Genomic DNA, 131,879 nt, shown 5'->3' with positions numbered 1-131,879 from the left:
CAGAGGCAATGGTGGAGCCAGATACTCTGGCCTAAGAGGCAAGACTCATTCTCAGGGTTCACCAAGGACGAGTGAAGCCATCTTTGCAGCCTCCTTGGTGGCCCCTCCCACATCTGACCTGGGTAATCCCCACCCAAGAGGAAGCCCACTATGCTCACCAGCAATTTAGGCAGAGGGAATCCTGCAGATTCTTGAGAGGCTCTTAAGTCTGAATTAAAAATTGCTCCCTTCCCTAGGACACACCCTTGTGAAGACTGCAGGAAGCCTTTCCTTCATTTCAAATAAGGATTTGAAATGAAGTGTTAAGTTCCAACTGTGTCATGTCAAAAGAGCCTTAGAACCACATCTCCATCTGTGTCCCCAGGGCTCTGGGTTTAAGGTAGAATAAAACACGCAGACACGCACATATTAACTCTGAGGGAGGGTAGTATGGCTCCAGTGGGCTTGTAGCTCAGAGGCCCCAAGTACTCGCCCAAGAGAGCCAATGGTTCGTGCTCCTCTGGTTCAGACTTTAGCACCGCCCCCTGACCACAGCCCTGGCCGTCCCTGCCATGTGGCCACCGTGAGCGAAGAATGGAGGAGGCTGGAGAACGGCAGTTCTCAGGCCAGGTCTCCTGGTTCTGGGCAAGAGACACATCACATAAGGTCAGAGGACAGAGATGACTGCCCCATGCCAGGTAGGGGCCACACAGCTCTCTGTACCAATTAGGGTCTGAGCAGGGTAGCAGGGCCAGCAATTGGGAAGAAAGCTGGGCAGAAATAGGGAAGAGGGATGACAAACTGGAAACTACAAGGACAGACCAGAGCCTGTGCCTGTTTCTGCCTGAACTAGTCAGATGGCGCTACCTAAGGGCAAGGGCGCTGGAAATGTACGTAGGGAAATATATGCACATTCAGTCTGTATAAACGCCTATCCAATCAAATGTTAGCTCTTATTGTTACGTGACAATATGACTCAGGAGAAAATGGAATCCTTGCTTGAATGATTCTCTCAAAGGTTTTCCTTTGTTGTTGCTAATCATAAGGCATGTTTTATTGCCTAAAGGAGATTTAGAGAGAATGTTTCTTTCTAGCATTGCACGGTGGACCTCCCCAAGAACAGGGCTGACAACTGGAAAGCCCCTGTAATTTCCTTAAGGTCAAGCAGGCTGGGTGCCATGGCTCACAGCTGTAATTCCAGCATTTTGGGAGACCAAGGTGGGAAGATCACTCGAGACCAGCCTAGGCATCACAGCAAGACCTTGTCTCTACAGAAAAATTTTAAAAAATCAGCTAGGTGTGGTGGTGCACACCTGCAGTTCCAACTACTCAGGAGGATCACTTGAGCCTAAGAGTTCAAGGTTACAATGACCTATGATCACACCACTGTAGTCCAGCCTGGGTTGGAGACCCTATCTCCCTACCCACTCCCTCCCAAAAAGGTCAAGCAGACCCTAGGCTCCATTCCTAAGGACTGTCCCCTAGAGACAAGGTGTCAAACTCATCCTGATTTATTCAAGACTTTACAAGTTTTAGTCCTGAATGTCCTACATATTGAGGAATCCCTTAGGCTCAGCTAGACACCCTACTTAAAGGGATATGAACTACTAGATCTAAGAAATGTCGAATACCTGCAATAATTTGGATTTTTCAATTGCTGGGTTTTTTAATAACAGAGATATATACAATCACATGATAGAATTCACCAATTTAAAGTGTACATTTCAATGGCTTTTAGTATATTTACAGAGTTGTACAAGCCGTTACCTCAATTGACTTTATTTATTTTTAGGGTTTTTTTCCCCTGGATTAATATGAGCATACATACTAGGTTACAATGTTGCATCTATAGGTAATGTCTGAGTTGTAGTTGAGTCCTTCACCCAGGAAATGTATCATATCCCCACACGGTGTACCTGTTATGTACACCACAATTGACTTTAGAACATTATCATCACTCCAAAAAGAAATCTCATCTCCACTATAGTTATTCATTTCTTTCCCAGCCCTGTACAACCCCTAATCTACTTTCTGCCTCAATAGATGTTCCTATTCTGAATATTAGTATAAACAGAATCATACACCATATGGTTTTTTCAAGGTTCATTCATGTTACAGAATATATCAGTACTTTAATTCTTTATATGGTAGAATAATTTCCATTTTGATTATCCATTCATCAGTTGATGGACACTGGGTTGTTTTTGCCTTTGGACTATTATTCATATTGTGAGTAATGCTGCTCTGAACTTTCATGTGCATATGTTTTCATTTCCCTTGGATAGATACCTAGGAGTAGAATTGCTCAAATATTTATCCTTTTGATGAACTGCAGCCTGTTTTCCAAGGGCCTGCACTAGTTTACATTTCTACTAGCAACCTATGAGGGTTCCCATTTCTCCACATCTTTGCCAGCACTTATACCTGTCTTTTTAATTATAGCCATCCTAGAGGGATATATCTTTTTGAGGTTTTTTTTTTTTTTTTTTTTTTTTGCAGTTTTTGGCCAGGGCTGGGTTTGAACCCACCACTCCGGCATATGGGACCAATGCCCTACTCCTTTGAGCCACAGGCGCCGCCCTTATTGAGGTTTTGATTTACATTTCCCTGATGATTAACGAGCATATTTCACATGCTCATTGGCCATTTGTACATCTTCTTTGAAGAAATGTCTGTTCAGATTCCTCACCCATTTTTAAATTGGATTGTCTTTTTATTATTGAGGAATAGTAAGAGTTCTTTATACATTTTGGATACTGGCCTCTTGTTGGATGAGTTACAAATATTTTGTCCCATTCCATAGCTTGTCTTTTCATTTTCTCAAAAGTGTCCTTTGAAACATAGTTTTTACAATTTATAGAAGTCCAATTTCTCTTGTCTCTGTGCTTGAATGTCATAGCTTAAAAAAAAAAAAAAACCTAACACCTAATCCAAGGTCACCAAGATTTATGCCTCCTTTCTCCTAAGCATTTTATTTTTATTTATTTATTTATTTATTTAGAGACAGAGCCTCAAGCTGTCACCCTGGGTAGAGTGCTGTGGCATCCCAGCTCACAGCAACCTCCAACTCCTGGGCTTAAGCGATTTTCTTGCCTCAGCCTCCCAAGTAGCTGGGACTACAGGCGCCCGCCACAACACCCGGCTATTTTTTGGTTGTAGTTGTTATTGTTGTTTGGCAGGCTCAGGCTGGATTTGAACCTGCCAGCTCTGGTGTATGTGGCTGGTGCTTTAGCCACTTGAGCTACAGGTGCTGAGCCTCTTCTAAGCATTTTATAGCTTAAACTCTTACATTTAGTTCTTTGATCTATTTTAATTTTTTATTTTTTATTTTTTTTTATTTTTTGTAGAGACAGAGTCTCACTGTACCACCCTCGGGTAGAGTGCCGTGGCGTCACACGGCTCACAGCAACCTCTAACTCTTGGGCTTACACGATTCTCTTGCCTCAGCCTCCCAAGCAGCTGGGACTACAGGCGCCCGCCACAACGCCCGGCTATTTTTTGTTGCAGTTTGGTGGGGGCTGGGTTTGAACCCGCCACCCTCGGCATATGGGGCCGGCGCCCTACTCACTGAGCCACAGGCGCCGCCCTATTTTAATTTTTGTACAGAATGTGAGCTAGGGTCCAACTTTATTCTTTTGCATGTGTATATCTAGTTGTCTTGGTACCATTTATTATAAAGTAATAACTTTAAACCTTCCAACTGATTTTTGCTACAAAGGTGTACAAATTCATGTAGTCTCATGAGGCGTGAGCTTCGCAAGTGGCTAACAAGGTTAGCCTCAGTAACAGGCTGAGGTTACACAGTTCCAACTCTCACCAGAAGTACCTTCATAAAATAAACAGGGGCAAACCCAGACCAGAAAGAAGAGCTTTTACAAAGACTCACAGGGGATCTTGGCTAAAGGTTTCTTTATTGGAACACCTGTCCCTGATGTGCTCTGTATTTTTGATTCTCAGTCATAGCATCACTGACAACAGCAACATTTTGAGAAAGTACAGCGTAAGAATTTAAAAAGCTACCTGGTCCATGAAGGCCTTGGGGGTAGGGAAGGTTCAGCTACCAACGATGAACAGATCAGGAACCAAGATGGACAGTTTGGTCCAAGGATACCCTTGGCCCAGCTCCGGGGTCAGGAGCAGCCTAGGGAGCTAGCAGAGAAATTCAAGTAATCGAAACCAGGCTGTAGGCAATCCCAGTCATGCAGGTCTGAGGTTGCTGTAACTGCAACCTGGAGAGCTCAAGTTAAAGGTCAGACCCAGTAATAAACCTCCTTTTAGAAGTTGAGATCACTGCAACCCTAGCCTGAGGGCCATGGCAGAAGTATTCAGTATTCTCCCCAAAGGAAAGAGAAGGCTTTAATTGTGAAATGTGCCAGCCATTCCTACCTCCCTCAGAGACAGTAAGAGAAAGGGACGTTCTGAACAGTCTGAGGGTGTCTCCAAGGTAAGTGTAAGCTTGTGACCATGGACGTACATCCCACCCCACACATTTTAGCTAGACTAATAGCACAAGTCTGTATGGTGAACTAAAGTACAGACTATACAAGGTGAATATAAAGTTCATGTGCAATTTAAAATAGTTTAACATAGTCAATTGCACATGAACTTTATTGACACTCTGTATATCTCTAAGATCTAGGAGAAAGACAGGACACTTCTTCCTCCTCACCCTGGATCCTACCCATCACCAGAGGCTGCCAGTCTTGCCTCTGACACAACTCTCGAATCCATTGCCTTTTCTCTAGGTCCACCACCATCCCAAGTCCAAACTGCACTCATCTCCCAATAGCCACTGAGTGGGATGTTCATATCCCTTCCTCAAAATGCAAATTTGAACATGTTACCCACCTCCAGGAAACCCTTCCATGACTTCTCAGGGCTCTGCTGGTGAAGATAAAACCCCCTCTGGTGGTCGCCATGGCCTTGCACAGTTAGGCTTCAGCCACACAGCCTTAAAACTTCCAGAAGCTTCAAGTCTGGTCCCAGAGTCTTCACAGAGTTTATCATCAGCCTTCTGGAGCCCATGTATTTTACCAAAGTCTCTGATTAACTAGCCATTTCCTGCTTACATGCCCAATCATTATGACACAATTGATGTAATGATCTGTGTGATGTTCTGTGGGATGTCCAGAGGTCAAGGTTTCTCTAGATAGTGTTTGAGACCAGCCTGATCAGGAGCGAGACAGGATCTAAAATAGCCAGATGTTGTGGGAGCCTGTAATCCCAGCTACTTGGGAGGCTGAGAAAAGAGAATCGTTTAAGCCTAAGACTTTGAAGTTGCTACAAGCTATGATTCCATGGCGCTCTACCCAGAGCAGCCAAGTGAGACTCTCAGGAAAAAAGAAAGAAAGATTTCCCTGGACAATGACTGAAAGCAGCAGAGTTAAGCTCTGGGGAAAACTGCAGATGTGTACTGTGTCTATTCCACACGAATGCCAACTGCTTCTGCTTCTCTTGTTCCACTGGACTAGAAAAGGACACATGGAAACTTCTAGGCATCCAGAGGTCGTGGTATGCCAAAATATCCCTCTAAAGTTGATGCCTCTTGCATTCTCTCCTACAAAGAAGGAAGCACCAGGTAGGCCTCATTTGGTTCTGTTGGCCACACATTCCACACCTAGGAATTCTTTTCTGGTGACACCACAAGTTACCAGTTTTGCATGAAGCCCAGAGTAGAGAAAAGGACTCTATAGGAGATCCAGGAAACCAGGCAAATAGTTAGTCATTTTAATCATATGATCTAGCAGATCCCACAGTGCTAGAAATGTCAGTAATGTGTAAAGATGCAATATGAACTTCTTTGCAAGCCTCAGTGAAAGAATCACAAAGGAGGCCCCAGGGATCCTGGAACAAAGCTGCGACATCTGCAGCAGAGAATTATATCCTTTTTGAGAAACAGCTCCTGACATGTGACCAGGCCCTGGTTTAGATGCAATACCTGACCATCAAGTGACAATATATCTAGAACTGCCCATTATGAACTGGGTTCTGTCAGTCCTGCCAACGCATAGTTAGGTGTAGCCAGCAGTAGTTCACTGTAAGATGGGAATGGTACATGCTTGGTTTACTGGTAGATCAGCTCACATACATCTGGGAACCAAAAATGGACAGTGGCTGCAGGATAGCCACATTCAGGGACTGCTGTGTTAAGACACAAGTACAGGAAAATATTCCGAAGAGCAGAATTGCAAGTGCTACAGCTGCTTATGGAAAGGGAACCCTAGCAGAGCCCATAGCTCAGTGATTAGGGCACCGGCCACATGCACCAGGCCTGTGGGTTTGAACCCAGCCCAGGCCTGCTAAACAAACAAACAAAAAAAGAGGTTGAGACAAGAGAATAGCTTGAGCCCGAGAGTTTGAGGTTGCTGTGAGTTATGATGTTATAGCGCTCTACAGAGGGTGAGACTGTAGTGAGACTCTGTCTCAATTAAAAAAAGAAAGAAAGAAAGGGAACTCTATTCAGGAGGCAAATACACATTCCTGGGCAGTGACCAATGATGTAGCTGGCAGTCAGAGGCTGGAAGGAAAAGATCTGAAAGACCAGGAATAGGATGTCTAGGGTAGAGGGATGTGGGTAGACACTTAGGAGTAGGCACAAAATGTGAAGATTTTCGTATCATACCTAACACCCACCAGAAAATAGCCACCACAGAAGAGAAATGAACAACTATGAAAATTAAACGAGTGTCTATCCTAGAGCTGGCACAGCAGGCTCATGGATGGAATTGGTCAGAGCAGCAAAGATGGAAGCTATGCATAGGCCCAACAGTATAGACTCCCATGCACCAAACTTATCTGGCTACTGCTGCTTCTGAATGTCCTATCTGCCAGCAACAGAGATCAACACTGAGTCCCAGACATAATACTATTCCTAAAGGAGAATGGCCAGCCCCCTGGTGGGAAGTCAGCTGTATCAGGCCCCTTCCTTTCTGGAAGGGCCAGCAGTTCACAGGGATAGACACCTCGTCTGGGAATAGATTTGCCTTTTTGCCCACAGAACATCAGCCAGCACTGATTGATACCCAAAAGATATGCAGTATGTGATCCACAGGTACCGAATTCCACCCAGCATAGCATACAAACAGGGACCTATTACACAATTAAGGAGGCATGGGAATCGGTCTGCGACAAGAGGACCTGCTGGTCACATATATGCTGCTGCATCCAGAAGCTGCCACCTCAGAGCACCAGAATGGCCTACTGAAGCACTAGCCTGCAGGCAGTAATCTTCAAAGATGGGGTGCCATGCTGCAGGGCCCAGTTCTGTGCCTTAATCAGAGAATACTACATAATGCTGTGTCCTTAAGAGGAAGAAAACATGGGTCTAGGAACCTGGACAGGAGCAGGAATGGCCACATTCGCCATTCCTTTCAAGAACTCGCTAGGGAATGCTGTGTCTTCTGTCCCTGAAATTCTAGGCTCTGCAGGTTGGAAGAACTAGTCCCCAGAAGGGGCACACTCTTGCAAGGGGACACAGAACTGTATCTGTTAGGTCCCACTGATCGACACCCCTGGCTACCGCCAGTGTACTTTGTACTCCTTGTGTCTGAGAAGAGTCACCCTCTTGGCAGAGATGATTGAGGTTGAACAGCAGGAGGTGGCAAGGCCATTTTTACACATCAGGGAAAGATAAAACATGTGTGAAGCCTAAGTGATCCATATGGGTACCTCACAGACATGTGCAGCAACTCTGCCCAAGAAGTATATGGTGACCCTCAGAAATGAAGGTTGGTGTCACACTGCTAGGGAAACCATCAAGACTCAGGTGATAGCTGAGGGTGAGGGGAATTTAGAATAAATGGTACAGAACAGAGGAGGTAACTACCAATGTGGCCCCAAGACTAACTTCATCAACAGGGCTTGTAATTTGTGCCCCAAAGTTCCTCTTCTAAAATTCCCCTCACAAAACCATGAAAGAAAAACATGGATGAGTGGCTCCCTAAACATGCATGGAAAGTGGGTCTGTGCAGCCCAAAGTGCAGGCTGGGGCAGCTGTGGTGCTACACCACTCAAATCAAGAAAACCGAAAGTATCATAACCAACCGCAGCCTCTAGCTGCTTCCCCGTGAATGTGGAAGGCACACTTCCTCTGCATGCTCAGACGACTGAGCAACAGGGTCACTGGGGCACCAGACCTGCCCAGAATGTGCTCCTCTCACCAGCAGCTTGTGCTCAATTGGACTGAGATCTTCCCCAGAGCTGACCTGTGGTCTGAGACTCTCCCTCCCAACCTCTCCTTCCCTCCATCTCCTCCCCGGGTCAGAACTGCCTGATAGCCTGAAGCCTCTCCTTGCCCACTTTTGCTCCCTTGCCCTTTAGCTCTCACAGATGTTTGTCCTGGCAGCTGCTTCTCAAAAAACTCAAGTTGATAGAACATAACAAAATAGGGGCTGCAGGGGGGAAGAATAGGGATAATATACCAAAAAAGGGTTAAGCTGTTTTCCATGATCATAATTCATGGCAGAAGTATTAATATCATTATTTTGAGACTGCAATGTTTATAATGTGGGATAAGGCAAATGGCCAGTTAGAGAAGATTCTAATTCTACCAATCCCTTTGCCCTTGAAAAACAGGATTCTTATTATGGAAAACAAAGATACAGATGTAACAGCTAATAAGTTTAAGTAAAAACCCTACACTACTGAATTTGAACAAAAAATTATCACTATAAAATCCTGGGCCACCACACATATGTTTACCTCTACCTGTATTCTATCTGAAAATATACATGTTAATTATACAGGATGTCCACAAAGTTCATGTGCAATTTAAAATTGCACACTATTTTAAATTGTACAGAAACTTTATGGCCACCGTGATATCTGTATCTCTAGATATTTATATTAAATATATAGAAATGTTATATTTACATATAATCCAAGCTCTGTCTACTGAACAGACCCAGAAACAACAGCCTACCAGGAGCAATGAGCATCTCTGGTGCCTGGTTCTGGTCTTGCAATATCATTTTTCCCTTAAGGAAACCAGGGCTTTTTGGAGAAATGGCTGATTCCAAGTCTGGGAAAGAAAGTGTATGAGATGATGTGGGAACATCTTCAAACACTAGAAAGCAAAGAAGATGTTAAAGCAACTCAGGAGCCATCTTGAAGAGGCTCCCAGCAGCCAAACATAGGACAATAAAGATAACTAACAAATAAAGATAATGACAATGGAGCGAAGCTCATCAAATACATTTAAACCTATGAGTTCATAATGTTTTTTAAAAATAGTTGCCCTCTGAGGATAACAGAGAACCAGTTCATTATCTTAAAAGTTGGATAAATTAAGGAATTAAGTACTTATCTGCCTTTCCTACACAAACTCTACTGGGAAATCAAATAGTGAATGAGAGGAATTGTATCCTTATAAATCAATCCATGTAGTAAATGAAAACAAAATGATAGATTAGAATATTACGGTGTTGCAACCCCCAGCGAGTTACTTGCTGGATGTAGGCTTTGAGCATCAACGGCTGCTAACGTCAAAAGAAGTGAGAGCCAGATATTTCCTGCTTTCTGATAAATGAGCATACTACTACAGAATCTCATCAAAGGGATCAAACCTGAGGCAAATTTAGTCTCTAGATGTAGCTGCTAATTTGCAGGAAACACAGAGGATTAAGGAGCACACTGAATTGCATCACTGTCATGAAATTAGCAAAATCCAGGCTCTGGGAAACTGCAGATCAAACAGCCGAGGTAGGTTCTTCAACAAATTTTAAGGACAAGAAAGGGATAAAGAGGATCCTTTAGATTAAAAGACTTAAAAGATGCATCAAGCATTTTAAAAAGGGACAGTGACACTACAGTGTGTAGGAGTGTACATTTGGGTGATAAAGAAACTCGAAGTGATTACTGTAAAGGTCAAGTTGGAAAGAGGAAGGCAGCTGGGACTAGGATGGGGCAGGGGGGACATGGAGAGTGGGGCAGGTGAGGGCCGGTAAAGTTCTATTATTGACATGAATGGTGATTACAAAGGTGCTCACTTTATAACTCACTGAGTTGGCCAAGCACGGTGGCTCACACCTGTAATCCTAGCACTCTGGAAGACTAAGACAGGCAGGTTGCTTGAGCTCAGGAGTTTGAGACAAGCCTGAGCAAGAGCAAGAGCCTGTCACTACTAAAAATAGAAAAAAAAGATTAGTCAGGTGTTGTAGTGGGTGCCTGTAGTCCCAGCCATTTGGGAAGTGAGGCAGGAGCATCACTTAAACCCAAAAGTTTGAGGTTGCTGTGAGCTATGATGACTCCACAGCACTCAACCCAGAATGACAGAGTGAGACTCTAGCTCAAAAAAAAAAAAAAAAAAAATTCACTGAGTTCATTTGTTTGCTTCTTTATTTACCAGTCCCTGAAATCTGAAAGTCTGGACAGCACTGAATTACAGCAGGTGAAGAAGCCCAGGCAGGTAAGGCTACTTGCTGAGCAAACTGAATGCAGGGCTGCTAAAGAGGGCAGGCCAGGCTGGGACCTACACAGGAGAATGCAGTTTGACGTGAGTGTCCCTGAATACATATGTTTTCTTTTAGCACACATCATTTAAAAATGATTTGCAGCAGATTATGAAACAAAACACAATATAAAAAAACTTCACAGCAGAATCAGCTGTTAGAAGGAGCAGAGAAACAGGTGGTCCCAGGTGAGCCTTCATTTATAAAACCCATTCACACCCACGGCTCTGCATCTGTATTCATTCAGTGAGTGACCCATCTCCTAAGCACCAGCCGTGTTGAAGGACCTGTGATGCCTGTTAGCTCTTTCCTTCTCTCTCACATTTTGGATGTGATGCCCACAAACCTGCATCCTGCCCCAGCTCAGACTTGACTTTGGCACTGGACTTGCCCAAACTTCACAACCTGCAGGCATGACCTCCCTGCCCCTGTTCTTGCTGTTCTCTCAACATGCAATATTCACTCCTCTGATAATCCTGCACCCTAAGCAGAACTCATCATGGTCAATACCTCCCCAGGTGTCATTCCCCCTATAGCACTTGCTGCTGAGCTCCTTGAGGAGAAGAGATCTGGGTCTCCATCATCTCCGTATACCAGGAACCAGGAAAAGGCTTGACACAACAGGGTAATAACTATAACTGATATTTAGTTAATAAATAACTTACACTTGATGTTGTTCTATATACGGGTGTGTGTATATATATGCACATTTATTCCTTACAACAACCCCATGATGCAGGCACATTCCCATTGTGTAGATGAGTAACCTGAAGTTCAGGAAAATTATGTAGCTTGCCCTAGGTCACAGTAGCAGTGCCAGTAGTCAACTTAAGGAGTTTGGCTCCACTGTTTGTGATCTTAACCAATGAATGAATTCATTTAGTACACAGATACCAGGCACCTACCATGTGCCAGATACTATTTAGTGAGCAAGGCTATCAAGTCCCACCTTCATAAAATTTACATTTAAAATTAACAAATACAGGCATGGTAATGTGGAGGCCTAGGTGGGAGGATTGTTTGAGCCCAGGAATTCAGGTCCAGCCTAAGCAATATAGTAAGACCTTGTCTCTCTAAAAAAAAGAATTAACAAATAATTAGTATAATGCTTATAAGTGTTAGGAAGGAAAATAAACCAGAAAAAGGCAATAAAACGTGACTGCTGGGACCTATTAGTCTTTTAGAATGATCAGGTTGGGTCTCTCTAGGGACATCTGAGCAGAGACCTGAAAATGAGGGAGTAAATTGTCAACGGAAAAGCCCCAAGCTTGGAGTGAGACTGTCCTGCTAACTGCAAACTACTTATGGGCTGTGTGGCCTTGGATAAATGACAAAACTTTTCAGAACCTTAATTTCCTCATCTATAAACCTGGTGATAATCTATACTTGCCTTGTAGAGTTATGAGGAAAAGGGAGGTATGTTTTTAAAGCACCTGGCTTAAGATAAATTCAGGCGTAGGCCCACAATATACACATACAGCTGAATTCCATACTGCCCTTCTTTTTTTTTTGGTAGAGACGAGTCTCACTGTACCGCCCTCAGGTAGAGTGCCGTGGCGTCACACAGCTCACAGCAACCTCTTACTCTTGGGCTTACGCGATTCTCTTGCCACAGCCTCCCGAGCAGCTGGGACTACAGGCGCCCGCCACAACACCCGGCTATTTTTTGGTTGCAGTTTGGCCGGGGCTGGGTTTGAACCCGCCACCCTCGGCATATGGGGCTGGCGCCCTACTCACTGAGCCACAGGCGCCGCCCCATACTGCCCTTCTTGCTAGGCCAGGAATCCTCCTTCCAGATCCGGAGGCACTGCCCACCTACCTTTCTTCCCCCATCTCCCAAAGAACTGAAGACTCCGCAGCCTTCAGGCAGATGGATGCAGTGTGGTCCTTTAGTGCCCCCTGCTGACAGGATGCCACATTGCAGCTCTCTTCCAAAAGTCCTCACCACCTGCCAGGCCCATAGATGGAGATGGAGGAAAGATCCTCTCTGCCCTCTAGGAGCTCATGATCTAAGGGCTGGGGCTTACATGAGAGCAAGCAATGACAACCCAGAGAGGAGGTGTCAGCATCAAAAAAACTATAGGAGCACAAGGATGGAATGATTAACTCTTGGGGGTGGGATTTGGAAGACTTCACAGCAGGTGACTCTAAAGCACACCTTGAATAACCAACATGAAATGGGTGAGGGGAGGGCATTTTGGGCAGAGGACAGTGCCTACAAAACCAGGGAGGTGGCCGGGCATGGTGGCTCACGCCTGTAGTCCCAGCACTATGGGAGGCCGAGGCGGGTAGATTGTCTGAGCTCAGAGGTTCAAGACCAGTATGAGCAGCAGTGAGCCAGAGTAGGACCCCGTCTCTACTAATAACATCAAAAACAGCCAGCACTGCCAGAGGAAGAAGAAAATAAAAAAAAAGGAGTACTTCAAACAAAGAAGAATGAACAAGCAAACTGAAATTAAAAATAAAAAAAAATTTCTTTAGATATAGTATTTAAGAATTACATTTCATTTCTATCAAAATGAATAAATTAAAAAAAAATACAGGGAGGCTTGCTCAGCACCTGAGACACAGTGGTTATGGCGCTGGCCACCTGCACCAGCCTGGCAGGTTCGAACCCATCCCGGGCCAGCTAAACAACAACTGCAACAAAAAATAGCCAGGCGTTGTGGTGGGCGCCTGTAGTCCCAGCTACTTGGGAGGCTAAGACAAGAGAGTCACTTAAGCCAAAGAGCTCGAGGTTGCTGTGAGCTATGATGATGCCATAGCACTCTATCCAGGATGACAAAGTGAGACTATGTCTCAAAAATAATAAAACAAACAAAAAAAACCCAGGAAGGCACAAAAGAAGACACTGATTAGTCTGAGGTGCTCTACTTGATCGTGCTAGACTTTTGGAGCCTCCTGCCAAAGCAGCTTGAAGAATAAAAAGGAAAGAAGCTGGTTCCCAGGCTCTCATAAACCTCCGCCACCTGCCATCTCTGGAAAAGCAAATCCTCTCAAGAGCGAGCTCCTCTCCCCACCCTACCCCTAACAGACAGGGTCTCCCATGTCCTATGTTCCCACACCTGATCTCCCTCACCCTCTCAAAAAATGGCCCATCCATCTCAGTCAAGTGACAGTCTTCGCAACCTTGACCAGGTCTCCTCGCTGCTAGGGCCTCAGCCTCCTCCTCAGCAGAGTAGGAAAAAAACTTTGTCCACATCTCTCTCAATTAGCCACTTGAGTTAACAGCTATAAAAGGTCCTGGTACTGTAAGGGGAAGGACCCAAGACACAAGCCAAGCTCCCCAGCAGCATCCCAGGCCATCTACAACCCTAAGCCGCTGATGGAGGGAGATGATGTCACAGCCCAGTCCTCCCATTGAACCTTAGAGCACGTCCATTGCTCACAAACCCCCATCAAAGTCAATGACCCATGCAGTTTTGTTTCAGGTGTTTTATTAAGTGGGCCATACTGTAGCTGGTTTCTAAGTTGCAAAACAACATAAATTTAACAATAACATAGCCAGTTAGATTGTGACAAGCTTTCCCTTTCCTTAAAAAAAGAAAAAGAAATACCTAAAACATACAATGGAGGGTTAAATAAATAAGACATCAAAAAAGAAAAAAGAAAAAAAAAACTGTTAAAACATGCTTATGTTTACTTCTGTGCAACTGTGTGCCAACAGGAAATATGACTTTCAACATGATAACATGTCCCGGCACATCTCCTTTCCAAATAATACTGACAAAAAAGAAAAGATGTGGACTGACTCATCAGTGCTTAGAGGCACTACTAAAAATCCCTTTGATTGGAGCAGGGGGCTTCCCGCTCAGCACACCTGTGTGGCCCATGAAAGCCAAATATCCATAATAATGTTAATATAGAAAATATTAGTTTAAAAACAATGTGGAATGGCCTCATTAATGTGACAGGGCAAGGAAGTAGAACTGCCCCATACACAGCCGCAGGCTCAGTCCGGGGAGGCGGCAGGCTTCCAGCACATGGCCAAGGCAAGGGAGGGCACCAGCTTCAAAATAAGCGGCACCAACCTTGCTCCCTCTCCCTATCACTCTTTCACATGAAAGTGTGTAAAAAGTAAATCAGCAAATAAACTCTAAAATAGATTATTTATTCCAAAAATCCTCTAGTTTTCTTTTTACAATGAATACACATCCTCTCCATCTCCTGCACAACCTCCTTAAGTCCCTGTAGGAAGAGATGCAGGGTGAGGGTCCTTCTTAGTCTCCTGCTGCTGGCTGGTGCTAGGAGGTCAGATGTCGATGCCCTTGACAAGGGACGTCTCCAGGGTGATGTTGAATTCTTGCAATGTCTGCAGCACTCGGATCAAGGAATTAACAAGTGTGTGGTCTTTGATCAGTGCCACATCCTCATACATATGTGCAGTGATGGGGCAGTCAGCTAGCAGGGCAATCCAGTGGTGTAGAAGGTGATCTCTGACAGGGCAGCAACAGTCCAGGCAGGTCAAGGGAAAGGGAGACAGTTAATAAAGCCAACAGGGAGACTCCAAACTAAGTCTGAAGCTGAAAAAGCCGACAGCTTCACTATCACCCCCTTTCCCTCCCTAATAGAGTTTGACAAGGAAGTCTTATAACACAGGGACATCAACCCAACCTGACCCAGATCAGCCCTGTTACCTGTTCCCATGGCTTCTTTTTCTCCCCTACCTCCCTCAGCCTCCCTAGACAACCCACCACCAGAGAGGCACCAGGCTGCATTCTGCACTGCTCCCTCCATCTCAGCAGTCAGTCTCTCCCAGAGCATTTCTCCTCCCTATAGTAACCACCACTAGCACTCACTAGCACTTAGCACATGCCAGCACTGTTACATTAACCTTCATGATAACCCTACAATGTGAGGTATATGGAGGTTAAACAGCTTGTCCAAGATCACAGGCTACTAAATGGCTAACCTGAGATGTGAACCTAATGAATCTGGTTCTAGAGCCTGTTTTTAGTTTGTTTGTTTTTAAATTTCAGGTTAATGTGAAGGTACAAACAACAAAATTTGAATTTGTTAGGTAGAGTCCCCCTTGCAGTTGTGTACCACACCCAAAAGGTGTGCCATACACCCCTACACTGTGCCTATTAAGTGGGAGCACACCAATCCCTCCCCCTTCTCCCATTCCTTCTTCCCCCAACTTCAATTGAAATGAGTTTTACTCTTCTGTGGGCATATATTAGTTCATCTACTGGTTTCATATTGGTATAGAGTACATTAGATATTTGTTTTTCCATTCTTGTGATACTTTGCTAAGAAGAATGTGTTTCACTTCCATCCAGGTTAATACAAAAGATGTAAAGTCTCCATCTTTTTTATAGCTGAATAGTATTCCACGGTATACATAACCACAGTTTGTTAATCCATTCCTGAGTTGAAGGCTATTTAGGTAGAGTGAACTTACATAAAAGTAGATGGTGGATGGGCTAGCCTACTAGATACCTAAGCTCTATGGCACAGCCTGTTGCTCCTAGGCTATAAACCTGTACAGCATGTTGTTGTACTGAATACTGTAGGCAACTAAAACACAATGACAAGTATCTGGGTATACTTGTAAACATAGAAATGGCACAGTAAAAATAGAGTATTATCATCTTACAAGACCACGATGCTGTAAGTGGTCTGACATTGACTGAAAGATCATTCGTTATGTGGCATGTATGACTGAAAGATCATTCGTTATGTGGCATGTAACTATACATGACACACAAAAGAAATTAAAGGCTGGGCGGCACCTGTGGCTCAAGGAGTAGGGTGCCAGTCCCATATGCCGGAGGTGGCGGGTTCAAACCCAGCCCCGGCCAAAAAAAAAAAAAAAGAAATTAAAGGCCTTTTGGAAGTCCTCCAAGGCCCCACCTGCCCAAGCGCATCAGATCATTAACCACTCTCCACCCCTGCAACGACAGGCCTCCAGCACCACCTCTGAGGCTGGCTGTTGTGCACTCTGGGCCCTGAGGCTGCATACCTGGCTCCCAAGCACACCAGCATCTGAAACTTGCCATCCTTGCCAATGTTCCGGGGAGTATTGTTGATTGCAGTAACAAATCTGCAGAAGTTCCGGGCCCTTGTATGCCAGTTTTCCTCAGGAACTACCTCATTCTGCTCTAATGTCTCATAATAGGTTTGTGCTTTTTCTGTGAAGAGTAGAAAAGCTTGACAAAGGCTCTCAACACCAACCTATCTCTGATTGTCCTGCAGGCCATGGGTCTCTCCTAGTCCATGAAGGTAACTTAGTAAGAATAACATGAATGTTCTGATGTCACTGGTCACACTTCAAAATGATCCTTATGTTCCTTATTTTAAAAATTTATGTGTCCCTTGATATAAAGATGGCTTTTCTCTAGTCTAAATACACAAGAAAACTCTGAGTATGGTTTCTTGCATGAAAATGCTCCATAACACAGGCCCACTATTAACTGGCCTTTGGAGCTAAAAGGTGAGGACTCACAACTAAGCCCATACTAGATAACAGATGTCTAGAAAGAATCTTTTCCGTCCAATTCTCAGGAGGTAAGTGTTCAAAAAGGGGGAAGGAGAGATCCTATCGTTCCCTTCAAAAGAACAGGGAAAACAAGTAAGAGATCTAAACTGAGAGTCACCTAATTTGGGTTCTGCACCTCAGACCCAAGTTGTCAGCACCCATGTTATGCTGGTGAGTCCCCCTATGTCTCTGCATGTTTTTTCCACCCTCCTACCCTAGCCCAACTCACCCAGGAAATCCCAAATGAAGACATTTTTGAAGAGCCGGGGTGATTTAAATCCATGCTGGAAAGCCTGTTCCAGGGCGGAGACAAGACCACATTCTCCACAAAGCAACAGTGTCAGACTGCCTCGCTACATAAAGAAACAGGGGAGAGAGCCAGGCTTGTCTCAGCTGAGCTGCCCTCCCACCATTACATCCCCAAACCCACAGCCCAGAGCTGGGAGGGCAACAAAGAACAGGCAAAGACCTTGTCTATTCCTTCTAACGCCTGGCAAAGCTCTCAATCAAGAGCTACTAAATGAATGGGTGAATGAAAAGCTGATGGATCTGGGTCACACACAAGGAGATTCCCCACCAGGAGGACAAAGCCAGTGTGACCATTGTTCAGAGATACCACGCCAATCTGAAAGAGGACAGGAACAGGCACCGCTCACTGGAGGCCTAGGGACTCCTCTAGTATGAAAGAAAAACAGGGCAAATGAGGCAAAGGCCCCCAGAAGAAGGGGTCTGCTCCAGCTCAGACAGCTGAGGCACACATTCTACAAGTCTCTGGGCTATCCATGCACCTGGGCCTGGAAGAGCACAAGAAGATTCTTGGGTAAACAGGATCACTCCCTCAATATAAGACCTGGTTTGCAGGGTAGGAAGGCTCACCTCTTTCTCAGGCTTATGGAAGTGCTTCACAATGCCATTCACTGCCTCCCCAATGGATTCCTGGATCTGCCCAGTGTTCAGCTCTGATAAAAGATCAAGCAGACATCCTGACCAATCTCAGAGGCTGACAGTGCCCAGCTGACTGAGTGGGAGACTGAGGACACAGGCAGGGCCTTCAGAAGCTGGGCAGCTAGACCCTGGGAAGCAGAGGCTCTTGTCCACCCAACTTTACTGAGCTAGTTCTTCCTAAAACCTTGGGTAAAAAGCAAAAGCTAATATTTTAGAGTTCTATCTCTAAAAGATGCTGGTAAAGTTTATTTTCCATTTTACCCTGGAGTTTCTAGCAACCAAAAGAAGGCCATTCCTTGGCTATGAGACTCAGGAATCAGGAGAAGGCCAGAAAGTAGACCCCTCTTCATTAAAGGATTACATACAAATAGTACACAGTGCCAGGCTTAGCTACATAAGCCCATGCGGCTCCATCCAGGCCTCTACGGAGCGTGGCAAATACTCTCACTGATTTAGGAGAGGAGGGTGCCAAATGCCTGAGGCAGCTCTGCCAGCAAAAGGGGTTCCTGCAGGAGCCGTGTAGGGTAGGATCTGGGCTCCCAATCAGAGCTGGAAGAGACCTGCCCCTGCCTAGGCTGGATGGCATGAGGGCCCACCCCCTCTTCTGACTTACTGGGCTTATTGTTGGGTGAGACAGTAACAAGCCTCCGGATGACACTGGGGGACTGTTGTAGCGGCGGAGTCCGGCACGGCCTCTCGTCCACCTCGGGCTGGGACGTGAGCAGCTCCCCAACTAGGATCCGCTCCAGGCTTCCATCATCCATGCCCTTCCCCAACCACCGGCCACATGGGAACCTGAAGGTCAGGTAAAGACCTGTGAGAGCTGCCAGCTCCTCCACAGTGCCCTTCTCCTTGCTGCTCTGCAAGAGCTGTTGACAAAGCCAACCCCTGGGGAAAGGCTCTAAAGCTAGGCCAGGGAGCCCCTCAAGGCCCTGTCTGCCCCATTAGCATGGGTGGCATGGGAGCTGTGGACAGCAATTCCACACATCTTCACTTAGAAAGCCCTTCTATTAATTCTTTCCACATGCATGAGGCAAAGCCAAACAGGAAGCTGCCTCCACCTCTCACAACCTAAAGGTCTCCTTGAGAATGCCACATCCTAAGCAGTACAGACGGCCCCTGGTGGCATAACTTGCACATAGGGGATAGCTAAGGACATATCTGAGGGAACACTTACCTATAGGTGTGTCCTGTGATCTCATTCCTAACCATGACATACTCCACCAGCCATTTGGCATACAGCCCAGAGTTATCGTGGCCAATCTGGACAGTAGTGAGCTTCCCCAAGTTCTGGCACTGTCAGCAAATAGATGAGGTATCAGGAAAATGGGAGAAAACAAGGACAAGCCTTGGAGGCCCAGATCTGACTGGCGCCTGCAACCTGGACCCTCAGCATCTGCAGAGTGGAGCTCTTGGCTCTACCTACCACCAGGGCTGGCAGTACAGCACTTTCTCATGAGGGGCTCAACAATGAGAAGGACGCTGCTACCCAGAGGAGGGACAGGACCTGGGGACAGGCAGCTCTAAAAGTGGACTGCAAAGTCTCTGGAACACTTGGGCTAGGCAGCTGAAAGAACTCTTGGAGACTTCTCGACACATGATGCAGAGAGAGATGTATAAGTCCAGTAAAGTAAGTGCCTTCCAGCCACTGTGTAGGCAAGGCAGGCTCCCTCTCCTCAGGGTCAATTCTTGGCTCCCACCTCCAGTGATCTCAGGACAGGTCAGCTATGCTGTTGCATTAAACTGTACAGAACAAGGCCTCTAGAAAACCCTGTAGAAAACTCCCCAAAGCAGATGTTGCAAACTTAGATCCCCACAGAGCCTGGTGTTGTAGTCCCCAGATACACATACCTCAAAGGTCATCTCTAGCATGTTCCTGGGAATCTGTAGGATCTGTGTCTCACCCAATTCTCCTGATATACAGATCCATGGGTTGGCAGTGAACATGGAGCCCCCTAGCTTCTTGCTTGGTATAATCAGAATGTGGTACGGGATCACTGTTTAGGGAAAGCCACAAAGGCATTAATTTAGGGGACTCAGGAAACCTTCCCATATTTGATGGGGCCCTGACCTGCCCCAGGCATGCTGGTGCCAACTGTGGCCCCAGGAGAGCCCTGGAACAGCAGGGCCCCAGGTACTAGGTGGATTAGAATATTAGCCAATTCCCCCAAGTACCTCATTCTTATTTCTCACAGGGTTACCACCCAAACCTCAAAGATCCAAGCCTATCTGCAGGCTCAGGGTTAAGTGAACTTACTCCTTAAACAATGCCACCAATTCTCTATTAAATTGCTTTTCAGAGTACTTTTCAACCTATCATCTCATGAACCCTAATGGCAATCATTAACAATCTTAAGGGAGGTCACACAAGTATTATAATCTCTCTTCCAAGGCATAAAGAGGGTAGTAATTTCCCTCAAGTCTTCTAAATTCCAGTCCAGTGCCACTCCTTTTAAGCTCACAACCCTGGTCTCTGAGAGGGAAAATGGAGTGTAAGATAGAGTCCATGCTGCCGAGGCTGCTGGGTAACTCGCCAAAAAACTAACTGTGGGGCAACTCAGAGACCTCTCTCCACCCAGCAGAGAATCCCAGTGTCAAAGAAGAGAAGGCTCAGCTGGGCTGGGTGCAATGGCTCACACTTGTAATTCCAACAACTTGGGAAGCTGAGGCAGGAGGATTGCTTGAGGCCAGGAGTTCAAGACCAGTCTAGGAAACATAGCAAGACACTTTCTCTTAAAAAAAAAAAAAAAAAAAAGGGGGAATAAAAAAGGAGAAGGCTCAAAGGGCATTAAGCCATTTTGAACCTTCTTTTACATTCCAAAAATACAGAGACTGAGGCCCACAGCAGGAACACATAATGAGCTGGGCTGGGCCCTGGGTCAAACTTCTCACTGCCACTCCAAATTCTTTCTGCTACTTCAGGAAGAGTTGATTGACCTCAGGGTAAAACAAAAGGGAGATTCTTTATAGATATGCAGGAAGAGAAACAAACTGTATCAGCCTACTCTATTCCACTCCACCTTCATCACCTTAGGCTTCCAATGCAGTGCCTAAGGAAGGGAAACACTTGATAACTCCATGACAAAAGGACTGAGCTTCCCCAATTCAAAACAAGACTTAAAAGGTCAAAGAAAACACAATCTCCAAGGAGAGTAAGTAGACCCCTCTCCCCACAAAAGCAAAAGAAATACAGAAAGTACAGGGATAGGCCCGGTGCAGTGGCTCACACCTGTAATCCTAGTACTCTGGGAGGCTGAGGCAAGTAGATTGCCTGAGTTCATGGGTTTGAGGAAGAGTAAGACCCTGTATATATATATAGCGGGGCGTTGTGGCAGCCGCCTGTAGTCCTAGCTACTCAGGAGGCTGGGACACGGGAATAGCTTGAGCCTAAGAGCACTCTACAGAGGGTGACAAAGTTAGACTTTGTCTCAAAACAAAACAAACAAGTACAGGGATAATTTTCTTTCTTTAAAAAGGGGAAAGTGAGTGAGCCTCAGGCAGATTGATGAAGACTGCCTGAGAAGGCCAGTGGAGAGCTTGGGGATACTCACAGATAGTTGTGAAGACATTGGTAAAGCAAAAGTAATCCACAGCATTGAAAGACAGGAGGTGATAAAGGAATTGCTCCTTCTCATCATCACAGCGCAGGAAGGCATAGCGCTTGTACAACTTTCTGTTGGGGAGGAGGCAACACATAAGTCTCCCAGCCAAAAGGAGGACAGAGAAGCTAGAATTATTCAGTTCTGGACGGAGACAGATAGAGGAAGCATAAAATATCACTCCCAAGATCCTTAAGTTCACCCTATTAAGGAATAAAGCTAGCCACTCTGTAACTGAGGGGTGGAGGGAAAATGGCTTAAGCTACAACAGGAACAACAAAAATCAAACACTATCTGTGTGCAAGAGTTGATATTATTATATAATCAAGTGCTAGAACCTCCTCTCCTAAACTGTGAGCTGGAATGAAATTCTATCAGGGTTCAAACAGGGTATCTCAGGCTTCTAGTTGTCACCCAGCATATAATGTATGATAGCAATGAAAAGAGGTCTCAGTCACCATTTATCACCAGGCCTAGTTTCAAACCCTCAGTAGACCCAGAGCTACAAGTCAGAACACTGCTTTGAATGTGGGTATAACTCAGGACAGCTTGAGAGGCACTGAAGGGCAGGCTTCTGCTCCTGCGTATGATCCAAGTCACAGGTAAGGAAGAGCTGTGCAGATCATGTCCTTTCCCTCTGCTCAAACTTCCTCCCTTCATCCCCACTGCTTATTCTTCAAAGGCCAGTTTCTCTAGAGTTGAGGGTTCTGAAAAATGATCACTTAGTAATGAGACTGAAAAATTAGGCTAGAGTTAAATGAAGAAAGGCCCTACATTTTCAAGCTAAAGAGTTTGCAATTTGCCTAGCAAGTAATGGGTTTCTGTAATTTGCCCTAGAAGTAAAGGGAGAGCTATAACCAACCTCAGAAAATTTAAATTTAATGTAGGTGACAGGTTAAAGGAGAATGAGGATTAAACTTAGGCAGTACAGTAAAAATGAAGAGGAGACAGGTTGGGCAGAGGCTAAGGACTTGAAAACTGTATGTGGGAGGTAAAGCAAAGCAAGGATCCAAGACTAACTCCAAATTCTGAATGCAGGTAGCAAGGAGCAGGAGAAGATGTTCAGAGAGCACAGTGGTGACAGTACCAGAAAGTCTGAGAGTAAAGTCGTTATGGTGAAGACTCTGTCAAGCTTGCTTTTGTTCTGTCTAAAAGTAAGATATATCTATATGAGGGTTAACACAGGACTGGAGCTCAGAAGACGCATCAGAGCAAGAACTTCAGATGTGGGAGTCATTTGCTTAGAGGTGAGAGACGCGTCCTAAGAATGGATGAGGTTGGCTCGGTGCCCATAGCACAGTGGTTACGGCACTGGCCACATGCACCGAGGCTGGCGGGTTTGAGGCTGGCCAGCCAAACGACGACAACTGCAACAAAAACAAACAAAAAAGAATGGATGAGGTCACTAAGTGAGAAAGAAAGAAAATGTGCACACGCAGAGAACTGTGTGTGTGAAGATGGTGTAAGCCAGTATCATGGAAAGAGTAAGGGGAGAAAGAGAACAGAATGGAACAGGGTCACAGCAGCCATACCAAGTGAATTTCAAGGTAAAGGGGGCACTACACGAGAGTAGTGGCTCCCTATATAAGAGCTAATTTCACCTTCTGGAATTTATACTTCAATGGGAGTCCCATGAATACATGGTCCCTTGCTCTTGTTTCTACCTTACCCCATCTCCAGGTTGCAAAGGAGATGTGGAGGCTAACTGGAAATCCCAGAGATTAAGGAACATTCTATAAAAATATACTCTCCCAAGGCTGTCCACCTGGTCCTGTCTATGCAGCTAGGCACACATTTTATATGTGCAGGATGAATACCTACTAGGTGCTAGCCAACATGTTCAGCATTGGTTCATGCTCTCAATGAAAGCACATTTTAAAAAGCAGCAAGTGAGTAGATAATATAATGCACCATATCAGTGTTTTTAAAAAAGGGATGAACAAATACTATAGCAAATGTTATGCACACAAGAAGGAATGGGGACCAGGTCTCTGGAAAGTCCAGGAAAACACTGGCAAAGAAAACTTCTAATTGGACCCTGAAGGAGTTAACCAGGTGGAGAGAGGTAAGAGACAAGAGTCGTGCAGAAGTATAGACAAGAAAGGGCTGAGAAGGGAAAAGGGTATGATGTGACAAGCTTTAAGCAAACTGGGGAGAAAGATCCAGACAGGGTAGAGGTACCAGCAGGCAGGTTTTGATGAACTACCTCTTTCCCTCTCCCTATTCCCATCCAAGAGTTTTGTGGCAGCAAAATTCTCCTCATTTTCCACTCACTGGAGTAACACGAGTTAGAATATCAGAAGTTACTGTGTATTTAGTAAATTCTGAAGCTTATCTCCTCTAATAGGGTTACAGTTTAAAGAAACCAGGATCAGCTTCCTCACCAAGACCTGCGCACTATTTGCTGTTGGGGAGGCCCTTAAGCTTACCTGCCCTAGGCCTGCGCAGGTCTTGGTCTTCATCAGGTTTCTGTGCTTGTCCCTTCTCAGCTGCCTCTTAGCCTTGTCTTCCTGGGGACCTGCAGCCTTTCCTGACAGAAGAGCCCACACTGGCCCAGAGGATGTACTCCTGCCCTGTCAGACCCCAGCACTTACACAGCTACGATGACAGATTTTTCCAGGACATATAACTGTCCTCTAGAATCTGGTGTACAAATGTTTGTCTTCCAAAGCCCTGGCTTAAATGTTCACCTGTTCTTTTAGTTGTCTTCCCAATCTTCAAATTTTATTCCTAAACCTTTTGGTCCCTTTAGGGGATAAAATTTAAGTACTTTAAGAATTGTTATTTCCTAACTTCTCAAGTAAGCGCTCTAACCTACCAAGGTTTTAAACCTAGTTTCTTACTGTGGTGCACACACACAAAACAGTCTAAAAAATCATATCTCAACCAGATCTTCCGGTTTAATCAATCAGCTTACACTAAATCTCCCCAAGGTCCACTCCTCCCCCTTATTATCTGTAGGGAGTCACATTATAAAGGATACCATGGAAAAGATGCCTAAGGAAATCCCAAAAAGAAAAAGAAAATGCCCAACAGTCTTGCCAATGAACAAAGAGCCAAATAATTATACATGAGGAAAGACAGAGAGATGATAATCTGAGAGTCGTAGGATAGCCTTCTTTTCTCCTGCCCCTCTTGTAGGGTACAGAAAGAATGCAGGGGATAAAAACAAATCAAAAGAAAGGATCTGCAGGTTTAGTAGCTCCTTGGATTCTCTCCCAATTCTCTTTCTGAGTGGAAGATGTGGAAGGAAAGAACATAACGAGTATTATGTGAAAGCCCTTCAATACTTTAGGGAGGTTTAGGCAGGGTCCAGAGGGGAAGAACAAAGAATTGGTTGCTTTGGGCTAGCTCTGGGCTCAGGAGAGAATAAGAGAGATAAGGGGATACCTCAGAAGTTTCCCTTTAATTCTCCAATCCTTTGCTCCCCAGAACAGGAAAGAGACAGAAAAAATCCCTTATGCATTTTTTCCCTGTATTCAGGTATACATGTCACCTGAATACAGGAAGAAGAGGAAAGAACAGATCTTTCTCTCTACCTCTTTAAGAAAGCTAGTTCTGAGCATGTAGATTGATGCTAAGGAGAACAGATACAGCCCAAGTATCCTTCTACAGATAAAAAAGGAGAGGAAGTATTACAAAACCTTCATACGCAATTTGAGGTTAGCTGAATGCAGAAGCAATGACATACTAAATACTCCTCCTTCCCACACAGGCGTTTCCAATCCCTCCCCACCATTCCTGGGAGCCTGCTTCTACTCCAGGTAGAGTGGCCTTACTTGGTGAGCTCATGGTCTGAGAGAAGCTGCTTAAGGTGTCTGGACAGTAACTTTTTTTCCATAGACAGTCGCACCCATGCTCTGGCCTTTCCCACATCAGTCTTGATTTCCCCAATGTTCTGGATGTGCCTGCAGGAGGAATGCAAAAGGGAAGTGGAAGGTGGGAGGCAAAATCACTGCGACTACCTCACCTGTAAAGCCAAAGGATGCCTATCCCACCCCCCTGGAAGAGCGTATCTCTCATCAAATTCTAGGCTCCCATATAGCTTTGATACATGGGCTCACCACAGTTTGAGGGGGGAAAAGACAGTATACCCCTTAAAATGCCAGACCAACCCTGAAACCATAGGCCTTGAAATACTCTCCTATGCTCCTTCACCCTGGTAGAGTTTTCCAAAAATATCAGGAAACCCAACTGTAAGTACAGCTCTACAAATGGATCATCAAGCACAAGACGAAAAAGGAGAGCTTCCTGGTTAGCTGAGATGTTACAGGAGCCACTGAGATCTTGTTATTGAAAGTGGACACCAAAGTGCAACCAAAACCTAGATTTTAGTGGCTTTATTACACATGATCCCATACTGACCTCATATCCTGAATCAGGGAGATCCTCAGGGGAGGCATGACTGAGCTGGTATCAGACTTCCTCCGTTCTGAATCAAGAAGTATTCCTAGAACAGAAAGATAGTCATGTCCAAAAAGATCTGAATATCAAAATAACTGACTAACCTTCTTTTCTCTCAAGTCACAAATCTCTATGGAAAATAGTTGGTTATATCAGTAACACTTTAATCAATCACATCATAAATATTTATTAAATTCATAGAGATCACATTTTATATTTTTATGTATATAGTACCTTATTTAATTATCTAACAACTTAGATAGTCAAGGAAATTATCACAACATCCCCACTTAACAAAAGAGGAAACTGAAGTTCAGAGAGATTAGCTGCTCTGCCTAGGTCACCATGGGGCAGTCAGGATTAGAACACAAATCTGGCTCCTGATCTATCATAACTCATGGAAGCAGTATTTCTACTTGGATACTGTTCACATCATGTTCTGACTTCAAAATGGGCTACAAAAGAGCCAAAATAATGTATAAAGAACCTGTCCCCGGGGGCGGCGCCTGTGGCTCAGTGAGTAGGGCGCCGGCCCCATATGCCGAGGGTGGCGGGTTCAAGCCCAGCCCTGGCCAAACTGCAACAAAAAAATAGCCGGGCGTTGTGGCGGGTGCCTGTAGTCCCAGCTGCTCGGGAGGCTGAGACAAGAGAATCGCGTAAGCCCAAGAGTTGGAGGTTGCTGTGAGCCGTGTGCCGCCACGGCACTCTACCCGAGGACGGTACAGTGAGACTCTGTCTCTACTAAAAAAAAAAAAAAAAAAAAAGAACCTGTCCCCAAATGTATGGAACCTCCAGGAGAAGAGAAGATACAATATCTTGAAATCCTCATGTCTGGCCTAAAGCTTAAACTTAAGTGTTTCATTATCAAGCTATTGAGAATTCTTGGCTACAGTTTCTCCCTCAGCAATAACTTTTACAGCTTTGTTAGAGGACTCTGTGCTCCTACAGATACAGAAAATAAGACCACGTAGAGAACTCTTATCCCTGTTTTCCAGCCAATTATCTCCCCACATTCAGTGCTTAGTTGAGGTCAACTAGGTTGAAAGCAAAGACTTCATGTCCATCTGTTCACCTCATTTAATTAATCTTTACCATTAGTATAAGAACATCCAAGAAAGGCAAACAAACTCTTTGTGAGAGAGGGGAGAACAAAGGATGGTGTGAAGGGGAGATGCAGCCAAGAGGTAAAATGAGAAGGAGGGAGACTATCTGGAAGGGGCACTGTGGAGTGGTATGTAAGAGCACCAGACCAGGAGACAAGAGGCCTGCCTCCTATTCTAGCATCTTCCATTAGTTCACTGTGTGATCTTAAGTAAATCTAATTCTTCTCTGACCTTACTTTCTTCCTCTTACAAAATAAAGGGGCTGCACTAGATGATCGCTAGAGTCCCTACGCTCTACGACATTTTTATTAAATTAGAAACACAAATAAAAGTGTAAGGGATAATTCACACCAGACCTTGACTTTGAGGAGTTCCAAAGGAAGGATAATGACCAACAGCTCTCTTGACTAATAGGATAGATAATCTCAATGCCCATGTCAGAGAAATAAAACAAAAGACTCTAAAAACAGCTTGCTTGAAACACAGGACACTAGTACTATAGTAAAACTCAAATTCATTTGTAAGACTGGTCTCTTACTGATATAAATTTTCTATCTTGCTGATCAAAAGGGGACAGAAACACATAATGAAAACAACTTCCATAACTTGGGTATGCTCTGTGGTTCAGAGACCTTGATAGTTCAGTATTTAAAATAGAAAACATTCCAGAGCAAAGGCTTCATTGACCTGAAATAATATGCTTCAGATGATCACTCCAGTGGGAGATGGAAAAGTAGGCAGAGGTAGTTCTCTCCAATGTTGCAGAGACCATCATACCTGAGGCAGTGAAACTTCCTGATGTGAGTTTTCTCTGCCGGTTTTCCTGATAATGTAATAGGTGGGACCACAAGGCTGACTTACCCTGGAATCAATGCAAGGGAAAAATAAATATCAGTTTAGATTTCAAAGGTCAAGGCTTTTAAACTTATGTTATAGATACAGGTTTTTGCTAAAAAGTATCTGTACTTTTTCTGTTTAGTATGCACCTGAGACCCAATGCAAATATATCTCCTTACTAAAATATAGGAGAAATATAAAAAATGGAACCAAAAAAAGGAAATAATCCTTTAGGAATAGGGAGGCAATACCAAAACAAAGCCTGGGAAGGGACAGTGGATAAGAACGGAAAAAGCAAATAACCTATCGAGCTCTAAATAGTCTGTTGTTTGAAGGTTGACTTGGGCAGAGCATGATGGCTTTTGTACAGAGAAGCAGATATCCAGTTTATGAGGTTCTATGACAGCGCCTGAATTTCTTAAAATACTTAAAGGATTCCTGCCCTTAGTGCAGCTAAAAAGAGTAAGTCATCACCATGATGTGGATTTACTCTTGAACAACATATAGTTGAAGAAGCCTGAGAGAAGATAGGCTATACTTAACTACAAGGCTGAGATAAACTAGTCAATACAATAGAACTTTCACATTTAGAAATACAGGAATTGCAACTCAAATTATTTGAGACATGTAGTAATTTTTTATTTTGCTAAGGCACAAATGTGAACAGCATTTACATGTCTGATGTAAGGGAGCAATTCAGCTAGGAGGTAATGAGTCAGCATAGCTGGCCACCCAGCACTGCTTGTCTCCTTCTAATCCAGTGGTTCTCGACCTTCCTAATGCCGTGATATATTTTCATTGTTACAAAGGGCTCGCGACCCACAGGTTGAGAACTGCTGTTCTAATCTTTGTTCAGTATGTTGTAAGCCTTGTTAAGTGATAAAAACTTTATTTCAGATTTGCAATAAGAGTCCCTATTTAGTTGATATAAATGTGGTATGTCTGTTTTAGTAGAAAGATTTATTAATAATTTTATAAATGAATTATAATGAATTATAACTTAATTAACTCATTATAAATGAGTTCTATATTAATAAAAGCAGTAATAATAATAGAAGCTATCATGTCTATCAGAGACTTGCTATGAACTAAGCATTATGTTAAATGTTTAAAAAGCAATATTTTAATTAATGCTCCCAACAATCCTACAAGGTGAATAGCTCTATCCTCATTTTCTTTAGAAAAGAGCAAATCAAGGATCAGAAAGTTTAAGTAAGATCACACCATTAGTAAGTAGAGTGTTGGGATTCAAGCTAAAGTCTATCTAATGTCAGAACCATTGCCTTTTTATTTTTTTTGAGACAGAGTCTTGCTCTGTCAGCTGGGCTAGCATCAGCCTAGCTCACAGCAATCTCAAACTCCTGCATTCTAGTGAGTCTCTTGCCACAGCCTCCAGAGTAGCTGGGACCACAGGTGCCTAGCTAATTTTTCTATTTTTGGTGGAGGTGAGGTCGCCCTCTGTAGAGTACCGTGGCATCACAGCTCATAGCAACCTCACTCTTGCTTAGGCTGGTCTTGAACTGCTGAGTTCAAGGAATCCTCCCACCTTAGCCTCCTAGAGTGCTAGGATTACAGGTGTGAGCCACCTCGTCTAGTAGGAACCATTCCTCTTAATAATTATGCTATATAAGTTGATTCTGGAAAAGATCGTTTAACATTTGAGGTTATAGTTTCTGAAGAAAATTTTGTGCCCTGGTATGAAAGAAAATATTTACAGTCTTAAAATTTATGTCCTGGGTGGCACCTGTGGCTCAAAGGAGTAGGGCGCCGGCCCCATATGCTGGAGGTGGCGGGTTCAAACCCAGCCCCAGCCAAAAACTGCAAAAAACAAAAAAAAAAAATTATGTCATGAGAACACAGAGATCTATTTTGTTTCTATTCACCAACCTGATCTACTTTGGAAAAAAAAGTCAAACAATTGAATGGAAAGAAGCCCTCATCTATAGGACAGCAAGTTGTCAAAAACCCCACAAAACTAGCCGGGCGTTGTGGCGGGCGCCTGTAGTCCCAGCTACTCGGGAGGCTGAGGCAAGAGAATAGCTTAAGCCCAGGAGTTGGAGGTTGCTGTGAGCTGGGTGAGGCCACGGCACTCTACCGAGGGCCATAAAGTGAGACTCTGTCTCTACAAAAAAAAACAAAAACAAAAAAACCCACAAATTTCCTTGTGTTTTCTACAAGATTTACACAACTCAAAACAACACCCAACGTCAATGGCAATTAAAAAATATATACAGGCAGGCTCGGCACGCATAGCTCAATGAGTAGGGTGCTGGTCACAGACACCAAGGCTGGTGAATTCGGGACCCGGGCCTGCTAAACAACAATGACAACTGCAACCAAAAAATAGCTGGGCATTGTGGCGGGCGCCTGTAGTCTCAGCTACTTGGGAGGCTGAGGCAAGAGAATTGCTTAAGCCCAAGAGTTGGAGGTTGCTGTGAGCTGTGACACCACAGTACTCTAACAAGGGCAACACAGTAAGACTCTGTCTCAAAACCAAAACAAAACATAGAGCGTACGCGCGCCAGGAGCGGTTCCTCACACCTGTAATCCTAGCTTTCTGGGAGGCCGAGGTGGATGGATTGCCTGAGCTCAGGAGTTCGAGACCAGCCTGAGCAAGAGCAGAGCAAGACGCAGTCTCTAAAAATAGCTGGGCATTGTGGCGAGCATCTGTAGTCCCAGCTACTTGGTAGGCTGAGGCAAGAGAATCTCTTGAGCCAAGAGTTTGAGGTTGCTGTGAGCTATAACACCACAGCACTCAAGTACAGACAACTAAGTGAGACTCTATCTCTCTTTCATACACGAAAATTAGAAATTACTCAGCTGGGCTTGTGCAGGTGGGCGCAGGATGGTAAAACAGAAGAGAAAAATTCCCAAAGTGACAGAGAAAAAGAACAAAAAGTTGAAGAAGGCATCAACAGAAGAGACACTGTTGACATCTGAGGCCTCTCCAGGCCTTGAGGAAGCACACCTGGAGGAAAGAGTGGCCCACACAGCAGTGCAGGACGTGGATACCGAGCTGTCCCCAGAGGAGAAGCAGATCCTGGAGAGGGAACGGAAAAAGGAGCGGAAGAAAGCAGAGCGACAGCATTTATGGGAGTCAGGCATCGCAGCCCAGAACCCTAGAGCTAGGTACTCAGGGGCAGAGCTGCCCCTGGCCTACCTCTGTGGGTGGGCCCTGCTGGGGGAGGCCTTGGATCACCTCCTCGTGGGGTCCATGCTGGCGGGGCAAGCCTCACCACCAGCAGGTCTGGGCTGGACAGGCCAGGCCTGGCCTTCCAGCTCCACAGACTATGATGGACCCTTCCCTCTCACCTGCTGAGTTTTGTAGATGATAACAGGTTTTGATACCTGTAGAGCAGATGTTACTCTGAAATGACCCAGAGACACCAGTCCTGGCCTTCAGTCCATTTCCCATATGTACACACTCTGCTGGCTATGTTTTCAATAAAAACAAGCCCTCTTCGGGCTGTGGCTCTTAAAAAAAAATTAGAAATTACCAGGTCTTATTCATCAAAATATCAAATACTTCAAAAAATGGAGATATCCAACATTAATAAGACCTGCAACTCCTATACACCATTACCAGGAAGATCTATTAATATATCTAGGAAATAAAGCTCTTTGACTTAGTAATTCAATTTCTAGAAATCCATTCAAGCATCTGTTTATCAAAACCCTCAGAAAATGGGCTCCTGGCTGGGCACAGTGGCTCACACCTATAATGCTAGCACTCTGGCAGGAGGATCACTTGAGGTCAGGAGTTCAAAACAAGCCTGAGCAAGCCAGGCATAGTGGCTCACGCCCATAATCCTAGCATTCTGGGAGGCAGAGGTGGATGCACAAGAGTTGGAGGTTGCTGTGAGGAGCTCAGGAGTTTCAGACCAGCCTGAGCAATAGAGAGACCCTTTCTCTACTAAAAATAGAAAAACTGAAGCAAGATGATCACTTGAGCCCAAGAGCTTGAAGTTGCGGTGAGCCTTGACCCCATGGCATTCTACTCAGGGCATCGGAATGAGACCCTATCTCAGGGGGAAAAAAAAAAAGACAAGCCTGAGCAAAAGTGAGACCCCATTGCTACAAAAACAAACAACAACAAAAAATACACAGAAAAAAAGCAGCTGGCCATGGTGACACACACCTGTAGTTTTAGCTACTCAGGAGGCTGAGGCAGGAGGATAGCTTGAGCCCAGGAGTTTGAGGTTGCATTGAGCTGTGATGACAACACTGCACTCTAGCCAGTAAGACAGAGTGAGACTCTGTTTCAAAAAAATAAAAATAAAAATAAAAACAAACAAACAACAAAGGTTTCTAAAAGGGGAGGGACTTTTATCTTATTCAGCACTCCAGCATCTAGGCTGAGTAGGAAGGCAGCCTAACAGAACTCAATGAAACTGAATGTGACACACACTAAATCAGCTAGTCACCAGAGGGTCCTGACATGCAGTAATGCTCACAAGAGAAAAAGCAGGCCACTGTGCCAGAAGGAAGTTGACAGAGATTCCACAGGCGAGGAGGAAGAGGGAGGGCCAGGGTGGGAAAGTGGCAACTAGGCTGCTGTACTTGGGTCTTTCTAGTTCAAGGGACATGGATTACTCTTTTCCCTTTTTTGCAAAGGAGCTGAGACTGCATGGCTCAGTACAACCTGATTACCTATTTGGCGATATAGCCACACAATAAACAGCACCAGATTCTCTAAGAATGTCATAAGCATGAAAGATGAGAAACAAACCCTTTACACATACCAATCCCCAAATGGTAGCAGTTATATAACCAGCATTAAAAACCAAACCCCACCTCTAACTGCCAGAAAAACAAACTATAGTTGGAAGCTCATCTTGGAGAATGTCATCAAAAGCCAAAGAAAGTGGTGAGGATAACAGGTTTTTATGAAGACTTGCTGTAGGTCCCCTGCATGAGAACAGTTAAGGCTGACAACAACATTCAGGAAGTCAGTAGCAAAAACTGCTGCCTAGGTTCTTTCTACTTTCTAAGCAGCTCAGTAAGATGCCCCCCAGGAGAAGATGCTAAGATCACTTTCTGAGAAGGAACTTAGCTATTACCTAGGCTCATGATGGAGGGGAGTAGGTGACCAGGGTGTGACCTTTAGACTGGATCATAACCAAAGAATGTCTCAGCAGGATGAAGATGTTCTACACACAGGATAGCAAAATGGAGGCCTGAGGAGAACATGCTGGTAGGAACCTACCATAGATAGAGTCAATCTCCAGCAGAACATGTATCCCCAAGGTTACAAATGCCTGCCAGAAGCACAGACCCTCACTTTCCTATGATATCACTGTCACTGCTTTACTTTCAGAGCTCCAAAAGCTGGGACTCAGAACAAAATGGAATCTCAACTAAAAAGCCCCCAATATTTTACACTTGTTTCCTCTCTATCCAAAATGAGAGAGGGATCATCAAATAGACTAAAAAAAAAAAAAAAAATTCCCCATGCTATGAAAATTCTTACAGAATATTGCTACAAAGCCTCAGAGGACAAGTTCAGGACATGCAGTGACATGAAACTTTTTTTCAAAATGCAGGGAAAAGCCTCAACAACTCCCTAGAGATTTTTATGGTAAATATTAAAAAGTTTAGGAAGGTATATATTTTACAAAAAAAAAAAAAAGAAAGAAAGAACGAGTTCAATTACAGTGCCAGGCTTGCTAAATTTTAAGGGAAATGATGAGAAGATATGTATGTTCCACTCAGTTGTTAGAACAGAAAGCAACAGAAGGGCGGTGCTTGTGGCTCAGTGAGTAGGGTGCCGGCCCCATATGCCGAGGGTGGCGGGTTCAAACCCAGCCCCGGCCAAACAGCAACAAAAAAATAGCCGGGCGTTGGGGCGGGCGCCTGTAGTCCCAGCTACTTGGGAGGCTGAGGCAAGAGAATCGCATAAGCCCAAGAGTAGAGGTTGCTGTGAGCCGTGTGACGCCACGGCACTCTACCCGAGGGCGGTACAGTGAGACTCTGTCTGTACAAAAAAAAAAAAGAAAGCAACAGAAATCTTTCACATAAGAACCTATTATAGTGTCATATGTTGCACAAATGTCACATGCCAGGTACTTATTTGGGTTATATTTAGTTATCACAACAACTGAAATGTAGGTTTTATTAACTACTTACCTTTTATGGTTTTGGAAGATAAGGCTAAGAAATCACAAGTCATTTATTTAAACTCCTCTAGCAGAACTAGGATTCAAATCCAAGTCTTTCTAACCCATGGCTTACGGTGTTGCTAATACACTACAGGACTTTCAAACTTTCAGAGATGCAATACATAATTTTTAACATAAAAAAATTTACAATAATCACAGTGTTGTTTACAATACTGAAAAATATCAATGACAAGGGATTGATTAAAGCATGGCATATATAAAGGGTGGCCATAAAGTTTGTGTACAATTTAAAGTAGTTGTCTATTTTAAATTGCACATGAACCACCCTGTATAATGGATGTGGTAATTAAAACTGAGATTTTAGTAAAATAACCACAACCATTTACAAACAGCCAGAAAATAGACACCGAGCTTAGTGTTTATATGCATGATCTTATGCAGGCGGGTATATTTGAAATTCCACCATACATAGAAGAAAACAAATTAGAGAAGCTAGGTACCTGGCTCAGTTTCTTAAAGTTATTAAGTGGGAATCACATTTCAAACCCAGAAGAGACAGGGAACCTACAATCTCAAAGCCATATGTGGCTCTCCAGATCCCCAAGTGCAGCCCTTGGACCAAATCCAAACTTCACAGAACAAATCCCTTTTAAGAAAGGGACTTATAAAATTTGGATTCCGTCAAAAGGCCACACTCAAGGATCAAGAAGGCCACATATGACCCCAAGGCTAGAGGTTCCTCCTCCCCAACCCCCCGCAATACTTACAATACTATCACCTAAAAATTAGTTAAGGACACAGAAAAGATATAAGATAAAAAGAAAGCAAATTACAAAATATAATGCCATTTGGATTTTTTTAAAAACAGCTTTATTGATATATAAGTTCATATAACAACATGCACTTTTAAGGTATACAAATTTCTATAAAAACCAAGTCTGGGTTTTAATCACTGCTGTCTAATTCTAGAACATTTTCATTGCCCCCCAAAAAGAAATTCTATATGCATTAGTAGTCACCCCTCATTCCTCCCTTCCTCTAGCCCAGTAGTTCTCAACCTTCCTAATGCCGCGACCCTTTAATACACTTCCTCATGTTGTGGTGACCCCCACAAATTTCGTTGCTATCGAAAATAATTTTATGGTTGGGGGTCACCACAACATGAGGATCTGTGTTAAAGGGTCGCGGCATTAGGAAGGTTAAGAACCACTGCTGTAGCCCCTGGCAACCCTTAATCTGCTATCTATGGATTTGCCTATTTTGAGCATTTTATATAAATGAGATTATACAGTATGTGTTGTTTGGGGTCTGGCTTCTTTCACTCAGTATGTTTTTAAAGTTCATCCATGTTGTAACATGTATCTGTCGTACTTCACTCCCTTTATTACTAGTAACAGTCCATTAGATACACATACTACAATAAGGCTGTCCACTCATCAGCTGATGGACATTTGGGCTGTTTCCACTTTCTTGTATTCAAGTTTTTATGTAGACATGTTTTCACTTCTCTTAGGTATAAGTAGGTTTGCTGGGTCAACATTTTGAGGATCTGCCGGACTGTTTTCCAAAGTGGCAGCACCATTTATATTCCCAACAGCAATGTATCATGGTTCCAGTTTCTCCACATCCTTCCTAATACTTGTTATTGTTGATCTATTTTATTTTAGCTATCCTAGTAGGTGTAAAATAGTATTACATTGTGATTCTGTTGGATTACATTGTGGTTCTGTTAGATTTTTATATATACGACTGTATATGCAAGATAATATGCGTACAGAAAAACATTCTGAAGAACAGGCATGGTAGATTGTTACTATATCCATTACAATACAAACTTCGGTAAGGCAGAGATCTTGGTCTCTTTTGTTCACTGAGATATATTAAGTGTCCACAACAGTGCCTGCTACACTGTAGGCCCTCAATAAATATTTGCTGGATACTAATACGTATTTTCTAATTTTTCTATGATAAAACTGCTTTTCAACATTTTTCAAGTTCTTTTCAAGTTTAAAAATAAAAACTATCTGTCTTGACTACCCATTGAAAGTAAAGTATTTTGAAATAAGATAATTCTTTGGGTATTAAGTAACCAAACTCAACTTCCTGAGGCCTTCTTTCAAATCTTTGATGGTTTATCATTTGCATATAAAAGAAATGTCAATAACAGGCCTTTCCCCACTGGGAATGCAGAATTAGTGAAGGGCCTTTACAGTATGTTTATACATCCTGGGCTCCAACTTCTCTCTGCTCCAGCTCTAGACTAGGGCCAGCTGCCAAACAGGCTGGCCTTCAGCTCTACTCCCAGGAAGGAATAGGCCACTTGTAAAAAGTTTGGCAGGCACACAGATCTATGAAGTTTATCTTTAAGGAAAACAGTTTGAATCATATTTATTTATGTGTTTAATTAACTATTTCAAGTCTCAGTCCTTGAGCATAGTGTACCATTCTTCAAAGCCAGTCAGCTACACAAAAAAAGTATGGGAAGGCTAGTAAAAGAAAATGGGAAGACAGGTTGCTCACCAGGGAGATGCTAGACATCCATTACCTGTTTCACTTGTAGCCCATGACTCCAGATCCTTTCCAGGAGGTCACAAAGGCTGGCAATCAGTGTGTTCTCTTCTACCCCTGTGATGTTCACCTCCCCATGTCCTAGCTCCACAGCCTCTCGGCCCATTTTCTCCACCAGCATCCTCTTGGTCTACAAGAAATCAGTCCATAGGATTAGGCAGCCACAGTGAACATGATCACAAAACTGGAGAGGATTTTTGCACCTTGCACAGCTGGACTGGGAGGCACAAGATGAATAACCCCCAAGACATACAGTATATTTATACCCACACAGGTCAGATTATGTGCAAGTGCATGCTTTAAAAATTTAGTTACAAAGAAGAACTCAGCAATCAATATATAATGCTTGGCCACTGATTTCATTACACTGCATTCAGTTTTTGCATTTATGAGATGAAAAGAGCTGAATAAAACCCTTCAGTCATGCTCACCTCTGACATTCTCTAATTTTCACTGTTTAAATGACCTTACTAAATAAAACTTCAAGCATAGAAACATATCTGAAGTAATTGTCAAGAGCATAAAAACTTGAGGGTAATTTTACTTTTAGATGAAAGTTTCAAATGCTGGTGGCGCCTGTGGCTCAGAGGAGTAGGGCGCCGGCCCCATATGCTGGAGGTGGTGGGTTCAAGCCCAGCCCCTGCCAAAAACTGCAAAAAAAAAAAAAAAAAAAAAGAAAGTTTCAAATGCTTATTGTATAGTATTAAAAAAAAGGTGGGGGGGGGGCTGGTGCGGTGCTGGCTGTAGGAGAAGACGTGGAAGTTGCTTTTCCCACTAAAATACATCAAGTATATGCCCAACCTTCATGAAAATCAATAGAGAACCAAAGCGCCTTTTTGTGGGTGGCCTTAGTGAGATGGTTTCTGAGACAGACCTGCAAAATCAGTTCAGCAGATCTGGAGAAGTTTCTGATGTGGAGATCATCACACGGAAAGATGACCAAGGAAACCCACAGAAAATTTTTGCATATATCAACATCAAAGTAGCAGAAGCAGACCTGAAAAAGTGTATGTCTGTTTTAAATAAAACAAAATGGAAAGGTGGAACACTGCAAATTCAGCTAGCAAAAGAAAGCTTTTTGCACAGATTGGCCCAAGAAAGAGAAGAAGCAAAAGCAAAAAAAGAAAAATTAACAACAGGCAACACCAACTTGTTAGAAAAGATGGGAGGGGCAAATTTCCATATGAAAGCTGTGCCAGGATCAATTATTAATATCTATGCACCCAACCAGAATGCACCTCAATTTATAAGAGAAACTCTAACAGACATGAGCAACTTGATTTCCTCCAACTCTATAATAGTCGGAGATTTTAACACTCCTTTGGCAGTGATGGACAGATCCTCCAACAAAAAGCTGAGTAAAGAAATTCTAGATTTAAATCTAACCATCCAGCATTTAGATTCTACAGAACATTTCATCCCAACAAAACTGAATACACATACTTCTCATCAACCCACGGAACTTACTCCAGAATCGATCACATCTTAGGTCACAAGGCTAACGTCAGCAAATTTAAAGGAATAGAAATTATTCCATGCATCTTCTTGGACCATCATGGAATAAAACTTGAGATGAGTAACAACAGGAATCTGCATACACATACAAAAACATGGAAGTTAAACAACCTTATGCTGAATGATAGCTGGGTCAGAGATGAGATCAAGAAGGAAATTGCCAAATTTCTGGAACAAAACGACAATGAAGACACGAAATATCAGAACCTCTGGGACACAGCAAAGGCAGTTCTAAGAGGGAAATTTATAGCACTGCAAGCCTTCCTCAGGAGAACGGAAAGAGAGGAAGTAAGCAACTTAATGGGACATCTCAAGAGACTGGAAATGGAAGAACACTCCAACCCCAAATCCAGTAGAAGGAAAGGAATAACCAAAATCAGAGCAGAACTAAATGAAATTGAAAACAAAAGAATAATACAACAGATCAATAAATCAAAAAGCTGGTTTTTTGAAAAGGTCAACAAAATAGATAAACCTTTGGCCAACCTAATCAGGAAAAAAAGAGTAAAATCTCTAATCTCATCAATCAGAAATAACAAAGACAAAATAACAACAGACTCCTCAGAAATCCAAAAAATCCTTAATGAATATTACAAGAAACTTTACTCTCAGAAATACGAAAATCTGAAGGAAATCGACCGTTACTTGGAAGTACGTCACCTTCCAAGACTTAATCAAAAACAAGTGGAAATGTTGAACAGGCCCATATCAAGTTCAGAAATATCATCAACCATACAAAATCTCCCCAAAAAGAAAAGCCCGGGACCAGATGGTTTCACGTCAGAATTCTACCAAACCTTTAAAGAGGAATTAGTACCTATACTACTCAACCTGTTCCAAAAGGTAGAAAAAGAAGGAAGACTACCCAACACATTCTATGAAGCAAACATCACCCTGATCCCCAAACCAGGAAAAGACCCAACAAGAAAAGAAAATTATAGACCAATATCACTAATGAATATAGATGCAAAAATATTCAACAAGATTCTAACAAATAGAATCCAGCAACATATCAAACAAATCATACATCATGACCAAGTCGGTTTTATCCCAGGGTCTCAAGGCTGGTTCAATATACGTAAATCTATAAATGTAATACAGCACATAAACAAATTAAAAAACAAAGACCATGTGATTCTCTCAATCGATGCAGAAAAAGCTTTTGATAACATCCAACATCCATTCATGATCAGAACACTTAAGAAAATTGGTATAGAAGGGACATTTCTTAAACTGATAGAGGCCATCTACAGCAAACCCACAGCCAATATCACATTGAATGGAGTTAAATTGGAATCATTTCCACTTAGATCTGGAACCAGACAAGGCTGCCCATTGTCTCCATTGCTCTTTAACATTGTAATGGAAGTTTTAGCCACCGCAATTAGGGAAGAAAAGGCGATCAAGGGTATCCACATAGGGTCAGAAGACATCAAACTTTCGCTCTTCGCAGATGATATGATTGTATATCTGGAAAATACTAGGGATTCTACTACAAAACTCTTAGAAGTGATTAAGGAATACAGCAGTGTCTCAGGTTACAAAATCAACATTCATAAATCGGTAGCCTTTATATATACCAACAATAGTCAAGTTGAAAAAACAATTAAGGACTCTATCCCATTCACAGTAGTGCCAAAGAAGATGAAATACTTGGGAGTTTATCTAACAAAGGATGTGAAAGATCTATATAAAGAGAACTATGAAACTCTAAGAAAAGAGATAGCTGAGAATGTTAACAAATGGAAAAATATACCATGCTCATGGTTGGACAGAATCAACATTGTTAAAATGTCCATACTACCCAAAGGAATATATAATTTCAACGCAATCCCCATTAAAGCTCCGCTGTCATACTTTAAAGATCTTGAAAAAATAATACTTCGTTTTATATGGAATCAGAAAAAACCTCGAATAGCCAAAACATTACTCAAAAATAAAAACAAAGTAGGAAGAATCACGCTACCTGACCTCAGACTATACTACAAATCGATAGTGATCAAAACAGCATGGTACTGGCACAAAAACAGAGAAGTAGATGTCTGGAACAGAATGGAGAACCAAGAGATGAATCCAGCTACTTACCGTTATTTAATCTTTGACAAACCAATTAAAAACATTCAGTGGGGAAAAGATTCCCTATTTAACAAATGGTGCTGGGTGAACTGGCTGGCAACCTGTAGAAGACTGAAACTGGACCCACACCTCTCACCATTAATCAAGATAGACTCTCACTGGATTAAAGATTTAAACCTAAGACATGAAACTATAAAAATACTAGAAGAGAGTGTAGGGAAAACCCTTGAAGAAATTGGATTGGGCGAGTTTTTTATGAGAAGGACCCCCCGGGCAATTGAAGCTGCTTCAAAAATACACTATTGGGACTTGATCAAACTAAAAAGCTTCTGCACAGCCAAGAACACAGTAAGTAAAGCAAGCAAACAGCCCTCAGAATGGGAGAAGATATTTGCAGGTTATGTCTCCGACAAAGGTTTAATAACCAGAATCCACAGAGAACTCAAACGCATTAGCAAGAAAAGAACAAGGGATCCCATTGCAGGCTGGGCAAGGGACTTGAAGAGAAACTTCTCTGAAGAAGACAGGCGCACGGCCTTCAGACATATGAAAAAATGCTCATCATCTTTAATCATCACAGAAATGCAAATCAAAACTACCTTGAGATATCATCTAACTCCAGTGAGACTAGCCTGTATCACAAAATCCCAAGACCAGAGATGTTGGCGTGGATGTGGAGAAAAGGGAACACTTTTGCACTGCTGGTGGGAATGCAAATTAATACATTCCTTTTGGAAAGAGATATGGAGAACACTTAGAGATCTAAAAATAGATCTGCCATTCAATCCTGTAATCCCCCTACTGGGCATATACCCAGAAGACCAAAAATCACACCATAACAAAGATATTTGTATCAGAATATTTATTGCAGCCCTATTCATAATTGCTAAGTCATGGAAAAAGCCCAAGTGCCCATCAATCCATGAATGGATTAATAAATTGTAGTATATGTACACCATGGAATATTATGCAGCCTTAAAGAAAGATGGAGACTTTACCTCTTTCGTGTTTACATGGATGGAGCTGGAACATATTCTTCTTAGTAAAGTGTCTCAAGAATGGAAGAAAAGTACCCAATGTACTCACCCTTATTATGAAACTAATGTAGGACCTTCACATGAAAGCTATAACCCAGTTACAACCTAAGAATAGGGAGAAAGGGGAAAGGGAGGGGAGGGAGGGGGAAGGAGGGGGATTAATGGGATTACACCTGTGGTGCATCTTACAAGGGTATATGTGAATCCTAGTAAATGTGGAATGTAAAGGTCTTAGCAAAATAACTAAGAAAATGCTACAAAAGCTATGTTAACTAATGTGATGAAAATGTGTCAAACGATCTATGAACCAAGTGTATGGTGCCCCACGATCATACTAATGTACACAGCTATGGTTTAATAAAAAAAAAAAAAAAGCCTATGCTTTATGATTAATCAGTTGTAATTAAACACTATGTGCCAGGCACTATACTAAGCATTGGACTACCTCATTTAAGCCTTTCGGCAATTCTATGAGATAACTATTATCATTGTTCCCAATTTACAAAGGAGGAAATTGAGGCCAAAGAACTTAAATAAGTTGCCCAAAATCATACAGCAGAAAAGCAACAGACTTGGCCTCTGGGTATAAATTTGCCTGAATCTTGAATCGAAGTTCTTAAATAAGATTTAATTACGCTATAAATTTGTGATATATAAAAATCTAAAAAGCAGGGGGGAAACAATCACCTCTAATCCTATATTTCCCACACTTTGGGAGGCCGAGGCAGGAGGATCATTTGAGGCCAAGAGTTCAAGACTAGGCTGGACAACATAGTGAAACCCCATCTCTACAAAAAAAGTTTTTAATTAGCCAGGAATGGTGGTGCTCACCTATAACCCTAGTTAATTGGGAGGCTGAGGTGAGAGTATCCCTTAAGCCCAGGAGTTCAACTTGGGCAACAGAAAAAGACCCTGTCTCTATAAGGAAAAAATAAATAAATAAAATAAAAATGCAGGAAAACATTTTTATTCACTGATGAACAAACAGGATATAGTAGACATCAAGTTAGCTGAATTGCCCTAAAAGTTATGGTATGCTGACTTGGTTATAAGACTTTTTGTTAGAAAGATTTAAATTCATAACTAAAACATTACAAATTAAGAATGACTGTCTTAGGTGGCGCCTGTGGCTCAAGGAGTAGGGCGCCAGTCCCATATGCCGGAGGTGGCAGGTTCAAACCCAGCCCCGGCCAAAAACCACAAAAAAAAAAAAAAAATAATAATAATAATAATAAAAAATAAAAGTAGACTTTAAAAAAAAAAAAGAATGACTGTCTTCAGAATAGAGAAAAACATCTAAACAACCTAAGCTTAAGGTGAATAACATACTTTTGAATACATAGTAGGTACCCAGCAAATTCCTCTTTCTAGACATAAGAGATCACTGCTACCAGAGCAAAAAAGAGGCTATATATATATATATATGACTAATCTGTCAAAGTAAGAATGAAGACAAATTTAAAGTAGTACAAGCTATCTTAAACTAAACACTGCACCTATCTCTCAGTTTTAAAAACTATAACTATACATTAATTTTATATCAAGCAAACATTTGCTCTCAATTAATGATTAACTGTATTTAAAACATATACAACTAATCCCAAGTTAACAGAATCTTAAAATTAGTACTATCTCATTATGCTAGCAGTATTTTTTAAATCAAGACAGTGGTGAAAGCCAAGACGTGGCCTCATCTTTGATGCCAAGAGAAACAGCACATATTCCCAAAGGTGTCCATAGTTTACCTTATTGCGGCATTCCTTCAGCAGGCCCTCTACAAACTTCCAGTTGGTCTGGGCAATCACTGATGGAGAAAGGTTTGACAGCTTGGGCTGGCGGATGGTGCTACCCATAGTCCGAGCTTCCTGAATGTACTTCTACAGCAAATAGAAAAATCAAAGACCCTTTGTATCCATGCACACAAACCTAGGTGACCAGCACTGATAGATGCCTAAAGAGGGCACCATCTCCCCATATTTTCTTTTTTCTTTTTTTTTTTTTGTAGAGACAGAGTTTTACTTTATTGCCCTCAGTAGAGTGCTGTGGCATCACACAGCTCACAGCAACCTCCAACTCCTGGGCTTAGGTGATTCTCTTGCCTAAGCCTCCCCAGTAACTGGGACTACAGGCACCCGCCACAACGCCCAGCTATTTTTTGTTGCAGTTTGGCTGGGGCCAGGTTTGAATCTGCCACCCTGGGTATATGGGGCGGGTACCCAAGTCACTGAGCCACAGGCGCCGCCCTCCCCATACTTCCTTAATGGCCTCTTTCTAGGCTCAGATAAAGTCAGGAGGACAAAGTTGTCAAGGAGACTCTTACATCAAAGAGAAAAACTGAAGATAATATGATGATTTCTGTTTTCCCTGTGTAAAGCACTCCCTGAATACTATAAATACTTTAGATTTAAAGATACAAAAGGCAAAAAATACACGGCTACAGCATGCATAGCTCATTGTGCATCAAAGCAAATCTCAGAGTACTATTGACAAAGTCACTTTTCCCACCAAGCTGAGAGAAATTTAACTCTGTCCGCACCAAAGATAACTACCCTTTCTATTTAAAGTATAACCTTGCTAAATTAGGGCCTGGAAAGTAAGGTTGCACACACAAAACTACTATATTTCCTGCCTTTCTAAAATGTGGTGGTGATTCTCCATGTGTTGTCTGTTTTATTATAACATAGAATCTATATAAATGCAGTAAAATGTATATCCAACTTTCCTGAGGAAGATTTTTACCCTAGACTTCTCCCTTCCCCCATATTTATTCCATTACCGCAAAACTCTGCGCATTCTATCTTATAGCCCCTTGATGTTCCCCTACTAACAACCCCAAAGTTGGGATTCAGTTACTATCAAATGCTGCTACTTCTTAACTTGCTAAATAGCTCCATACCTCCTCTCCTCCAAAATACTCTACCCACAGACTCCTTTATACAACACACACCAAGCTTTAGATCCTGCCATTTCCTCTGCTTCAGACGATCTTCTTTCTAACAATCCTCCTCTAAGGCTTAAATAGATGATGTCTCTTCCTTCAAATAGTACTGTTTGATGATCACCCCAAGCAGAATGATCTCTGCTTTCTCAAATCAGTAATCAAATATTAGTTTGCCCCTCATATGGCCATTTCAAAAGATTCTTCTACTAAAGTTATCTACGTTATCTGACTTTGCTCCCTTAATAAACTTGTATTCCCTGAGGATAAGGTACCTCCTTGTTATGTTTGTATTTCAATTTCAGAGACTAAAGAAATGGGAAAGAGAAGGAGTGTGCAGCATAAAGGGGTTATTCCTTGCCATTCCTAAGGTGTTGTACCTCTCTCTGGTCATTATCCAAACGCAAGTGTTCCGTGTGCTGCTTCTGCCGGTCTTTCCGCCTCCACTGGGCAGGGGCATTCCTTTTCGTCCACCTAACAAAATCAAAGCAGGCAATTAAGTATATCCCACATAAAAAGTAAGCTCAACTGACAAGAGAAAATATGAATATCTAGGGGCTAATGATGGACACAGAAAACCACCAAGAAATCGCCAGACAGCTCACTGACGTTGAGGAAGAACAGTCTAAAGCTCAGTGACTAGACATGAGAGAGGACTTTTCAGGAAACATAGACATATCTATCTTGAAACATCTATAAAAACTTTACATGTAGATCTAAAACTATAATCATTCAATTCTAACTAGGCTTTGATATACTCATCTCCAAACATAACTAAAGAAGAGCGATTCAGCTAACTTATCTACTTTCAGTTCAGATTCCAAGTATTTCAACAACCACTTATTGAAGACATAATGCTATAACTAGCTATAGAAGGGGGATACAGGCATGAGATGATTTTAACCCATCTAAGGCCTGGCTTTCTGTAGGTCCTGGGCATGTAGAGCCATCCAAATTTGCACAGTGAAGACAGGAGCTGAAAGACACTCTTCACCTGTCCTCTTGTTCAAACAAGTGAATGACCTAAATACTTGGGTCTTCTCCATGTTGCTTTACAAAATTTCAGGGTCTTCTGGGGATGCAAGCTCCAGCCCAGATACTGGATGACCCTCACTTATTGTGTCTATGGAGCTAGATCAGGAAATCCTTGGGGTTGACTCACTTATTACTGGCTGGCCCGGTGGAAAGTACATCAGATTGCAGCTTAGGGAAGAAGCCTGGTTCATACTTTCCTTGTCCGATCTTCATGTCAAGTAAATGTGGGTGAACAGCTGTATGGTCAATTTTTGCCAGACGTAGCTCAATTGCTTTCTCTGGATGAGACAACAACGACAAAAATCAAGTCATGCTTATTTAAAAAGCTAATTAACCTTCTACCTGCAGCCAAGATGAAGTAAAAGAGACTGAATTTTTATCTTCTTGTCTAAAATAATACCACACCAAAAACTCATGCAAAATATAGAAAATGATGAATTTCAAAACACTGAATATCAGGCAGTAAAGGACAGTAGTGATCCCTGAGAAACAGGAAAAAAGCAACGTAACCCCTACAACTGTCCCAGGGAGATATGATGATCCCACTGCACTCCAGGCTGGGTAACTGCAAATCACTGATGAAAGAAATCATAGATGACACAAAAAATGGAAAAACATCCCTTGTGCAGAGACTGGAAGAATCAGTATTGTTAAAATGACTGTACTGCCCCAAGCAATCTATAGATTCAAAGCAATTCCTATCAAAGTATCAACATCAGTTTTCCCAGAATTAGAAAAAAAAAAAATTCTAAAATTCATATAAAACAAAAAAAGAGCCCCAATACCCAAAACAATCCTAAGCAAAAGGAACAAAACTGGAGGTATCATATTACCTGATTTCAAATTGTAAGGCTATAGTAACCAAGATAGCACAGTACTGGCATAAAAGTTGACACATAGATCAACAAAACAGAATAGACAACCCAAAAATAAAACAGTACGTTGGGCGGCACCTATGGCTCAAAGAGTAGGGCGCCAGCCCCATACACCGGAGGTGGTGGGTTCAAGCCCAGCCCCAGCCAAAAACTGCAAAAAAAAAAAAAAAAGCATGCCTACAACCAAGTGACCTTTGACAAAGCAGACAAAAACATACACCAGGGAAAGGACACATCATTTAATAAATGGTGATGGGAAAATTGGATAGCCATATGCAGAAGAATAAAACAGGATCCCTGTCTCTCATCATATGCAAAAATTAACTCAGGATGGATTAAAGACTTAAATATAAAACCTGAAACAATAAATCCTGATAGAAAACCTAGGAATAACTCTTCTGGACATTGGTCTAGCCAAAGTATTTATAACTAAGACACCAAAAGCAAATGCAATAAAAACAAAAATAGACAAATGGGACTTAACTGAACTGAAAAGCTTCTACACAATAAAAGAAATAATCAAAAGAGTAAATAGACAACCTATAGAACGAGAGAAAATATTTGTAAACTATGTGCCTGACAAAGTACTTATATCTGAATTTACCAAAAACTCAACAAACTTGTCTATTTAGTGAGGAAAAAGCAAACAATCCATGAAAAAGTGGGTAAATGACATGAACAGGTATTTTTAAAAAGAAGATATACATATGGCCAACAAAAATATCAAAAAATGTTCAAAATCGGGCGGCGCCTATGGCTCAGTAAGTAGGGCGCCAGTCCCATATATTGAGGGTGGTGTGTTCAAACCCGACCTGGGCCAAAATGCAACAACAACAACAACAAAAAAAAAAAAAAGTTCAAAATCACGAATTATCAGGGAAATGGAAATTAAAACCATAAGGGGGTACCATCTTACTCCAATTAGAATGGTCATTACTAAAAAGTAAAAAAAAAAAAAAAAAAAAAAAAAAACAGATATTAGCACAGAGGCAGTAAAAAGGGAACATTTAACACTCTGCTAATGGGGATGTAACAACCCTACAGAGATCGGTAGAGAACTTCTCAAAGAACTAAAAGTATACCATTTGATCCTGCAATCCCACTACTGGGTATCTCTAGCCAGATGAAAAGAAATCATTATATCAATGAGATACCCACACTTATATGTTTATTACAGCACAATTCACAATTGCAAAGATAGTAAATCAACTTACATGTCCATCAACTGATGAGTAGATACATAAAATGTAATATATATGCCATGGAGTAGTGTTCAGTGATGAGAAAGAATGAAATACTGTATTTCATAGCAAGTTGGATGAAAATGGAAACCATTATCCTGAGTGAAGAACTCAAGAACAGAAAAATAAACGCCACATATTCTCACTTAAAACTAGAAGCTAAGCTGTAACTAAGAGATACAAGGCTACTCAGAGTGGTATAATGGACATTGCAGACTCACAAGAAGGGAAAGGAGTGAGGGATCAAAAATTATCTTTTGGATACATTGTCTACTACTCAGGTAATGGGCACGCCAAAAGTCCAGATGTTACCACTATATAATACAAACATGTAATAGAATTCAACTTGTACCCCCAAACCTATTAAAAAAATTTTAAAGGGAAAATAATCAGCTATAGAAAGTAGAGATTTTGTTGCAAAGGAACACACTTAAGAGTGATTTCTTATTAGAAAACAATGGGAATGAGAAGACAGTGGATCAACACCTTTAAAGTACTGGGAAAAAACAAACAAAAACTGTCAACCTATACCCAGTGAAAACATTTTTCAACAACAAAGGCAAATTAAACATTTCTTTAGAATTACAATAAGAATTAGAATCATCACCAGATCAACACTATAAGAAATGTTAAAGGAAATCTCTTCAGGTAGCAGGAAAAAGATCCAGATGGGGGCAGGGCAGTGGCTTATGCCTGTAATCATAACACTCTGGGAGGTCAAGGCAAGTGGACTGCTTGAACTCAAGGGTTTGAGTCCAGCCTGAGCAAGAGCAAGACCCTGTCTTTAAAAATAGCTGGGTATTGTGGCTGGTGTCCATACTCCCAGCTACTCAGGAGGCTGAAGCACAGAGGATCACCTGAGCCCAAGAATTTGAGTGTGCTGTGAGCTATGATGCCATAGCACCCTATTGAGGGTGACAAAGTAAAATTCTGTCTCAAAAAAAAAAAAAAATGAAGAAGAAGAAGAAGATACCAGATGGAAATAAGAATCTACACAAAAGAAAAAAGAGCTGGCTCAGCGCCTGTAGCTCAAGCAGCTAAGGTACTAACCACATACACCAGAGCTGGCGGGTTCAAATCCAGCCCGGGCCTGCCAAACAGCAATGACAACTGCAACCAGAAATAGTCGGATATTGTGGTCGGTGCCTGTAATCCCAGCTACTTGGGAGGCTGAGGCAAGAGAATCGTTGAGCCCAGGAGTTGGAGGTTGCTGTAAGCTGTGATGCCACAACACTCTACCCACAGTGACAGCTTGAGGCTCTTTCTCAAAAAAAAAAAAAAAAAAAGAGCACCAGAAATAGTAATTACATACGTAAATATACTAGATTTTGTTCTCATTATTTAAATCTTTTAGCACTACTTAACTATTTAAACATAAATAACAAGGGGTAGTATGGGGCTTATAAATAAAAGTAAAATGACAGAGGGATTAAAGATGGCGGCCGAGTAACAGCTTCCCTGCAACTGGGCACAGGGAGTCCGGGGAGATAAGACTCCAGGCATCTCTGGCTAGTGGGATCTGCCTATAATCATCCCTTTGAGGATAAAGAGAGTCAGCAAGGGACTTCTGGACCCCAAGAGGATGACAAAAACAGTGGAAAACTTGCAAGTGGTTGCATGTGTTCGATCGACCTAATCCTGCCGGCAACCGTTAAGTACAAGCAAGCAGTGAGACTACAAACCGAAAAGGCCTCACCTGTGAACTGTTTCGGTGTTTTGGGACTTGGCACTCAGTTGAACTGCCTTGGGGTGAGCTTGAGCAGGAGTGCAGAGAACTTTGGGTATTGTCTAGGGCCCCAGACTGAGCCACTGAGCTGGGCTGCAGGGAGCCATTGTAGAGAACTGCCCTGGCAAGCTCCTCAGGGTCCCAGAGCAAGGATTGGGTAGGACCTAGTAAACTAGTAACTGAGCAGCCTAAAGGCAGGAACTGAGCTGCATTAAACCCTTAACCCTTAGGGGCAGAGTGAGATGGTTTGGGCACACTGGAGACTCGGGCTGTTGCCCTGGGTAGAGTGCCGCGGTGTCACAGCTCATAGCAACCTCAAACTCCTGGGCTTGGTGCCGCCCGGACCTCCATAAGAGCTGCGCCACAAACCCCGACCCATGACCCACACCCACCGGGCCTCTGCATGCCCTGACCAGAAACTGCGGGAGCCGCACAACCCTGCGTCCTCCCTCCTGTGTCCTCCAGGCCTCCAGACCGGCCTGCTTGTCTGGCCAGGGATACTGGTAGCCACGTGCCCACTGGAGCCCTCCCTGCCTCTGCGCAGAGCCCTTCTCCTGGCCAGAGACTGCTGAAGCTTTGAGCTCTCTGTGCCAAAGTCACCGGGCACCAGGCACTCCCAGAACCGTGCGCACAACCTTGTGCCTGTTGCTGGATCTGGGTGTGTCACACGCCGGAGCTGCTTCCACAACCAGAACTCCCTAGCTGGGGCAGCCCCAGGGGAACTACACAGGGTCACTACCTAAAAAGATCAAGCAACAATAGAGTGATACCACTGGGGTCTAATCTTGGAGACATACCTCCCAACTCTGAGGTCGTCGGCCAGAGGCAACGATGAAAAACAATCATGAGGCAAAATCAACAGAAAAACTCTGGCAATATAAATAATCAGAGTAGATAACTCCCCCAAGGATCAATAGGGTAGACACAGCACAAGATCCCATGCACAAATACATAGCTGAGATGTCAGAAATCAAATTCAGAATCTGGATACCAAATAAGATAGAATTAGAACTCCAAGCAGTAACCCAAAAGATATCTCAAGAATTCAACAAATTCGGGCGGCGCCTGTGGCTCAGGGGGTAGGGCGCCGGTCCCATATGCCGGAGGTGGCGGGTTCAAACCCAGCCCCGGCCAAATTAAAAAAAAAAAAAAAAAAAAAAAAAAAAAAAAGAATTCAACAAATTCAAAGACCAAATGACCAAAGATTTTGACACATTGAGACTAGAAGTTGCAGCCCTCAAAGATCTGAAAAACACAGTAGAATCCCTCAGTAACAGAATGGAGCAAGCAGAAGAAAGGATTTCTGACATAGAAGACAAAGCTTTCGAATGCTCCCAAACTCTCAAAGAGAAAGAGAAATGGAGGGCAAAAACAGATCACTCTCTCAGAGAGCTCTGGGACAATTCAAAGAAAACCAATATTCGTCTAATAAGGATCCCTGAAAGTGATGAAGTGGCTCCACAAGGCACAGAGTCTCTTCTCCATGAGATTATGAAGGAGAACTTTCCAGACATGCCAAGAGATTCCGAAATTCAGATAGCAGACAGTTTCAGAACTCCAGCACGACTCAACCCAATTAAGACATCCCCCAGACACATCATAATCAATTTCACTAAAGTTAATATGAAGGAGAAAATTCTGAAAGCTGCCAGACGAAAGAAAACGATTACCTACAAGGGGAAGAATAATAGAGTAACTGCAGATCTCTCTGCTGAAAACTTTCAAGCTAGAAGAGGATGGTCATCGACTTTTAATCTCCTGAAACAAAATAACTTTCAACCCAGGATCCTGTACCCAGCTAAACTGAGTTTCATTTATGATGGAGAAATTAAATACTTCAATGACATTCACATGTTGAAGAAATCTGCCATAACTAAACCAACTCTCCAGGATATTCTCAGACCTATCCTCCATAAAGACCAGCGTAATCCTCCACCACAAAAGTAAACCCACCCAGAAAATTTTGATCAAATTCCAACTTCCACAGTCGCAAAAGGATTAAAAATGTCCACCAGACTCTTGAAAGGCTTATCAATATTCTCAATTAATGTGAATGGTTTAAACTATCCTCTAAAGAGGCACAGGTTAGCTGACTGGATACAAAAACTCAAGCCAGATATCTGCTGCATACAAGAATCGCATCTTACATTAAAAGACAAATATAGACTCAAGGTGAAGGGATGGTCATCTATATTCCAGGCAAATGGAAAGCAGAAAAAAGCAGGTGTTGCAATCCTATTCACAGACACAATTGGCTTTAAACCAACCAAAATAATTAAGGATAAGGATGGACACTTCATATTTATTAAAGGTAATACTCAATATGATGAGATCTCAATTATTAATATTTATGCACCCAACCAGAATGCACTTCAATTTATAAGAGAAACTCTAACAGATATGAGCAAATCTTATTTCCTCCAGTTCCATAGTAGTTGGAGATTTTAACACACCTTTAGCAGTGCTGGATAGATCCTCCAAAAAGAAGCTAAGCAAAGAAATTTTAGATTTAAACTCAACCATTCAACATCTGGACTTAACAGACATCTACAGAACTTTTCAACCCAACAAAACTGAATACACATTCTTCTCATCAGCCCACAGAACATACTCCAAAATCGACCACATCCTAGGCCACAAATCTAACCTCAGCAAATTTAAAAAAATAGAAACTATTCCTTGCATCTTCTCAGACCATCATGGAATAAAAGTTGAACTCAATAACAACAGGAACCTGCATACCCATACAAAAACATGGAAGCTAAACAACCTTATGCTGAAGGATACATGGGTTATAGACGAGATTAAGAAGGAAATCGCCAAATTTCTGGAACAAAACAACAATCAAGACACAAATTACCAGAACCTCTGGGATACTGCAAAGGCAGTCCTAAGAGGGAAATTTATAGCACTGCAAGCCTTCGTCAGAAACAGAAAGAGATGAAGTTAATAACTTAATGGGACATCTCAAGCAACTGGAGAAGGAAGAACACTCCAACCCCAAACCCAGCAGAAGAAAAGAAATAACCAAAATCAGAGCCGAACTAAATGAAACTGAAAACAGAAGAATTATACAACAGATCAATAAATCCAAAAGCTGGTTTTTTGGAAAGATCAATAAAATAGATAAACCTTTGGCCAACCTAACCAGGAAAAAAAGAGTAAAATCTCCAATTTCATCAATCAGATGAAATTACAAGAGACCCCTCAGAAATTCAAAAAATCCTTAACGAACACTACAAGAAACTCTACTCTCAGAAATATGAAAATCTGAAAGTAATCGACCAATACCTGGAAGTACGCCACCTACCAAGACTTAGCCAGAATGAAGTGGAAATGTTGAACAGGTCTATATCAAGTTCTGAAATAGCATCAACTATACAAAAATCTCCCTAAAAAGAAAAGCCCAGGACCAGATGGCTTTACGTCAGAATTCTACCAAACCTTTAAAGAAGAACTAGTACCTATATTACTAACCACTTCCAAAATACAGAAAAAGAAGGAATATTACCCAACACATTCTACGAAGCAAACATCACCTTGACCCCCAAACCAGGGAAAGACCCAATAAGAAAAGAAAATTATAGACCAATATCACTAATGAATATTGATGCTAAAATACTCAATAAGATCCTAACAAACAGAATCCAACAACACAGCAAAAAAATTATATACCATGACCAAGTCGGATTTATCCCAGGGTCTCAAGGCTGGTTCAATATACGTAAATCTATAAATGTAATTCAGCACATAAACAAACTAAAAAATAAGGACCATATGATTCTTTCAATCGATGCAGAAAAAGCTTTCGGTAATATCCAGCATCCCTTCATGATCAGAACACTTAAGAAAACTGGTATAGAAAGGACATTTCTTAAACTAATAGAGGCCCTCTACAGCAAACCCACAGCCAATACCGTATTGAATGGAGTTAAATTGGAATTATTCCCACTTAGATCAGGAACCAGGCAAGTTGGCCCATTGTCTCCATTGCTCTTTAACACTGTAATGGAAGTTTTAGCCATTGCAATTAGGGAAGAAAAGGCGATCAAGGGTATCCACATAGGGTCAGAAGATATCAAACTTTCACTCTTCGCAGATGATATGACATCTGGAAAACACTAGGGATTCTACTACAAAACTTTTAGAAGTGATCAAGGAATACAGCAATGTCTCAGGCTACAAAATCAACACCCATAAATCTGTAGCCTTTATATATACCAACAATAACCAAGCCGAAAAACCCGTCAAGGACTCTATTCCTTTCATAGTAGTGCCAAAGAAGATGAAATATTTGGGAGTATACCTAACAAAGGATGTGAAAGATCTCTACAAAGAGAACTATGAAACTTTAAGAAAACAAATAGCTGAAGATGTTAACAGATGGAAAAACATACCATGCTCATGGCTGGGAAGAATCAACATTGTTAAAATGTCTATACTTCCCAAAGCAATATATAATTTTAATGCAATTCCTATTAAAGCTCCATTGTCATATCTTAAAGATCTTGAAAAAATAATACTTCATTTTATATGGAATCAGAAAAAACCTCGAATAGCCAAAACATTACTCAAAAATAAAAACAAAGTAGGAGGAATCACGCTACCAGACCTGAGACTGTACTATAAATCAACAGTGATCAAAACAGCATGGTACTGGCACAAAAACAGAGAAGTAGATGTCTGGAATGGAATAGAGAACCAAGAGATGAATCCAGCTACTTACCATTATTTGCTCTTTGACAAGCCAATTAAAAACATTCAGTGGGGAAAAGATTCCCTATTTAACAAATGGTGCTGGGTGAACTGGCTGGCGACCTGTAGATTGAAACTGGACCCACACCTTTCACCATTAACTAAGATAGACTCTCACTGGATAAAAGATTTAAACTTAAGACATGAAACTATAAAAATACTTGAAGAAAGTGCAGGGAAAACTCTTGAAGGAATTGGCCTGGGTGAATATTTTATGAGGAGGACTCCCCACGCAATTGAAGCAGTATCAAAAATACACTACTGGGACCTGATCAAACTAAAAAGCTTCTGCACAGCCAAGAACATAGTGAGTAAAGCAAGCAGATAGCCCTCAGAATGGGAGAAAATATTTGCAGGTTATACCTCCGATAAAGGTCTAATAACCAGAATCCACAGAGAACTCAAACATATTAGCAAGAAAAGAACATGTGACCCCATTTCAGGATGGGCAAGGGACTTGAAGAGAAACTTCTCTAAAGAAGACCGACGCAAAATCTACAAACACATGAAAAAAAGCTCATCATCCTTAATCATCAGAGAAATGCAAATCAAAACTACTTTGAGATATCACCTAACCCAGTAAGAGTAGCCCACATAACAAAATCCCAAAACCAGAGATGTTGGCATGGATGCGGAGAAAAGGGCACACTTCTACACTGCTGGTGGGAATGCACACTAATACGTTCCTTCTGGAAGGATGTTTGGAGAATACTTAGAGACCTAAAAATAGACCTGCCATTCGATCCTATAATTCCTTTACTAGGTTTATACCCAGAAGACAAAAAAATCACAATATAACAAAGACATCTGTACCAGAATGTTTATTGCAGCCCAATTCATAATTGCTAAGTCATGGAAGAAGCCCAAGTGCCCATCGACCCACGAATGGACTAGCAAATTGTGGTACATGTATACCATGGAATATTATGCAGCCTTAAAGAAAGATGGAGACTTTACCTCTTTCATGTTTACATGGATGGAGCTAGAACATATTCTTCTTAGCAAAGTATCTCAGGAATGGAAGAAAAAGTATCCAATGTACTCATCCCTACTATGAAGCTAAATTATAGCTTTCACATAAAGGCTATAACCCAACTACAGCACAAGACTATGAGGAAAGGGCCAAGGAAGGGGAAGGGAGGGGGGAGGTTAGGATGTTGGGAGGGTAATGGGTGGAGCCACACCTACGGTGCATCTTAGAATGGGTACAGGCGAAACTTACTAAATGCAGAATACAAATGTCTACATACAATAACTAAGAAAATGCCATGACGGCTATGTTCAACAGTTTGATGAGAATATTTCAGATTGTATATGAAACCAGCACATTGTACCCCTTGATTGCGCTAATGTACACAGCTATGATTTAACAATAAAAAATAAATAAATAAAAATGAAAAATAAAAATAAATAAATAAATAAAAGTAAAATGAATGACACAGCAGCACGTAGGTCAGGTCATCAACTACAGTTTTGTAAGGTACTTATACTAAGTGGGAAATGATATCTATCTCTTAAAAGTAGACAGTCATAAGTTAAATGTAAACTAAAAAGCCTAAAGTAACAATTAAAATTAACACAAGTAAGCCAACAAAGTAGGTAAAATGGAATCACACAAAATATTCAATTAATTCACAAGAAGACAGAAAAAAAGGCAAAAGGAACAAAGAACAGATAGGACAAAAAGAAAATAAACAGCAAGATGACAGACTTAAGCTTAATGATATCAAGAATCACATTAATGTAAATGAGCTAAAGACCACCATTAAAAGTCTACAATTGTCAAACTGGATAAAAATGCAAGATGCAATTATATGCTGCCTACAATAAATAAACTTTAAATATAAAGATATAAATAGGTTGAAAGTAAAAGAGTAAGAAAGATATGACATGCCAGTACTAGTCAAAAGAAAGCTGGAGTAGTATTAATATTAGACAAAGTAGATTTCACAGCAAAAAATATTACCAAGATAAAGGTTATGTCTTAGTAATAAAAGGGTCAATTAATCAAGAAGACATGTTAGTCCTAAACATTTATGTACCCAATAGCAGATAGAAGTAAAAACAGAAATAGACAAGGAACAATTATACTCAGAGATTTCAATATTCCTCTCTCAGTAACTAACAGAACAAGCAGACAGAAAATCAGCAAGATTATACAAGACTAGAACACCGGGCGGCGCCTGTGGCTCAGTCGGTAAGGCGCAGGCCCCATATACGGAGGGTGACGGGTTCAAACCCGGCCCCGGCAGAACTGCAACAACAACAACAACAAAAAAAAATAGCCAGGCGTTGTGGCGGGCGCCTGTAGTCCCAGCTGCTCGGGAGGCTGAGGCAAGAGAATCGCTTAAGCCCAGGAGTTGGAGGTTGCTGTGAGCTGTGTGACGCCACAGCACTCTACCGAGGGCCATAAAGTGAGACTCTGTCTCTACAAAAAAAAAAAAAAAAAAAGACTAGAACACCACCATCAACCAATGCACTTGATATTTATCTAACATTTAACCTTAAAAAAAGTACAACAGAGATCTGTTCAAATGTACCATCGTCACAGAGGTCCTCAAACTTTTTAAACAGGGGCCAGTTCACTGTCCCTCAGACGGTTGGAGGGCTGGACTATAGTTTAAAAAAAAAAAACTATTAACAAATTCCTATGCACACTGCAAGTATCTTATTTTGAAGTAAAAAAACAAAACGGGAACAAATACAATCACACCGCTGCATGTGGCCCGCAGGGCTGCAGTTTGAGAACCCCTGAGAGACCATAAAACAATAATAATAATTCAAGTCAAAGAAAGAATGTCCTCTGACCACAATAGTCAGTAATAGTATCTTAAAACTAAATACACTTCTGAATTACTCATGGGTCAAAGAAAAAATCAAAAAGGAAATAAAGTATTTTAAACTAAATGCAAATGAAAATAAAGTATCAGAATTTGTGGAATGTCACTAAAATATTACTTGGAAAGAGATTTATAGCACTAAAAACACCTATCTTAGAAAAGGTTTCAGCTCCACACTAGTAGCTCAGTGGTTAGGGTGCCAGCCACATGCACCGGGGCTGGTGGGTTCGAACCCAGTCAGGGCCTGCTAAACAACAATGACAACAATAATAACAACCAAAAAAAATAGCTGGGCATTGTGGTGGGCGCCTATAGTCCCAGCTACTTGGGAGGCTGCGGCAAGAGAACTGCTTAAGCCCAAGCATTTGAGGTTGCTATGAACTGTGATGCACACTCTACTGAGGGCAACATAATGAGATTGTGTCTCAAAAAAAAAAGAAAAAAGGAAAGAAAAGAATGTTTCACACTAATGACTTTAACTTTCACCTTAAGAAATCAGAAAGAAGGGAAATTAAATTCAAAGTAATTACAAGAATGAAAAAAAGGCCAAACTGAAATCAACAAAATCGCAAACAGAGAAAATTAATGAATCCAAAAACCAGTTCTCTTTTAGAACACTAGTAAAATTGATAAACATCAAGTCAGACTGATTAGGATTTAAAAAGAGAAGACATATTCAATAAACCAAACAAAACATACCTTGGGGGAAAGACTCCCTATTCAATAAATGGTGCTGGGAGAACTGGATATCCACATGTAAAAGACTGAAACTGGACCCACACCTTTCCCCACTCACAAAAATTGATTCAAGATGGATAAAGGACTTAAATTTAAGGCATGAAACAATAAAAATCCTCAAAGAAAGCACAGGAAAAACACTGGAAGATATTGGCCCAGGGAAAGACTTCATGAAGAAGACTGCCGTAGCAATTGCAACAACAACAAAAATAAACAAATGGGACTTCATTAAACTGAAAAGCTTCTGTACAGCCAAAGAGACAACAACCAAAGCAAAGAGACAATGGGAAATGACATTTGCATATTTTGAATCAGACAAAAGCTTGATAACTAGGATCTATAGATAACTCAAATTAATCCACATGAAAAAAGCCAACAATCCCATATATCAATGGCAAGAGACATGAATAGAACTCTCTCTAAAGACGACAGACGAATGGCTAACAAACACATGAAAAAATGTTCATCATCTCTATATATTAGAGAAATGCAAATCAAAACAACCCTGAGATACCATCTAACCCCAGTGAGAATGGTCTACATCAAAACCGCAGATGCTGGAGAGAAGGGAACACTTTTACACTGCTAGTGGGACTGTAAACTAATACAGCCTTTTTGGAAGGAAGTATGGAGAACCCTCAAAGAATTCAGGCTAGACCTCCCATTTGATCCTGCAATCCCATTACTGGGCATCTACCCAGGAGGAAAAAAATCCTTTTATCATAAGGACACTTGTACTAGACTGTTTATTGCAGCTCAATTTACAATCGCCAAAATGTGGAAACAGCCTAAATGCCCACCAACCCAGGAATGGATTAACAAACCGTGGTGTATGTACACCATGGAATACTATTCAGCTATTAAAAAAACGGAGACTTTACATCCTTTGTATTAACCTGGATGGAAGTGGAAGACATTATTCTTAGTAAAGCATCACAAGAATGGAGAGGCATGAATCCTATGTACTCAATTTTGATATGAGGACAATTAAGGACACAGTGGGGGTGGGGGAAGGGGAGAGCAGAGAGAGAAAAAAGGAGGGGGGGTGGGGAAAAGGAACAGCAGAGAGAGGGAAGGGGGTCCTTGGTGTGTGCCATACGTTTTGGGGGCAAGACATGATTGTTAGAGGGACTTTACCTAACAAATGCAATCAGTGTAACCTGGTTTCTTATACCCTGAATGAATCCCCAAAAATAAAAAAAAATTAAAAAATAAAAAAAACAGAGAGAAAGGGCGGCGCCTGTGGCTCAGTGAGTAGGGCGCCGGCCCCATATGCCGAGGGTGGCGGGTTCAAACCCAGCCCCGGCCAAACTGCAACAACAACAACAACAAAAAATAGCCGGGCATTGTGGCGGGAGCTTGTAGTCCCAGCTGCTCGGGAGGCTGAGGCAAGAGAATCATGTAAGCCCAAGAGTTAGAGGTTGCTGTGAGCCGTGTGACACCACGGCACTCTACCCGAGGGCGGTACAGTGAGACTCTGTCTCTACAAAAAAAAAAAAGAGAGAGAGAAGACATAAATTAGCAGTGATGAGGAATACATTTATACCAACACAACACTGTCTTGATTGCTGTATCTTTGTGTTAAATCTTACAAAAATTAACTTAAAATAGATTATAGATCAAATGCAAAACCTGAAACTATATAACTTCTACGAAGAAATTCAGGGTAAAAATCTCTAGGTGACCTTGGTTAGGCAAAAATTTCTTTGGCACAACAAAAGCATAGTCCATTTTTAAAAATCCAAAACTGATAAATTATGCCTCATCAAAATTTAAAACTCCAGGGCACCGCCTATAGCTCAGTGGGTAGAGCACTGGCCACATATACCCAGGCTGGCAGATTCAAACTCTACCTGGGACAGCTAGACTCAAAAAACAGCCGAGCGCTGTGGTGGGCGCCTATAGTTCCAGCTACTTGGGAGGCTGAGGCAAGAGAATTGCTTAAGCCCAAGAGTTTGAGGTTGCTATAAGCTGTGACACCATAGCACTCTACCAAGGGTGACATAGTGAGACTGTCTCAAAGGGAAAAAAAATTTTTTTTTTAATTAAATCATAGCTGTGTACATTGATATGATCATGGGGCATCATTCACTAGCTTTACAGACCGTTTACCAAGTTTCACATATACCCTTGTAAGATGCACCGCTGGTGTAATCCCACCAATCCCTTTCCCTCTACCCACCGCCCCCCCCTCCCTTTTCCCCTTCCCCCTATTCTTAGGTTGTAACTGGGGAAAAAAAATTTTTTTAACTTTGCTCTCCAAGAGAACAAAAAAGACAAGTTACAGAGTAGAAGAGTTATTTATCTGATTAAAGGACTTATATTCAGAATATATAAAGAACTTTCAAAGTTCAAGAAAACACGCCAATAAAAAATGGGCAGAAGTTCTGAATAGATACTTCATGAAAGAAAATACTGTTTAGCAGTTTCTTTAAAAAGTCAACATACAGGTATTATTTAATCCACTCATAGGTATTTACCCAAGGAAAAAGAAAACATATGTCTGTACAAAAAAATTGTCCACAAATATTCATAGTTCAAATGCCCACCAACAGATAAACAGATAAATTGATAAACAGATAAAATATCCATACAAAGAAATGCTGTTGAGCAAAAAAATGGGAACATGAATGAATCTCAAAGTAATTATGTAAGTGAAAGAAACCAGATTTTGAAAAGGGTACATACTACATGATTCTACTTATATAAAATTCTTGGGAAGGCAAACTCTACGGTAACAGAAATCACATCACTGGTTGCCCAGAGACTGATGGGTAGAATACAGAGAGAATGGTATGAAGTATTATAAAGTGGCATAAAAAATTTTGAGGACAACAGATATATTCACCTTTTTTTATGTGATGTACACATATCCCAACACTTTAAATACAGTAAAGCTTCCATAGCTGACCACCTCCCTACAATGACCACTTCCTTAAGTTGACCTAATTTACATAGACTGGACATGCACTACATGTACTCATCAGTACAGCAGGACTAGTTCCTTATGTTGACCACCTCCATATGTTGACCAGTTTGTTATAGTCAACTTACAGAGCTAGTATACACATATATGCAATTTATCTCAAAAATTTTAGATTATCTCAAAAATTTTAAAGAGCAAGACCAAAAGAAGCTAGTAACTCTCCTAAAATTTTTCTAGAGTCATATAAAAACTTTTCAGCCTTTGGGCCTTTCTGCATATCCCAGGTCAACTTGCCTTCTTGTTGAGCCTCCCTCACTTTCCCCATCCTTACTCTCAATCAATAAAACTTATCAAATGTCATAAATGTACTAGGCACCTCAAACAGTGGCTAGTACATTTATGACATTTGATACAGCCATGAACCAAAGGAACGTCTTTATCTATATAATTGATGAGTGGTTGGGTGAAGTTGACTGCCAATGTTACAATTAGATCTAATTGTAACATTTTAATGGCTCTCAAATAAGATCCCCTTATTTATGTTATTATCATTTTCCAAAGTGGCTCAAGAAGCTGAGATATCCATGTGGAATGAGATGAGATGATTAAACTATTCCTCCAAGCTAAGGATCTGAGAATAATGACAAGAACCCTGAACTAGCATATCTGAAGTGCACAACTCTGGTGCATACCTCAGGGAGGTATCAATGGTAAAGATATTCCCATGATTCCTAGGAGCAAACCATATACAGTAGAACTCCTGTAGGCTGACCACCCAAGTACTACTACTTAATACTACTTCATCTAACACTTCAATCTAAGACTATTCTCTAGATAAGCTCATGTAAACAAATATGCATGTTTAATCATTCACTTAGCCAACAATTTTCAACATCGAAATGTAATACTAGAGGAATGAGAGTAAGAAAGTGAGTAAATGCAGTCCCTGCCTTTAAGTTGTTTCTTGATAATGATAACTCTAAAAAATGGACATAATAGAGTGGAGATAAGAACCAAGTTCCAGGAACACAGAGGAGGATTAACAGACTTAGCCTAGTGGCATAAGAGAAGGCTTCACAGAAGAGACCTCCCGGCTGGGTTTTTGTAATCAACACTGTCAACTGCTTACTCATAATTTACTCAACCCCTCTTTCCTGCTTATAGAACCCTGACATTGTTCAGGTAACCTTACATCCAATTCAATGTTCACTTTCATAGCTTCCCATGCACTTGAGGGTGGTCATATGACTATGAGACAACAAAAGTTTTGTTGTTCTTGTTTTTTGTTTGGGACAGTGTCACACTCTTGCCTGGCTAGAGTGCTGTGGCTCAGAGCAACCTCAAACTACTGGGGTCAAGTGATCCTCTCGCCTCAGTCTCCCAAGTAGCTGGGACTACAAGCATGTGCCACCATGCCCAGCTAGTTTTTTTTCTCTTTTTTTTGTGGTTTTTGGCCAGGGCTGGGTTTGAACCCGCCACCTCCGGCATATGGGACCAGCGCCCTACTCCTTGAGCCACAGGCGCCGCCCTAGCTAGTTTTTTTTCTATTTTTTTTTTTTTTTTTTCTAGTAGAGACGGAGTCTGGTTCTTGTTTAGGCAATCCACCTGCCTTGGCCTCCCAGAGTGCTAGGATTATAGGTGTGAGCTACCATGCCCAGCTGACGACAAAAGTTATTAAGAATTTGGTGGGGTTTTTTGCATATATTTTATTTATTTTTTTGTTTATTATTTTATTTTCTTTTTATTAAGTCTTTTGTACATAGATCAGAAATATATTTATGCCCATTTCAGTGTGTTGATCATTTGTACAAATTGGATTCCTTACATCATACTAATCAGCATAGCTTTCATCTTGTGTTCTACACATGATAGTTATTAAGAATTTGTGGAAGGCTGGGCAAGGTGGCTCATACTTGTAATACTAGCACTCTGAGAGGCTGAAGCAGGTGGATTGCCTGAGCTCAGGAGTTCGACACCAGCCTGAGATAAGTGAGACCTCGTCTCTAAAAATAGCTGGGCATTATGGTGGGCACCAGTAGACCCAGCTACTTGTGAGGCTGAGGAAAGAGGATCACATGATCCCAAGAGTTTGAGGTTGCTGTGAGCTACAACGCCATGGCACCCTACCAAAGGTGATGAAGAAATTAAAAAAAAAAAATTCCGGACTCTGAAAATTAAAAAAAAAAAAAAAAAAAGAATTTGTGGGAAAGCTTTTGCTTTCTGACAAAAGAGGGAAGACACAGGTGGCATCAACTTTCCCCTATTCTTGTCTTGAATATGAATATAAAAAGCCTCTGGAATGATAAGGCTACAGCACGAATATAAAAGCTAAAATGCAAAGGCTAGATGAATAAAAAGATTGAATCTTGGTTTCTGATTACACGGTTGAGTAGCTGAGCCAATACCAGGGAACCACCAATTTTGCATTTCTTATTAATTTGAGAAAAATAACCCCATTTGTTTAACCCACTGATGATTAGGCCTTCTAATTCTTATGGTGGGACTCACTCCTAATTTAGCATTTAAGGACGAGAAGTTTGCCAGGCAAAAAGATAAAAAATAAATAAAAATAAGGAAGAGCATTGTAGGCAGTGGGAACAACATATGTAAGGACTGAAACTGAGAAAGAGACTCAGTTTGGGAAAAGGGACATGTTACTGACATAATCCAAGCGTCCCTACCTGCTTCATCCACAGTAGTGCACTTCTGGTACATGGATGTGCGGAGAGTAGGTGTCCGAACATTTAGCAATCTGATCTTATCTACTCGGGAATCAAACACTCGTAGCACAGGGTCTTTGTCATCATCATCATGACACATGATCTTGTTGTCAATGAAAGAAGCAAACATCTGGGTCTCCAGGAATCTTGAGAGGAAGGGCAAGTAAGGCTCAGGCTGATCTGACAGAAAAGATGCCTGGTGAGACAAAAAGGAAACTATCACTGACAGGAAAAAAGGCACATCGGCCTTGACCAGTGAAGGAGCAAAGGGAATTTCACCCCAAAATATGACTCCTTGGCATAAAGAATATTTTGAATTAAAGGCCATTTGTGATCAGGAAGCACTGGAAGACCTTTCCTCTATCTACATAAAACCTGAGTAATCTGACAGGAAGTCGAAAGAGGCTGCTGACTTCTTTTTTACATGCTAACAGCCCTGGCCCCAAATCATTTAAAACACAATACCTGTCTCTCAGATTAATCTATAAATCAGTTTCCCCCAGCAACCACTTGCTACACCTATACTTTCCACATTCTCCCCCTCTCCCTTCTAAAAGACCTCTATAGGGCGGCGCCTGTAGCTCAGTCGGTAGGGCGCCGGCCCCATATACCAAGGGTGGCGGGTTTAAACCCGGCCCTGGCCAAAACTGCAACCAAAAAATAGCCGGGCATTGTGGCGGGCGCCTGTAGTCCCAGCTACTGGGGAGGCGGGAGGCTGAGGCAAGAGAATCACTTGGGCCCAGGAGTTGGAGGTTGCTGTGAGCTGTGTGAGGCCATGGCACTCTACCGAGGGCCATAAAGTGAGACTCTGTCTCTACAAAAAAAAAAAAAAAATCATAAAAAAAAATATAAGACCTCTATAAAAGTCTCTGACCATCACAGAGACATTGGGTAATCATCTTGTGGTTTCCCCCCCATGCACATGGTATTTGGAAATGAAGCTTTTTCTTATTAATCCACCATAATCGTGAGTTGATCTTTCAGCGAACCAACCAAGGGAAAAGGGGAGGTTTCACCATGATCCCTACAGTTCTTGGTAATAAGTATCTCCAAAGCCACTCTGCTGCTCTCCCGAAAGCTGCAGCAAGGAGACTGGAACTTAATCCAGCCAGCACGTGGTGAGATACTTTACTCCCCATGTGCCTGGTATTTGGTATTTTGGAAATAACCTTTCTCTTACTAATCTACTATAATTGTGAGTTGATCTTTCTATGAACCAACCAACGGAAAAGGGCAGGTTTTGCCATGACGCCTATACCGGCAAAAGTAATGTGCCCAAGGAAACAAGTAGGTTAATTTTTCTTTGGAGTTTCCTAGGTGTTTATGAAAAGCAAGCTGAAAAGTTGTCTCATGTTTTGTTTTGTTTTTACACTCATATAAATTTGAAACTTTGACACTGGACCAAACCTATTCAGGTAACCTACTGGGGCAACCAATCTTCCCAGAATCCTGACCTTCTATCTGCATGTTATCTTTGCCTTAAGAGATCCCTTTGGCTGGAGGCAAATCAAATATAGAAATTTAGAGGTAGAGTCGGGTGGGAAAAGTCCATAAAAAGGAGAAGAAGCCAGTCCAGAGATTGGAAAGGCTTCATCAGCAGAGAAAGGAGAGAAAAAGAACAAAGTGGAGTCTCACCAGAAGTCAACCTGCTCTCACACAGTTTCAAGAGGCTTTTATTAGTATAGTTGCAATGAGGGGAGGGAATTATGAGAAGTGAGGGAAGTCATCTTTTTTCTGCAAAGAAAATGATGCTGAGGTCTTATTTCCTATCTCCCTTTTCTAGAGGTATTTATCTTCTCACCAGGGCCTTATCTCTAGTGTCAGCCAAAACCAGGGTAGGGGACAGCTTGTTCTGATATTTCCCAGGAACATTGCCTTCAAACCTTCCAGGAGTGTGGGGAGGGGGTGGCTATGATCATGCAGTTTGGTTTCTGGCCTGCTTTCTCTCACTATCTCCCAAAATAGCTGTACTCTTGGTAAGGTTGTGAGGATTTCTTCCACACAAATCACCTGATAGATTTAATAATCAGCACATCTGTTCTTAAGCAACAAGACCTATTTTATCAATATCAGAAGGACTATAAACTTGTTTCCAGAATATAATATGAAAGAAAAGCTCATTTTTGGTTACTTTTTCAAGACATAACTGGCAAGCTCCCATTGCTTTCCAGCAAGATTATACTCACTTTATCAAAGTTTTGCATCTGCTCTCTGTTGGTAAACCAGGATTCCTTATCCTGGCTAGGCTGAATAACAAACACCTCATAATCTGCAAACATCTGAGTGAAACGATTTGCAAAAACTTCCCGGATCTGAATGTTTAGCTGGTAAATCCGGAATTCTTCTTCATCACATTGAACTTTGAGATCCTTATTGCTGCTGGGGTCTTCACGAACTTCCAGCTATAAAAAAGAAAACAACTGAGAACATACACACACATTTTTTTTTTATCCCAAGGAAATGCAATTCATCTGATTTTGTTCTGAAGGAAAGTACTACAAAATCCAAAAAGGGGGGGGACCAGATATGTAGCAGCGCCCCTCGCCCCCTACCATAAGAATGTGACCTTTTGTAACTGTCCTAGGAAATAGCCCTGAGCTGAAGCAGATAACCGGTAACTGGTTCTGAAAGAAAAAAGCTAAGCAAATGTTTAACTGCTGATCTTGTCTTAAGATAGATGAGTAATGAACCAGAGTTCTTCTTATCTGGAAAAGCCCCTATGTCTGCTACCCCTCCCTAAAGCCCCTGCTATGTCTGCTACTCCTCCCTAAAGCCCCTGCTATGTCTGCTACTCCTCCCTACTTGGTTTTTGCCTTTATAAGCTTGTGAAAACTGCTGTTCAGGGCTTGACTCCTCGGCTCCTAAAAGAGTTGTGAGTCAAGCCCCAGCATGCTGGAATAAAATCCTCTTGCTATTTGCATCAAGCGCCGTCTCTTGCGGTTGATTGGGGTCGTCAGAGCTCAGGGCAGAGTGGGGGGTCCTGCCCCAAGTCTTTCGGTTCCAGTGCTCATTTTTCTTAGCAGCAAATGGTGAAAACAAAAGGGGAAAAAATGGGAAGGAAAAAAAAGAAAGAAAAAGGACTTTGATCTGAAGGGTCCAGTAGCTCAATGGAGAGTGGAGATAAGATCATTAGGGACTCGGCTATTCAGCCATGAAAGACAAGGTGCTAATTATCTCAAGAGTCAGGAAGAAAAGAGAGGACTAGGAACTCAATGAGAAAACAGTGATGCAAAGCAACAGGTCAGACACTGGCTCTCCCATCCTCTCTTTTATTTTCTTCCCGTATCACTTTTCCTATCTTTTTCCCTAAAGATTTTCTTTAAAAAAGACCAGGGCTGGTGGCTCATGCCTGTAATCCTAGCACTCTGGGAGGCCAAGGCTGCTGGATTCTTTGAGCTCACAAGTTCAAGATCAGCCTGAACAAAATTGAACCCCATCTCTACTAAAAATAGAAAAACTGAGGCAAGAGGATCACTTGAGCCCAAGAGTTGGAGGTTGCTGTGAGCTATAACACTATGGCACTCTACCCAGGGCAACAACTGGAGACTCTGTCTCAAAATAATAATAATAATGATACTAAATAATTTAAAATAAATAAAAATACCTGCCCAAATGACTAAATACAGCACAAAAACGAAATGTTTCACACTTTACTTAAAAACATCTCAGCAAAATTATCACATTACCCCCTCTATTTATATGTAACTTATAAAAGTAATTTAGCAGGGAGAATGAGGAGGGTGAAAAGAAGGGCAAACAAGTACAGAAAGCTAATGGTTTCCTCAAAGTCAGAAAACAGAAAGCTTAGTACATTCCTGGAAAAGAGCATAGGAAGGACTAGAATTCAAGAGGTTCTAGACTTAGCTCAATACTAGGCATTAAGTCTTAGGCAAAACACGTAGGCTCTCTAAGCATCAGTTTCATCAACTATAAAACAGTAACTGCTCAGTTTGTCTTAGGTTGCTGTAAAACTCACAAGGCAATGGATTTAAAAGAAGTCTGAACACCCCAATTACTACCATCCTCCCTCCAAATCAACCTACCATACCACTCACAGAAATTAACAGGAGGCATCCTGGTGCAGTGGCTCACACCTGCCGAGGTGGGAAGAATGCCTTAGCTCACAGGTTTAAGACCAGTCTGAGCAAGAGCGAGACCCCATCTCTAAAAATAGCTGGGCGTTGTGGCGGGCACCTGTAGTCACAGCTACTCAGGAGGCTGAGGCAAGATCTTGAGCTCAAGAGTTGGAGGTTACTGTGAGCTTTGACACCACAGCACTCTACAGAGGGCGACAAAGTGAGACTCTGTCTCGAAGAGAAAAAAAATGACCAGTAGGCTTTTCTTGATGTCCAAAGAAGAAGTCTATTCAGATTTATTTATTTTCCACAAATGGTAAGAGACCTTTATTTTAATAAAAATGTCCTCTTTATAATTTGGCCCCTTCCCCAACCACTAAAAAGCATTTTTATCACTAAAAATCAATCCATTTATTTAGACATATTCTTCTTAGGCAACTCTAACTTCTTGCAGCGTCCCAACACCACTCTGTCTTTTTCATTTGCAGTCTTCTCTTCAAACACTTTTTCCAAGAGAATTCGTATCACTGTCTCTATTCCTGCTTCTTTATCCCCTTCAATGAGAAGATCCAATGTATCTCCCACTTTCACCGTTCTGCTTTTCTTCCATAATTTTTCCCCATTCAGCCTGAGTTCACCTTTGTAGAATGCATCTTCCTCGTTGTTCCTCCCAATATCTAGTCCTGTCTTCAAGATAACATCAAACCAAAAAGACAGCACTACTTTTTCCAGGTCTTTATAGTCTCTGACCATAAAGCTGACCAGGGTTAGCTTCAAGCTCCTCTTCCGGCTCGCTCATTTCGTCATGACCCTCCTCTGTATCACAGTCCTCTTCATCTCCTACTTTTTGTAGAGACTTTTTAGTAGATTTCTAGAGCTTATATTACTTTTCAGTCTTATGGAAAATGGAAAAATATATTCAGGAGATTATTTAAAGCTCTGGGAGTCTCTGCTATTCAGATTTAGATGCAAATAGTATTTACTAGGATAACACCTGCCAGATAAAATCCAGAGTCTCCCACACAGAACATTCTTTCATTGCTCACAAATATGCCTTGTCCTAAACTGGGTGCTTTCTCATCTCATACCTTAATTCTTCAGGACAGGATGTGAAAACAGACCAAAACATGTCACAGACTCATATGCACAGTCTTACCTTTTCCAGGCTCACTCCAGTCCTCTTGACCAAAGCCTGCAGCCGTGCAATAGTTTCATTCTCCTTAAGGAGCTCGTAGGAATGCAAAGGGGAGCCAGCGATATTCCCATTCCTTTTATCGGAGACAAACTCAGCAGCCCGAAGCCTCTTCAACTTGGAGGCACTCTCACTACAATGAAGGTTCCCTTCAGGGGGAATGCCAAATGCCATGAGAATCTCTGAGACTTCCTGAACAAATTCCAATTTGTTGGGAAACTGAGGCAAGTCCTCTGGCAGCTCAATGAAGTGGTTGTCAATGTCCACAAAGCACAGGTTAGCCTGGAAGTCAAAAGAGGATGAGGATTGTGAACTACCGCCCAAAGTTAAGGAAGAAGTTTGGACAGGATAATGAAAAGAGAAGAGAAAACACCAGAAATGGGCATAGATGAGATATGGTGCAAAGAAGATGGGGCTCAGAAATGAGAAAGACCTGAGTTCCAGGCTCCCCTGCCACTCTGTGTTTGTGTGACCTTAGAAAAGTTATTTATCCTCTCTGATTCTATGTCTGTAAGCTGTAAAATAGAGATAAAGTGATTTTAAAAACACTTTAGAGTCTCTGATGCAGCCTATACGAAATAATTGTTGTTCTGTTAACTGAATACCACTCTAATTGCAAAAAAAGTTGCAGCTGTTTTGTTGACATTCTGAATGCTTCTAAGTAAATACAATTTTATTAAAAAATAAATAAATAAATAAAAACACTTTAGAGAGAGGTGAGGATTTTATGTCATAGATGTTTAAGCATATAACACAGAAGTCTCACATACAGTAAAAGCTTGTTAAATGTTTGACAAATCCACGAATTCTATAGTCAGTGAAAAGAAGATCAGGAGTGAGTTAGAAAATCTAGGTTCCAAATCTGACTCTTGCAATCTGCCTATATGACACTAGCTATATCATTAATCCTTTCTAAGCTGTGGTCCTGATTTGTAAAATTTGGTGGCTGATCTTAATGATTTCTTTACTTCCTTCTGGATTTAAGATTGCTTCTGAGAGGACATAGAAAGACAACACTCTCAAACATTGCTGACAGGGTAGGTAATCTGGATTATCAAAGAACAAGTTGGCAATACCCAGTTACCCTGATTTTACAGGGGAAATTGACAGAGAGGTTAAGTAACATGTCCAAAGTCATACAGCCAGTAAATAGTAGAGCTGGGGTTTGAACTCAACTACCTTGACTTCAGTCAGACCCTTAAGCTCTTAACCATCTACTCTTCTCCTCCTCAGATGTCTTGCAAATTCCTTGTTCAATTTAATTTTTAAACAATTTATACTTTTACAATGGAATACTACTCGGTCATGAAAAAGAATGAAATCCCATCATTCAAGGTAACATGGATGAGCCTAGAGGACATTATGTTAAGTGAAATAAATTAGGCACAGAAAGATAAATCCTGCGTGTTTTCACTAGTATGTGGAAGCTAAAAAGTAACCTTATGAAGTAGAGAGTAGAATAGTGGCTATTAGAGGATGAGAAGGTTTGGGGGAAAGAGTATAGGGAGAGATTGGTTAACCAACACAAAATTACAGTTAGATAGGAAGAGTAAGTTCCAGTGTTCTGTAGCACTATTCTGACTATAGTAAACAATAACTTATTGTATTTTTTTCAAATAGCTAGAAAACAGGATTGAGAATATTAGCAACACAAAGAAATGATAAATGTTTGCAAACATAGATATACTAATTACTCTGATTTGATCATTACATAATATATACAAGTATGGAAACACTACACTGTAGTCTGTAAGTAAGTACAATTATTATGTGTCAATTAAGTATATGTATATATTTTAAAGTATATGTATATATATGATATGTATATATTTTAAACACTTTATGGTTCTTATCCCTATTGGAATTTTCCTACATCTATGTATAAATCAGAAAATCCTTTTATTTTTATATATTTAATCTTATAACCATGAACCTGTTCTAGCCAAGACAACTATCACTTCCTTCACTGCAGTGCATTATTAAATGCGTAAGGCAGGTCTGTTTCATTCATATAACAAGGATTATAATATTACTCATGTCACAGGTTTGTTTTGAGGATTACATGATAATAAATGTCAAGGATTTAGCACAGTACCGGGCATATACTTCATAATAAATGTTAATTAACATTGTTACTATCATTGTAGAATGTGAAACTCGAATAGATACATATACACAATATTACTGAACAGAAAAATTCCATAATGAAAAGATGCTAATAATCTCCAAATTTATTTGTAAATTTAATAAAAATATTTCTAAAAATCCTAGCAAGATATTTTTTCAAAGGGTATACTGATTCTGAATCTTGCCTAGAAAAATAAAAGGAAAAAATAGCCAAGAAAATATTGCAGGGAGACTTGCCTTACTGGATTCCTTTCTTTTTCTTTGAGACAGAGTCTCACTTTGTTACCCTTGGTAGAGTGCCCTGGAGTCACAGCTCACAGCAACCTCAAAACTCCTGGGCTCAAGCAATCCTCTTGCCTCAACCTCCTGAGTAGCTGGGACTATGGGCACCAGCCCAGCCACACCATTCAGCATTTTTTTTTTTTTTTTTGAGACAAAGTCTCACTTTGTTACCCTCAGTAGAATGTTGTGGCATCACAACTCACAGCAACCTCAAACTCTTAGGTGTAACTGATTCTCTTGCCTCAGCCTCCCAAGAGCTGGGACTATAGGCGTCTGCCACGATGCCCAGTTATTTTTAGATATGAGGTCTCATTCTTGTTCAGGCTAGTCTCGAACCTGTGAGCTCAGGCAATCCACCTGCCTCGGCCTCCCAGAGTGCTAGGATTACAGGTGTGAACCACCACACCCAGCACCCCTTGGCTATTTTTACAGACAGGGTGGGTATCATTTAATAAACATTTGCTGAGTGCATAAATTACTCTATCTACCAATCTATAACTACAAAAGAGAGCTTCCCACCTCAAAAATTCAAATACAAGAAGAATTAATTTAAATTTCATTTTTTTTAGGGTGGCGCCTGTGGCTCAACGGGTAGGGCGCCGGTCCCATATGCCGGAGGTGGCGGGTTCAAGCCCAGCCCCGGCCAAAAATAAAAAAAATAAAAAAAATAAATAAAAAAAAAAAAAATAAATAAATTTCATTTTTTAGAGTTCCTCCAGTATGTAACAACTTTGAGCTCTTTTAACCTTTGAGTTAAAAGGTCAATAAATGTTTAACACCTAAAAATAGACTACTTTTTGCTTATTCCTTTAAGATTTAAAAATTATAAATGCTGTTAGTCCAAGCCACTAAGAAGACAGTAAAGACAGAATTAAATCTAGTCACAAAGATTACTAGTCTCATAAGCCCTATCCCTATGGCTAACAGCAAGGCCCTGTGACCCACCAGAGGCACCCAATGCAATTCTCAATTCTCCTCTCTTTAGAGGAAAAAAAGCAGTTTCTCCAATAGGAAACAGAGGTAGCTAAAAATAGCTACATCCATTCAACAATGCCTAGTTGGCTTTTCTCCCATTGCTGTGAGTCAAATATAGATTGCCTACAAAGAATTTTATAAACTCCAATTGCTGTGTCCACATTTGTAGATACGCAGTACCTTTGGTTGGAGGTGGCAAGATAAAAGACAGCTGCCCAGACACATTTCAGAGATGAACTAGATTAAGGTAGATAGGAGCCTCTAAGTAGATATTACTGGCCATTCTTTGCAAAATTGGGCTGAAGGAGAACCCAGTAAGAAAGCAAAGTGAAAAAAGCTATTCAATTACTAGGTTCATACAATAGCTTCATGCTGTTTTCTCCTGAGCATGTACAGGACTTTAGTAAACAAGCAACTTACAAACCTTCTACAAAGTCCCCAGATGAGAAGAGGCCAACTCTTATGTAACAGCTTTGGGAAGAGGTAGCTTGGAAGAGATACTGAACCCCTACTGATCAGTTTTAGTCTGTTAACTTCCTGCCCTATTGAGAGGGATTATGGGAAAATTTAGCTGCTCTGGGGTAGCAACCACATAGATCCCCAAATCCTACAAAGTCTCCCAAATCTCTTCCTCCAGGAGATCACTGTGGGGACCGCACACCCCCACATACACACATACACACACACACACACACACACACACACACACACACACACACACACACACACACACACACACACACACACACACACACACACACACACACACACACACACACACACACACACACACACACACACACACACACACACACACACACACACACACACACACACACACACACACACACACGGAGTCCTGGAATGTTTCAAGGCCAGTGTTCCCAGGAAATAATAGTAACTTTCTACCCTGGCCCCAGGTAATACCAAAGATTAGCCCCTGGTACAGAGATCAGTCCCTCTGCAGAAGAGAATGACTCCCCTAACCCCCCTTTCCCACATTCCTACTATACTCATAAGGTTAATGAAAGCTTCTTGAAGCTGTGTGACAGATTCCTTTCTGATCTTTCCTCCTAATAAAACTTCTCCTTGGGGCTTGGCGCCTGTAGCACAGTGGTTACAGCACCAGCCACATACACCAAGGCTGGCGAGTTGGAACCCAGCCTGGGCCTGCTAAACAACAATGACAACCGCAACAGAAAAACAGCCAGGCATTGTGGTGGGCACCTGTAGTTCCTGCTACTTGGGAGGCTGAGGCAAGAGAATGGTTTAAGCCCAGGAGTTTGAGGTTGCTGTGAGCTGTGACTTCATAGCACTCTACCAAAGGCGACATAGTGAGCCTCTCTCAAAAAAAAAAAAAAAAGAAAAAAATCTTCTCCTTGATCCCAGAACAGGCCTCCTTTCCTTACAGTCCATCACCCTAACTCTACACTCAAAACCCTCAGTCACAACGCCCTCTCCCAACCCTGAGTTCCTGACACCAAATCTCAGCCAGCCTTTGGCCCCAGTCTATCCTCACGTTATTCACTGAAAGAGAGCTCAACACACAGATGACCAGGGGAAAGCTACTAAAAGAGTGTCCTGAAAAAGAGGGGGTAAAAATAGGAAAGAAAAGTCCAAAATTAAAAAGAAAAAAATGACAACTCCTTCTTCACTCAAATATTCTGTTTAATTCCCTGACATTGCTGTGGACCAAATGCCTCCTTCCTGGACTCAGACAATGAAGTCCCAAAGAGAAGCACAGGACAAAAGATACCTCACAAAAGCAGCTCAGCGCTTTCTCTTGCTCAGGGCAGCTGAGCTCATGTGTTGGTACAAAAAGGAACAAAGGGCTTTTTACAGAACAGACTTCTGATGCCCGAAGATGGGCAGCAACTGATGATTTCTGATTTAGGGCACTAGGAAATGTACACTCTCCATCCCTCTAGACAAAGCCCCTTTTTGTAACCAAGCTTGCCCCCACCTCACTACCCTGACGATGCCCCTACACAGAGCCAGGTGAATGTCCCCAGTCCTAACACAAAGCTTCCTTCTAGGGGCCAGGCACCGTGGCTCACGTCTGTAATCCTAGCACTCTGGGAGGTCTACGCTGGCAGACTGCCTGAGTTTAGGTGTTCAAGACCAGCTGAGAGTAAAAGCAAGACCCCCATCTCTACAAAAAACAGAAAAACTAGCCAGGCAAAGTGGTGGGCACCTATAGTCCCAGCTACCTGGGAGGCTGAGGCAAGACAGTCACTTGAGCCCAAGAGTTTGAGGTTGCTGTGAGCTACAAGGACAGGACACTCTACTGAGGGCAACGAAGTGAAACTCTGTCTCAAAAACGGAACAAAAAATACCACAAAGCTTCCCTCTAACAGTATATTTTAAAGATACCACAGAGTTTAAAGATGCCCATGAAAATACCAGAAACTGTTATCTCTGGGTAGTAAAATTTGAAGTAATTTTCATTTTATTCTCTGTTCTTTTATGCATTGTTAGATTCTTATGATTTGTTATTTTTTACCATTTTTACACATACCTCAAAGTTGTCTTTCAAAGATAAAATCACCCATTATGTATATCCCTTCATGGTACTTCAGTTCTTTAGAAAGCCAGTTCTTTTCCCCTAGTCTAAGGTTTTTCCACAAGAACTACATAGACTCAGATAGCAGATAACTCAGACGTGCTAAAAATCAAAGTATGTAATTCAGCTATGTAACTCTCCCAACAAATGCAAGAGAAAAAGTCTGGATGAAGTTAGATTCTGAAGCCTGAGAACTGTTTATGAAGTACACATAGGTATCCTACCATCCCGCTGGCACAGCCCCTTCCCACCTAGACCAGAGCGGGAGGCCAGAAACTCCGTGCAAAAGTTGCAGCAATGATGGGAAATACTATAAAGTGGATGTTCCAATGCCCAGAACGGAAAGAAATGTGGGGTTTCTTAAACAACCCACGATTTCTCAAACAGTCCCATTAAGAAAAGTGTTGGCCTCCCAGCAGCCTCTTTGTACGCTCATATGCATGAAGCACACAGAGCATGATGCGAAAGACCCTAGAGAGAATAAAAGTTACGCAAGTAAACAGAGCGCGGAAGCCAAACAGGAAAATAAAACTAAGCAATCTGTCTTCTTGCTAAGTGGCCTCTTTAATGCTTATGCATGACTCTTTGCCTTTCCATCTTCAACCATTTTTTGTTATTGTTCTTATTTTGACTTTAGAAAATCATAATTAGACTAACAGATATCAATATTAAATACACATTTGTTTAAAGCAAACAAAAAAAGGTTCTTTTTCTTTAGTCTTTGATATCTACTCTTTTTGTATGTATATATGTATAGTAGACACGTACATAAAAAAAAAATCTCAATATCCCAACTCAGTGGTTTTCTTCATCATTTTGACGTTTTCTTTCTTAACCAATCTTTTTTTTTTTTTTTTTTAGACAGAGTCTCACTGTGTCGCCCTTGGTAGATAAGAGTGCTGTGGCATCACAGCTCACAGCAACCTCACACTCTAGGGCTTAAGTGATTCTCTTGCCTCAGCCTCCCAAGTAGCTGGGACTACAGGCGCCTGCCACAAAGCCCAGCTATTTATTTTTTGTTGCAGTTGTTGTTGTTTAGCTGGCCCGGGCAGGGTTTGAACCTGCCACCCTCAGTGTATGTGGCTGGCACCATAACCACTGTGCTACAGGCATTGAGCCTCTTAATCAATCTTGTCCTACCCCAAAAAAGCACAAAGCTCTAGGGTCAAGGGAGAAAAAGGGGTGGAAATGGAAGAAACTACAAGGAAGACATTTTGATTCTAAAACAAAAGAAGAGAGAAAAAGAACAAAAAGAGGCATCTGACTATATTTAAATATCACAGATGTGGTCTAATTATCAGGGATGTCCATCAAGTATATTGCCCACATACAACTTCATTAGAATGCTCTTGTCTTTGGAGGATCCCTCACTCATATTCCTCAGCTATATGCAAAAATTTCTTCCCCAAAATACTTGTGGTGGAGAGAAGAAACAGAGTCACGTTAACACTAATGTATGAATACTCCCAAAGTCTCCTTCCCAGGCCTCTCTAAAGACTAAGAAATTCAGAGTAAGGAAGCTCTTCCCCCACAAGCCAGTTTTATTTCTTAGCCAGAAAATGACATAAAAAGGCAGACCAGGGCGGCGCCTGTGGCTCAGTCGGTAAGGCGCCAGCCCCATATACCGAGGGTGGCGGGTTCAAACCCGGCCCCGACTGAACTGCAAACCAAAAAATAGCCGGGCGTTGTGACGGGCGCCTGTAGTCCCAGCTACTCGGGAGGCTGAGGCAAGAGAATCGCTTCAGCCCAGGAGTTGGAGGTTGCTGTGAGCTGTGTGATGCCATGGCACTCTACCGAGGGCGATAAAGTGAGACTCTGTCTCTACAAAAAAAATAAAAAAAACGTTAAAAAATTAAAAAAAAAAAAAATTTTTATAATGAAGCTTGGCACCCGTAACTCAGTGAATAGGACACCAGCCACATATACCAATGCTGGCGGATTCAAGCCTGGCCTGGGCCTGCTCAACAACAATGACAACTGCAACCAAAAATAGCTGGGCATTGTGGCGGGTGCCTATAGTCCCAGCTACTTGGGAGGCTGAGGCAAGAGAATCGCTTGGGCCCAAGAGTTCGAGGTTGCTGTGAGCTGTGACGCCAAAGTACTCTACAGAGGGTGGCAAAGTGAGACTTTGTTTCATTCAAAAAAAAAAATCGGGCGGTGCCTGTGACTCAAGGAGTAGGGCGCCGGTCCCATATGCCAGAGGCGGCGGGTTCAAACCTAGCCTCGGCCAAAATCCAAAAAAAAAAAAAATCTGTAATGAATGTTTTGTAAATAAAGATACAGTTAGCTACAACTTTCTATTGTCCCTACCTATTGGAACTTAAGGAGTAACTTTTGAGACATCCTGTGTGTAAAACACTGTTTCAAGAAATGTGTATGAAAAATGTATGAATTGCTGCTCCAATTCACGGCAGCATAAACAGACATTGCCATGTATGTATGTCAGGTGATGAAGATGACATTTGTCTCTGGGAAGATATAAATTGAGCTAAATGTTCATTATTTTACTTTTTTCTTAAAAAATTATTCATCTTCCCCAAAATGAAAGCATATAAACTTGGTGACACCATGCTGGGGTCATCCTAAGGCTTTCTCTGCCCAATCCTGGATCAAGGCCAAAGGATCAATACCCAAGCTCTTACCTCCTGAGGAAGCTCCAGCTTGGACCGATCATCCAGGCCATTGGAATGCAAGCCCATCAGGTAGGGAACAGGAGCATCTAAGAAATGCAGGAGAGAAGCTGGGAGAATAGGGACATAGACATGCTGCCACTGGAAAGGAAACATGAGAGCTGTAATCGTCTCCGCCACAGTCATCAGTCTCTGGTAATCTAGGTCCAAAAAAAAAAAAAAAAAAAGCACATACATAAACCAGTCAAAAATGAGGCACTTGCTTCCCAAATAGTAAGTTAAAATCTTTAGTACAATTTCATGTTTAGTAAGGATCAAGATAAACTTCAGGAAGAGATCAGTGTGATATCCTTGCAGTGTCACAGAGAAAACCCAGAAACCCTGTGTACTACATACATACACGAGTCCCTGCTCATAATAAAATCTAATATACAAATAAAACAGAAATAATAAATAGCACCTTGCTCTCCAAATACTACCCCAGAATGCTAAGTAAATTCTTTAAGTGGAAAGGGAATGAGAGAACTAGAACAAAAAAGACAAGAAACTGTGTGTTCTGGGTCTCCCTTCCACTTGAAAGCCAAACTAATTCATTTACCACTCAGATACCCTTGCAGAGCATCCCATAAGGAGTTTATGTGAGTTTATTTATTTATTTATTTATTTTGTGCAGTTTTTGGCCTGGGCTGGTTTGAACCTGCCACCTCCAGCATATGGGGCCGGCGCCCTACTCCTTTGAGCCACAGGCGCCACCCAGAGCTTGAGTTTTGTCTTCAAGATCAAGCACAGAGAATCACCAACCATGTACAAGCTGGTCTTCCACATTAGCTAAGTATGCCCTACACCAGGCAACCTTTTTTTTTTTTTAATGTACACAGCTATGATTTAATAATTTAAAAAAAGCAAAAACAAACAAACAAACAAACATTGTGGCTATACTCTAAATTGCTAGCAAAACATAAAAGGTTAGGTTTGGGAATCCCACCACATACACCAGGCAGCCATTCATGAATGTGAATAATACAAAAGTGTTATTTTAACATCTCAACAAAAAGCCTACCTAGAACTTGAAAGACCCAGAGGATTTACTTTAGTGACCTGAGATCATAGCCGGAAAGGAAAGGCTTGAGCTGAATGTTTGGCTTTTCTTCAGAATGCAATTTCTAGACCTGTTGTGTGTTTTTTCTTTTAAGTGAGTAATAAATAATTGGTGAAGTCAACAAAATGGAGTGGTTAAAACTGAAATTTAACGAATTACTACTCATATATGGTATAATGATTTCAAGAATTTAAGGATAAGGCAGGAACATAAATTTTAAAATCACATGAGCAATATCCTTCCGAAACGACTAATTTCAAATGGTCAAAGGAAATAAAATGGTTTTATACACTAAAAACTAACTCCACCATATAAATTACAGCTTGGTTCATAAAGTACTTACAAGTAACAAAAGGCTTTCTAGAAAATTAGTTTGAGTAAAAAGGGAAAAGAAGCTAATATGTAGAAAAGTTAAGCAAGGCATCCTACATTTGCTCATTAATAAGGCCAATCACCCTGCTCCTGGCTAATTAGAACATGACCTGCAAATAACTTTACTAGTGTAATAAATATATATTTGGTCTTTGCCCCCACCTCCTGAAATGCACAGCTCCTAAAATGCTTAGAATCCTGGGTATTAAGAGTGTCCTTTGGCTGGCTGGGCTAGGTGGCTCAATTCTATAATCCTAGCACTCTGGGAGGCTGAGGTGGAGGACTGCTTGAACTCAGGAGTTTGATACCAGCATGAGCAAGAGTGAGATCCTGTCTCTACCAAAAACAGAAAAAATTAGCTGGGCTTGTGGTGGCCACCTATAGTCCCAGCTACTCAGGAGGCTGACGCAGGTGGATCACTTGAACCCAGGAATTTGAGGCTACTGTGAGCTGGCACTCAAGCCTGGGCAACAGACACTATGGCACACTCTACTGAGGGTGTCAAAGTGAGACTGTCTCAAAAAAAAAAAAGAATCTCAGATACCATAAGAATTTCTTCTAAAACTCAAAATTATGACAAATCAAAAAGTAAAAGCATGGGAGAAAATGTTCTATTATTATCTAAAGCTAAAGGTCTAGTCTTACTGTGCCCAAACAATAGCTTATAAATACGTATTTTAAATAAACATTACACAGAATGATTACCACCACCACCCCTTTTTAAGTTATGTACACACACACTCTTATCTAGATTAAAAGAAAAAGGCAGGAAAAACCCGTAAGCATGGCAGGTCTTAATAGTGAAATGATAGCAAAATTACTAACTCATAGTTTTTCAGTAAGGACTAAAATCAATCTCTCTTCCGGCTTTCATTGTCTTTCCCTCCCCCCTCTGAGGAGTTCCCTTTTCACAAACTACTGCAATGAGCAGCAGAACATTTACTTTATAACTATAAAATAGGACATGCTCCATAAAAGCAGATTTTTCAACAAAAAGAAATCTAATTCTAGTTTCTCCCCTACTCTTCAGAATGAATCTAACCTTGTATATGAAACTCAGAACACCTGTTTCTGGTAAGGTAGGCAATTTTATTTGCTTCTGGAAAACCCCGTAATGCACATGATGCACTTAATATTGTGGCATTCTTAGAAACAAAATTCCCCTATTTCAAGGCCAAACTCTTCTCATTTATGTGGTCTGGTTTAACAGATATTGGAAATTTGTGGCCTTTCTGGTCTGTGTGAGTTGTGGGTTTTCTTCTACAGTCTTAGATTTAAAAAAAAAAAAATCCATACTTGGGAGGCTGAGGCAAGAGAATCGCCTAAGCCCAAGAGCTGGAGGTTGCTGTGAGTTGTGATGCCACAGTACTCTACCGAGGGCGACATAGATTCTGTCTCTGGGAAAAAAAAAAAAAAAAATCCAGAAACATCCCACCTCCAAGCACAGCCTAAGAAACTATGCCTCAGGGATCTAGCAATTGGTGGCACACTAGGATGCTGACCTCCAAAAGCAAATGCACAAAACTCACGTCTTTATACTAGTATAAAATTATAAAATCAGTACTTCTTTTACCACTGGGTGTTCTCAAACTTTTTAAACAGGGGGCCAGTTCACTGTCCCTCAGACCATTGGAGGGCCGGACTATAGTTTAAAAAAAAAAAAACTATGAACAAATTCCTACGCACACTGCACATATCTTATTGTGAAGTAAAAAAACAAAATGGGAACAAATACAATCACATGGCCACATGTGGCCCATGGGCCGTAGTCTGAGGACCCCTGCCACCATTCCAAGAACATTAAACCAATTAATAGGAAGCAGATGAAGGTCCTCCAAAGTTTCAGCCAATCAAAATCAACTGTACACACTTAGCTCCAAGCAATTAGCTTCTCTCACAGGTCCCCTAACATTGTAATGAGCAGTACTTTTAACAAAAGCAGATAAGAGAGAGTGTAGACCACCACTCTCCAGTGGTGCAGAGGAAGGAATCAGCACAATTTTATGACTTATCTGTGTGCAGAGAAAGGCAGTGACTTGGGATCATTCTACATTCTAAACAAACCACAGGGCAGCTCCTCCACATTAGAAACAATTATAAATTGTCCTGGCACACTTGCACTTCTGCAAAAATTCTGTGAACAGGATGTTTCTCATAATACTCTTTGTTCTTGGGAAACAAACCTAATCTGCACATCCTGACATCTCTGAGATACATTATTAAATGAAAGTACAAAACAATGATTAACATGCTCCCACTTGTGTTGTTTTTTTAAAGTATGTATGCTGTATATACATGTGCAGAAAGAAAATAACATCTTGGGCAGCGCCTATAGTTTAGTGGGTAGGGTGCCGGCCACATACACCAAGGCTGGCGGTTTCAAACCCAGTCTGGGTCAGCTAAAACAACAATGACAACTGCAACAAAAAAAAAAAGCCAGGCGTTGTGGTGGGTGCCTGTGGTCCCAGCTACTTGGGAGGCTGAGACAAGAGAATCGCTTGAGCCCAAGAGTTTGAGGTTGCTGTGAGCTATGATGCCATAGCACTCTACCCAGGGCTACAGCTTGAAACTCCGTCTCAAAAAAAAAAAGAAAAGATAGAAAAGAAAAAGAAAATAACATCTCAGAGCCACTCTCCACCTCCTTAGGCAAGCCATGTCTGACTCCTAAAACTAAAGTCTATGAACTAAAATAAATTCTTAAGGCTCTAGAGCAGCAGCTGACTAGCTGAATCCTCTCTTGGCCAAGGGGATCCTCTAAAACTGAGTTGCTAGCCATTAGAGAGATCACACACACCACATCACATTTCCCTCCTTTCTTAGAGATGTCTTTGTGACTTATTAACAGGCCTAAGGCTCTTAATACTTATCTCCAGGTCCTCAATATACATAACAAACCGCTTGAGTTTTGGCATATTCTGGCAGTTAGTCTCTGATTAATGATAGGACTCTTATCTGAACTCAAGCATTCCTCCCCTGCTTCCTGGTCTATTAGTCAATTGACAACCAACAAATCTTTTTTTTGAGACAGTCTTACTATGTCACCCTCGGTAGAATACCGTGGCATCGCAGCTCACAGCAACCTCAAACTCTTGAGCTTAAGCGATTCTCTTGCCTCAGCCTCCCAAGTAGCTGGGACTACAGGTGCCAGCCACAATGCCCGGCTATTTTTTATTGTAGTTGTCGTTGTTTGGCAGGCCCAGGCCGGGTTCAAACCCGCCAGCTCTGGTGTATGTGCCTGGCACCCTAGCCGCTGAGCTGCAGCTAACAAATCTTTAAAGAACCCACCTGTAGCCAGGAAGGCTCCACTTTGAGCTGTCCCACCTTTTCAGGCGAAACCAATTATGCTTTCCACACATTGATTTATAACTTTACCTAAAATTCCTGTCTCCCTGAAATGTATAAAACCAACCACAGACAGTTCACTTGCTCAAGGGTTCTCGGCTGTGGCTCTGGGTCATAGTCCTGAAATTTGGTTCAGAATAAACTTCTCTGAATTATTTTATGGAATGTCTTCTTTTCCGTTGACAAGTCTGTATGATCTGCACTAATAATGAATTGTAAGTTTAACCTTACCAATGCAGAATAGGAGGCAACATAGAATCAGACATTCTTCCACCTATCAAGGGACATCTTCATAATTAATGCTTCCTTTACTTCCTTTTTCTCTTCTAACATTCACCTCATCTTCAGTAAAATGTAGTTTTCTAGGGCCTCACAAGAATTTGTCTCACTCCTGGCTGTCCTACTTTCTCCCTTATCCCTGCATGCTTCTAAATGCTGAAGCATCTAAATTTCCCTTCAGAAAAATAAACACTGGCCTGTCTGTGGCTCCTGTTTTTCCCAGGTGCATCCTTAACTTTACCTTAATAAATCTCCATTGATTGAGATTTTTGCCTCAGTCAGTTATTTGGGCTCACACATGATTATGTGTAGAAGGAAACAGGTAACAGAAATAACCTCTTAGAAGGAGAACTGGGGACCAGAGGTAGAGGTCTTACACTTCACTTTACACCAGTGATTCTCGACTTTCCTAACGCCGTGACACTTTAATGCAGATGATGTCATCCTGCTGTGGGCAGACCCACCTGGAGACTGACAGAAGAGCGGTGTCTCGGTTCCTAGGACCATCAGAAATACATGTTTTCCGACCCACAAAGGGGTCGCGACCCACAGGTTGAGAACCACTGCTTCACAGCCTTTGTAAAGCTGTAAATTTCTACTATATGATTGACATGTTTAAGTTTTAATACACCACACATATATCATAATGTAGACATAAAATTTAAAGAATATTAAGATTCATACCTGTGTATTCAACACCTAGCATTCTTTAAAAATACCAGGAAGGAAAAAAAAAAAATACCAGGAAGGAGGGAATTTTTTAAAATTAAGTGATTTAGTCAATGAAAAAGGACAACTTTCGGGCGGCGCCTGTGGCTCAGTCAGTAAGGCGCCGGCCCCATATACCGAGGGTGGCGGGTTCAAACCCGGCCCCGGCCGAACTGCAATAACAAAAAAATAGCCGGGTGTTGTGGCGGGCACCTGTAGTCCCAGCTACTCGGGAGGCTGAGGCAAGAGAATCGCTTAAGCCCAGGAGTTGGAGGTTGCTGTGAGCTGTGTGACGCCACGGCACTCTACCGAGGGCCATAAAGTGAGACTCTGTCTCTACAAAAAAAAAAAAAAAAAAAAAAAAAAAGGACAACTTTCTCTGTATTATCTGTCCACATATTAATTTGTTTTAAAGGATACTATTTTCATGATCTCTGGCTACCACATTGGGTGGGGGGGGGGGTCCTTCATTTTATTCCCTTTGGAACTGTCCTTGGAAGCAAACGTAGTGGGAGTAAGATGGAGTTAATCAGGCTAGGTCTGCTCAGCTTAGGTCCCAGGTGACCTTAACCTCCTATTTCCCCTTCTTATTGTTTTATAAATTTAGCTGTCACCCTAAAGATGCCTAATTTGGATACTTTAGGTGGACTGATTTAGAAGATTAACTTTTGAATTAGAATGTTGTAACAGGTCACTGAGTTATGCTAATTATTATTTGTTTTTTTGTTTGTTTTGAGACAGAGTCCTCAGTAGAGTGCCAGCGTCACAGCTCACAGCAACCTCAAACTCTTGGGCTTAAGCGAGTTTCTTCAGCCTCCCAAATAGCTGGGACTACAGGTGCTCACCACAACGCCCAGCTATTTTGTAGTTCTAGTTGTCGTTGTTTGGCATGCCGGGCTAGGTTCGAACCCCCCCAGCTCTAGTATATGTGGTTGGCACCCTAGACACTGAGCTACAGGGGCCAATATCTGATTATTATTTGGAATAAAGGTTGGTATGGTCTTTGCTTTCAACTTTTATGTATAAAACTGTGATTTTTGGAAATGGATAAACAGAACAGTCTTGGAGAGGGTTCTCCAGAATCACCAGCCTTCTGACAAAGTTGGTGGACCTATCATTATCTCTGCATATTGGCTGACAGTGACAGCCAGCTGGACCCTCTTCGACTGGTAACATTTCAATTTATGCCTAGAGCATTCACCACTTTTGCAATTAAAAAAAACAACAACAAAAAACTAGTTTTAGGCTCAGCACCCATAGCTCAGCAGTTAGGGCACTGGCTACATGCACCCAGGCTGGTGGGTTTGAACCCAGCCTGAGCCTCCTAAACAAACAAAAAATAGCCAGGCCTTGTGGTGGCACCTGTAGTCCCAGCTACGAGAGAGGCTGAGGAAAGAGAATCGCTTGAACCCAAGTTTGAGTTGTGAGCTGTGACACCACAGCACTCTAGTGAGGGCAACATAGTGAACGTCTGTCTCAAAAGAAAAAAAAAAAAACCCAAAAAATAAAAAAACTAGTTTAGATATTAAAACAGTAGATTTCTTACTAAAGTACACTTAACCAACTTACTATATTAACTGATTTACCCCACTTGCAGTAAAGAACACATGGCTACCACTAATTGAAATGTATGCTTAAATGAAGAATCCATCACATTTATTGTCAAATTTGTGCTAGTTAAACTTGTTACTGGATAACTAAACATATAAATAAATGGTAAAATATGAGGGCAAAAAGAAAGAATGGTTGTTTCTCTGACAACAAAATCCAATGCTTCAAAAAGACTTAGTAATGTGGGTGGTGCCTGTGGCTCAAAGGAGTAGGGTGCCGGCTCCATATACCGGAAGTGGCTCCATATACCGGAAGTGGTGGATTCAAACCTGGTCCCGGCCAAAAACTGCAAAATAAAAAAAAACAGGGAAAACTGCAAAAATGTAGAGGTAGTTTCCACTGAGCTTCTTTTGCAAAGTCCTTTAAGTTCTTGCTCCACTTTTAAAAAAAGTAACTAGAAAATCTAGTCAATGCATTATACAAGAAAAACAATGCAAATGTGTGATTTGGGGACCCCAATCAAGGGAAATGTCTGAACCCTTCATCAAAAGATTGGTGGCTATAGAATTACATGTTTTAATTTTTAAAAAATGGTTATGACTATTTATATCACTTTTAGGGTTCCTAGATTTTGTCATTTATCCAATCAAATGACCTACTAGGCCACATCAGATAAAGACTTGCTCTGTACATAATTTTAAAGCAACCACTAAAAAAAAGGACACTATTAAAACAAAACTATTTCTACTTGGAACACAGAGCAAACATTATCCAAAAGTAAATAAAATGACCTACATAGAAACATTCCTTAAAACTGCCAGTTCAGGGGCGGTGCCTGTGGCTCAGTGAGTAGGGCACCAGCCCCATATGCCGAGGGTGGCGGGTTCAAACCCAGCCCCGGCCAAACTGCAACAAAAAAAATAGCCGGGCATTGTGGCGGCGCCTGTAGTCCCAGCTGCTTGGGAGGCTGAGGCAAGAGAATCACATAAGCCCAAGAGCTGGAGGTTGCTGTGAGCCGTGTGATGCCACGGCACTCTACCGAAGGCGGTACAGTGAGACTCTGTCTCTACAAAAAAATAAATAAATAAATAAAAATAGGCTCGGCGCCTGTGGCTCAAGTGGCTAAGGCGCCAGCCACATATACCTGAGCTGGCGGGTTCGAATCCAGCCCGGGCCCGCCAAACAACAATTTTGGCTGCAACTAAAAAAAAAAAAAAAAAATAGCTGGGCGTTGTGGTGGGCGCCTGTAGTCCCAGCTACTTGGGAGGCGGAGGCAGGAGAATCGCTTGAGCCCAAGAGATGGAGGTTGCTGTGAGCTGTGAAGCCATAGCACTCTACCCAGGGCAACAGCTTGAGACTCTGTCTCAAAAAATAAATAAATAAAAAAATAAAACTGCCAGTTCAGTCATCCAAAGGACCTTACAATTTAGCCGACGCTCCTTTTCCCTAAGTAGAGTCTATTTTCTATTCAGAAGGCAGGGCACGCAGCAGGCAACACCAACTGCAGGGACAATGGCATGTTTTGGACCAGAGCAATTTTCATCCACATAAAGACAATGGCTATAAATCATAAAAAGACACTACTTCAAGAAAACCAACCTCATTTGTTTAAAGCACTCTATTAACAACAAAAAGCAAAACTCTGTATTCCACAAAAAGCAATCCTCTCCATTTTTGCTTCATCCATGCTCAGCAATGCCCAGAAAGAGATTCTAGAAAAAGCTTTTTCTTGTCCATACTAAGGATGACTTTAGGTCCCAAGTTCAATTTGATTCTCCTCAAAAACCTTCTCAACTGCATTTGAACATCTTAAAATTCTTATTGTATGCTCTGAGAAATATAGAAGAAGCTCAGATGGAAGAATATTATTTGTCCATCATATTCATCATATTTCTCATTCAAATCCTCTTTTCCTTGCCTCTAAGGAATAGGTACCTAAATGTTTATGGCATCTTCTAACATCCTGACTGTCTAGTTTTTCCTTCTCTTTGTTCTGTACTAAACAAGACAAGTCTTCCTATTCAATTAAGTCATTATTTCAAAGTGTTTTTATGAAGATCCAGCCAAGAAAGAGTAGCTAGTAAGAAACAAGATTTGTCCAAGTATATACTTAGCCTGGAGATTGGAGTCCATAATTCTACATTTTAAACCAGAAGTTGCAAAGTAAAGCCTCAGGAACTACATTCATCTATCAGATGGCTTTTTGTTTGGCCTACAGTGCTTAACAAGAACATTTGTTGTTAACATTTAAAAATCAGAGATTTCATGTAAAATACTTGTGTTTTCATGAAAAATTGGAAAATTTCCTAACAGTAGACCAGCATATCCACAAGGAATTAACTGGAACTATTTAGTGGCTGTCCACTTTAAATGGGGTATGTACTCTTCAATTTAACAGTCTCCATTATTTCACTTTCAAACTATACCCAGAACCCATTCATACCATTTCTCTGTTTCCTCCTCAGTCCTAGTTGACATGATCTCGCACCTGGATTATTACAATGGCTTCCTAACTGGATTCTGCTTTCCTCCATTCTCTCTTTGGGGATATACTCTTACTACATGGTTACAGCAGTGATTTTCACCTGGTATGCTGCAACTTTTTTTTTTTTTGCAGTTTTTGGCCGGGGCCAGGTTTGAACTGGCCACCTCCAGTGTATGGGACTGGTGCCCGACTCCTTTGAGCTACAGGCACCGTTTTAAAGATCATTAATTAAATTATTTTCAAAAGAAATTCAAAGCACAGTAAGTATATTCCTTTTTTTTTTGGATCAACATAATTTAAGTGTGCCACGGAAGTTTAACTACAGGTTCAGTTGTGTCATGAGATAAAAAAGGCTGAAAAACACTTTTAATAGGAGTGATGCTATCAAAAGCGTAAGTTATTCATGCACTTAACATTTACTGAGCACACTTATTTTCCAGCCACTTGTTCTAGTACTTAGAATACATTAGTGAACAAAAGTCAAAGGAAGGTTAAATGTCATGTTCCTTTGCCCATGAACCAAATCTGAGAAATCTGAGCATCAAAATAAACAGTTATAGTAATAAATTATAACCTGAGTTAAATAAAAATTTATGGCTCGGTGCCGGTAGCTCAGCGGCTAAGGTGCCAGCCACATACACCGGGGCCGGTGGGTTCAAATTCAGCACAGGGCCTGCCAAACAATGACAACTACAACAAAAAAATAGCCAGCATTGTGGCAGGCACCTATAGTCCCAGCTACTTGGAAGGCTGAGGCAAGACAATCACTGAAGCCCAAGAGTTTGAGGTTGCTGTGAGCTGTGACGCCATGGCACTCTTGGACATAGTGAGACTCTGTCTTGAAAAAAATAAAATTTATGAATATGTACAATAATAAACAAGGGAGAATGTTTTTCCTATGGTAAAATATCAAATAATAAATATAGAGGAAGTTAGAAAATTACTATTTAGTAATCATCACAGAAATAAGTAATTCAGACTAAAATCAATAATAGATGCTAAAATGATTAGACAAAAATTTAAAAACAGTATAGTTACAGCATTTCAAAGTATTTCTCTACAATTTACTTATTAACAAAGAGAAAAATAACTTTGCAATTATAAAACCTGCAAACACCATCTTAACCAAGTGATCAAATTAGTATCACCAAAAATGGGACAAACTGTGTTTCTTCTGTAATGGTAAAAAGAGACAGTACGTGCCTCCTGATATAATATATGGAGAGAAGCACAATGTCACTTCTGTAACATTCCAGATAAAAATTTGTATCCTAGGCTGGGTGCAGTGGCTCATGCCTATAATCCTAGCACTCTGGGAGGCCAAGGAAAGCAGATTGCTTGAGCTTAGGAGTTAGAAACCAGCTAAGTAAGAGCAAGACCCCATCTCTACTAAAAATAGCCAGCCATTGTGGCAGGCGCCTGTAGTCCCAGCTACTTGGGAGGCTGAGGCAAGAGAATTGCTTAGCCCAAGAGTTGGAGGTTGCTGTGAGCTGTGACACCATGGCACTCTACCCAGGGCAACAGAGTGAGACTCTAAAAAAAGAAAAATTTATAACCTCAAGCTAATTGAGGGACATTCTACAAAATAATTTGTACTCTTCAAAAATGTCTATGTCATAAAAGAACAAAAAATGGCTGAGAAACTGACAATGAAAAGAAATGCATAATACTGAACTAGATTCTGAACAAGGAATTTCTAAAAATTATCTTAATAGACATTATTGGATAACAGTGAAACTTGAATATAGTATTTTAATCAATGCTAGGTTTCCTAAATTTGATAACCATATTTTAATTATGTAAAAGAATGTCTTTATTCTTAGGAAATAAAAGCTTGAGAATTTAGGAGTCAGGAGACATAACGTCTATATAATTCTCAATGGTTCAGTTATGTTTACACATACATGGAAACAACAGCAATAAAGCAAAATATGGCAAAATGTTAACAACTGGTGAATTTGTGAACGTGTATACATGTGCAAGGGTTCTTTGAACACTCCTGGGAACTCTTCCATAAGTTATTAGAAATTATTTAAGTAAGTCAAAAGAATTAAAACCTCTGATGGCTATGCATGCACCTCAGAGTAAAAGTCAAAATCTGTCTTACAAAATACTATCACCTGACCTGCTGTTAAGTGTAACATCATCTCCTACTACATTCCTATTCCTTTACACCATTCCATTCTCCCAGGTTTCTCATTGTTCTCGAACACACAAAGCACATTCTTATTTTAGACTCTCCATACTCTGGGGGTGTTCAACCTATGCAGCCACTAGGCCACATGCTGATTTTGTAAGGACTTTTTTTGCTTAACAGTGGTGTCACATATCACAAAAACTATGGGGGGACCTTTTCTTTTGCTCATCAGCTTTCATTTGTGTATTTACTATGTGGCCCAAGACAACTTTCATTCTTCCCATGTGTGGCAGAGTTTAAAAAAACATGTTGGCCAACTGCAAGTTTATACCTCCTATACCCTAAAAGGGAATTCCTTTCCTACAGATGATAACAAGAGGTCACTCTGAGAGGCCTAACCTAAACAGCCTATTAAAAACTAGAACTTCTCTTCCCCAAAAACTATCCTTTTACCTGTTTTATTTTTTTTCTTCATAACCTTTATTAACTACCTTACAAACTATACATTTTCTTTATTTAATCATCTCTCTTTCCCCACTAAAATGTAAAGATTCTTCTCTATTTTGTCCACCACTGCCCTTAAAACAATGACTGGCACCCAGTACACTTTCAATAAATATGTGCTAAATAAATCTGAATAAATTAATTTCATGTTACTAGTCTGGCTCATTTAAAAAGCATCTATTTCTTTCTGATCTACTTTACTATTTTCTCCAAATCTGCAGCTCACACACAACCTCTCATTTAACTAAACAAACAACAGAAAGAAGCAACATATCCTCATTGTCTCAAATATATTTTCTCAATACATAAAGCACAGTCCTTTGTGAATCCCTGATTTTATTGTCAGTTTGAGGAAGGAGCAGAAATAACTCTGCAGAATGAAAGAATAGAATTACTGGCTATCAATTTCCAGTGACCATCACCTCCCATCCCTCTTTTCATTCAATCAAAAGGTACATCAAGAGACGGGGTCTGACAGGTGCCATGGCTAACGCCTATAATCCCAGCACTCTCGAAGACCAAGGCGGGTGGACTGCTTGAGTTCAAGACCAGCCTAAGCAAGAGCAAGACCCCATCTCTAAAACAGCTGGGTGTTATGGCGGGCACCTGTAGTCCCAGCTACTCGGGAAGCTGAGGCAAGATCTTGAGCTCAAGAGTTTGATGTTGCTGTTAAGTTACAATTCCATGGCACTCCACCAAGGTCAAGAAAGTAAGGCTCTGTCTCAAAAAAAAAAAGAGAGAGAGAAGAGAGACGGGGTCTCTTCCCATACTGGTGTACCTAGCAGAAGGCCATGAAGACAGTCAATCAGAAATACTGGCCCTCTCACATTCCATCCATTTGCCATTTACCACCTCCCTGCAAAAGACCTAGGTTTTACTCAAATTATAACACCTTTCCCCTTTATAGTCAGCCCAATGTATATGAATATGGAAAGAAGGAAAGCCTTCTGCAGGCACAGAACTCTAATAAGTACTGACTTACGCTGTGAGTAGAGCAGGATCTGAAACTCCAGAAGGGCACAAGTAAAAAGCTGAAACACATTCTCCACCCCAAGCAGTTCAAAAACCTCTTTGACAGGAAAGTCAAATAGAGGAAGCTCGTTGGTACTTGGTCTCTGGCAGATTATTGGCCCATAGACACCAGAAAACTTCAAGGACCGGCCAGGGGGTGGGAGTGGCACCTCGTAGAGTACATTGTATATGTAGCTCTCGAGGGGCAGTGGAGGGGGCTGAGGTGAGGTGACTGCCTGGTGGAGTTGCTCCAGCACACTCCGGCACGCCTTCATGAAGGACATGGGTGTGATGAGGCAGATGCACTTAGAGACGTAGAGAGTGTCCCGGCTAATGTCGTAGGAGTTGAAGCGCTGCAGTTTAGTCACAGGAGTGCCTTCACCATCCTCCATGCCGCTCTGGTCTCTGCCATCAGCAGGGGGAGCATGCAGGACGTCATACTCAGCATTGTGCATGTGGTAGAGGGTCTGCATTGCACTGCAGATCTGCTTGCTAGTCACCTCTTCGTAAAATGTGAGGGCAAATCCAAATGTCCGAGAGCCATCCTCCCTTGTGATAATAAAGGCATGGAACTGGGGCTCCCTGGGATCAGCCTGGGTCTTGAATGCCAGCCCTTTGGGCATGCATAGCTGCAAAAGACAAGGCAACAAGCAGTGAGCTCACTGCAGATCCCCTCTGCAGAACACCACCAATACCACCACTATTTATTTATACAGCACCTACTAAACTGGATTTACATCTGCCCTAAACCTCTCCCTTTAAATGCAAGGGAGCAAATAAAATTATAATGCAGTCATCAACTATACAGAAGTATATAAAAAGTACTGGAGAAACACAGAAAAGACAAATCAGCCTGGAAACATCAGAAAAAGCTTTAATTGAGGTTATGCTAGAATTCACCAGGTAGACAAGAAAATAGGGTATTTCAGAAACAGGAAGAAAATGCACAGACATATGGATGGGAAAGAAAGCCTAAAGAATTAAGAAAAAGGTGGGTGGGTAAGCACAACAGCATGACAGAGAGTAAAGTAAGTATTAGGATGATACGGGAAATGCACCTAAACACAAGATAGACTCAAGTTATACCTACAATGTTTTTTAAACCTGTTATTTTTTAAAAAACACATAAAATTCTCTCACATCACATTCTCTTTTCACATCATAAAAGTGCTCATTTCGTATAAACCAAGGAGATAGCATAATCAGGATAAAGATGTACTTTTTCACTTTAACTCAGATGGGTTATAAAAAGAAACTTGGATAAGTTACTCAAACTGACCTGAATCAATCAGTCCCCATTTACCAGTTTTACATGAACTTGACTACACAAAAGAAATGGCAATAGCCTGCGTTAACAAATACAAGAACCTAAATTATGTTTTATATCCATTAGCCTTGAACTTGACTCCCCCAAATCTAGATATTTCTAGACTATAGCATGTAAATCTGCAATAAAAAATGAAGGGTGGCGCCTGTGGCTCAGTGAGTAGGGCACCAACCCCATATACTGAGGGTGGTGGGTTTGAACCTGACCCTGGACAAACTGCAATTAAAAAAAAAAAAAAATAGCCAGGTGTTGTGGCGGGCGCCTGTAAACCCAGCTACTTGAGAGGCTGATGCAAGAGAATTGCCTAAGCCCAAGAGCTGGAGGTTGCTATGAGCTGTGATGCCACAGCAGTCTACCGAGGGCAACAAAATAACACTCTTTCTCCAAAAAAAGAAAAAAAACAAACACTGAAGTAGGAATTAAAAAACTTAATCCTCTCTAAAATTCAGTTTCCTCATTATTTTCATCGTGAAATGATAATAATATAGTTTACACTGCCTAATTCACAGGGTTACTGTAGGTATCAAACAAAATTATCACCTAAAAACCATAGAATGCTATTAAAAATGCAACAGACACTAAGCATGGTGTGTACCTATTGTCCTAGCTACTTGAGAGGCTAAGGCAGGAAGACTGCTGGAGCACAAGAGTTTGAAGTTGCAGCGAGCTATAAATTCCAGCCTGGGTAACAAAGCAAGATCCTGTCTCTTAAAAAAAGAAAAAAGTAACAAGAGACAGTACAAAAATGTGGTTAAGAGCAAAAATATGGAACCAGACTACACCATTCACATTCCACCATGCAACCCTAAACAGACTATTTAACCTCTTTAGATCTTGATTTCCTCATCTATAAAATACATACACATTTGTGAATGTGTTGATTTAATATGACTTATGTAAGGGGTATTGTGAGGATTAAATGAGTTAATTCATGTATTAATAAAATGCTTAAGATTAATAGAATGCTGGGTGGCGCCTGTGGCTCAAGGAGTAGGGTGCCGGTCCCATATGCCAGAGGTGGTGGGTTCAAACCCAGCCCCGGCCAAAAACCACAAAAAAAAAAAAAAAAAAAAAGATTAATAGAATGCCTCACGCAAGATGAATATTCAGTAAAGATTAGCTTATTCACAGTAGTATTCTTCTACATGGGATTTGGCGTGTTTTTTGTTTGTTTGTTTTGAGACAGAAACTCACTTTGTTGCCCTCAGTAGAGTGCCGTGGCATCACAGCAAACTGTAACTCTGAGCTCAAGCGATTCCCTTGCCTCAGCCTCCCAAGTAGCTTAGACTTTAGGTACCCACCACAACGCCTAGCTATTTTTAGAGACAGGGTGTCACTCTGGTTCAGGCTGGTCTCAAACTCATGAGCTCAGGCAATCTACCTACCTCAGCCTCCCAGAGAGCTAGGATTACGGTGTGAGTCGCAGCCTAGGATTTTTTCTTTTTTTTTGAGATAGTGTCTCACTCTGTTGTCCAGGCTGAAATGCAGTGACATGATCATAAGTCACTATACCCTCAAACTCCTGGTCTCCAGTGATCCTCTCACCTTAACTTCCTGAGTAACTGGGACTCCAGGTGCACACCAACAGGCTCAACTATTTTTTTTCTCATTTTTGTAGAGACAGGGTCTCACTACATTAACCAGGCTGGTCTTGAATACTTGGCCTCAAACAATTATCCATCCTACCTTGGCCTCCCAAAGTACTAGGATTATAGGCATGAGCTATCACCCCCAGCCTACACGATTTTAAGTGCTGTACTAAATTTATAATGAAACAAAAATACCAATTTCTGCTGTATTACTCAGATATATACAGTGCAGAATGAGAGAAAACTACTTTAAACTTCACTTCATCATATAATCTCGATACAATAAACAATAAATAGTTTAGTACCACAAAATAAGTTCACTGACCCAGTGCTATATATTTGACACAACAGAAACACACTATGATTTTAGTATATTTAATATGTTCTGAATATTTTATGTATTGACTAAAATGCAGAATTATAAACAATATATATTACAATTTCTTCTTCTACAGTTATTGCACTTGGTTGGAACCACTGCTACCACAGACTGAACTCACAATCACACTACAAATTACTCCGTAAACTATCTCATACTTGTATCTAACAAATACTAACCATTCCCACTGCATCTTGGTCAAAGGGATTCCATTCTACATTCTCAGGATATCGTGCAAGAACCTTAGACTTGAATGTTCGTCTTAATGGCGTCTGCTCAAAATTTTCTCCTGTAAAAAAAAGAATGAAGCAAATCATCTCCCAAAGTCTGAATGAAATCATCTCCCAAAGTCCCTTGAAACCACAGGGCTATGAATGTCTGAGCTTGGCAGTCCAGCAAGGTATAGAAATGAAGGCAAGGGGGTTAGTATGCCAACCATCTAAGAATAGGAAAAGCACTGAAGTTATTAGGTCAGTAAAGAAGCTGAAAAGTTGTAAGATGGTTAATATTATACACCACTAGCTGTTTGCTTTTCTTCAAAATGAAATTATTACTACAAACACAATGGTTAATTTTCTTGGGAGAAAGAATAAGGAATGATAATGAATTATATGCATCCTTTTCCCCCTGAAAGTCACATTTAATCCAATTAAAGTCAACTGAAAACATCATAGAAGCAAAAGTTATTTTAATTTCAGAATAAACAATGCATTTAAATGATCTTTGAATAAAAACAAAGAAAGAGAAAGATATAAGAATATTAAGAAAGCAGATTTTAGTGTAAATCTAATGAAATCCTTTGTCAATTCAGAATCATTTGAGATTTTGGGATTCTCCTTTGTTTCCTGCTTCCCCCTCCTAAAAACACTTTAGTATATTAAATTAAGAACCTTAAAGTGAAGCAAGGAAGAACCAAGGAACCCACCACCTAGAGGGATACAAATTCAAATAATCTACTGATCAAAAAAGGCAAAGAGGGGCGGCGCCTGTGGCTCAGTTGGTAGGGTGCCGGCCCCATATACCGAGGGTGGCGGGTTCAAACCCGGCCCCGGATGAACTGCAAACCAAAAAATAGCTGGGCATTGTGGCGGGTGCCTGTAGTCCCAGCTACTCGGGAGGCTGAGGCAAGAGAATCGCTTCAGCCCAAGAGTTGGAGGTTGCTGTGAGCTGTGTGATGCCGTGGCACTCTACCGAGGGTAATAAAGTGAGACTCTGTCTCTACAAAAAAAAAAAAAAAAAAAAAAAAGGCAAAGAGGCTCAGAGCCTGTGGCTCAAGCGGTTAAGGCGCCAGCCACATACACCTGAGCTGGCAGGTACAAATCCAGCCAGAGCCCGCCAAACGACGACGACACCTGCAATCAAAAAAAAAAAAAAAAAAAAAATAGCCAGGCATTGTGGCAGGCACCTGCAGTCCCAGCTCCTTGGGAGGCAGAGACAGGAGAATCGCTTGAGCCCAGGAGTTGGAGGTTGCTATGAGCTGTGATGCCACAGACACTCTACCCAGGGCAACAGCTTGAGGCTCTGTCTCAAAAAAAAAAAAAAAAAAGCAAAAGGCAAAAAAGTGAGAAGGTCAAAGGGTACAAAATGCCACTGGAGAGACATATGTAAGAACCACCAGATAGCTTTGGGTATTCCCAATTTTGTTTTGTTTTTACCTTCAGTCGTACTTGAAATGAAAGGGCTGGCACCATCCCTGGCTTTAGAAGCCTGTATGTACTGGCATAATGCTATATGACAAATGAAATAACAGAGTATTACAATAAAGCAATGTTATTCAGACTTTGACTATGACTCCAGTACAAAATACATTCTACATAATAAAGCAATAAACACATACATGTATATGTATACATAAATTTACCTAAAGCAAAAATTTTACAAAATAATACTTACCCTTACTATATATGATGCCCTCTCATATTTGCCACTCTGTATCACTAAAACAAAAAAATGCTTATTGCAGACCTACTAATGGTCACAATTCACAGTTTGGAAAATATTATAAAAATATGTAATAGAATAAAGAGCTCAACGAATATCAAATTACTATAAAGTCACTAGTGCTTTATCTAAAAGTATACTACCCTAAATATTGCTTTTCCTAGGGGATTAGGGAGTAGGGGACAAATTAAATGCACCTAAGTAGTTAAAACAAATAAATTTAATACATGTACCATGGAAAAATAAATGGGAAACATGGTCAAGGCAACTGAACTGAATTCTATACATATTTGCACAATAATCATGATATACAAGAGACTTAGGTATTGTAGGGAATAGAGACAAACCCGACAAAGCATCTACCCAAGGATCCTATTAAATGCATAGGAAAAAGAACATATACAAATAACCACTTCACAAGAAGGTCATTATCTGGGAGGCTCCAGATCTTCAACCTACATGTCTAACCATTCAGAGTGGACTGCACAGGATCCTGTTCACTTGCTCTCGTTGACAGAATAAATGCTGCTCCAAATATAGTTTTCTAAGTTGGTCTGCAATCCAACTGGCTGGTGATTATTAAGGAAGATGCATTCTGGGGGTGCCCGTATCTCAGTGGGTAGGGAGCCAGCCACATACACCCAGGCTGGCAGGTTCAAACCCAGCCCAGGCCAGCTAAACAAAAAATAATAATAATAGAAATAATAATAATAATAGCTTGGCGTTGTGGCGAGCGCCTGTAGTCTCAGCTACTTGGGAGGCTGAGGCAAGAGAATCGCTTATGCCCAAAAGTCTGAGGTTGCTGTGAGCAGTGATGTCACAGCACTCTATCCAGGGTGACTCTGCCTCAAAAATAAAAAATGGAAGATGCATTCTTCATCATTACAAGTTAAGATGAACCTAAAGTCAGAAAGTCTTTTACCCTAAATCATCCCAGAGATATTTACAGAAGTTTCTAAAAAGGAAGACTATGATAAATCTATGGCACTTGTTCCAAAAACTAATAATTCCAGTCAGAAAGTTATTACTCTTTATAATTAAAATCTCTCCACACAGTCCCTTAAGTATTGTCTACCATCAGGAGAAGCAGCCCACTTATTCACAATTTTCAACATGTGACAAACTCAACCTTCTGTTAGTAAAAGCAAGTACCCTAATTTCAATTCCTCCCATTTCCTGATCCCTCCTTCCAAACAGATTCCTCTGAAACTTTCTGTTCAAGCAAATTTCATCTCTCAAAATATATTTGGTAATCTTCACTAAAGAAGATTGGCACAATCAGCAGGAAGCTGGTAATAGCTGCAGCAACAAAGGCCTATGGCTCGTGTAGAGCTAGTCTCAGAGCTTTCAGCAACACCTGCAAAGAGCCCACCATGGCAAGACTACACTTACTGTACAAAGCAATTACACAGCAAGCAGCTGACATGATGTTCTTATCCGAAGTCTGAAATTTCTTAGCCTGTATTTTTAAACTGCATTAATTTCTGAAAGAAGATAACTATTTCTTCCCTCTAAGTTTCTTTACTTTCAGTTGTCAGTTTGCTCATTTCTTCTTAACTCAGGTAGAAAATCCCCTCAGTAAAAACCACAAAATAACAAAACATACAGAGAAATCAGGACAGCTATCACTGTCCTATGTGAAAGCCTCTGGAGAAAACTGTTTTCCTAAAATAGCTATAAGGCACCTCCTAAGACATGATAAGCATGTCTCAGAAGATAGGACAGGAGATTAAGGGGAGAATTTTAAACCACCAATGAAAAAAATGGAGCCGGGCAGCGCCTGTGGCTCAGTCGGTAAGGCGCCGGCCCCATATACCGAGGGTGGCAGGTTCAGACCCAGCCCCGGCCAAACTGCAACCAAAAAATAGCCGGGCGTTGTGGCGGGCGCCTGTAGTCCCAGCTACTCGGGAGGCTGAGGCAAGAGAATCGCTTAAGCCCAGGAGTTGGAGGTTGCTGTGAGCTATGTGAGGCCACGGCACTCTACTGAGGGCCATAAAGTGAGACTCTGTCTCTACAAAAAAAAAAAAAAAAAAAAACGGAGCCAAAGGTGAGCACAATGAGCTGATGCAGAGTCTGGCCAAAGAGACAGGACAAGCTATGAATCACAGGGAGAAGTGGTCATTAGAGCTGGGCACAGTGGCTTATGCCTGTAATCCCAGCACTTGGGAGGCTGAGGTGGGTGGATTGCGTGAGCTCACAGGTTCGAGACCAGCCTGAGCCAGAGCAAGACCCCCGTCTCTAAAAAATTGCCAGGCACTGTGGCAGGAACCTGTAGTCCCAGCTACTTGGGAGGCTGACGCAAGAGGATCACTTAAACCCAAGAGTTTGAGGTTGCTGTGAGCTAAGATGCCACAGCACTCTACCAAGGGTGACCCAGTGAGACTCTGTCTCAAAAAAAAAAAAAAAAAGAAGAAGTAGTCATTAGAACTTGTGCTCCCACACTCCCTACTTACTGCCCCTTCTTTTCTTTTTTTTTGGTTCTTCAATTCTATGCCTTTGCATCTTTTTGGTTTTTGTTTTGTTTTATTATTGGGGAATCACTGAGGGTACAAAGAACAAGGTTACACTGATTGCATTTACTAGGTAACGTCCCTCTTATAATTGTGCCCTGTCCCCAAGAGATGTATCACACACCCAGCCGAGACTGTGACCCCCCCACTCCCTTTCCACCTTCCCTCTCTCCCCTCCCCCCTCCCCCCACCATGTACTAGCATCAGTTGTCCTCATATCAGAATTGAGTACTTTGGATTCTTGCTTCTTCATTTTTGTGATGCTTAACTAAGAAGAATGAGTTTCAACTCCATCCAGATTACACACCATCCAAGTTAATAAAAAAAAAAAAAAGAAAAGTCACCATTTTTAGTGGCTGAATAGTATACAGCTTGTTAATCCATTCCTGGATTGATGGGAATTTAGGTAGTTTCCACAATTTGGCGACTGTAAATTGAACTGCAATAAATAGTTGAGTGCAAATGTGATGTGATAAAATGATTTTTTTTTCTTCTGGGTAGATGCCCAGTAAATGGGATTGCAGAATCAAATGGGAGATCTAATTTGAGTTCTTTGAAGATTCTCCATACTTCCTTCCAAAAAGGTTGTATTAGTTTGCAGTCCCACCAGCAGTGTAAAGGTGTTCCCTTTTCTCCACATTCATGCTGGCATCTGCAACTTTGAGACTCTGTGATGTGCTGCCCCTTCTTTAAACAAGTGGTGAGCAGGCATGGTCACCTTTCAGAGGCTTTAGGCTAGTAAACTGCTTGAGCTCAGGAGTTTGAGAGTAGCCTGAGTAACAGGGAGATCCCAGCTCTATTAAAAATAGAAAAACAGCCAGGTGTTGGTTATGACACCAGGGCACTCGGGAACAGAGTGAGACTCTATCACAAAACAAACAAATAAGTTGAAGGAGGGAAGTCTTGTCAAAGAGTCAGGTTCTCAGCTTGGCTAATAATGTAGCTCAGTGGTTGGGGCACTGGCCACATACACAGAGGCTGGTGCGTACGAACCCGGCCCAAGTGCAACAAAAAAATAACCGGGTGTTGTGGCAGGTGCCTGTAATTGCAGCTACTTGGGAGGCTGAGGCAAGAGAATCGCTTAAGCGATCCTTCTGTGAATTGGACTAGATCAATAGCAAGTGTACAATACAGTCACTGCCAGGGGAAAGGAGGTGGATGGATAATGAGGGTTGTTAAAGCAATCATATTCATTTCAGCCACATATATGGAGTGTCAGAAAAATACAAGAAGAAGGGTATTTACCAACTTAAGATCTTTTTATTAAAATCATTCAATCTTTCACCATTTACTGAGGGCTGAGAACAAGCATTAAAGAAAATTAATGCCTCAAAAACACTACATAGACCGACCTCCTGAAACCTGTGTGTCACAGGTATCTCAATAAACCCTCAATTATTTAGACCTTTGCAAATTCAAACAATATTAGGAATATGACATAACAACCACAACTATCCTATTATCCTAGAAACAACAACCAATTGTTTGTCCAACATACATAGAGTACACAAACATCAGATCTGGATATAAGAACTAAAGCCCGTTTCTAACAACTTAAAAAATAACTAGGTGTCTATCTTTGTGAATCGGCCTCCAGGAAAGTATATAGTTCAACAAATCAATCCTAGCAGATTCTTTTTAAAGCCTGCATACAAGGACTTCTAATGGGTTCTTTGTTTTTTTGTTCTGGTTTGGCCAAGCCAGAAACAAACTGACATTTGTACTGCTATTTGCCCGCTAGTACTAACTTGATTCAAATCACCCTAAATGCAGGAAGCTTCAAAAGAACCCCTCAATTCTCTGAAATGGTTTACAAACTTGATTCTGAAAACGTTACCTATTTTTCCGAGAAGAGAACCACAATTTTCATCAGCTCCTTTAAAGGTTTAATGACCTAAAAAAGTTAAAAAACCTCAACTCTTGTTTCTCCTAATTTTGGCAGGAAAAATTTGACAATTAACAGACTAACTCAAATGGGCAGGTTACGTAGTAGTGTATATATTATTAGCCTGTATGAAAACCTGCCCATTTGAGTTAGTCTGTTAATTGTCAAATTTTTCCTGCCAAAATTAGGAGAAACAGAGTTGAGGTTTTTTAACTTTTACCTAAAATCTCAAAACTGCACATTTAATGCATTACTTCTACAGAGACAATGATAGTTTTGAATAGTGAAAGCAGGGTGGTGCCTGTGGCTCAGTGAGTAGGGCGCCGGCCCCATATACCAAAGGTGGCAGGTTCAAACCCGGCCCGGCCAAACTGCAACAAAAAAATAGCCAGGAGTTGTGGTGGGCGCCTACAGTCCCAGCTACTTAGGAGGCTAAGGCAAGAGAATCACCTAAGCCCAAGAGTTGGAAGTTGCTTTGAGCTGTGACACCACAGCACTCTACTGAGGGTGACAATGTGAGACTCTGTCTCAAAAAAAAAAGAAAGAGTGAAAGCAGTTATGAAAAGGCATATCTCATAAATCCTCAACCTGGTTTATGGTAGACTATACAAAGCTACACCAACTCAGATTCAAGCAAAATAAAGTAACCATTATTTCCTAAGAAACTGTTTATGAAACACATCTGTTATATCTACATCTTGGATTAGATGTATCACATAAAAGGGGTATTTCGATTTCTAACCCTCTCAGTAATCAAAGTTGAGATTCCTAATTTTACATGAAATCAGCACATTGTACCCCATAAATGCATTAATGTCTACATGATCTATGTTTTTATGATTTAATAAAAAAAGTAAAATAATAATAAAAAAAGAAGTATTACATAACCCTTGAAGTTTAAAAAAAAAGGATATGAGGGCATTTTGGTATCTGGCCTCTTGGAGGAAATGAGAAAGATAATATATTATCTATGAAATTACAACTGAAAAAAGTACTTTGTTAACAGAATAATTTATATCTATAATAGTGTAGAGAGGTTCTGCTTTTAATCATGGCATAGTAGCTACTATCAGATCAACTTTCCTACAGACAACTATGAACTCTGGACAAAAATAAAAAACTACTACTTGAAGGTACTACAGAATGAAAGTTTTTTGTTTTTTGTCTTTTTGAAACAGAGTCTCACTCTGTCACCCTGGGTAAACAGAGTCTCACTCTGTCACCTCACAGCAACCTCAAACTGTTGGGCTAAAGCAATCCTCTTGCCTCAGCCTCCCAAGTAACTAGAACTATAGGTGCCCCTCACACACCCGGCTATTTTTCTATTTTTAGTAGAGACCAGAGTCTTGATCTTGCTCAGGCGGATCCCAAACTCCTAAGCTTATGCAATCCTCCTACCTCGGCCTCCTGAGAATTACAGGAGTCAGCCACCACGCAGAAAGTAAAAGTATGGATGCATCTTTCTCCTTCAGAATCTGCCTGCTTATTTCAAAGAAGATAATAACACTGGGTGAGTTTCCCCTTTTTATGGCTTCCAGGCAGAGAAGTCCCAGTCTGTGCCATAAGGAGTGGTTAAACTTAGATAAAAGCTCAGTCTTACTAGCTTGAAGAGCCAGAGAACAGCTAGGGCAACCACAGCAGCTAGAAAGTGCAAGAGGGAAATCCCAAAGACAGGCAAACCCAAAATGTGTATAAACTCTGTCTACAAACCAGCTGATCCCTAACCAGGTATTCCTGGAGAAGACCTTGAATAGCCACATTAAGGCTAAAAGAACTGATCTGAGACTTAAGCTACTACTTATCGCAGGCAAATAGTTAACAACACTAACAAAAATCAATGCTCTCAAAAAAAAAAAAAAAAAATCAATGGAGGTAACATAATCCAGTCTTTACAACACTATCATACCCAATGTCAAAGACACAATCCAAAATTGCTCAACATATAAAGAAACAGGAAAATATGACCCATTCTCAAAAGTAGAGTCAATCAACAGAGACCAACACTGAGCTGACCCAAATATTGGAATTAGCAAACAAGGATTTTAAAATAACTATGATCATAATGAATAAAAATACAGATTTCAACAGAGAAAGATACACTAAAATTCAGTTGACGAGCTTAACACCAGATTGTAGTTGACAAAAGACTCAGTGAACCTGAAAACAGAACATCAAAAACTATCCAATCTTAACAACAGAGAAGAAAAGATTAAAGAGAAATAGCAGCAGTGAAACAGGTTTAACATACGTCTAATTGGAGTTCCAGAAGAAAAACAGAATGAAGCAGAATGTATTCTTGTACCCTTGATAAATCCCCAGCAATTAAAAAAAAAAAAGTATGTGATGTATACACACACATATATACACATATACACACATACATTTATACGTATGTGTGTAATACCAGCTAGAATCCACTGAAAACACCTTCACATATATTATTTCCTTTATGCTTCACCACAACTCTGAGAGGGATATTACAGACAAGGAAACTCAAAGTATAAGGCAAAAAGGGATTAGAAACCACTTCTCCAGATATTTTGCCTAATGTTCTGTTTACCTTAGAACTTTAGAAGTATAATTTTAGAATAAGGAAAACTCCTTTTTTTTTTTTGTAGAGACAGAGTCTCACTTTATGGCCCTCGGTAGAGTGCCATGGCATCACACAGCTCACAGCAACCTCCATCTCCTGGGCTTAAGAGATTCTCTTGCCTCAGCCTCCCGAGTAGCTGGGACTACAAGCACCCGCCACAACGCCCAGCTATTTTTTGGTTGCAGTTCAACAGGGCCCGGGTTTGAACCCGCCACCCTCGGTATATGGGGCCGGCGCCTTACCGACTGAGCCACAGACGCCGCCCTAATAAGAAAAACTCTTAAGAGTAAGTAAGCTTCATCAGAAGGCTAAAAAGCCAGAAAATCTCAATTTGTCTCCTATGATACAGAGCTATATCCTCCCTCATCCCATGGATCAATGGTTCTCAACCTTCCTAAATGCCATGGTCCTTTAATACAGTTCCTGTGGGTCGTGATCCACAGGTTGAGAACCGCTGCCATAGATCATAAAAGAGTTCCTCCTTAACTTAGGCAACCCAAAACCTCCTGAATCCTTTCACTGTATCAAGCACCATCAATCTCCAAGCTGACTTATCCTCTGGCAGTTAGCAGAACAAAGATGCCCTTTGGACCCCTCCCATGCTGCTGGAATGGTTAAAAAAACAAGGAAAGTTAACAAATGAGTATAAAATGGGGGCCAAACCTGCCACTAAGAGAGTTTAGCATGAAGAACATACAGACTAAGGCTAAGGCCTTCCGTAAGTCCTTGGAAGAAAACCAATACTAAAGCCACTATTGTTGCCACAGCTTTATGTGAAAAGCTAGCTACAGGTTCTTAGAAAGAGTTCAAGAGAGCAAATACTAGGTCAATTTTCCCTATCTCCTCAACGTCCAGTGTCTTCTCCATTTCTACATCTTTCATGGTCCTGTCTGGACAAACTCTGAAAAATCAATCACTTCCATTTAAATCAACAACCCTATAAACACTGCTCCTGCTTTCCTGAAAAATCATTAGGTCTGCTAAATACTAATCTAGGGACTCCAGCAGAATGAATAACAGGGTAACAATTTTCCTACAAATGAAAAGGGTTACAATTTTCCTTCCTATTTTACTTACATAGGCAACACCTGCAGCTTCACAGTCTTCAAGCTTTTACATACCGAGGGTGGCAGTACCATCATCTCTCTTTCTTCCCCACTTTTTTTTTAACAGTCTATCTATCTGCTATGTCCATATTCATTTATTCCTAGCTAACTATTTAACCCTAGGTCCCAACTACTATCCTCTAAATAGCATGTGTTCTGGCCAAATAGAACGCCTCCATGTTGCCTACACATGTTCCATGGGTCCCTGCTCACCCACCTTCTACCTATCTCTAATCACATCCCCCTGGTTTAAGTCTTTCCTATCCTTCAAGGCCTTGTTCAAATGCCACCTTTATTATGAATTTTTCCCAGTCACTGCCAATTTATACAACAGTTCTCCCTATCATGTACTCTCTTAAAGCTAAATGACATATAGTACTGTGATTTCACAGAAAGCAACATTTATTTACATTTAATTCATTTCAGCCCTTCCACCTGTATTTCCAATGAAAGCTCAATTCTTTGAATAAAGCCAAGCTTATCCTTTTTTTCCTAATATGCCTTAGAATTTTGGTATCAGAATCAGAGAATTAAAAATTGAGTAAGTCCCAACCCACAAAGTGACACCTTTGAAAAAAGTTCAACCAATCTGGAATGACATCATAAAAGCTGTAAAAAATAGCCATTCCCTTTGATTTACTAAGTCCACCAAAACGCCACCCAAAAGGCACCAAGAAAAAAAAGAGCACTCACTAAAATAGCACCAAAGGAAAAGAAAAAAGAAGAAAGCAATTTCTCATAGTAGAGCTACTTACAACTGAAAGAAAAAGCAAAGCAAATGCCTAATGACAAGAGTTTGGCGCAAAGAATACAATCCAACCATTAAATCAGCACACATAGGAAAAAAAGACTAAAAACATTTATTAATTAACAGTACAACTTCTGGGTTAAGAAGTCTAGTGCAAACAAAGGTTGGTCCAAATTTTTTTTTTTTTTTTTTGTAGAGACAAGAGTCTCACTTTATGGCCCTCGGTAGAGTGCCGTGGCCTCACACAGCTCACAGCAACCTCCAACTCCTAGACTTAAGCGATTCTCTTGCCTCAGCCTCCCGAGTAGCTGGGACTACAGGCGCCTGCCACAACGCCCAGCTATTTTGTGGTTGCAGTTTGGCCAGGGCCGGGTTTGAACCCGCCACCCTCGGTATATGGGGCTAGCGCCCTACCGAATGAGCCACAGGCGCCGCCCGGTTGGTCCAAATTTTTAATGTGATGTCTTCCAAATAAACAGCCTGTAAAGGAAAGAGTAATGACAGTGGCTTCCGTTTTAGTGTTTCACAAAGCTATATTGACCCACATGTGAATGTAAGCTAACTAAAAGGTCAGATTTCTTTGCCTTTGAATGGAAGTACATTTTTTCTTTTTTTTTTTAACATTTTATGTAACTTATAAAACAGCGCTTATATAAAAATTGACACAAACTTGCTAGAAAGCATACAATTTCCAACATGTCCTGAGTTTTTGTTACTTTCAGTTTTTTAAGGATGCACTCAAAAATCAATGTAAAATGTAGACACTATGCGCTATTTCATTATCTTAATATTCTTACCTTTTACCATAAAAGTATTCTCATTTTGTTTCCTCACAGTATTAACTCTGATACTCACTTTATGCATGGTATGCTATTATTAGGATGTCAGAAAAACATTAAGGTTGGATCTATGAGAGGGAAGTATTTCCAAATACCAGTAATAGCCACCCATCCTCACCCCTACTTAAGTGTAGCTACCCAAGCCAGGCAGAGTGAGGGAACAAAGGCCTCTAACAAGTAGTCTCAAGAAACAGTAGAAGCTGAGGTCATCTCTAGAAGCACCCAAGCAGCCATGCTGTGGCGATCAGGTGGCTGGAAGTATATTTATTAATCAGATGTGTACTTCAAAGCAATCAGAAGTTGTAATTGACAATAACATGTCTTTGACTAATCAAGATTTCCATATATCTATCACCCAGATTTAACAATTATCAATGCATGTCCAATCTTCATCCATATACCCCCATAATATTATTTTAAAGTAAATCCAGACATGTGTGTATCTATATATAATATTTCAGCATGTGTCTCTAAAAGATAGGACCTCTTTTTTTTTTTTTACATAACCACAATACTATTATTATTCCTAGAAAAATATGACCCCAAAAAAATCCTTAATACCAAATACCTAGTCAGTGTTCAAATTTCCTTGATTCGGGCAGCGCCTATGGTCAGTGAGCAGGGCACCGGCCCCATATACCGAGGTTGGCAGGTTTGAGCCCAGCCCCAGCCAAACTGCAACAACAACAAAAAAATAGCTGGGCGTTATGGCAGACACCTGTAGTCCCAGCTACTCAGGAGGCTGAGGCAAAAGAATCGCCTAAGCCCAAGAGCTGGAGGTTGCTGTGAGCTGTGACAGCACAGCACTCTACCGAGGGTGATAAAGTGAAACTCTGTCTCTAAAAAAAAAAAAAACACACACAATGACATAAAAAAATGGAAAAAAGTATTATCAAGGATGTAGAGGAAAGTGAAAACCCACATTAGTGAGAATGTAAAATGCTACAGCTGCTGTGGAAGACATTCTCTAGCTTTATTTTATGGTAAGGATACAGTATATAATACATATAATATAAAAAATACATGTTGTGGGCGGTTCCTGTGGCTCAAGGAGTAGGGCGCCGGTCCCATATGCCGGAGGTGGCAGGTTCAAACCCAGCCCCGGCCAAAAACCACAAAAAAAAAAAAAAAAAAAATACATGTTGTGTTTTTTTTGAGACAGCGTATACCCTGGGTACAGATGCCCATTCTGCTTGTGGCATCCTTATGGCTTCTCGTCAACAGCAGGTTAATAATAGCTGTCAAGGAATAGATACTTAAACATGAGGGGTTACAGGCACCGCTCTTGCTCCTTCCCTGTACTGTGATCAGAAACAAACAAAAAATGCTTTTAGGCTTGGCGCCCGTAACTCAGTGGTCAGGGCGCCAGCCACATACACTGAGGCTGGTGGGTTCCAACCCCACCCGGGTCTGCTAAATAACAATGATAACAACAACAACTAGCCGCGTTGTGGTGGGCTCCTGTAGTCCCAGCTACCTGAGGCAAGAGAATTGCTTAAACCCAAGAGTTTAAGGTTGCTGTGAGCTGTGACGCTACAGCACTCTACCAAGGGCAACAAAGTAAGACTCTGTCTCAGGTGGAAAGAAAAAAAAAAAAAGCTTTTAAAGGAAAAAAAATTACATGTGAATTTTTGGCTATACAGGGATTAGTGCCCCTCATCCTCATATTGTTCAAGGATCAACTGTATTTGGACACATCAAATCCAGAGTTTAGTAAAACTCTTTGTCAGTTTAGCAGATGGTATTTCTAAATTTTTACTGTATTTCTACTACAGTCAGATGTGTCTCCTCCAAAATTTAGGTGTTGCCAAGGTGATAATATTAAAAGGTGAAGCCTTTAAGAGATGATTAGGCCATGAGGGCTGCTCTCTTGTTAATGGGTTTAAGCCCCTCTTAAAAGAAGCATTTAAAGAGGCTACCTAGGCCTCCTCCCTTCTGCCAGTGAGAACTCAGCAAGAAGGCCCTCACCAGACCAAATGCAGCACACCTTGATCCTGGACTTCCCAATCCCCAGAACTATGAGGAAATACATTTCTGTTCTTTATAAATTATCCAGTCTGTGGTATTCTATTATAAGCAGCACAAATGGGCTAAAATAGTTCCCAAAGAGTATTTTTCCCAACAACAGATTGTGACCCTGAGTCAACAGAACTAGTTAAATAGACCAGGCATGGTGATTCATGCCCGTAATCCTAGCACTCTGGGAGGCCGAGGCAGGAGGATCCCGTGAGTTCAGGAGTTTGAGACAAGCCTGAGCAATAACTACTAGCCTGAGCAAGAATGAAACCCCATCTCTATGAAAAATAAAAAATTAAGGGCGGCGCCTGTGGCTCAAGGAGTAGGGCACTGGTCCCATATGCCAGAGGTGGCAGTTTCAAACCCAACCCTGGCCAAAAACTGCAAAAAATAAAAAATAATAAAATAATAAAATAAATAAATAAATAAATAATTAAGCACTCTGGGAGGCCGAGGTGGGTGGATTGCCCTGAGCTCACAGGTTCAACATCAGCCTGAACAAGAGTGAGACCCCTTCTCTAAAAATAGCCGGGCATTGGGGTAGGCACCTGTAGTCCCAGCTACTTACAAGGCTGAGGCAAGAGAATTGCTTGAGCCCATGAATAGGGGGTTGCTGTGAGCTGTGATGCCACCGCACTCTACCGAGGGCAACATAGTGAGACTGTCTCAAAAAGAAAAAAAAAATTTTTTTAAATAAATAAATAAAGAGAGCTGTAGAAGTTGGCTTACTAAGTTCCAAAAAGTTAAATACTATATCTATATCAAGGGAAAAAAACATTATGGTTACTTGCAACTCTTTAAAAATATGGTTTTGGGGGTTTTTTGTGTTTTTTTTTTTTGTTTTTTTGTTTTGTTGTTTTTTGAAGACAGTCTCACTCTGTTGTCAACCCAGGCTAGAGGACCACAGCATCAGCCTAGCTCACAGCAATCTCAAACTCCTGGGTTTAAGGGATCCTCCTGCCTCAGCTTCCCAAGTAGCTGGGAATACAAATGCCTGCCACAACACCCAGCTAATTTTTCTATTTTTAGTAGAGATGGGGGGGTCTCACTCTTGCTCAGGCTGGTCTCTAACTCCTTAGCTCATGGGATCCTCCCACCTCGGCCAGAGTGGTAGGATTTTACAGGTGTGAGCCACCATGACTGGCCAGTTCTTTAAAAATCTGAATAGGCAGCCTCTATCTTTTCATAATTAATACAACAGATCTTCATCAAGCATCTACTATATAAAGCACTACCCTTCAGAAAAGCTAAGAAATTTGCCTAGTTAGAACAATAGTTTATAGTAAGTATAGTTCTGTAATGTTTGCATTTTTATAGTCACCTAAAGCTTTTATAATCATGAAAAAAAATGAAGGTTTTTTTTTTTTTTTTTTAGTACTCACTATCGAATATAGAAACTGGGAAAGAAATGAGATACCTAGGCTTGGCACCTGTGGCTCAAGCGGCTAAGGCACCAGCCACATACACCTGAGCTGGCGGGTTCAAATCCAGCCCGGCCTGCCAAACAACAATGACAGCTGCAACCAAAAAACAGCCAGGTGTTGTGGCGGGTGCCTGTAGTCCCAGCTTCTCAGGAGTCTGAGCCAACAGAATCGCTTAAGCCCAAGAGCTGGAAGTTGCTGCGAGCTGTGATGCCACAACACTCTACTGAGGACGACACAGTGAGACTCTGTCTCAAAAAAAAAAAAAAAAAAGAGATACTTAACTTACCCAAAATTAAATCTTTGGTTTTCTTCAACAATTAACAACATACCCCAAAATTAACACCCATCCCCATATGTAGGCTAAAATACTATTAGAGGACCATTAATCTAAAACCACAGAAACCAAGAAAGAAAGGGGCATCAGAGAAGATACATCTGAGAAAAGAATCAAGTCATCTGACATTCCTGGAAAATTCTAACGTAGTATAACAAAAATGCATGTAATCTGTTATACTTTTATAACAAATGGGTATTGAATTTACCCACTTGTTGTCTTATAATTATGCCTGTAATTATTATTTCTAAATCATTCCCTCCTTTGTGTTTGTGCCTTTCAAAATCCTAGAAGTTTCTTGGTTACTTTTCCATATCCTTTCATCATAAAAACTATGGTTAATCAGAAGTCACAGCCAGCACCTGAACTATAATCACAAAAGATGCAGACTACAGGCTACACTGAGGAGTTTCTGAGGTTAGTAGATATAAATCTTTTTTTTATTTATTCAAAGAAAAAAAGACCTCAAGCAAAAAGCATAGAACATCCTGCAACAGCCACACACACAAAAGACAGATTCTTAGAAGCAAAGCCCTAGTAACTACGAGTCTAAAAAACACATTTCCAGAATTTGATAAAGAGTGGGAAAAAAGGAAAAAACAACAACCAGACTTAACCTCAATTCAGAAAATGAGTGACCTGACTCCTCTCCTGACATGCACTCCTCTCCTGCAGTGTGGGCTGGGGACTGAACCACAAGAAGGCCACACTACACAGCTCTGCTATTCAATGATTAAGTCATTGCTTCCGTTTTTCCATATCTACAATTAAAAACAAAAAACCCTTATTAATAGTGAGACAGCATTAGCCAGCTATGGTGGCACACACCTGCAGTCCTAGCTACTCTGGAGGGTGAGGCAGGAGGATCACTTGAGCCCAAGAGTTCAAGGTTGCATTGAGGTTACCACTGTACTCCAGCCTGGGGCAACAGAGCACAGACCCTATCTCTACACATTTTTTTTTTTTAATTTAATTTAGAACAGGCATAGGGGCTCACACCTGTAATCCTACCATTCTGGGAGCCAGAGGGTGGACTGCCTGAGCTCAGGAGTTTGAGACCAGTCTGAGCAAGAGGGAGACTCCATCTCTACTAAAAATAGAAAACTAGCAGGATGTTGTGGGAGAAGCCTTAGGAGGTTGAGGCAAGAGAATCCAGGAGTTTGGGGTTGCTGTGAGCTATGATACCATGGCACTGTACCGAGGGCAACAAAGTGACACTCTCTTTCAAAAAAAAAAAAAAAAAATTTTTTTTTTTTAATTTAATACTGAGACAATAGACAGACCTGGATTCTAACAGATCTTTCTTATGCTGGGTGACACTGGACAAAACATTTTCTTTCAAATGAGTCTGAAAAAAAACTTAAAATGGCTTAAAAGTACACTGTACAACTATAAAGTCATTTACCCATATTATCAACTGTGAAAAATGGTAACTGAACTATCTCTGATTTCTACCTCTTACTTTTTGAAATTGTGACCAATATAAACAAATGCACACTCAATGTTTTGCCAACTGGGAATAGTTTAAAAATCAAGGAATCCCACACTCACAGAGGAATGAAGCTGAATGAGAAAAACTTTCATAGAACTTCTCACTGTTCTGGTCTCTTAGCATTTCATAAAAGCATTTTAGAATAACCCAGCTAGTTTAGTCCATAAAGTAGACCACTGATGGCTTAGCAAAATTTTGACCTGACTTACCCATCACACAATGAGCAACAACAACAAAAATATTACCAACCTGATTCTCTTTAACAGGAAGCTATGAGATACCAAGCAAATATCCTAGGTATAATATTTGAGAAACACAATGGCCTAAACTATACCTGTTGCTATCTTATTTCTTGAAGTTATATCTGCTCCCCTGGAAGCATACTGAGAACAGTTTGAGATCTGGCACATACTCTCACTTTTGGCTATGACAGGACCCTACCACTCTTTTTTTTTTTTTTTTTTTTTTTTTTTTGAGACAGAGTCTCACTTTGTCACCCTAGGTAGAATGCCATGGCATCACAGCTCACAGCAACCTCAAACTCTTGGGCTCAAACGATTCTCTTGCCTCAGCCTCCCGAGTAGCTGGGACTATAGGCACCCACTACAATGCCTGGTTATTTTTAGAGATGGGGTCTTGTTCTGGCTCAGGCTAGTTTGAGACTTATGAGCTCAGGGCAATCCACCCACCTCGGCCTCCCAGAGTGCTAGACTCTGCCACTCTTAAGACTCAGCTGAGGGTTCAATAAACTCCAAACTAAAACCAGCAATCATAGAACATCTAGAACATGGCATATGACTAACATCTGCCTCACTTAATAACTTTAGAGAACTAAATCTTACAATCCCAGCATTTTGGGAGGCTAAAGTGGGAAGAATTGCTTGAGGTAATTTTTTAGATATAAAACCAATTTTAAAAAGCTGGCAATCGGGCGGCACCTGTGGGTCAGTGAGTAGGGTGCCGCCTCATATACCAAGGGTGGTGAGTTCAAGCCCAGCCCCAGCCAAACTGCAACAAAAAAATAGCTGGGCATTGTGGCAGGCGCCTGGTGTCCCAGCTGCTCAGGAGGCTGAGGCAAGAGACTCGCCTAAGCCCAAGAGCTGGAGGTTGCTGTGAGCTGTGATGCCATAGCACTCTACCGAGGGCAACAAAGTGAAACTCTGTCTTGAAAAAACAAAAAAGGCTGGCAATAATAGCTTGTGTATAATCACTTAATTCCATAGGATGTCATCAGCTTCTAAAGGCTAGCCTTTCTCTCTTTCACTGGATCCTATGCCATATTCAGTAAGAACCTAAAACATATATAAAGTAGAGCAAAGATTCCCTCATATGTACCCATGTTCCTGAGAGACCTCTAAGGCCATTTGACAGTAATTCAAATCCAAATAGTCAAACAACAACAGGAATTTAGAAGCTGAACCAAGCCCAAGTACATCTTCCATCTGAGTTAGCCAAAAAGCAAGTTTATAAAAAAGATATAGGACTGGAAAACAGCATTGCCAAAGGAGACCTTAGGCAAAGAAAACTCTTATTTTTAATCTAGGAAGGAAGGAAGGGCTGTGCAGATTTAAGAGCACCAAACACTGTGACTCAGGATTTCCTTCTAAGAAGAGAGAAGCAGTCCCACAATGTCATTAAGTAAAATCCACTGAGCCACAGGCATATGGGGCGGCGCCTGTGGCTCACTGAGTAGGGCGCCGGCCCCATATGCCGAGGGTGGCGGGTTCGGACCCAGCCCCGGCCAGAAAAATAGCCGGGCGTTGTGGCGCACGCCTGTAGTCCCAGCTGCTCTGGAGGCTGAGGCAGGAGAATCGCGTAAGCCCAAGAGTTGGAGGTTGCTGTGAGCCGTGTGACGCCACGGCACTCTACCCAAGGGCCATACAGTGAGACTCTTTGTCTCTACAAAAAAAAAAAAAGTAAAATCCACTTATTTTCAATGTGAAAACTTTCCTGTCTGAGGGAGTCGAGTGGGATTCTCTGTAAGAATATACAATCTCTCCAACTAAATTTAAACTGCCCTGTGCTTCTCTGTAATTGTCTCCTGTGTTGGTCTCCCCTCTGACTACTTACTAGTTCTACCTCAAAAAAGAAAACATACGACCTAACTTAGGAAATCTGCCCATACTCTACCAGCCTTTACTTCTGGAAATATCCACAGGATTTGAGTTTTGCTGCAGCTAGGAATCTGGACTTCAGAGCAGAGATATTTTATACTTTTGTAAAATGACCGTGAGAATCTTCCAAGAATCAACCAGACTGATAGAGGAGGATCCCAATTTGAAACTGGCCCATCAACTTTTCTGGGGTGTCTTGGGGCTTTTTCTGTTTTTGTTTTTTTGAGACAGAGTTGCACTTTGTCAACCTAGATAGAGTGCCATGGCGTCTAGCTCACAGCAACCTCAAATTCTTGGGCTCTAGTGATTCTCTTGTCTCAGCCTCCCAAGTAGCTAGGATTACAGGTATCCGCCACAACACCCAGCTATTTTTAGAGACAGGGTCTCGCTCTTGCTCAGGCTGGTCTCAAATTCATGAGGTCAAGCAATCCACCAGCCTCAGCCTCCCAGAGTGCTAGGATTACAGGCATGAGCCATCTCTTCGGCCCAGAACCTAGAATTCTTATATTCCAATGCTGGATGCAGGTAAGTTCAGAGGAATTTAGAGGTTGCAAGATAAGAAATACGTCTTAAGCTCAAGCTAGACCTCCCATTTGATCCTGCAATCCCATTACTGGGCATCTACCCAGAAGGAAAGAAATCCTTTTATCATAAGGACACTTGTACTAGACTGTTTATTGCAGCTCAATTTACAGTCGCCAAAATGTGGAAACAGCCTAAATGCCCACCAACCCAGGAATGGATTAACAAGCTGTGGTATATGTATACCATGGAATACTATTCAGCCATTAAAAAAAATGGAGACTTTACATCCTTCGTATTAACCTGGATGGACGTGGAAGATATTATTCTTAGTAAAGCATCACAAGAATGGAGAAGCATGAATCCTATGTACTCAATTTTGATATGAGGACAATTAATGACAATTATGGTTATGGGGGGGAACAGAAAGAGGGAAGGAGGGAGGTGGGTGGGGCCTTGGTGTGTGTCACACTTTAGGGGGGCAAGACATGATTGCAAGAGGGACTTTACCTAACAATTGCAATCAGTGTAACCTGGCTTATTGTACCCTCAATGAATCCCCAACAATAAAAAAAAAAAAAAAAGAAAAAAAAAAAAAGAAGTTATTTTCACAAATACAAAAAAAAAAAAAAAGAAATACGTCTTAAGGATTCTGAAACCTGAACTCTCAAGAAGAAATAGGGAGAGTAAACTCAGGAATCCCACTTCATGGTAAAACTTTCCTCTGTGGGGGTAGCACCTATGGCTCAGTGGGTAGGGCACCAGCCCCATATTTTAAGGTGATGGGTTCGAACCCACCCTGGCCAGCTAAAACAGCAATAAGAATTGCAACAGAAAATAGGGCATTGTGGGGGGTGCCTGTAGTCCCAGCTACTCAGTAGGCTGAGGCAAGAGAATCGCTTAAGCCCAAGAGTTTGAGGTTGCTATGAGCTGTGACACCACAGCACTCTACCAAGGGCTGGTAGACTCTGTCTCAAAAAAAAAAAAAAAAACAACAACAAAACAAAAAAACAAACAAACAGGGCGGCGCCTGTGGCTCAAGGAGTAGGGCGCCGGTCCCATATGCCAGAGGTGGCGGGTTCAAACCCAGCCCCGGCCAAAAAAACCAAAAAAAAAACAAACAAACAAAAACTCTCCTCTGAGGTCACCTAACAGTGACCACAAAAAAACAAAGAAAATGAAGATCCCCAGAACGTTCATCCATTAAAGAGGTAGAAAAGAAACTCTAGTACCATCTGCATCCCCACTTAGGATGGGCCAAAAATAATGGGAAACATAAATGGAAGAAAATTATTTCACATTTGCTTATCTGACAAGCTCAAAGAGCCAGCAAGATGCCATTTCCTAAAAGTAGCTGGATTTGTGCTTCACCCATAGATTACCTTCTCCTTCCAACCTGAAGTACTTCCTCAACCAGAAAAGAAAAAACAATTTTCACACCTTCATCAGTTCCTTGCACAACAAAAGCTACACAATTTCCCTAAATGATGAGTCAGCAAGAAAAGGGAAGCTCTAAAATGAAGTTTCCTATAAAATCCAGTGATCTGAATCTATATTCAGCACAGCAAACTCCATTTTTATTTGTTGCAGACAAAGAAGAATGAATCTTATTCTCCATAAAATAAGAACTCTGGGCATCTTTGATTTGTTTGTTTGAGGTTCACTTTTTTTTTTTTTTTTTTTTTTTTTTTTTTTTTTTTTTTTGTAGAGACAGAGTCTCACTTTATGGCCCTTGGTAGAGTGCCGTGGCGTCACACAGCTCACAGCAGCCTCCAACTCCTGGGCTTAAGCGATTCTCTTGCCTCAGCCTCCCGAGCAGCTGGGACTACAGGCGCCCGCCACAACGCCCGGCTTTTTTTTTGGTTGCAGTTTGGCCGGGGCCGGGTTTGAACCCACCACCTTCGGTATATGGGGCTGGTGCCTTACCGACTGAGCCACAGGCGCCGCCCGAGGTTCACTTTTTAAGAGTTTATAACATAATTTGTTTGCAGAGAACACAGATCCACAGTACCTCCATAGACAACCTGGGTGCAATTCAACTTCCTGTAGTTCTAACATGACATCATCAGTTTGGGAGCTATAAGGCAGACTAAGCAGTCTCAGGACGAACCTGCATAGAGCTATCTGTATTATTTTGTTTTATTCAAAAATACCCTCTGAGTAATCCATATTCCTCTACCAACCTACCAGAAATGAAGTGAAAGGGAAAAAAAAAATCCTTGAGTCAGCCATCTATTGGATAAATGGTCTTGGCATTCCACTACTACAACCACATTTAAAAAGACAGAAAATATTCTTTACATGGTTTATATGACTCATCACTCTTTCTTTATTATTCCAATTAACTTTCACTGGGATATAATTTTGGCTTGCTGAAAAACCAGATAATTAACAGATACACATCAAAAGAGAATAACATTTCTTTTACTGAAATGTTGACCTTTTTTTTAACATTTGAGAGTCTATTTGATGAGTTGCTTCTTTTTCCATTCTCTTTCTTATACCTGAGTACCCGGACAGGGTTAATTAACTTGTTCCCAGGCAATAGCAAAGCAGGAATGTCTGACCCCCAAACCTACGCTCTCACTAACAATTATTCTGGCCAGGCAGTGGCTCACACCTGTCATCCTAGCACTTTGGGAGGCCGAGGCAGGTGGATACTTGGAGCTCAGGAGTTTGGGACCTGCCTGAGCAAGAGCCAGACCCCGTCTCTACTAAAAATAGAAAAACTAGCTGGGCACTATGGCACAAGCCTGTAGTTCCAGCTACTCGGGAGGCTGAAGCAAGAGGACTGCTCAAGCCCAAAAGTTCGAGGTTGCTGTGAGCTATGACACTCTACCCAGAGCAACATAGTAAGACTCTATCACACAAAAAGAAAAAAAAAAATGTCTATCAATTTGACATTCAAAAGCTGCGGCACCCATAGTTCAGTAGGTGAGGCGCCGGCCACATACATGGAGGCTGGCAGGTTCGAACCCAGCCTGGGCCAGCTAAAGACAACAATGACAACTGCAACAAAAAAAAATAAAGAAAAAAACAGCCAGGCGTTGTAGCAGGCACCTGTAGTCCCAGCTACTTGAGAGGCTGAGGCAAGAGAATCGCTTGAGCCCAATAGTTTGAGGTTGCTGTGAGCTGTGACTCCAAGGCACTCTCCCAGGGAGACAGCTTGAATCTGTCTAAAAAAAATAATTTTGGCTCGGCGCCTGTAGCTCAGTAACTAGGGCACCAGCCACATACACCAGAGCTGGTGGGTTCAAACCCAGCCCCGGCCTGCCAAACAACAATAACGACTACAACCAAAAAATAGCCGGGCATTGTGGCGGGCGCCTGTAGTCCCAGCTACTTGGGATGCTAAAGCAAGAGAATCACTTAAGCCAAGAGTTTAAGGTTGCTGTGAGCTGCCACAGCACTCCACCAAGGGCAACACAGTAAGACTCTGTCTGGGTGGAGGAGTTAGGGGGAATTGACATTCAAAAGCACAGCATAAAAATAAAAATGGTTTATTCCATCTTAAATCTTTTCTTGAGAAGAACAGTATTATTTTTAATTTCTCAACATGTTAGTGTTTTCTAAAGACCTCCAGCTAGGTCAAGAAAGTGCAGTTTAGTATCATAAAAGGAGCACAGCACCAAGTGTCAGGCAATTAAGTAGCAGTAGCAGGCCCCACTGTCCTTCCTGGACCTCATTTTCTTCTTTGAGGTCCCTTCCAGCACCAATACCTAAAACTGAATTCCAAAACTTACATTACAAAGTCACAAACTTAACATATAAAAAAAGATGAAAAATCTCTACTGTAAGAATTTGAAAACCTAGAAAAGTGAACAACTATTATGTATTCATAAAAATTAAAAATAACTAAAGCCTTAAGAAAAGAGAACTTGAAACAATAAAGCTACCTCCCTTCAACAAAAGACCTAGTGTTAATTATATTACTGCTTCGTGATTTGTGTCACCACTTGTTATTAATTCGAGAAAATAGCATACTTTTTCTGAACTTGCTAAAACAGCAATTTGTCTTATTTTTAAAAAAGTTCATTTTTGTCATTTGAAACACGCACACAATCTTTTTCATAAGAAACACTGGGATTTTTCTGGTGACCAAAAAGAAAACAGAAACTGTTCTGTCATCTCTGAAGTAAAGTAAAATAATCAACAGGATAATCACTTTCAAGAAAGAAACGTCGCAGCGAACACATTATTTCAGAAAAGAAGAAAGGAAATTCCCTTACTTAATCAGGATGACATAACCTTAAAGTATAACCCAACAAACCTCCACTCACTTGAAACCCACCAACGGGACACTCCAGACAAAAACTTTTGTTCAAAACTGTTGCAATACAAAGGCTCCCATGACGGTGCACTGGAATTCGGGGGATTTTATAATTTTGACACCCTTCTATAACCAGCGCAAACATGGTCAGGGCCCCGTTTTCACTCACCCCACCACTTTCCATTTGAAAGAGAACTTGAGAAGCACCATAACACAACCCAGTCTCTCCAACCAAGATGCTACCCACCTTTTATTCACAAATTATCCTGGCCTCCTAAAGAACATAAATTACTTATTAAAAAAGCATAGCCCCAGGATAGGAGCCCCTTCCATTGCCAAGTGAGTTCCCACCCTTCTTTGTGCCGTCCAAGTTCACTTTATTACTTCATGTCCTATCCAGAGGCACAGGGCCCAGCCCAAGGCTGGGTTCTAACGGTTTTGAGGAACTAGTATCACAGGCTTCTTGGGAAGAGGCCAGATAAGCTCACCAAGTTTTTGTTTTGCTTTTTTTAAGTCTGGGTGGAACTTACTTTCACTAGAACGTGGGATGCCTTCTTCTCTCCCTAATGGGTGCTGGAGGACAAGCTTCTCTTTATTTTACACTAAGTCACCCAACCTACACCAAACTGAGAGCACACAACTCTTCCCTCTCCCTCGTCGCCGACAACATGCCCACTGCGCAGAGGCCAAGGAGCTCTTCGGACCCCTCACCGCTCATTCCGTCTTTCCCCTTTCAGCCCAACGCCCCCTAGCCCGCGCCCGCCTTGGGTCCTCCCGACCGACCCTTGCCAGGCTGCCGGGACAAAGCGGGGGCGAGAGGTGGTTTCCTTTGGGGTCCCCCACCGCAGATGCGGGGAAGCGGCCCGGGGCTCGGCGCGCACTTACCCGACAGCTCGTCCGGCTCCAGCCCGGTGTCAGTGTCCAGCCCGCAGATGACAAAGTAGTCGGCGAAGCGATTGGGCGCCGAGCCCCCTCCGCCACCGCCGCTGCCGCTCATGGCGCCGGGGCCGTGACGGGCCGGGCGGAGCGGCGCGGAGCCCCCGCACCCGGGCGCCCGCCCGCCTTCAGGCCGCCCCTCCCGCCGCCGCCGCCGCCGCTGCTACCGTGGCTCGGGCCGCCGCCCCCGGCCCTGGCCCGAACTCCGCGGCCGCCGAGGCTGCCGTGACGGGGCGGAGGGGCACCGGGCCGCCCCGCGCCGCATCCTGGACACCTTCTCCTCCGCGCCGCTGCCGTCAGCCAAGAGCGCCGCGGCCCGAACGAGCCCGGAGAAGGGCGGAAAGCACTGGGGAGAGCCCCCACCGCGGGCCCCCTCCCGCCGCGCCTGCGCAGGCGCTGTCGGGGAGGGGGCGGGCGCCTGGCGGAAAGGATGACGTGATGCTCTTCGGGCCCGGCGGGCCGCAGCTTCCCCGGCGGTCGCCGCAGCGCAGCCGACGACTGCTTAGTTGCCCGCAACCGCCATCCCCCACAGGGACTGCTTCTTCTTTAGGGAGGGCTGAGAAAGTGCGAGAATAGTGAACGCAGCCTGCAGAGCCGGGACACTGGCACGTGCTCTCCCTTCCCCAGCCTCCTACCGTCTAGAGGTCCAGAGATCTCCTTGGGCTGGCTCTATCCGAGGAAGCCCACCCAACCCTATTTGTTGGCTGTCTGCCCAGACCCCAGACACTGCCTCTCTCCTTCCGCGGCTCTTTGGCGTCCGAGCGCAGCCTTTTTCCCCAGGGGAGCTGAGGATGCCCCTCTTTTGGTGGGGATTGCTCAGCCCGTTTTATATTTACCCTTATTTTACAGATGAGGAAATTGAGGCTCAAAGAGAAGCAAGGACTTCACCAAGGTTACACTAAGTGTAAGAGATAAAGCCTGATATAGAATCCTGGACTTGCGGTCAGCTCCCCGTTCTCCCTACCCAAACCCAACCAGGCCTCTTCTCATATCTCTCCTTTTCCTTCTGGAAGCCTCCAGAAGCCCCTCTCTTTGGGCGCTACTTCCTCTTCACTCCGTGAGAATTCTCAGATCCATCCAAAACAGGTCTTATTTTGAGAGGGGGAAGAGAAGGCGAGGGAAACTTACCTCCCAGTCCTTGTCCTGGGACCTTCTGATTTCTTAAGGTGCACTTCTTTCCTAAGACCTGCTGTGGCTCAAGCGGCTAAGGCGCCAGCCACATACACCTGAGCGGGCGGGTTCGAATCCAGCCCAGGCCCGCCAAACAACAGTGACGGCTGCAACCAAAAAATAGCTGGACGTTGTGGCAGGCGCCTGTGGTCCCAGCTACTTGGGAGGCGGAGGCAAGAGAATCGCTTGAGCCCAGGAATTAAAGATTGCTATGAGCTGTAATGCCACAGTATTCTAACCAGCTTGAGGCTCTGTCTCAAAAAAAAAAAAAAAAAAAAAAAAAAGACCTACAAAAGCTGGCCAGGTATGTCTTTATTGGAAACTGGAGCTCAGAGACCAAGGAGGCAGTGGGCTATAGAAACAATTCTCAAATTTGAATCCTGACTTTATCATTTACTGTGTGACTTTGGGCAAACTACTTAATTTCTAGGTGCCAGCTGTTGTGGTTTTTGTAAAGATTATATAAGATATATGCAAGTATAGCTAAAGTAGTAAGAATAGTGCCTGGAACTTAGAAGTCACTGAGTAAATGTTACAGCTTATTATTACTGTTCCAGAAAGAGGTGTGTGCAAGGTTAGTTCTGGCATACTGCCACTAAAAATTGTAGAAGGCAGCAGTCTTCCCTAAGGGTTCAACCTGGGCTTTCTCCTAGGTACTTCTCTCAAGTATTGGTTCCCTTTGGGAGGACGTCCTAGAGGTCACAGTCATCATCACTCAAAACAATAGCACCTGCTACTCCCTGCATCTAACCTGCCTTAACTGGTGGAAGGAAAGTGGGAAAGAGCAAGTAGCTTCAAAAAGCCAGTTCAGATGGGAGTGGTGGCTCACGCCTATAATCCCAGTATTCTGGGAGGCTGAGGCTGGTGGATTGCCTGAGCTCACAAGTTCAAAGACCAGCCTGAGCAAGAGTGAGACTCTGTCTCTAAAAATAGCCAGACATGGGTGGCGCCTGTGGCTCAGTGAGTAGGGCACCAGCCCCATATACCGAGGGTAGAAGGTTCAAGCCCGGCCTTGGCCAAACTGCAACCAAAAAATAGCCGGGCGTTGTGGCGGGCACCTATAGTCCCAGCTGCTCGGGAGGCTGAGACAAGAGAATCATCGCTTAAGCCCAAAAGCTGGAGGTTGCTGTGAGCCATGTGACGTCATGGCACTCTACGGAGGGCGGTAAAGTGAGACTGGCTCTACAAAATAAATAAATAAAAATAGCCAGACATTGTGGTGGGTACCTGTAGTCCCAGCTACTTGGGAGGCTGAGGCAAGAGGGTCACTTTAGCCCAGGAGTTTGAGGTTGCTGTGAGCTATGATGATGCCATGGCACTCTACCCAGAGCCAGACTCTGTCTCAAAAAAAAAAAAAAAGCCATTCAGGCGTGGAGGCTCACACCTGTAATCCCAGCATTCCAGGAGGCCAAAGTGGAGGATCACTTGAGGCAAAAGTTCAAGATCAGCCTGGGCAATGTAGCAAAGCCCCATCCCTACAAAACATAATAAAAATTAGCCAAGTGTGGTGGCTCGTGCCTGTGGTCCCACGTAGGAGACTACCTACCTGGGCAGAAAAAAAGCTGAGGCAGGAGAGTCACAGGAGCCCAGGAATTCAAGGTTACAGTGAGCTATGATCACACTACTGCACTCCAGCCTAGGTGGCAGAGGCCCTGTCTTTAAAACACACACACACAGAGTATGACTGTATTAATTTGTCCTGGGAAATCTAACTGTCCAGAAGCCCAGAATACACAACTGTAAAGTGATCTCCTTCCCAGTAGGAAATATGTTTGGCAGAGTGATTGTTTCTTAGAATGTCAGAGAAAATATAGAACTGGATACTTTTAAGATTTAATGTTCAGGCTGGGTGCAGTAGCTTATACCTACAATCCCAACACTTTGGGAGGCTGAGGCAGGTGCATTCCTTAAGGCCAGGAGTTTGAGACCAACCAAGTTTGAGACCAATACAGCAAGACCCTATCTCTACAAAATTTAGAAATTAGCCAGGCATGGAGGTGCACAACTATCTGTAATCCTAATTACTTAGGAGGCTAAGACAGGATTATTTGAACCCAGCCTGGTGACAGAGTGAGATCCTGTCTCTTAAAAAAAAAAAAATTAATGTTTAAATCCCCACTCACTCCCACTTCTTGTAGTAGCTAGGTAAACTGAGGCACATCAGTTAACCTCTCTGAAATGAGAATAGGCATTCTGACCTCACACAGGATTGCACTGAAGATTCATAAAGTATAATAATAAAAATTAATGGCACGGTGGCTCATGCCTGTAATCCCAGCACTGTGGGAGCCTCAGGTGGGAGGATTGCTTGAGCTCAGGAGTTTGAGATTTGCCTGAGCAAGAGTGAGATCCCGACTCCTAAAAAAATGGAAAAACTCAGCTGGGCGCCTATAATCCCAGCAGCTTCCTGAGGCTGAGGCAGCGGGATACCCACAGCCCCAGAGTCTGAGGTTGCAGTGAGCTGTGACACCATTGCATTCTGCTCAGGGCATGGGGGGGACTCTGTCTCAATAACAACAACAACAAAAATTAATTTTAAATATCTGGAATATAATATATTCTTAAGAAGTAGCAACCTGGGCAGCACCTGTGGCTCAGTGAGTAGGGCGCCAACCCCATATACCGAGGGTGGCGGATTCAAACCCAGCCCCGGCCAAACTGCAACAACAACAAAAATAAAAAAGCCAGGTGTTATGGCAGGCCCCTGTAGTCCCAGCTGCTCGGGAGGCTGAGGCAAGAGAATCACCTAAGCCCAGGAGGTACAGGTTGCTGTGAGCTGTGTAATGCCACGGCACTCTACTGAGGGCAATAAAATGAGACTCTGTCTACACACACACACACACAAAAGTAGCAATCGAGGGCACCCATTTCGGCATGAAGAACGTGAGAGAGCAAGAGAACATCTGAGGAAAGATAACTTCAAGAAAGGGTGTGAGGCAGAACAGGCCTAGAGTACTTGTAGAACAAGAAGGAGACTGGGGTGGCTGGAGAGCATTAGGGTTGAGAGGCGTATAGAAGATGGTAGAAGGTATTGTGGAGTTGGCTTGCAGTTCACAAAAAAATCATGTTTTTGGCTTGGCGCCCACATAGCACAGTCCTTACAGCGCCAGCCACATGCACCGAAGCTGGCCTGGGCCAGCTAAACCACAATGACAATTGCGACAACAATAACAACAAATAGCTGGGTGTTGTGGCAGGCGTCTGTAGTCCCAACTACTTGGGAGGCTGAAGCAAGAGAATCGCTTAAGCCCAAGAATTTGAGGTTGCTGTGAGCTGTGGTGCTACAGCACTCTACTGATCGGGACATAGTGAGACTTTGTCTCGAAAAAAAAAAAAAAATCATGTTTTCCCCTACATAGTATGTGGAGCTGCCTGGGCAGGGACATTTGCATCCAGATGTGGCCACAGATGTGGCAGATGTGGCCAGCCCTACTTGAATCCAGATGTGGCCACATGACTAATTCTTACCAATGGAATGTGTATAGGAATTTATGTAGTCATTGCTATATCAGGCATTTAAGAAGGAAATTAGGCTTCTCCCCTCTTTCTTTTTTGCCTTCTACCCTGTTTTCCTGAAAATAAGACATCCTCCGAAAATAAGACCTTACTTACAGGAAAGATAAGACGTCCCCTGAAAATAAGACTAGTGCATCTTTGGGAGCACACCTTAAAATAAGACACTGTCTTATTTTCAGGGAAACAGGGTACCAGCTGGAAGGAGAAGATTCTGAGATTCTACGTAATGGTAAAATAGAAGACAGACAGACAGAGCCTGGATAGGCTCCAGCTGACCAAGAATATCCACACTAGGCTACTTTGTAAACAAAATATAAACCTCAGTTGTGATAAGCCACTGGTACTGTGGAGTTTGTTACAGCAGCTAGCATTATCATCCCCAAGGTAAAAGATGTTAGGGATGGGAGAATAGATCATGGAGACTCTTATGGGCACATTGTAAAGATTTTTACCTTTGTGACCAAAATAAAAAATCATTAAAGAGTTTTGAACGATGAAGTGGTACAATCTGACTTATTTTAAAAGGAAACACAAGGCACCATTTTAAGCACTTTATATGTATTAACTCTGCCTGGAACTTGCCCCTAAAGTACAGATTTGTATAACCAACTGACTTCTTTTTTTTTTTTGTAGAGACAAGAGTTTCACTTTATGGCCCTTGGTAGAGTGCCATGGCATCATACAGCTCACAGCAACCTCCAACTCCTGGGCTTAAGCGATTCTCCTGCCTCAGCCTCCCGAGTAGCTGGGACCACAGGCGCCCGCCACAACGCCCGGCTATTTTTTGGTTGCAGTTCAGCTGAGGCCAGGTTTGAACCCGCCACCCTCGGCATACGGGGCCGGCGCCCTACCGAGTGAGCCACAGGCGCCGCCCCCAACTGACTTCTTATTACCTCAATTTAGAGGTCTAAGATGCATCTCAAAGTTACTGTGTTCAAAATTAACTTTCTAGTTTCCCCCTCATAATACTGCACCTTCCACATTCTTCTCCTATCTCAGTGAATGACAATTCCATTCTTTCAGATTATGCCAAAAATCCTACTCATTTTTTTTTTTTTTTTTTTTTCTGTAGAGACAGAGTCTCACTGTACCGCCCTCGGGTAGAGTGCAGTGGCGTCACACGGCTCACAGCAACCTCTAACTCTTGGGCTTCCACGATTCTCTTGCTCAGCCTCTCCTCACAATGCACGGCTATTTTTTTCTTGCAGTTTGGCCGGGGCTGGGCTTGAACCCGCCACCCTCGGCATATGGGGCCGGCGCCCTACTCACTGAGCCACAGGCGCCGCCCCATTTCTTACTCATTTTTTATTTCTCCCCCGCACACACACACCTGTTGTCCCAGTAGACTGCTGTGGCATCATAGCTCACAGCAACCTGAAACTCTTGGGCTCAAGTGATTCTCTTACCTCAGCCTCCCAAGTAGCTGGAACTATAGGCGCCTGCCACGATACCCAGCTATTTTTATTTTTAGAGTTATCTTTTATTTCATGGTACTGCTTTTTTTTTTTTTTTTTTTTGTTCAGGGCTGAAAAAAGTTTGAACCCGCCATCTCCAGCATATGGAGCCTGTGCCCTACTCTGTTGAGCCACAGGCGCTGCCCCCACCCAGCTATTTTTAGAGACGAGGTCCCACTCTAGCTCAGGCTAGTCTCAAACTTGTGAGCTCAGGAGTCTGCCCTCCTAAGCCTCCCAGGGTGCTGAGATTACAAGCGTGAGCCACTATACTCGGCCCTCTCTCAATTTTTTTTTTTTTGTAGAGACAAATTCTCACTTTATGGCCCTCGGTAGAGTGCCATGGTATCACACAGCTCACAGCAACCTCCAGCTCCTGGGCTTAAGCGATTCTCCTGCCTCAACCTCCAGAGCAGCTGGGACTATAGGCGCCCGCCACAACGCCTGGCCATTTTTTGGTTGCAGTTTGGCAGGGGCCGGGTTTGAACCCGCCACCCTCGGTATATGGGGCTGGTGCCTTACCGACTGAGCCACAGGCGCCGCGCCCTCTCTCAATTTTTTAAAAAGTATGTCAATTATGGAAAAACTGGGAAATAAAAAAATATATATAAAATACCATGATATATACAATGCATTAATAAACCCCTTATCTTTAATATAACGGAAAAAGTATGTCATTTTTATTAATAAATTACTTTCCTGGTGCGAAGCAGCTGCAATGCCAAGCAGAAGCAGGAATGGAAGTGCAAGCAGGAGCTGGGTGGGCACCACCGCTGGGATCACCACCATCAGTGCAGTAAAGTGCACAATACAGTTTCTGCAGCAGCAGGCCAGTGATGCAGAGGAGAGAGCTGAGTGCCTCCAGCAGGAAGGAGGCCAGGCCCAGGAACAGGGTCAGCCTGAAGTGCTGTTCTTAAACTGATCCAGCTAGTTGAAGAGGAGTTGGACTACTCTCAGGAGTGCCTGGCAGAAAAAGCTACTGATGAAAGAGAGACAGATAAGAAGCTTATTGAAAACTTGGTCTTAAAAGATGAAGAAAATGTGGAACTCCAGGAAATCCAAGTCCAAGAAGTTCCTATTGAAGAAGCAGATAGGAAGTTATGAACAGGTGGCTCGGAAGTTGGTGGTTGTTGAAGGAGACTTGGAACACACAGAGAAATGAGCTGAGCTGGCAGAGTCACGTTGACAAGAGATGGACGAGTAGGGTGGTGCCCGTGGCTCAGTGAGTAGGGCGCCGGCCCCACGTACCAAGGGTGGAGGGTTCAAACCCAGCCCTGGCTGAACTGCAACAAAACAACAACAACAAAAAAAGAGATGGATGAGTGGATCAGACTGATAGACCAGAACCTAAAGTATCTTAGGTGCTGGGGAAGAAAATTACTCTCAAAAAGAAAACAAACATGAGGAGGAGATGAAGATGTCTACTGATAAACTCAAGGAGGAGGAGACCTGTGCTGAGTTTGCTTTGAGATCTGTAACCAAGCTGGAAAAGACAGTTGATAATTTGGAAGATAAACTGAAATGCACTAAAGGGAGCACTTCTGTGCACAAAGAATGCTGGGCCAGACTCTCATTTGACCTGAATGAGATGTAGAGCCCCCCAGCCCCACCCTGCTGCCACCTTTCCATCCTCTATATCTGACCCCAACTCTGCCAGAGGCCAGCCTACCTGAAGCCAACCTTTAGACTGAGGGATGATCTTTAACCAGAAGACTGCTTTCTCCTTTTGCTGCCCCATCCACACCTCCCTAACCCCCATATCCTTTTTCACCAAATTGTCTCTGCCTCTTTTGGGAGATTCCAGCTGAGTTAGAGGCTTCACGCCTTTGGGAGCAACATTTAAGGCTTATTAAAATGAATGTGAGTACAATGCAAAATGCCTAAAAGCACCTTGTGATATATACATTTTGTAATTGCCTTTATTGTTACTGATGTTGTGGCAACCATTCATAAAACTTTCCCAATAATTCCACAGCTCCAGAGCACCAATGTAATCTCGTTCTCACTTTTGGAAGGTACGCACAGAGGACAGGAAAAGGTATGGCTCTGCCATCCTGAGAACCAAATAGTCTCAGGGAAGACTCCACTATGGGAAACCTCATCGCTCTGTACAAAGTGCCAGCCAAACCAGAAAGGGAACTCCAGGAGAAGTTAGCAAAACAAAATAAAAACAAAAATATGGACAATGCCTGTGGCTCAAAGGAGTAGGGCGCCAACCCCATATACCAGAGGTGGCGGGTTCAAACCCGGCCCCAGCCAAAAAAACTGCAAAAAAAAAAACCATGCTGTTCAGGTTTTCAGCTTTAGGGTATCTTTGGACAATTTATTTATTTATATATATTTGTTTAAACAAACGTTTCATTAGAAGTGACCAAATTAAGTCTGAACACTGTGGCTCAAGCGTATAATCTCAGCACTTTGAAAGGCCAACGGAGGAGGATTGCTTAAACCCAAAAGTATGAAGTTGCAACAAGAGCTGTCATGGTGCTGTTGCACTCCAGCCTGAGAGACAGGTGAGATTCTGTTTCTTAAGAAAAAAAAAAAGAAAAGTTCCTTTAAAAAAAAGTGACAAAATTAAGATGGTAAGATCTCTGAGACCAAATTGTTGTCCTTTCTCTACCCCTTCCCAACCATGCCCAGAACGGATCATGCGTCCTTTATGTTGAGCTGACCACTAATTGCTTTCTTACCTCCTTTGTGCCCCTGATTGAGCCATATGAAATACATCTCATTACTCTTTCTGGGTCTGAAGTTGCTATCTCTAAAAGTACCATCTTATTGTACTTTGTATCAGTCAGTGCTGAAGAAATCTTGAATAGTTTATATAAAAAGCTTTTAAAATTTCATATTATTTTGAAACTTTGCTTCTTTGCATTTGACACACCTTGGCCATCCCAACTTGCTGTAAGAGCTCTCTACTCTGCAGGCTGGCAGTGTGCTGATCTTATCAAGTTTCTTTTGTCAGCCAATCCACACTTTTTGTTGATGTTCTTATGAGGTCAGTTAGGTGCACCATCCTGTAATTTGTTGGCTTAAAATGTGCTCTTCTTTTGGGGTGGTCTCTTTGGGGCCAGTTGGAAGAAAGAGAAAACAATAGTGTTAACTGTCTTGATACTTAATATTGACAAGTATCTTTCTGAAATAAAAGAATTGGTCCCTCCAAAAAAATTAGTTTCTTACCCTTTGTTAACAGATAAATACATATATTTATACATATATATATATATACATTTTTTTTTTTTGAGACAGAATCTCAAGCTGTCCCCCTAGGCAGAGTACTATGGCGTCACAGCTCACAGCAACCTCAAACTCTTGGGCTTAAGCGATTCTTTTGCCTCAGCCTCCCAAGTAGCTGGGACTACAGACACCTGCCACAACGCCCAGCTATTTTTTTGTTATAGTTGTCATTGTTATTTTTAGCAGGCCCAGGCTGAGTTCGAACCCACCAACCCCAGTGTATGTGGCCAGTGCCCTAACCACTGAGCTACGGGTGCTGAGCCTTAAGAAATATTTTTAAAACATCAGTTTGAGGGGACATCAAATTACTTGCCTTTTCTTTTTTTTGTTGTTTTTTTTTTTTGGAGACAGAGTCTCAGTACGTCGCCCTCAGTAGAGTGCTGTGGCATCACAGCTCACAGCAACCTCCAGCTCCTAGGCTTAGGCGATTCTCTTGCCTCAGCCTCCCAAGTAGCTGGAAATACAGGCGCCCGCCACAAGGCCCAGCTGAGCCACAGGCACTACCCAAATTACTTGCCTTTTTATTATTTTCTCCAGTCTTGCTTTTGCCCTAGAGAAATACAGGAACAGCAGGTCTATACCTTGCAATTCTTAGAAAGGCAAATCTTAGAAAGGCAACACTGGCCGGGCGGCACCTGTGGCTCAGTGGATAGGGTGCCAGCCCCATATACCGAGGGTGGCAGGTTCAAACCCCACCCCGGCCAAACTGCAACAAAAAAATAGCTGGGCGTTGTGGCGGGCGCCTGTAGTCCCAGCTACTTGGGAGGTTGAGGCAAGAGAATCGCCTAAGCCCAGGAGTTGAAGGTTGCTGTGAGCTGTGTGACGCCGCGGCACTCTAACAAGGGCAATTAAGTGAGACTCTGTCTCTACAAGGAAAAAAAAAAAAAAGAAAGGCAACACTGAAGTAGAGGGAAGGGAGGATATGATCACAAAAGATTAGTCCAAGAACAGAGGGAATGAACCCTTAGGAAAGCTCCACACAGATCCACATACAGAGTCATTAACATATCTTGGATCAAAACTAATTGCTAAATTATGTTTTGCCTTGTAGTATTGTTTGTAACAGCAAAATGGAAACAACACAAATCCCCAGCTACAGGGGACAGTTTAAAGAAACTATGGTTTGGCTTGGTGCCTGTAGCACAGTGGTTACGGCACAGCCACATACACTGAGGGTGGCAGCCTAGGCCACCTAAATAACAATGACAAATACACAACTACAATAAAAAAATAGCCGGGCGCTGTGGCCGGCGCCTGTAGTCCCAGCTACTTGGGAAGCTGAAGCAAGAGAATCGCTTAAGCCCATGAGTTTAAGGTTGCTGTAAGCTGTGATGCCATGGTAGTCTACTGAGGGTGACATACTGAGACTCTGTCTCAAAAATAAAAGAACTTATAGTTTGAGTAAACAGCGGAATATCATGCAGCTAAAATCAAAACAAGAAGAAGTGCGGTGCCTGTGGCTCAAGGAGTAGGGTGCCGGTCCCATATGCCGGAGGTGGCAGGTTCAAACCCAGCCCCGGCCAAAAACCACAAAAAAAAAAAAAAAAAAGATTAAAGCATTCAGTTGGTGGAGATTAAAAAAAAACAAGAAGAAAAAGAAAAAAGAACAGCATGACATTTTATAATCTGTGTAAAAAGAATTATGTATTTCTTTATTGTATATTTTTAGAAAGAATAAGTAAAATTTTGATAAAATTGCCTCTAGGAAAGGAAATTGAATGCCTGGAATCAGGAATGCAATGGAAATTTTCACTGTATGTTGTTTCATACTTTTTGAGTTTGGGACCATCAGAATGTATTACCTTTGTATTAGAATTTGTATTAGGACTCTCCATAGAAACAGAATCAGTACAGCATATATAACTATATAGAAAGAGATTTATTATGAGCAATTGGCTCATGTGATTATGGAGGCTGAGAAATTACACAACCTGCCATCTGCAAGCTGTAGGTCAGAAAAGCCAGTAGTATAATTCAGTCTGAGTCTGAAGGCCTGAGAATAGAATAAGGAGAACTGATGTCCCAGCTCAAGAAAAGAGAGCAAATATACCCTTCCTCTGCCTTTTTGCTAATTCAGACCCTTGATGGTTAGATGAAGCCCACCTATATTGGTGAGGGTGGTCTCAGTCTACCAATTCAAATTCTAGTCTCTTCCAGAAATACTTTCACAGACACACCCAGAAATATTATTTTACCAGCTATCTGGGCATCCCTTAGCCCAGTCAAGACAACATGTAAAATTAACCATTATACTATTAAAAAATAAATATTAAACTTTTTTTTTTTTTTTTTGGTAGAGACAGAGTTTCACTTTATTGCCCTCAGTAGAGTGCCATGGCGTCACACAGCTCACAGCAACCTCCAACACCTGGGCTTAGGTGATTCTCCTGCTTCAGCCTCCCAAGTAGCTGGGACTACAGGCGCCCACCACAACACCCGGCTATTTTTTGTTGCAGTTTGGCCGGGGCTGGGTTTGAACCCACCACCCTCGATATATGGGGCCGGTGCCCTGCTTACTGAGCCACAGGCACTGCCCATAAATATTAAACTTCTAAAAAAATAAATAAATACGGGCGGCGCCTGTGGCTCAGTCAGTAAGGCGCCGGCCCCATATACCGAGGGTGGCGGGTTCAAACCCAGCCCCGGCCAAACTGCAACCAAAAAATAGCCGGGCGCTGTGGCGGGCGCCTGTAGTCCCAGCTACTCGGGAGGCTGAGGCAAGAGAATCGCTTAAGCCCAGGAGTTGGAGTTTGCTGTGAGCTGTGTGAGGCCATGGCACTCTACCGAGGGCCATAAAGTGAGACTCTGTCTCTACAAAAAAAAAATAAATAAATAAATAAATAAACTTCTAAAAATACTTATTCCTTGTCAATGTTAACAATGCCTTGTTAATCCTCCCAGAGATAGTTTATACCTACACTAGCCTGAGTAAGCCTGACTCCACCCAGGCAAAACCTTTCTACTCCCCAGCTCACAGAACAGCATTTAAGAAAGACCAGCCAATGAGCTCAAAGGTGCTCAACACTTCTCCAATAGTACTGTAATTTCAGTACAAACTGAAATTAATCATATAGCAAAAATAAAAGCTTCACAAATATGAACTTTCTTAAGATTAGAAACACCAGTACAGCTCAGTAAACAGTGACACAACACAGCTATCTCTGATCCATCAGTGGCTCCTACGAGAAGATTCCTACAAAAGGAATCATGCACAATTCACTTTCCCATGCTCTATCATCCCAATAGCACACAATGCTTTACCCATAACCAGCATCAGGCTCTTCATGTCTCTCAAGGTCACAAGCTCCCTAAATTGTTTGAAAATCAGACATCACCCTTCATCCACCATAACCCACAGCAACAAAGAAACCCCAAAGAAAAGTTAGCCTCAGGCTATATCTGGGGATACCACATGCATGAGGAAGTATAAAGTTGAGCAACAGGAAGAGCAAATTGCCAGTAATGTCCCCCAGGTGATACAACTTTCCCAAAAGTAGTACATGAGTATGTGCAAGTGTGTATCTAAATATATGCCTATTTCAACTTACTTCTGTGTTAGCAAGCATTTGTGCATAGGGGTGATCAGGGATATGTATGTGCTTATACATATATTAGACATACATTTTTGTATTTTGCATGTGTAAATAACTGTATATGTGTACATTATGTGTGTGTATCTGAGGAGGCTGAGACAGGACAGAATAATTGTATATGTGTACATTATGTGTGTGTATCTGAGGAGGCTGAGACAGGACAGGGTAGCTAGACCAGAAAAACAGAGGAATCCTAGCAGTGACTCTACTGGTACTCCCCTCAGCCCTCTCCCTTCCTCCGGTGTTCCCTCTAGACAGAGAGCCTGCTGAGAGTTTGAGTGGATGGCCTTATACGTGCTGCATCCAGCCCTCTCCCTTAGACTGTGAACACATTAGCCTCCTTATTCCCATCAGCTTAAGGGCCAAGAATTTCCTGGGAAAGGCCGGATGGTCTTTCTGAAGGGAAGTGAAAGGCCCTTGGGCCAGAACCAGAAAGGAAGATATATTTAGCTGTGGCTGAGCTCTCAAAGATCCTGGGGGAGGGGGAATAATGGAATTTTTATGTATCTTTTTTTTTTTTTTTTTTTTTTGAGACAGAGTATCACTCAGTCATCTTGTGTAGAGTGCCATGATGTCATCATAGCTCCCAAACCTCACTCTTGGGCTCAAGCCATCCTCTTGCCTTAGCCTCCCAAGTGGCAGGGACTAA

General features: G+C 41.9%; 1 protein-coding gene and 2 pseudogenes across 6 annotated transcripts; 1 reads left to right on the top strand and 2 right to left on the bottom strand.

Moving 5' to 3' along the window:
* Window positions 1-13,847: 13,847 nt before the first annotated feature.
* Window positions 13,848-118,645, bottom strand: DENND5A (DENN domain containing 5A). Of its 5 annotated transcripts, none has more exons than XM_053561346.1 (23): window positions 118,213-118,645; window positions 95,189-95,260; window positions 93,713-93,822; window positions 90,210-90,867; window positions 76,763-76,950; window positions 68,138-68,455; window positions 65,092-65,307; window positions 62,867-63,101; window positions 45,212-45,362; window positions 44,430-44,523; window positions 42,857-42,988; window positions 36,461-36,613; window positions 27,647-27,821; window positions 25,818-25,902; window positions 25,232-25,360; window positions 21,405-21,526; window positions 19,705-19,850; window positions 19,031-19,149; window positions 18,467-18,648; window positions 17,785-17,867; window positions 17,138-17,261; window positions 16,393-16,561; window positions 13,848-14,863 (listed from the first exon to the last, which is right to left on the bottom strand). In XM_053561346.1, exons 1-23 carry the CDS (start codon window positions 118,322-118,324, stop codon window positions 14,680-14,682), a joined length of 3,957 nt encoding a protein of 1,318 aa, XP_053417321.1. In that variant the 5' UTR covers window positions 118,325-118,645; the 3' UTR covers window positions 13,848-14,679. The 5 variants fall into 5 exon arrangements, with proteins under 5 accessions (XP_053417321.1, XP_053417324.1, XP_053417326.1 ...); XM_053561349.1 differs by having other exon boundaries at window positions 27,737-27,821; window positions 118,213-118,644; XM_053561351.1 differs by lacking the exon at window positions 27,647-27,821 and having other exon boundaries at window positions 25,818-25,903.
* Window positions 67,285-67,908, bottom strand: LOC128565249 (mitochondrial transcription rescue factor 1-like; annotated as a pseudogene). The gene has a single exon (XR_008374233.1). The product of XR_008374233.1 is annotated as a mitochondrial transcription rescue factor 1-like (transcript).
* Window positions 118,646-125,118: 6,473 nt separating the features above from the next.
* On the top strand, window positions 125,119-125,994 carry LOC128564397 (tropomyosin alpha-3 chain-like; annotated as a pseudogene).
* The last annotated feature ends 5,885 nt before the right edge of the window (window positions 125,995-131,879 follow it).

Source organism: Nycticebus coucang, chromosome 14, assembly GCF_027406575.1.
Source record: "Nycticebus coucang isolate mNycCou1 chromosome 14, mNycCou1.pri, whole genome shotgun sequence".
NCBI classification, from domain to species: domain Eukaryota; kingdom Metazoa; phylum Chordata; class Mammalia; order Primates; family Lorisidae; genus Nycticebus; species Nycticebus coucang.
This window is presented reverse-complemented; position numbering and strand designations above follow the sequence as displayed.

Excerpts from the sequence above, each read along its gene's own strand:
- DENND5A (XM_053561346.1), bottom strand. The coding sequence starts at position 118,324 with ATGAGCGGCAGCGGCGGTGGCGGAGGGGGCTCGGCGCCCAATCGCTTC. Across the intron at positions 17,868-18,466 it reads CTCACCCAACAATAAGCCCA|AGCTGAACACTGGGCAGATC; the intron begins GTAAGTCAGAAG and ends ATCTTTTATCAG. Across the intron at positions 14,864-16,392 it reads CTGGTGTGCTTGGGAGCCAG|AGATCACCTTCTACACCACT; the intron begins GTATGCAGCCTC and ends CTGCCCTGTCAG.